This window comes from Lepidochelys olivacea (genome assembly GCF_965140295.1).
Source record: "Lepidochelys olivacea isolate rLepOli2 genome assembly, chromosome: 1".
Taxonomy (NCBI): Eukaryota; Metazoa; Chordata; order Testudines; family Cheloniidae; genus Lepidochelys; species Lepidochelys olivacea.
The window spans coordinates 262,011,061-262,118,593 of record NC_140411.1 but is presented as its reverse complement, the minus strand read 5'-3'; the positions used below and the strand labels follow the sequence as shown (position 1 = coordinate 262,118,593).

Here is a 107,533-nt window from a genome sequence, read left to right as displayed (position 1 = left end):
CTCTTTTTAGTAAATACCTGTACAATAACACAGGCCTGGAATCTTTGCATACACACTTGAGTAACTTTATGCAAATAAGGCATCACATTGAAGTCAGCAGTTAGAGTATGCCACCTAAAAAGACCATCACTATCTGTGTGCAATGCGACTATCACATGCATTAAGTTAAGCAACTGCAGGTGCCTAAATGGCTTGCAGGATGAGGGCCATGAAAATTAGAGATGGCAATTACCTAGTTCATCCCACACTGCTTTGGGATTGTTCTTTACACTAGTAGTTCTCAGCCAGGGGCCTGGGGGCCTTGAGCTGGTTTCAAGGGAGCCTCCAAACAGGGCCAGCATTAGACTCACTGGGGCCTAGGGTAGAAAGCTGAAGCCCCCTCACCTGGGGCTGAAGCCCAGGTCCCTGAGCCCCACCACTTGGGGCTAAAGCTGAAGCCTGAGCAATGTAGCTTTGTGAGTGCCCCTGTGGCATTGGGCCCCAGGCAATTGCCCTGCTTGCTACCCCTTAATGTCAGCCCTGGCTTTTATATGCATAAAATCAGTTATTGTGGCACAGGTGGACCACAGAGTTTTTACAGCATGTTGGAGGGGGCCTCAGAAAGAAAAAGATTTAGAACCTCTGCTTTACACTACACTCTTAAACTCTTTATCTCAGTACAAAAGACACAAGCAACATATCCAATTTCAGTTACTTTCAAACTTCTAATTGGCTTCTGCTGGGGACTGATTGTCTGTTGCTAGAAATATCAGCTGTAAAATAATTTTTACTGCTTTTTCAAATCCATACATATTTCCAGTTTAGGCCCTGATCCCACATAAAGCTCCATGCAGGCAGAACCCTGAATCCATGTGGAGCACCTCTATCTTCAATTAACTCCATTTGGATCCAATTCCAGGATGGGGGCTTAATGTGCTGTCATTGTCTCCCCCCTCCCCCCAACAATATTGTTTAGTGGCAGATGTTTCTCTTCGGACCAATTCTGAAAAGACAAGACATAACAGGTGGGTAAGACAACAAGAGAGACAGGGTGGGGGTTAAGGAGGCAGGGTTAAGGGCCTAAACACTAAAAGATTGTGCACAGTTCTTAGCCAGTTGGGAGTAGTACTCCCAACTCACCGCCTGCCTCTTGGGAGACTGACATTGAGACTGAGACTGAGACAGTGGCCACAACCTTCTAGCTGAACAATTACCTGGCTAATCAACCCCTTACAGTCTGTGTTGTGGATTGTCCACTCCCTTTCCAATCAGTTGTCACTTATTTAGGAGTCAAACTGGACCACACTGATACCTGTTCTATCTAGAACACTTAAAGATCTGCACTGTCTTGATCCAGAAGCTAGCAGGAACCTTCTGGGGAGCAAAAGCAAATGTTTTACGAACCTCAGTACCTCCTGGTGCTGGTATTTGCTCCAGCGGAATATTGTGCAGCAGTTTGGGGCAGAAGTTGGCTACACAGCTCGTTGATTCAGAGATGAACACAGCCACCTATATCATTATTGGCTGTCTTAGCCACACATTAACATCTAATTTATAAGTTGGCTCACATAGCTCCCCCAAAACTTTGCCAAGATGCCATCACCCTTAAAACTGCACAGAGGACTATGGTGGATGAAAACAACCTGCTGCACACAAGGCTGACAATGGTCCCAATAGGCACAAATAAACAACACAGAAGATCTGCCCACTTCCAGAAGAAAACACCTACACCTGAAGTTCCTGCTGACTTGGCACAACTAACTTTGTAACATCCTTTTGCGGTGGCCATCCATGCATTATGGCCAGTGCCAATCTTGGATGAACAACAGCATATCAAGGCCAACAGCTATGTCCTCACAGAGTGGCAGCAACTCTGGGATAGAGAGACAGGCATGCTGATGAATTTCAGAAGCCCCAACTTATAGCCACCTGTTTGCAACCTGTGGTGCAGATCTTGGACTAGGCTTCACAGACTGCTGACTGGAACAGCCAGAGCGGCTGCCACAATGCAGAAATTTGGCTTAGTCCAATCTTCACAGTGTGACCGTGGGGTAGCGATGCAAATGGCCACACATGTGGCGGAGGAGTGCACAATTAGAAGATTGGAGGGTGGACTGCAACACCTTGCTGCCCTTGATGTTGCAGCAGTAAGATGGTTGAACAATCTAGATATTGACCTGCGACGCATACGAAAGAAAAGGACCTCCAGCCTAATAATTAATCTAGTTTAAACTCATCCTCCAGCTGCCCATGCACTAGGTTGTCAATAAGGACTAAATTTTTCATACAAGAATGTTCAGTTTCAAGATGGAAATATCCCAACTGCAATCTGTGGGTGTCCTAACTTGTTCCCCTAACAACCCTTGCCTGTAACAGCAAGGTGTATTCAACAGTGACATGCCCTAATGTGTACTGCTCCAACTTGGCCAAATCATCTTTCCCCATTGGTTAACCCCAAGATTCTACCACCAGCAGTCAGCAGGGAAGGCTATTCAGGCATTATCTATACACACAAAGGTTGTACTGCTCTATCTATAACAGTACAGTTCAAGTGGTACAGCTCCCTACCCCCATCCCTAATGTTGACACAGTTCTATAAGAATGTTCACAAAATCTTGTTTCCCTCAACACAGTAAGATCAAACAATAGTAGGTAGTTTCCTTGCTCACAATTTCCAAGCCTGCTTTTCCAGCCAGCATTCTGTCCAAAATAAGCCCTCTCTCTCCTGGCTTCCTCTTAGGACCACATTACCAATGCTTCTCTTGCTATATGATCCTGACTTTCTGGTTGTTTTATACTTCTCATTCATATGGCTAAAATTCAATCGATGACCCATTGTGACAATTTGCTGGGGTTCCCAGAACTGTGAGTTCTTCATCGAGTGACTGCACATGTCCATTACACTGTAGTTATGTGCACACCTCATGCACAGTTCTTGCAGATTTTTTCCTGAGCGGTACCTGTTGGGGCAGCGTCAGTGTCCTCTGGTGCCTCATACAACTGCTAGAGGTATAAAGGGCTATGCTGCCCCAGATCCCCTCAATTCCTTGCTTTGTTGGAGCTCCAGTCTTTGTATCGGCAAGTCTTCCCTCTTTCAGTGTATCTAGTACCCGCAGAGTTACTTTTCAGTCTAGTGTAATGTGTTTGTACTATTTAAATATAAGAATAAGTTAAGGATAGTAATTTTCTAGAGCGGCACTATCAGTTAGCGGCTGGGTACCGGTCTTGGTACCAGACTAATGCATAGTTTTCCTGGCTTCAAGGCCTGTCGTTCATGTAACAAATCTATGCCAGTGAGCAACCAACACTTCAGCTGCCTTAACTGTTTGGGAGAGGCATATGTGAGTGACAAATGTGACATTTATAAGGGGTTCAAACCCTGATCGAAAAAGGACGGGGCTGGCAGACTCAAGTACCCACTTATGGTGTCTGTGCTTCACCTGCCATAGGAACCTGCTCGGAATGGGTACTGAGCAAGTCCAAATCATCTAGGAGTACTCCTCCTGTTCTGATTGAATCTAGAGGCAGATCCTCATTGCCAGTACCTAAGACAAGACAACATTAAGTCTCCCATAGACTCAGTACCAGGGCTTTGAAGTCTACAGTGAAGGCACCAAGCAGAGGCGATGTCTCAGAAGTGCACTCAAAGAAGAGGCACTCCTAGACACAGTCCATAAACCAGCGGGGATTGCTGACTTGGGAGTCCAGGAAGGGTCCAGTGATACCAGTTCCTGAATGACCAGTGTGCACCTTTTGGTATTGCAGAAAGGAGCCCTTTCTGGTGCTGTCTACACCTGAAGCTTTAGAGGCAGCCAGAGAGTTGCTTAACCTGTCAGTGCCAGCTTCCCCTGCTGTTCAGGAATCTCAACCAGTAATGGGATTGGAAGTGCATGTCCCCATGGTCCCAGCTCTAGCCCCAGAGCACCATTCGGTGGCTTCTACTGTTGTGGCTCCTCTCCAGGGGTACTGGAACAATTTGTATAGTGGGGGTGCTGAGAGCCATTGAACCAAACTGTAAACCCTCTATATGATAGAAACGACTTCAAGACAGGGGGTGTGACAGCTCCCCTAGTTCTAGCACCTATGCTCCTCTCCGTAGGGTTCCACCTAGAGGGAAGCCAGTGATGATCTCACCAGAACCGCCATCTCCAAACTCAGAGCCAATCTCCCCAGTACCAATAGGGTCAGCTCCACTATGGTCTGAGAAACAGACTCCACATCAGACCCCAAGGTCGGCTCCTATGTGTCCTGATCTGAATGCCCAGTAGCCCCAGGGGGCACCAGACCACTGTGGTACCGGCCACAGCCTCAGCACTGTAAGGACCAAAGGCCTGCAGATAACTGGGTCCCATCTCCATATCAATGGCCCTTTTGGGGCCTTGGGGCTTTCCTCCACATTCTAAAGCCTCTACGCTCCCTTCCTGCCCTTATACATTGACTAGGCACCAGGAGCATCTGCAGCAATGTCACTGTCTTCCCTCCCCCAGTACAAGGACCAGTACCGTGCAGGGGGAACAGCATGCTGAGGACTCACCTGTGGAGGAATTGGAGGAGGGAGCTCCTCAATAACCCTTTGCCTCTTCTTCTTCGTCGCCTGATGTGGCGGTACCTACTTCTCCCCCTCCTGATGATTTCAAAGCTCATGAAGACTTGTTGAGGAGGGTGGCTGCAGCTCTGGCTATCTAACCAGAAGAGGTGCAGGTAAGGTCACGCAGGCTTATTGACATTTTAGCCTCAGCAGGATCCTCTAGGGTAGCTCCCCTTGTTAATGAGGCTATCCAGGAATCTGTCAAGGGTTTATGGCAAATCTTCCCTTCCTCCCATTGCTAAAAGGGTGGAGAGAAGACATTATCATAGAATCATAGAATATCAGGGTTGGAAGGGACCTCAGGAGGTCATCTAGTCCAACCCCCTGCTCAAAGCAAGACCAATCCCCAATTAAATCATCCCAGCCAGGGCTTTGTCAAGCCTGACCTTAGAAACTTCAAAGGAAGGAGATTCTACCACCTCCCTAGGTAACGCATTCCAGTGTTTCACCACCCTCCTAGTGAAAAAGTTTTTCCTAATATCCAACCTAAACCTCCCCCACTGCAACTTGAGACCATTACTCCTTGTCCTGTCCTCTTCTACCACTGAGAATAGTCTAGAACCATCCTCTCTGGAACCACCTGTCAGGTAGTTGAAAGCAGCTATCAAATCCCCCCTCATTCTTCTCTTCTGCAGACTAAACAATCCCAGTTCCCTCAGCCTCTCCTCATAAGTCATGTGTTCCAGACCCCTAATCATTTTTGTTGCCCTTTGCTGGACTCTCTCCAATTTATCCACATCCTTCTTGTAGTGTGGGGCCCAAAACTGGACACAGTACTCCAGATGAGGCCTCACCAATGTCGAATAGAGGGGAACGATCACGTCCCTCGATCTGCTCGCTATGCCCCTACTTATACATCCCAAAATGCCATTGGCCTTCTTGGCAACAAGGGCACACTGCTGACTCATATCCAGCTTCTCGTCCACTGTCACCCCTAGGTCCTTTTCTGCAGAACTGCTGCCTAGCCATTCGGTCCCTAGTCTGTAGCTGTGCATTGGGTTCTTCCGTCCTAAGTGCAGGACCCTGCACTTATCCTTATTGAACCTCATCAGATTTCTTTTGGCCCAAGCCTCCAATTTGTCTAGGTCCCTCTGTATCCTATCCCTGCCCTCCAGCGTATCTACCACTCCTCCTAGTTTAGTATCATCCGCAAATTTGCTGAGAGTGCAATCCACACCATCCTCCAGATCATTTATGAAGATATTGAACAAAACCGGCGCCAGGACCGACCCCTGGGGCACTCCACTTGACACCGGCTGCCAACTAGACATGGAGCCATTGATCACTACCTGTTGAGCCCGACAATCTAGCCAACTTTCTACCCACCTTATAGTGCATTCATCCAGCCCGTACTTCTTTAACTTGCTGACAAGAATACTGTGGGAGACCGTGTCAAAAGCTTTGCTAAAGTCAAGAAACAATACATCCACTGCTTTCCCTTCATCCACAGAACCAGTAATCTCATCATAGAAGGCGATTAGATTAGTCAGGCATGACCTTCCCTTGGTGAATCCATGCTGACTGTTCCTGATCACTTTCCTCTCATGTAAGTGCTTCAGGATTGATTCTTTGAGGACCTGCTCCATGATTTTTCCGGGGACTGAGGTGAGGCTGACTGGCCTGTAGTTCCCAGGATCCTCCTTCTTCTCTTTTTTAAAGATTGGCACTACATTAGCCTTTTTCCAGTCATCAGGACTTCCCCCGTTCGCCACGAGTTTTCAAAGATAATGGCCAATGGCTCTGCAATCACAGCCGCCAATTCCTTTAGCACTCTCGGATGCAACTCGTCCGGCCCCATGGACTTGTGCACGTCCAGCTTTTCTAAATAGTCCCTAACCACCTCTTTCTCCACAAAGGGCTGGCCATCTATTCCCCATGTTGTGATGCCCAGCGCAGCAGTCTGGGAGCTGACCTTGTTCTTGAAGACAGAGGCAAAAAAAGCATTGAGTACATTAGCTTTTTCCACATCCTCTGTCACTAGGTTGCCTCCCTCATTCATTAAGGGGCCCACACTTTCCTTGGCTTTCTTCTTGTTGCCAACATACCTGAAGAAACCCTTCTTGTTACTCTTGACATCTCTTGCTAGCTGCAGCTCCAGGTGCGATTTGGCCCTCCTGATTTCATTCCTACATGCCCGAGCAATATTTTTATACTCTTCCCTGGTCATATGTCCAACCTTCCACTTCTTGTAAGCTTCTTTTTTATGTTTAAGATCCGCTAGGATTTCACCGTTAAGCCAAGCTGGTCGCCTGCCATATTTACTATTCTTTCGACACATCGGGATGGTTTGTCCCTGTAACCTCAACAGGGATTCCTTGAAATACAGCCAGCTCTCCTGGACTCCTTTCCCCTTCATGTTATGTCCCTTCACAAGGATTTGAGCACGTCTATAACCACCCTCCTCTAGGCTCCCTAGTAGTCACTGCTGCAAATGAAAAAGAGAGGCAGGGACACCAGGCCTCTACCCTGAAAGGAAAAGAATAAAAAAAGATACACCTATTCAGCAGGAAGCTTTATTCCACAGGAGGTTTATAGCTTAGGATCACAAACCAGCAGGCTCTGCTGAGTCGATAAGACTTCAGCCTGTGGAATAATATCCTGAAGTTCAAAGTCAAGCTTCCTGATGAGGCAAAGCAGGAGTTCACTGCTATGGTGGAGAATGGCAAATTAGTTGCAAAAACAGCATTGCAAGTGAGCCCAGATGCGGCAGACTCTATGGCTCGAGCTATGGCTTCTGCCATCACTATACGGTGTTCATCTTGGCTGCAGGTGTCAGGTCTTCCCCCGGAGGTGCAGCAAACCATTCAAGACCTCCCATTTGAAGGCCACTAACTCTTCTCTGATAAGACACAGAAGAGGCTTCAGAGCCTTAAGGATTCAAAAGTGACCCTTAAATCCCTGGGGATTTATACACCGGTGGCAAAAAGAAAGCTGTTCCATCCATGGCAGTCCCAAGGGTTTCAGCCCTTCTTGCCACAAAGCCAGGACCCATCCAAAGAGAGGAGCAGAAGTTACAAGAGGCAACCTTCTTCTCCTCCCACCTCTTCTGCAACTAGACAAACTGGATCCTCTAAACAATCACTGTGAGCAGCCTACCACTGACCAGAGTACCATCTTTCACACCACAATTTTTGTCAACCACTTCCTAAGTGCTTGGACCCACATCATCATGGATCAATGGGTCTTAAGCAAGTGGAATAGGGATACACTCTTTAATTTATTTCTATCCTCCCTTCCCAATCCCCTTCTCCATCCCTCTTCAGGGACCACTCTCACAAAACCATGCTACTTCAGGAGGTCCAGTCTCTCCTCCTCATGAGAGCCACACAGGAAGTTCCCGTGTCATTCAGAGGGAAGGGATTTTATTCCTATTTCTTCCTAATCCCAAAGGCAAAAGTATGTGGTGGGGAAGGCAGGGGGCGGGGGATTTTAAAGCCTATTTTAGATCTAAGACAGCTAAACAAGTTCCTAAAGAAAACAAAATTCTGGATGGTCGCTCTAGCATCTATTATCCCTTCCTTAGATCCCAGGGATTGGTATGCTGCTCTCAGCTTCAAGGACACTTATTTTCGCATGGTGATTCACCAGAGCCACAGAAAGTTTCTCAGAATCACGGTGAATGGATCTCACTACCAATTCACAGTACTGCTTTTCAGCCTGTTTACCTGGCTGCAGGGCAGAGGAGTTCTAACTGCTGACCAGAGCAGTCAGGATGGGCATTGTGGGACATCTCCTGGAGGCCATTTACAGCGACTAAACCAAACGCGGTGTCTACACTGATACTTTGTCCATATAACTTTGCCCCAAAAAGCTCTATGCCTCTCGTCGAGGTGGTTTTATTTTGTCACCAAAAGTTCCATTGGAGTGTGTACACCTCCACTGTTGTGTCGAGGAAAAGCTGCCTCTTTTCAACAAAACTCTGTAGTGTAGACAAGGCCTAAGTCTTAAATATCACGGAGCTTCTGGCCGACCATTTGGCTTGCATGGCACTCCTTCTATATATCGAGGGGCAGAATTTATAGGTACTCACAGACAGCACAGCAACCATGTTCTATGTAAAAGGGAGGCATTTGTTAAAGTTATGCCAGGCGTTGATCCTCCTTTGGAATTTCTGCATCACCAGTTCCGTCAATCTGAGAGCTGCTTATCTTCCAGGAGTTCAAAACTCTCTGGGAGACTGCCTGAGCAGGTTGTTCGCAGGTCATCATGAGTGATCTCTTTGCCCAGATGTGTCCAGGTCCTTTTTCCAGCAGTGGGGAACTCCCCAAGTGGGCCTGTTTGCAACAAGAAGAAATAAAAAATATGACCTTTTTTGTTCCTGAGCAGGTCACGGTCTGGTTTCACTGAGAGATGCTTTCCTCCTACCTCCGTCTAAAGGCCTGCTGTATGCCTTCCCTCCAGTTCCTTTCTTGCCCAAAGTTGTATCCAAAGTCAAGAAGATTCTGCTCACCTTATTCTAATAGCCCCAGCATGGCCCTGTCAACACTGCGTTTTGACTCTACTCCTACTATCGGTCGATGTCCACTGTTATTCCTGAGAGATGTGGATGTGATCTTCCAGGGCCACAGCCGCCTCCTTCATTTCAACCTCCAGGCCCTCCATGTGACAGCATGGATGCTTCATGGCCAACAGCCTTGAAACGAGTTTGCTCTAAGTGGGTGCAGGAAGTTCTGCTAAATAGTAGGAAACCTTCAACTAAATCTACTTAGCTTGCTAGATGGAAGAGATTCTCTGTTTGGGCCATACAAAGAGGTGTTCCCCCAGCTCAATTTCCGATTTCCCAAATCTTAGACTGTCTTTTGTTTTAAACGACAAGGGTTAGCTCTTAGTTCCATCAGAGTCCATTTGACGGCTATCCAGCTTTTCACCCTTCCAAGGATAACAAATCAGCTTTTTTCAAACCCTGTCTCCATCAGATTTCTCAAGGGTTTGCTCAGATTATAACCACAGGTTCCCAGCCTAGTTCCACAGTGAAGTTTAAAATTAGTTCTAGCAAAGCAGATGTGCCCCCCTGTTTGAGCCACTAGCAACTTGTTCTGTATTATGCCTCTCTACAAAGGTGGCTTTCTTGGTTGCTATAACCTCAGCCAGGAGAGTACAGGAGATGCAAGCTTTAGTATCAGAGCCTCCCTATACAATTTTCTTTAGGGACCAGGTTTTCTTTCAACCTCACCATGGGTGGCGGATGGAGCCCCCCTTAGGGGAGGCTAGCCCCTGGCTCTGCCTCTTTCGCTGACCCCACAGCCAGAGTCCCGAGACCCCTTGTCCCTCCCCTGTGGCTAGGGCCACAAGTCCCCCACTGTCTGGAGGAGTCCCGAGCGCCCCTCCACTTTGGCCGAAGGAGTCTCACGCTGATCGGAGGCCTCAGCGCCCCCCCTGCCCCTCAGCCTCCGCTCCCTGATGTGGAGGTGCCCTGAGTCAGCCACAGCCATGCTGTGCCTCCCCTCCCTAGACCCCAAGCCACTGCAGGGAAAAGCATGTCAGCAGGCTACTTTTGGGGGCTACGCAGCTCCTCTGACAACACCTGCCTGGGACCTTTCCCGCACCTTCCTCTCACAACCCTTTCTTTCTACCCTTCTACTTCCATAATTCACACACTCCTCAAAGTCATGCCATCACAAACTCACCCAAGGCCCCTTTGGCTTTCAAAGCACCTCTTGAGGGCCACAGCTTCTCAGGCCCATAGACCCTTCATTAGAACATAAGACCAGCCATACTGGGTCAAACCAAAGGTCCATCTAGGCCAGTATCCTATCTTCCAACAGTGGCCAGTGCCAGGTGCCCCAGAGGAATAAACAGAACAGGTAATCATCAAGAGATCCATCCCCTGTCGCCCATTCCCAGCTTCTGGCAAACAGAGGCTAGGGACGCCATCCCTGTCCATTCTGGGTAACAGCCATTGAAGAACCTATCCTCCATTAATTTATCTAGTTATTTTTTTAACCCTGTTACAGTCTTGGCCTTCACAACATCCTCTGGCAAAGAGTTCCACAGGTTGACTGTGCATTGTGTGAAAAAATACTTCCTTTCGTTTGTTTTAACTCTGCTGCCTATTAATTTCATTTGGTGACCCCTAGTTCTTGTATTATGAGAAGTAAATAACACTTCCTTATTTACTTTCTCCACATCAATCATGATTTTATCTATCATATCCCCCCTTAGTCATCTATTTTCCAAGCTGAAAAGTCGCAGTTTTATTCATCTCTCCTCATATGGCAGCCATTCCATACCCCTAATAATTTTTGTTGCCCTTTTCTGAACCTCTTCCAATTCCAATATATCTTTTTTGAGATGGGGTGACCACATCTGCACCTAGTATTCAAGATGTGGGAGTACCATGGATTTATATAGAGGCAATATGATATTTTCTGTCTTATTTTCTATCCCTTAATGATTTCCAACATTCTGTTCTCTTTTTTGACTGTCGTTGCACTTTGAGTGGATGTTTTCAGAGAACTATTCACAGTGACTCTAAGATCTCTTTTTTGAGTTGTAGCAGCTAACTTCGACCTCATCATTTTATATGTATAGTTGGGATTATTTTTCCAATGTGCATTACTTTGCATTTATCAACATTGAATTTCATCTGCCATTTTGTTGCCCAGTCACCCAGTTCTGAGAGATCCTTTTGTAGCTCTTCGCAGTCTGCCTGGGACTTAACTATCTTGGGTAGCTTTGTGTCATCTGCAAATTTTGCCACCTCACATTTATCCCTCTTTCCAGGTCATTTATGAATATGTTGAATAGGTCTGGTCCAGTACAGACCCCTAGGGGACACCACTATTTACCTCTCTCCATTCTGAAAACTGACCATTTATTCCTACCCTTTGTTTCTTATCTTTTAACCAGTTACCAATCCATGAGAGGACCTTCCCTCTCATCCATGACAGCGTACTTTGCTTAAGAGCCTTTGGTGTACATTATATCTAAATACAATATATCCACTGGATCTCCCTTGGCCACATGCTTGTTGACCCCCTCAAAGAATTCTGGTAGATTGGTGAGGCATGATTTCCTTTTTCAAAAACCATGTTGACTCTTCCCCAACAAATTATGTTCATCTATGTGTCTGACAATTTTGTTCTTTATTGTAGTTTCAACCTGTTTGCCTGGTTCTGAAGTCAGGCTTACCAACTTGTAATTGCCAGAATCACTTCTGGAGCCCTTTTTAAAAATAGAAGAAGGAGGTGAAGAATATGCTGGCTGGGCCAGGCATTTCTTTCTCCCCATTCAAAAGGCATTGCACTCCCTGTCAGGGAGTTGAACCCTGGTCTCCCTATATGATAGGCAGGGATACACCACAGCACAGACTTCGCTGAGCAACAACACCCCTTGCTCTCTTCTCCTTCCTAAAGGCTTTGGCTGCAGCAACAGCCCTGGGAAAACCCCTGTCCCTCCTCACATGCAGTTGCCTCTCACTCTTGCCTGAAGAAGCTTTTGATATGCCCCATGCAGGTTCTGGGGCTGCTGCTGATGTGGTATTTGCTACTCAGCTTCCTGGTTCCATCAGTAACGTCCCTGGAGTCCAGGGAGATTATTGATGAATCCAGGAAGCTGAATAGCAAATACTGCCTCCTCAGCCACCCTGGAACCTGCATGGGGCATAATAAAGCAAAAACTTCCGCCCCCCCAAACCCCGCAACCAGGGGTCCAGCAGCAGCAGCAGCACCAGGTCTGTCTCCCCTGTCCTATTATACCTGCCACCCATGAATCTCATCCAAAATACCTGTTGAAAGTGGTGACCTACCTTTCCATAATTGTTCTTCAAGATGTGTTGCACCTATCCATTCTACAACCCGCCCCACACATACCCACAATGGAATGGACATGTGCAACACAGTTTGAAGAACAGCACTTATGGAAAGGTGAGTAATTCTGTGTTCCCCCTTCAGCCTCAGCAAATGAGATTTTGCTACAGCTAAGCTGTGTCAACTCCCAGAAACACCAGCTTGTCTGCCTTGCCAGCAAACTCCAGGACTCTGCTAGTCCAAACCTTGCCTAACAGGTAACAAACAGTGAACCCCAACTCCCGAGTTCCCTAGAGATGTCTCCCTGCACTGCCTAGCTCCCTTCATGAACACTCACAGAAGTTATTAAGTTTGTTGGTCCTTTAAAAGCACAATACACTTCAGCCTGTTAGCTTAACAGGGCTTAATGCACCCTTCCTTTCAATCAGTGCATTGAATTAGTTTATAGTAAAACAAGTTTATTAAACAAAAGTCATACCTAGTGCTACCAAGTATAAGGAGTAAAGATAGAAATGGCTACAAGCAAACAAAAGTAAAAATACACTTCTAAGACTGAAACTTAACTTCAGCAAGTTACAATCCTTGCCTAAGCAGGTTTCTCACCTAAACTCAGTTCCCAGAGACGTCAACACTCTTGGTCGAAGGGTCCACTTTTCTCAGATGTACGAGAGCTCGAGCCTCTTGTATCTGCTCAGCCATGGATAACTATGGGATTCTCTCTCCTTTCTTTTGATAGTCCAGTAAACCTTTGAAATGTATTCTCTGAAAAGTAAGCCTGGCCAAAGCTTCTCTTTCCTGCGGGGGTGTAGACACCAGGCTGTCTTCCCAAAGTTCATTGATTCTGTTTCAAGAGGCAGGAAGGCTTCCTGGGGGTGCAGTCTCCATCCTCCATCAAGATAGTTAAATATTCATCTTTCCCCACTTGCTCTCCTGTTGGTTTGTTTATCTTGCATGTAAATGTGCTTTTCTTTGTCTTTGGTCAGACCTTGCCTCATTTATATTGGAGATCCATTCAAGCAGATGGAGCCACACATTTTTTTTTTTTCTGGAGCGGGTTTGGCTGAGGCGCTGCTTGCCAAATATATTTTAAGAACATATTTGCTGCACATGTCTATACAGTCCTTTGTGGGTTTATCATGCATACATCATGCAAGAATTTCAATGATCAGTAGTTATTAGATTTCCAATGAAATATTACATGCAAGCTTTTGGGTACATATCATGACAACAGAGTGCCAGCTGCATTGGGGAACAGTTAGGTTTTACACCTATTCCCTGCATTTTCCATCAGTTCCCAGGGAAACCCTTATTATTTTCCCTGAGTTAGTTCTTGTTCAAGCCTTCCAGGTGGCCAATGCTTTGGGCCGTGACTTTTAATTTTTCAGCTATACCTACTCCATAAAGGAGCTTAATTGTGTCTTCCATTGAGACAGAATGAAAAGCAGCTAGTATGCCCATCAGCTTAAATGAAATCGCTAGTTACACATTTGCTAGTAACTGCCAATACTCTCGAGCATAACAGTACCAATTTAACAATTTTGGCAGAAATATTTCACCCCTAATCAAAATAGTTCAACTGGTATAAAAATTGTGACTATACCAGGCCTTTGCTTACACTGCTCCGACATGAGTATGGCTCTCCGGAGCCTAGCAAGTTCATGCAGCAGTGCCAATTCTTGTGATTTGTATCATGGGTCTTATGATATTCATTGTTTTTCTTAAAGCCCCAGATCTTGAAGTTGTTTGGTTATGTAGGAATATCAGCAGAGCTGGCCCTGGACTAAATGGCACCCCAGGTGAGGAGTATCTTTGGCACCCCCCCACACACTTTATTTGATAAACTTTTGAATACCTTATTTTTATTGCATTTGTAGCCCATTTCACGACTTTGATGCATGATTTATCCATGTCATATAAGACAATAAATTTGCACACTAGAATCTGTGAATCTGTATTTATTCATGCCATATACAAACAAATAACAAATGTATTTCCGCTAAGCTTATAGAAACTTTTTAATTTTAAGAACAATTGAAATGTACTAACATCAAGAAATTGAACTGTGCACCAACACTGGGTGGATCAGTATGAAATAGTGTTACAATAGGTGATAGCCTTAGAACATTAACCCATGTCCTTTAGTTCAAAAGGTCACTTTTCTCGCTTTTGCCCTCGCGAACAGAAGCACAGAGTCAGAGAGATCCAAAGATTGGCCAATAGCATTTTCAAGCAATGAAATAGCAAGTGATGTCTGTCTCTCATCAGCCATCATCAAAGATATGTTTTAACGATCCTGACCTTTGAAAAGCTGCGCTCACCGCTCATGACTATGACCCGCAGTGTGAGCAGAATCCTCAAAGCTATCCACACATGAGGAAACGTGTCCTTCAGCTCTGCATCATGAATAAATTGCAGAACTTGGAGGGGAGAGTGCTTCCCATTTGGCAAAATGTCACGGATGTTGTCCAATTTGACATAGAGGTCTTTATCATTGACGTCCAAACAGTCCCATGTGTCAGCGTCTGGTGAAGATCTATATAAATGTTCAACAGTGTTTTCCTGTCTGCTGGCAGCCTATTAAGGTCATACAACCCTCCCTATCCCAGGTCTTTTTGTGGTGCTTCATTTGTCCAAACCTTTCTGTGATGGACACTCAAGCAGTGTCAATGAGGGAGCAAAAAAGCTCCCTCTTGAATTTTCTTCCGAGCTTCCCATCACCTCATCTCTGCCCTCGTAACAAATTGTCTCTTCTTCCAGTGAGTACAAATTTCCTTGAAGACAGGCTCAACTCCTAAGTTTTCTGCCATTTCTTTTGCAGCAGTGATGACATCTTCACATCAGTGTCTCTGTAGACCACAACAAAATCAAGGCAGCTTCTCATCGAAGTATTGGTGGTTGTGATTTCTATTGATTGAGTTTGTAATGTCTTGCCTACAATGTTTACTTGGAACAGGATATTGTGCCAAACCACAACTGAGACCAGAAATTTAAAGTCAGTGATCAAGTTTGCCAGGCTTTGCACCTCATGTCAGATTCCGGCTACGGCTTTACTTTACTGTGCCTGTTCCATTAGGGAGTCGTAAACCTCAATCACTTAGTACCTCACTGGTCTTACGCTGTCAATGCAGCTCTCCCAGCATGTGTAACTTAGCAGCTTCACGGTCAGATTTGTAACATTGTCCGTGAGGATCTTCCTCCTAATAGTTGATGCTGAAAACAGGACTTAGATCCTTTGCGGTACTCCAAAGAGAGATACTGAATCTAAAGAAGATGATACTGCATCTGACACAACCAGGCTGAGGGAATGGCAGCCACAAGAAACAAAGAAAGCTTTTGGATTCAGTGCAAGGATCCTTTCCTGGACACCACTGTTTCTTCCCTTCATGTCTCTACTGTTGTTGTAGCCTTGGCCATGGCAGTCCTGAAGCTTTATTTACTTCTCATTCAAAATGTTCATAAAGAGTTCTGTTAGGCCTTATCCAGTAGAGCTGTTTACGGTCTGTGAACAAATAAAGTGTTCCTTTACTTGGATACATCTTTGTTGTCAACCAATCTTACTGTGAATGACATCTTTTCACTGTGACTAATGTCGGGAATGCAGTCTATTATTACGGTTTAGTACTTTGCTTTGCCAAGCCGCATCAATATGTTATCAAGCACCTTCCTTGCCATGTCAATCAATTCATTTTGAATTGTTTTGCTGCAGTAATGGTCCATAGCTTCATTATGAACTAGGTGCTCATGAATGACACTGTCATATTTCAGTGCACATATTTATGTTCAGTGCACAACTTAACCGATGAGCCCCGGAAAGCCAAATTATTTGCAAGGAAGAGGGTAATTAAGGTCAGACACTCAAGCACATTCCTCCAGTGCTGTGTTTCTACATTAATAATGAGCTGGTTTTCTGTATCTATGCATTTATTCAGCTTGAGCCTGGACTCAACCTCCATCCATTTGGAGTAGGCCGTAAAATGACTGGGTGACTTTTTATGTTGCTTCAGAGCATCAGTTTGATAGGTATCTCTGGCGTCTCATTAAATATGTCCCTTATTAGTCGCTACTTACATTCTTTAAATCTTAAAACACAAGTTTCACAATTACATAATAAAACAACGTTCACAATATGGCAGCTGGCTCTCCCTTTTATATCTCACTGACTGAAGAGTGACAGTCCGCCTCTTATATACCCATAAGGGCATGGCTGACAACATTGTAGGATGTTCCAAGAAAATGTAGTTCTCAGAAAGTCTGGAAACTGCCACGAGATTCTACAAAGGTCCAGAACATTCTAGAACGTTTGTAAAAAATGAATCCACATACTGAATACGTGAAACATTTACTTCAAACATTCTATTTTCCCTTTTGCTGCTCACAACAAAAACGGCACCCCAAGTCGTCACCTGGGTCGCTTGCCCCTAAATCTGGCCTTGAATATCAGCTTTCATTAAAAAAAAACAACAACAGGTAAGTTTCTAACCCTCATTGATGCAGAGGAAAGCTTAAAAACCTGACGGCAATTAAAAATAAAATATTTTTTATTTTTTAAAAGTCTCATTATTTTAAAGCCAATCACATGACAATTTGGGATCTGACTGAAGATGTTTTAAAGCTTGGTGTTGGCAATACTGAACTAGGACAAAATTTATTCCAGAAATAGCTTTATATTTAGGCTTGGAAGGATTAGATTTTTATCAATAAATGCTGGTAAACGTTGATTTCATTTCAAAAAACGATGAAAAATATTTCAACTATTTCAAAAAACGATGAAAAATATTTCCATCAATTGTAATGAATGTTTACAGCTGGGCAAAGTAAGAAAAATGCTGTTTGAAAACTTATTAGAGTTTGATTTAAGACTATTTACTTTGTATGTTTTGACATGTGATGTTCATAATTTGTGTTTCAAGGGTTATAAAGCTTTATCTTTTTGAATCTGCCATTAAATAATTACCATCTGACCACCACACACACACACACAGAGTGTCTGACCCCCATAATCTCCCACAACTTTGAAAATTTAAATTGATAACAATTGGGAAAAATGCTTAAAACCCATACTTTTGCACAACTGTGAACATTTACATTGATAAAAATGGAAAAAATACTTTAAAATAAATATTGATATTATGTCAAAATTACAAACAAATAAAAATTGAATTCTGTCAAGACTACTTAAGTTACTTGTTACATTCCTGAAAATTACAAGTGTCCTTGTTGTGCCCCAGGGCCAACCAGTAGAACAAACTCAACCCTTTAAAGTCTTCATAACCAACGGCTGGATTCATTGTACAGTACAGATTGCTCCAGCTGTAATTTGAAATGCATCCAGGTCACTGTCAGTAGGCATCAGCTGTGTCCCTATTGGACCAAGACAAGAGGAGCTATGTTAAGCTTGTTCCACCAGGGAGCAGCTTGTTGCATAGCTTACATTGTCCTACAGTTCATGACTTTTGTTTTATTGGGCTCTATTGACAGGGGAAAATATCACACAAATATATACAGTCACAGTCCAAAAGCATGTATTTTTTAATCATGACATAGAATCTCTAACACTTCCTAGGATGCCCATCTTTCCCATTAGGCAAGTGTGACAGCAAAATATAAGACAAGGGAGATCTATAAAGATAATATTATTTAAATGACAATTTAGTGAAAATTCACAGAGTAGGGTATCACACACTGGAGTTTTTCACCTGGGACACAATAATTCATCCTGAGCTTGATATATTGATGTATGATGCAATATGATGACTTTTCATTGGACAATCATCACCTATCACAAGATTATCATTATGCATCTCAACGTGGTAACATTTTGCAAGGCATGAAAGTTATTGGGAGAAAGTTATTGGTTATTGCAAGCCCTACTGCTTGTGGGACATGGGATAATCTAACACTGTGGTTCTCAACCAGGGGTAATTGTATTCCTAGGCATGCATCAGATGAAGTGAGCTGTAGCTCACAAAAGCTTATGCTCAAATAAGTTTGTTAGTCTCTAAGGCCTGGTCTACACTGGGGGTGGGGACCGATCTAAGATACGCAACTTCAGGTACGAGAATAGCGTAGCTGAAGTCGACGTATCTTAGATCAACTTGGAATCACTTACTTCGCATCCTCGCAGCACAGGATCGACGGCCGCCGCTCCCCCGTCGACTCTGCTTCCGCCTCTTGCAGTGGTGGAGTTCCGGAGTCGACAGCAGAGTGATCGGGGATCGATTTATCGCATCTACACTAGACGAGATAAATTGATCCCCAATAGATCGATCACTACGCGCCGATCCGGCGGGTAGTGTAGACGTGGCCTAAGGTGCCACAAGTACTCCTTTTCTTTTTGCGGATACAGACTAACACGGCTGCTACTCTGAAATGTATCCCTAGGGGTACTCAGAGGTCTTTCAGGGAGGTACATCAACTCAGCTAGATAGTTGCCTAGTTTTACAACAGGCTACATAAAAAGCACTAGCGAAGTCTGTACAAACTAAAATTTCATACAGACAATAACTTGTTTATACTGCTTTATGTACTATACACTGAAATGTAAGTACAATACTTATATTCCAATGGATTTATTTTGTTATTATATGGTAAAAATGAGAAAGTAAGCAATTTTTCAGCAATAGTGTGCTATAATAATTTTGTATTTTTATGTCTGATTTTGTAAGCAAGTATTTTTTTCAGTGAGGTGAAACTTGGGGGGATAGAAAGACAAATCAGACCCCTGAAAGGGGCACAGAAGTCTGGAAAGGCTGAGAGCCACCGATCTAACAAAGCTGAGATGATCCTGGAAATATCAGGAGGGCTGGCAACTGTATATTCACTAGCAGTTGCATAAGTCATGTTTGCAATCTTGTTCATAATTCATATTATCTCAGCTTCCACAAAAGCAGCCTGAATCAGTTACCAATGCACATCTTTCCTCCAGATATCTGGAAAGCCTGTAAACCATTGCCCTGATTCTTTCTGTATTAGGTACAAAGCACACCTAATGGAAATTATGGAACCAACACAAGGGATTTCTGAGTACCTGTGCATGGCATAGGCTGGTAGCAAGCAAGGAACAAAATCATTTTGGAACCTGCACACTATACTAATACACAAGGTTCAAGAGGAGTTCATGGGTTTGGGGGCCTTTGATGATCCAAGCAATCTGTCCTTCTACCTCAAGGGGCATTTGGGACCTGGGGTGGAGTAGAAGGTCACAGCACATACAGCTTCAGTGACAGACAAGTTGACACTGAATAACATAGACTAAGATTTTCAGAAAAGTTAACTGTAAAAGGCATGTCACTGCCCCTTGGAATGGTCTCTTGAGGGGCCTCAACTTCTCCTGACTGACCCCATTACAAACATTATTTGTTTAAAGTTGGTAACAAGTCTTTTTAAGATAATTAGGGTGTGCTGAATCCAAATACGGCTGTTAGAAAGCTGTACGTTGTGTATAAAGGTGTCTAAAAAGAGAACAAAGTTGGATCTTAATGGGCTGTAGGACCATAGTAAAAGTAATCAGAAATATGCACAACTTTTTTATAAAGCTATTGAATTTCAATTTCTTATTTGCAAGAGGTATCAGAAATATTTTAATATGTTATACAACCGTGAAAGAGCATGTTTAGCTGGCTTTTATAACTTGAGCATAAGCAACTTGAAATAAAAGTATACAAATTGATTTTCTCTCAGAAATACAACACAATCTGAAAATACCTGTGAAGAAAATATTTTCACTTATTTTAAAAACTAAACACTGAGTTAATATTTTAATGCACACAAGTTAAGCACGTTAATGTTGTACTATTTCAAGAAACCCTGGAACACAGTGGCAGATTGAATTAAAAATATCTTATTTGGTCATTTACTGTGACACATTACCTATTTGATAATACTGTCCTTAAGCACTAAGGTACAGGTACATCGACACAACTTTGTTCCAGCGCTCTACATTTGCATGCTTCTATACAAATAAGTCATGCTGTTTTGTAGCTGCATTGCTGATTTCTGCACCCTGTGCAGCCACAGAATACTGCCTCCATGCAGTTTGCTGGTATTGGTGGCAATGACGTGAGCTATGGCAACAGACCTTTGTTCTCTTGTTTCCAAAACATTGTATTTGGAAGAGGAAGTATTGAATTTGGACAGTGGACCTGTCTCCAAACAAGTGCCTACTAATGAGCTCTCTCTATGTGGAAGAAAAGAGCACCACCTGTTGGTAGTACAGCTTCTGATGACCACAAGTATGTGTCATAAGCTGTTTCTCCATAAAATTGTCCAATTGCACTTTTCCCAGGATATTTACATTCAACAGTGTGTCTTGTATGGCTTCAGCAGCCAGATCTTTTGTTGCAATATTTTGCAATGAAGTGGGTGGTACATCCCCAGAGAAAACCTTAACCCTTTGAAAGGTTTGTAAAAGGGCATCCCCTTTTTATTGTCACGTTGCTTCCTGGCCTTTCTTGACTCACTGCGAATAAGCTGGTTATCCAAGCCAACATGAAACATGGTTCTGGTGTCTGCTGCAATATGGGCTCTCCAGTTGTAAGACAAGTCCGATCTGCTGAGTGCTGAGAGAGTCTTGGTGATGCCTTCAGTTCCACCTCCTTTCTTTCCTGTGCCATTAAGCCACTTTTGGGCTCTGATCAGGGTCCACTTGTTTTAACTTCTCACATGATCTCTTGAAAACAAAGTTCTCTTGCGGGAATTTCTTAAACACGCAGCATCTCCAGTCCATATATTTCACAGAACTGGACTGTCTTCTTTTGCAGACACTGGTGTCTTTACTGGGATCACTAGAGCTTGCCACACGTGATACATCAGTTGAGATGGTCTTGCTTTCTATAACCTTTGGATTTTGCCTTTGTCAGTGTATTGGGCATAGCAATTTCTTTGACACGTGTACTCCTGGGGGAATTCTGTGCCAAAAAATTAAAAATTCAGCACACAATATTTTAAAATTCTGCAATTTTATTTGTTAAAATAACACAATATAATCACACCAGTTTCAATTATTTTGGTAATTTATTTCAAAATACCTGTCAGCAAATATATTTCTAATAATAGACAACAAAATTCAGGATTTTTTTTTTACAAATAGATTCCTTACTAGGAATATTAATACAGAACTTTAAGTAATTCATTTAAAATACAATACAGAAACATATTTCTACATCACTCAGAAGCAATGCAAAGACTTAGGGGAGTCAGAGGTAACAGAGGAGCTGAGGGAGAGGAAAGGAGCCTGGGAGTGAACCTGGAGGGTTGTTGGGTGTGGATAGGAGAAGTATGGAACTGTTTTTTTGGTGTGTGTGTGGGGGGGGAGGATGTTAGTGTGGAAGAAAAACGCAGTCTTCACTCTTAGGTTGTTTGCAACAAGTCAGAGACAGGTTTATTCTCAAGCAATTGCAAGGGGGAGAGTGCACACAGACAGGGATTCCCCCTTCCTAGGCAGGTCTCCGCCCAATAAACAATTATGGCAAGCATTTATACCTTTTGTTACATACAATAATGATCAACTGCTGCGTCTTGTTTATACATATTCCTTCCTGATATCTTACTTTTCTCAGCAGTTCCTGCTACAGTCTGAGTTCCATTCTTATCTAACACAAGGTCAAAACAGCATCCCTTACAGTTTTCCCACTCGCTTCCCACTTGCCCAAGCCCTGCCTTAAAGTCTCGCATTATTAGAGTTAGATTTAGCCTGACTCTTGCTCTGTTCCTAAGAAAACTAAGATGTCTGTATCCAAATTCCCTTTATCCCTTTTTCCACTTCCACATTAGGGAGCTTCCCCATGCAGACCCTGATTGACCCCGATTGACCCCTAGCCTCTCCCATTCAATCAGGCACATCTGTCCCCGTGTGTCCCTACAGCGCCCGTCCCATTCAGCCCCTGGCTCAATGCTGTTACCCCACTAGCTCCTGTGCCCTCGCCCCAGTCTGTGACCTCCCCAGCAGTCCCATGTGCCCCGCTCCGTCTGTCCTCCCACATCCTGTGCTTCCTAACTGGCTCCATGGTCAGGGTGCTGTAATGAATGCAGCCAGCTGCTGGCTGTTACTGCTGGTCAGTCGCTGCTGGCTGTTCTGGTGCCACAGCAGCCTCTGGTGGGCAAAAGGCGGAACAGCAGCACATCTCAGACAATGTATATTCTGTGCAGAAAAAAAATTTTCTGCGCCGGACAAGAACTTTTGTGCGTGCGCAGTGGCACAAAAATCCCTCACAAGTACACTACTCAGTTCTGCCAGATGGACACAATTCTGTCAATGGCCTCTCTGTATTTGACATCTTGTAGTTTCTTTCTAATGGCTGTTGCCTCCCTTATTCTACACAATCCCTGTTCACCTGCTTCATGCACATCTTCTTAATACTTCACAAACAATGTAGAGACTGTAGGAAACCAGTATGGATCTCTTGAGCCTTACTGCTGGTTCCATGGTTTACCTACAACCGTAATCAATATGTCATAAAACATCACCTCATCTAACCACCGTTTCTCTCTCTGTTTATAAAAAATGTTGTCACTGTCATTTCTGTGTTAATTCTGCTCTAACTACAAAGCATTATATACTATAAAACAAATACAAAGTGTGCAAGAAAATGAGAAAATGATTTCATATATTACAGGAAAAATAAGTTATGATTAACTTACTTATAATATTATGATATACAAATAACCAAATACTATAAGAAGTTGAACATTAGGGTGCAGTGTTTAAACCATGAAGTTTGACTTCTTGTTTCTGTCTTAATAGACTGACAAGGAATTATGTCATGTTGTTGTAGTCAGTCCCAGGATATTAGAGAGATAAGGTGAGTGAGGTAATATCTTTTATTGGACCTACTTCAGTTGGTGAGAGAGACCAGCGTTCAAGCTTACACAAGCTTTTGAACTACACAGTGCTCTTCTTCAGGTCACCGTGTTAGCTTGAATGCTGGTCTCTCTCACCACCAGACATTGGTCCAATAAAAGATATTGCCTCACCACTCGTCTCTCTCATTAATTACATCGAAGCGTTTGATTGCGCTGACAAGTTCACGCACGCACTGTGTGCATACCAAACGTTTCTGGTGAACTTTGGCAGCCGTGGTTGCGAGCTGCAGGGTTTTAACATCAAAGCTCAGGGTTGGCAACCATCAGGTGTGAAAGCAGCAGGTTCACACGGGCTTAGAAAAAGTTGTTACCAGCTTTGAACAAAAACTGCCTCCTGGCCCTGGGCCCGCACAGAGGCTAACTCTGCCATTTCGGTCCACTCTCTAGTCTAGGGGCTGCGGTCCAGAGCCTGGCAGCGCTCGCGTGCCCCAGCTTGCCAGGCCTCTAACCTCCAGCTCTGCACCCATCCTCGCCTACCCCCCACACCTCTTTGAGAGGCAGGCGGTGCGCGAGGCACCCTGGGAACCACAGTCCACGCGCACAGCTCCCCCACCGCAAGGCCTCGCTCTTCTTTTGTGGAACTCCAATTCCCGGTACGCCTCGCGGCACAGCGAGCCCCCGCGCGGGGCACCACGGGACTGGTAGTCTTTCCGAGCGCGCGGCGAACCTCGCCAGGGTCTCCAGGGGAACCACAGTTCCCAGCGTGCCCCGCGGGGAAGGGCCGGCGCCCGCGCCGCTGCGGCGGCCGGGCGAGCGAATCAGAGCCGGGAAAACGAAACTGCCGGGTTTGAAATCCTCCGCCTCCCCCTGCGCCATCGTCCTCCGCGTGACGGGCCAGAGCCTGGCGCGTCTGACCCACGTACGGCGGCACCGCGCGGCAGGTGAGCGGGCCCGGGGCCGCGCGGCTTGTTTATTGTAGGGTCGGCCGGAAGTTGACGGGGGGTGGGCGGCTCCTGACGCGTCTCCAGCCCGATCTCCGCCGGCCCCTGCCCTGTCGCGTGCGCCTGCGGGGTTTCCCCGGGTAAACAGCTGCTGGGGGAGGGGGCGGGTGTGTCTCCCCCGCCCCGCCCCGCCCCGGCAACCTCTTGCTGCCCCGGGGCGGGGGGCGCCCCGTGCGGCGGGTCCCGTGTGCTGCGGGAGGCGCGCCCCTGGCTCCGCACCCCCGCTCGTTTCTCTCTCTCTCGCCGCCCTGCTCTTGTGCTTGCCGCCTCCCCGGGGCTCCGCGAGCCGGGCGGGCGGGCGGCTTGAGGGGGGCGAGCCCCGGTGCGCTGCGTAGGCAGGGCTGTCGCGTCACAGAGCGAGCCCGGCCTCTCCCCGTTACATCCTCCCCCGGTGGGCTGTGCTCTGGCCGGCTCCCCGGGGAGCCACGAGCCGCCGCGTGATGGGCAGCGCTGGGAGGAGGGCTGGGATCAGGGGGTTGAAGTGCCCGACACAGCGGACAGATGGACAAACAGCTACCTGTGTTGTTGTTGCCCTGTCGGTCCCAGGATATTGGGGGGGGGGGGGCGAGGTAATATCTACTCGCAGATCAACTTCTTGTTAGTGCTGCTATGTCTGCACTGCAAATTACTTCAGTGTTACTTGCGTCGCTCTGGGGTGTGAATAATCCACACCTGAGATTAATTATATCACCCTAAACGCCAATGTGGACTGCCTTATGTTGGTGGGAGAGCTTCTCTCACTGACATAGGTACCGCCTCTCAGGGAGGCAGGACCCATCGGCTTTTAGAGCATCTTCACCAGAAGTGCGAAAGCAGCACGGCTACAGTGCAGCTGCACCAGGGTAGCTGCTGTAGTGTAGCCCTAGCCTGAGAGAGAGACGCTTCTGAGATCATTTAGCTCAGCTTTGGTTAATGGGTGGCCTGAGAATCCACTAAAACATGGTGTGTAATTACCGAGTGCTTTACATTTCCAACCAGGATCAGAAGAATGAACCAACCAAAGGGAAATCTTGCACTGTCTGCAAAATTTACCAGATGTGTCAGGCTGTGGAACAGTCTCTCAGGGAAAGAGGTGGAAAATCCCTTTGCTTGTTACAGTTACAACTAGACTGGGTAAAATACTAGTAAATAAAAATGTACACTGTACTTGCTCTTGTGTCCTGCATCCATACTGTCTCTGTGGTAGCCATTCAGTAACCAAATCTGATTCTAGTACTGTGCTGACACGTGAGTACCAGCCAGGATTTAAATGAAAAGAAAAAACAGTTGTGTTTAACTCTGGCTCAGCTTGCAGAGGAGGGGAAACTCGCAGGACTGGATCATGGCTTGTGTTTAAAGGCCATGATTTTGGGGAGAAAAGAATACTATTTTGCAGTTCTAACGGTATTGCAAACAGAGTCCTTTCTTATGAGATGTTGTCAGGTAGTTCAGGTGCCCAGTTTAGTAGTGTTGATTAGCAGTAATGACTAGATTAAAATCTAAACCTTTCCCTGCAACAGGCTTTCAGAATCTGAAACTGACCAATCTAGTCTCACTGTCATGATTGTTACTGTTTGGGTGTTTTTTAATAGCTCAGTCAACTAGCTTTCTAAAAAATCAGTGTTGATAACCTGAGATGCTATTTGTAATACAGATTAAAACTGTGTTTCTTCAAGTCAAAGTTTTTTTGTTGTTTGTTTTTATCTTGACAGTGTACTCCCTTTAAATCAACAGTTCTTGGAGGTTGGTGAAGTAGAGAAAATGGCATCTGAGGACATTACTAAGCTAGCAGAGTCACTTGCCAAAGCCCAAGTGGGCGGAGGGCAGCTGAGCTTCAAAGGCAAGAGCCTGAAACTCAATACCGCCGAAGATGGTAAGAGAAAACTCTTATGTTGGGGCAGTGTTTCACCTGGGTACATGTCAGTGCCATCCCAGAGCTGTGTGTCATGAACCTCTTCCTAACTAAAGGTGTCTGGACACAGCTAACTCCAGTATGTGAGAGTCTATGTAATGTCGCAGGGGGACACAAGAGTCAGCCATCTGAGAAATGGGGACTTCTGATAGAGAAGCAACCTCTCCCCACCACACTAGCACAGCGTCACTGCTACAACTGGAGAAACTGGTTTTGACTCTCCCTGACTTAAAAGTGTTGATTTTGTTCTGGGAGTGACTCTTGTCCTTCTAATACATACACTGATGCTTTAAATTGCTGGAGGCAAGAGACTTTCCTCCTACTCTAAATGCTTCAGGAAGCCTAGTAAAACTCGGAATGATTGAAATGCCCAGGGAGACTAGCAAGACTTTACAAGCTCCATGCAGGTGGATTGGTTAGTCTCCCCTGCCTGCTTCCGCAATCCCCCTTGCCCTAGGATAGAGTGCCTCAGTTCCTGTCTCAGTCCTAGATGGGCTTGTTGTTGTTTGCCTGGGGTGCTCTTCCTCCCGCACATCTCTTTTTAGGATAAAGAACTGGCTGGGGCAGTGATGTCTTTGTCTTGCTGTGGCGGGTGGGGGAATAAATCCCTGAATCACACCTGGAAGTAGGTTGTTCTCAAACCCATGACTGACTTTTCCTACTAGTTTGCATGGCGATGCTTTCCTTACCCTTCCTTGGTAGTGCAAAACCACATTAGTTACGAGTAAAAGACCTAGAGGCTGGGGAATAATGAGTAGTGATGGAAAGAGAGACTCTGCAACCTGCCCTTGAATGGAACCTAAGGTGACTTAGGTTAGAAATGAGGAGAGTAAGGCTCTGCTTGCTTTGTGCAGCCAAAGAGGTGTCTAAGGAAATTGAGGAATTTGATGGCTTGGAAGCCCTGCGCCTGGAAGGCAACACCGTGGGTGTGGAGGCAGCAAAGGTCATTGCCAAAGCCTTGGAGAAGAAAGCTGAGCTCAAGGTGAGATCTTTTAGTAGAGTACTGAAGGGGAAGGGAGGATATATTGATGAGATGCTGAAGGCCTGTCTGTTTTTGAGCACTGACCCAGGACAGGTCCCTGCAGGAGCAATACAAACTTCAAATTCCTTGTCCCACCAGCATATAAGAATAGACTCAGGAAACTAGGCCTGTGTATGAATAAGTGGTGGCAAACCCTCAGGACCTCATAACTTGGCTTAACAGCCCTGTGAGTAGCATTTGCTGAAATGCTGCATTTCAGCCTTTGGCAGCTCTCCATGGCTGAGGCAAGAAAGCCATGAGAGAGGACTCGCACCAGGGTAAGCCTCTGTAAATCAGAAGGGAGCGCTCCAGTAATGTAGTGTGGCCACTTAGGGCTGTGATCTCATCAGATCTTGCAGAGTCAGATCTCCTGCTTGGGTAGGATACTTCAAAGCGAAGCCCAGAGTGCTGCAGGAAATGGTGATGGAGGTTCACCACAATATTTTCTACCCCTTGAATTATTTATCCAGTATTCTAGCGTAGCATTGAGGTGGGTGGGTACTGTGCCACTGAAAATGCTATCTTCTGAATGAAACCTAAATCTGAAACCTTGACCGCTTGAGGTCACTGAGGTTTCCATGGCCCTTCTCATAAGTTTAGGCTCCCTATCCTGATGAAATTCTCATTCTGCATCCTTCAGTTTTCTCTGGGTATGGTAATCTTCACTTATGTCCTCAGTTCTTGTGTGTTGTTGATGTGCACTATTAAACAGCCGATGAATTCTACCCCAGAAATGACTGTGTTTCCTTGGTGAGTGAAGTGAATTATATAGTTTGTGTAGCTCTTTGGCATAATTAGGTGACAGGCCCAAGAGAAGTGTAAATTGTAAATATATCATGTCCCCTGTCAAGTGCTGGGGGCTAGAGGACATTTGTGTGTGCTTCTGATATTTGACAGTCCTCTTTCCATCTGTCTCTTTTTAGAGGTGTCACTGGAGTGACATGTTCACAGGGAGATTGAGGTCTGAGATCCCTTTTGCTCTGGTAAGTGGGAGAACTGGGGATTAAAGTTTCAGATTTGTGATTACTCTAATCTCCTCTTGCTCCATATGTTTACACTTAAAACTATCCATCCTTTCCATGGATACATGTGTTGTCAGAGACCCAAAGACAGACATAACCTTTCTGATAAAGCATGAGCATGTATGGCTTTCCCTCTCCCTCAGCCTCTGGGATGATGGGAAGAAGCGATAGCATAAGCACCTTCTGTCTGATCAGTAAAGCAGCTCTTCCCTGGAGGAGGATCAGCAGTATGGCCATCTGATTGGCAGGGCAAGAAACGAGGACTCCAGAATAAAAGGATACCCTCAGCAAATTGGAATGATTCTGGGGTGAATCAGGAGTTGGCTTCTGTAATCTTAAAATAGCATATATTTGGATCTGTGAAACTTGGTGCTTGGGCAGGTCACTGAAATGTGTATGGCTCCTGTTACCATGAAGTTATCCAGGCCTTTTTAAAAGAAGGCATCTAATACTTAGAGCTGTGCACATTCAACTAACAGTTGAATCCCATGCTTCAGGGCCCAAACTAACTGTCTTGTCTATCAGAAAAGATTCCCTCTCCCTCGTGCAGCACTGCATAATGCGGGGGTGGGGGGCGGCGGCTCTTCTGAAGCATTGGGTAGTGATCTAAATGGGCCTGTGGAACTGTTACTAAAAACCAAATCCCTTGTCTCCTCACAGACTGCCCTGGGGGAGGCCCTTATCACCGCAGGTTCCCAGCTGTTGGAGCTGGACCTGAGTGACAATGCCTTTGGGCCGGATGGCGTGCGTGGCTTTGAGGCACTGCTGAAGAGTCCTGCCTGCTTCACTTTGCAGGAGCTCAAGCTGAACAACTGTGGCATGGGCATTGGAGGAGGCAAGGTAAGTGACACTTCTCAGTCCCAGCTCGCTTGCATTGGTTATCTCATAAAGACTGGGTGCAGGGGACCTTGGGTTCCAACCTCCCCCTTTGTTTGTTGTCTTGATTACTATCATACTTCAGACTGATCTCATGAAGTGTCCAAGATGAGCAGAGTTGGGCTATCCCAATATCTGGATGGGAGAGTTCCCCATCAAGAGAATTCTGATGTTCTTCTGTCTGAACAGGTGCCTGAGGCTGTTCTTTTGAAGTGTAAAACCAAGGCCTTGACAATTCATGGTCACTAAAGAGCCAGGGGTTGTTTACCCAAGTTTGAGTTTAGACTGTTGTATTTTTGTGCTGTAAAATTCCCTCTATAGTTTCAAGTGTGACTACACTGTTAATATTGCATAATTGTGGTGGTGTAGAATGGTTCCTGTGTCCCACACTAGAAGCAGCTTCACTTCAGTGGTGTCCTAAATGCTTCCTATATATCCAATTCATAAAACATTTCTGGGATCCTCCAGGAGGAGAGATGCTATAGTAATGTAAAGCTGTTAATGTTGTCTCTAGATCTTGGCAGCTGCCCTGAAAGAGTGTCACAGGAAATCAAGTGCCGTGGGCAAACCTCTGTCTTTGAAAGTATTCGTGGCTGGCAGGAACCGTCTGGAGAATGATGGTGCCACTGCACTGGCTGAGGCATTTGGGGTAAGCTCCAAAGTAGGACTTCCTCACAGAGGAGGTATAGGTGTGTCAGATGTATGTGGGCACTGGTTCTGGTAGCGATGGGGGAGCAGTGTATATCCAGACACATATGCTAAAGAAGTGTGCACTGAGAAGGGTGTGCATAAGGTACTGGCCCTCAGTTCATTTTTACCACAGCACTCTGTATGCTGCTGAAACAGTCAACCATTTGAGGATGTTAACACCAAGAAAAGGAGAAGCCTTGGTTAAAGGGGGCATAACTGAGAATAATGGGACAAGACCGAGCACAGAAACAGGATTCGTTTCCAGGATGAGTGACTACTCCACACTATAATCTGCTAACTGTTAGGTGAAGTGATGTATTGCTTGAGTAACTTAATACGGTACAGAACAAGTGATGCAGTTGGAGATAATCTGGCCCTGGGAGGGGGTGGGCCAGATGACCAGGTAGATCTCTATCTCTAATCGCTATGATAGCTGGCCCTGGCATAGCTTTTATCTATGTTCCGCAAATCTCCTGCAGGGGACACTACCAACTGGTGTCTCATTTTTTCCCTTAGCCCTTTGTCTGATCAAGCTGCTAGTGCTGCATTTGGGTTGGGCAATGGAAATCAGGCTGTCCCATGCCCACCTTTCTATCCAGCAAGAATGAATGAGACTCGAATTTGGTTTAGATTTGTGGTAGTTTTGGGGGACTAAGTGACCAGGAGTCTCCATGTTTCCTCACCAACAAACTTTACATTGCCTCCCTCTTTCCTCCTGTGACCTCCATTTCCTAAATTCTTTGTGCCAGGTCTCGGAACACCGTGTGCCTTTTCAGATAAAAAGACTTAAAATGATTATATACAGGTCTGGCAAAAAATAAGGATTTAAATTCAGTGCATGGAAATTTGATATACGTTCTTAAAGGGTGAAGTTATCCTGAGAGAGACTGGCTGCCATCCGAAACTCTTCTAGGCAGAGAATGTCTATCTTCGTCCTGTTTCCTTCAGCCATGAGCACTAAGTAGGGGTGGTATCCATGAAGGGACTAGGTGTTGCAACACTGTGTCACTGCACCTAGAAAGTCACAGGAACAACACAGCATTCCACAAAACCGAATGAGTTGCCTAGACTCCCTACAAGGGGAGAGCGAGGTGCCTGAGAATGTGATCCACAAAAGTAAATGCACCATGAAACCACTGATGAGATATTTTAATATTTTCATCCTCTGGACAGAGGGCTTAAACTCCCTCATAAATTTCCATCATAACTTCAACAACCACCCCCCGTCTATCTCTCTCTCTCACACACACACGTACGTACATACGTACGTACGTACGTCCAGGAAGTTGATGCTAATCAGCTTGAGCAATGCAACCCTACAGACAACCATATACAAAAAACCCGCACATCAGCAAACCTAACTTAATAGATCCAGCAACCACCCCAAACACACCTAGAAATCTGTTCTCAGCGTGCCTGGCTGTAGATACCACAAAATATGCTCTGAGGAAGAAGTCTGGGATATACAACTTATACACTCAAAACCGCCTTCACCAAACAACAACACTTCACCAGAGAAGGAGATTGAAGCTTGGATTGGGCCACCCAAATAGCCCAAGAGAATGTGCTTCAATACAGAAATAAAATCCCTTCTGACTGCACACTGCTAGTTGTCACCCATCGCCCCACACTGGAACTCCTATGGAGTATCAGATAGTTACAACCCATACTCAATGGGGATCCATCCTGAAAGAAATCTTTTTTTCTTGAATCCCTTCCTCTGGCTTCCAAATACCACCCTCAAGCTCATCAGAAGCAAGCTCCCCACAGACCAGCACTACGCCAACTCAGAGCAGCTCTAGACCCTGCCAGAACAACGGATGCAAAACCTGCAGACATATATCCGCTGCTACAGTGATCGTTTTCCCCCCCACAACACACCTTTCAAGGGGTCCTACATATGCCTATCCCAACATGTGGTGTAACTCATCCAGTGCACTAAATGCCCCAATAACTATGTGGGTGAAACCAGACAATCACTATGCTCTCGAATGAACTCTCACAGGAAAATAAGACAAAAACACCATATCAGTTGTAGGTGAACACTTTTCACAAAACAATCACTCTATATCTGATCTATCAGTCCTCATCCTCAAAGGTGTACAGCACTTTCAAAAGTTGAGTCTGGGAGCTTAAACTCATTACTCTGCTAGACACTAAAAATCAGGGACTGAACAGACATTGGATTTGTGGCTTATTACAACCATCTGCAACCCACTAATGCCCTCTTCTTGTCCTCTGGCTGCAGAGGTGTTAATGGGTCACTCTGCCTTGAATGGTCCCTTTAGAATATGTGCTAACTACTTACCCTAAACTATCTGTTCCCCCTTGCATTTTGCTGTGACGCTGGGAGTACCTTTCCAAGCCCTGAAGAAGAGCTCCATGTGGCAGGAAAGCTTGTCTCTCTCACCAGCAGAAGTTGGCCCAATAAAAGCTATTACCGCCTGTCAAGGTTCCTCCCCCACTCTGAACTCTAGGGTACAGATGTGGGGACCTGCATGAAAAACCTCCTAAGCTTATCTTTACCAGCTTAGGTCAAAACTTCCCCAAGGTACAAAATATTCCACCCGTTGTCCTTGGATTGGCCACTACCACCACCAAACTAATACTGGTTACTGGGGAAGAGCTGTTTGGACGTGTCTTTCCCCCCAAAATACTTCCCAAAACCTTGCACCCCACTTCCTGGACAAGGTTTGGTAAAAAGCCTCACCAATTTGCCTAGGTGACTACAGACCCAGACCCTTGGATCTTAAGAACAATGAACAGTCCTCCCAACTCTTGCACCCCCCCTTTCCTGGGAAATGTTGGATAAAAAGCCTCACCAATTTGCATAGGTGACCACAGACCCAAACCCTTGGATCTGAGAACAATGAAAAAGCATTCAGTTTTCTTACAAGAAGACTTTTAATAAAAATAGAAGTAAATAGAAATAAAGAAATTCCCCCTGTAAAATCAGGATGGTAGATATCTTACAGGGTAATTAGATTCAAAAACATAGAGAACCTCTCCAGGCAAATCCTTAAGTTACAAAAAAGATACACAGACAGAAATAGTTATTCTATTCAGCACAATTCTTTTCTCAGCCATTTAAAGAAATCATAATCTAACACATAACTAGCTAGATTACTTACTAAAAGTTCTAAAACTCCATTCCTGGTCTATCCCCGGCAGAAACCAGCATATAGACAGACACACAGACCCTTTGTTTCTCTCCCTCCTCCCAGCTTTTGAAAGTATCTTGTCTCCTCATTGGTCATTTTGGTCAGGTGCCAGTGAGGTTACCTTTAGCTTCTTAACCCTTTACAGGTGAGAGGAGCTTTCCCCTGGCCAGGAGGGATTTCAAAGGGGTTTACCCTTCCCTTTATATTTATGACACCTCCCCTACCTTGTTCCACCAAAGCCAGCATGCTGGGTGAGCAGCCACCTAAGCTAGCTAACAGGAGATGTCAAGAAGAGGGGTATATGCTAAGTCTTACCCATGTCTTAGAAATAGGCACCTAAGTCCAGGCTGCAGGGAGGTGCCTAGCTCTGCTTAGCATACAGTCAATGGGAACTCAATACCTGTAGACAAGCGTCTAAGGCGTTTTCTTGCAAGAATGAGTTAAATGCCTGTGCTGCACAAAACAGGGTGGTGATGCTGGGCCCATCTCATAATTGTTAGTTCGGGGGTTAGAGCACTGACCTGCCAGAGAGGGAGCAAAATGGGAGACCCCTGTTTAAATCATCTCCGAGTGTTCTAACCACTGAGCTGGGGGTATTCTGATGTGGGGCTCCCTCAGTCTCTCCTGTTAAAGCTGTTGCACTCTGGATAAATAATGGGAGAATGAAAGGAGCAGGGGGACTGAACTTGGGGCCTCCCATGTGGGTGTCCTGACCACTGGACTATAGAGTCATTCCCACTGTTGCCCGTTCTCTCTGTGGTTAAGTACTTAAACAGTCATTGGGTCAGAGAGAGCAAGTACATGAGTGAGAATGACTGACTGTAGTCCAGTGGTTTAGACATCCACTTGGGAGGTGGGAGACGCTGGGTCCAGTCCCCCTGCTGTAATCACTCTCCCATTATTTATCAAGAGTGCAACTGCTTCAATGGGAGAGACTGAGGAAGCCCCGTATCAGAATATTGCTTAGAAGAGAGCTGTAACCAGTGAGCTAAGAGGATTTGAACAGGGGTCTCCCACATCCCAGGCGAGTGCTCTAACCACTGAGCTAAAAGTTTTATACGGTGGGTACCACCTCCTCCAGACTTGGAATGGGAGCGGATCTGGTAGGCCCTTCACCTGACTTTAGGAGCCAAATGCCTGTCTTCCAGAGCGATTCACGAACCGGGGGGCTTAGGCAGGAGTTACGTGTCTGCCTAGAGGGAGACAGCAGCGCGTGTGCCCAGAGATAGGAACATAGGTGCAGAGGGACTCTGAAAAACACATTCACTGGGTGAGTTTAGGCACCTATATGGTTCAGCAGGAGTTTTGTGGACCACAGTGGTGCCAAAACCTGGACTTAAGTGCTGAAATACCTTCTTGGCTCCCACCCACCATAGCTGCTCACCAGATAACTCCCATCCAAGGCAACAGGAGTTGTAGGAACTTATTTCTCTGGCTCATGTCTTTCAAATGTACATTTTCCACACCTGTGACTTTAATTATCTTGTATGCTGTCAAATGTGCAAGCAATAGTGTTGCAGAATCTACTTATTGGTGACCCCATCAATCTATGTGTTGTTGCATATAAATGGGTAGATATGATCCTGGCTGTTTAACAACTACAAATAAACGAGGCTCTCTATCTTTGGATACTATATAAGTATCTTCCTAGGCCTGTCTTACATTTTTGTACACACACCTAATGGCGTTATATAAATGAGAATTCTGCACATATAACAGTGCTAAACCTGCCTGCAATCCCTAAAACAATGACAGGTTTGGTTTTTTTTCCCATATAGCAAAGCACTTAGACTTGTGTGGGCTATAGTCTTATTTTCATGTTATATATTGTATATGCCATACTGCACTGATTCCCATTTTGGAGGGTTTCCTTTGCGACCAGAAGGGCCAGAAGCAGAACTAAAACAAGCAAAAGATTTTGATTCTGCCAAGTGGTCATGTGCCTTGACCTGGAAAGCAGCTTCTTGAGCCGATTCTGGGTTATAGCCCCAAGGCTCAGAATCTCTGGCCAAAGAACAGAAGGAAAACAATATCCTAATCCAGCCTGCGGGATTGCCACCTTTGTGACAACACTCCCAGAAGCAGCCAGCACCACGTCCCTCCTGCCCCTGGGTGGGGGCAGAGGGCTCTGTGCACTGCCTTTGCCTGCAGGCACCGCCCCCCAGAGCTCCTATTGGCAGGGAATGGGGAATCGCGGCCAATGGGAGTTTTGGGGGAGGTACCTGCAGGCGAGGGGAGTGCACAGAGCCCTCTGGCCATGCCCCACCCCCACCACAGGGACATGGTGCTGGCCGCTTCCAGGAGCGGCGCGGGGCCAGGGCAAGCAGGGAGCCTGTCTTAGCCCCGCTGTGTGTCACTGCCACCCCAGAGTCCTGCTCCAGGTAAGCGGCATTGGGCCAGATCCTGCACCCCGCATCCCTCCTGCACCCCTTGCCCTGAGCCCCTTCCTGCACACCGCACTCCCTCCCGCACCCCAACCGCCTGCCCCAGCCCTACATTCATGGCCCTGCATACAATTTCCCAACCAGATGTGGCCCTCAGGCCAAAAAGTTTGACCACCCCTGTTCTAAGCCCTGACTCACCAAATAAAAACATTGGTCCTATCTTGATTTGTCACTGGAGGCATAGCTGCTGGGGTGGGAGGGGTGTATTTGTAACAGTTAAAAGGATTGCAGGGGTTCTGGTGGGAGATGCAGTGGACTCACTCTGGGTGGCAGAGAAGCAACTTGTAAGGTAATCCCGTGAGATGGTGGTTGTCTCTGCCTGTGTTGAAGTGTCTCTTTCTAATGGCTAATCATGTCTGAATCTAGCTCATCGGGACACTGGAAGAGGTCCATATGCCACAGAACGGAATCAACCATCCTGGCATTACAGCGCTGGCCCAGGCCTTTGCTGCCAACCCGTTGCTGCGGGTTATCAATCTGAATGACAACACCTTCACAGAGAAGGGGGCTGTGGCCATGGCAGGGGTGAGTTACTAGCAGTTGCATTGAGTGTCTATCTCTGCTCCCTCCCCCCCGCTTTTCTGTGCTTTGGGGCTGAATGTCCTAGTGAAGCAGGGAGGGAGAAGAGGCTCTTTCCTCTTTGAGTACAAGTGAGTTGGTCGTTCCCTCTATCCCTCACCTGAATTTCTGTCTTAATGGGCGCACACTCTCACTCTCTGCAGACTCTGAAGACTCTCCGACAGGTAGAAGTGATCAACTTTGGGGACTGCCTGGTGCGCTCAAAGGGTGCCATCACCATTGCTGAAGCAGTCAAAGAGGGGCTTCCTAAACTAAAGGTACCACATTCGGCTGCTCCATCTTCAAATCTTTTCCCAAAATACCCTGTATGTTTCCCCTCCCTTGTTCTATGTCCATTCCCCTGCCCCACCCTGTAAAACACAGTTCTTCCAAGTGCAGGCCTGTCAAGTTCTACAGCTCTGCCTACTGCTGCTCTCAGAGATGTGATCTGTGGAAACTATACCTCACAGCCGGCAGTGCTCCAGCGTGAGTTAAGTGGCGGTCTGTTCAGATCAAGGTTGAACATTGTATTTAAAGCCACTTGTCTCATCTACTCTGCAAGTTGCTAATAAGGTTCTCAGGTGGGTTTGGAAGCAACTGTTCTAAACTATGGGACAGCATAAATCAGGAGGGGTACAGGATGAGTGACCACTACAATATGTTCATAAAATGCAGTATCTGTATCTCCGTGTCACATCTTGGATGAGACCCCAGTTCACTAATATTTTTATGGGCCCTGTATTGACTGCAATTCCTGTCCAGTACCATACCCTACTATTTCAATGTCCCTACAGTACTAGCATTTCTGTCAGCCTTTTCCAGGGTGTATCTTACTCAGTCACCTGTGAGATGTTTGGTAAGAGGGTCCCTCTAACTCCAGCCATTGCATTATTATTTACTAGTATTACCAGAGCGCTTGTGGTCTATGCCTATGGCTCCTTTGGCCTCACCACTGTACAAACACAGAACAGAAAGATTGGTCCTTGTCTCAAGGAGCTTACAATCTACATAGAAAACAAGAGACAACAAATGGATACAGACCAATGGGCGAGTGCAAGAAAACAGTGAGACAATATTAGCTACGCAAGGTTATCTCGTGCAGAGAGTTGAGTTAACAGCTTGCCTTGTGAGTTTGAAAAAGGGGTCCACTCTGTAGTAGTACCCGTAGCTCAGGCCTGTGTTGTTCCCACTGGAAGTCCACATTTTAAAAACCATGGGGTTAGTTCATGAATACACCTGTTCAAGTAAAACACAGCAATTCTTTCTCCCAGGTCAAAGGATCCCAGGATAAATAACAGGTGAAGGGAGAAGGATGTCAAACCAAAATAATCCATTCCAGAACAAATGCCCTTCAGCTGTTTAATGTTAAATCCCTTCTCGGGGATCATCTCGTTCAATATGTCTCAAGGGATGTTTAGTCTTTGCTCACTGCCTGAGTCCCTTCCAAGTCTTTTTATAACTTAAAAATATATTCCCTCTGTGCTGAGACCAGCCCCAAAGGAGAGAATTCCTTAAACAATTCTGAGCATGCGAAGCTGGTGTTTACAATGGAGAATCTGCATACAGCGTTCCTGTAAAGCAGCTTCTCCTCTGCTTCTCAGGAACTGAACTTGTCCTTCTGTGAAATCAAACGAGATGCTGCCCTGACTATTGCAGAGGCCACTGAAGACAAGTCTGAGTTGGAGAAACTGGATCTCAATGGTACGTGAGCATGAAGTTCGATCAAAGCTTATCCAGTCCGTGACAAACTCTAGAACCCATTGGGAAGAAGCCTGTGGGATTGAAATATCTGTATTGCTGCCAGAAGTGTGTGTGTGTATAAAATATTGGTCCTGCTGAGAGCAGCTGAACCAACTAGACGAATAAGCTCTTCTCTCTTCCCCCAAGGCTTTAGTGGTTATACTTAAACCTCTTGAGCCACAGTTTCAAACCCTGCCTGCTGATCCCTGTCGCTTCCTGAAGTGAATACATCTGAGTTCCAGACGTCTGTGTGTGTCTCTAGGATGAGAATTTATAAACAAGGTCCTGTCTGCTCTGCCTTGGTATTAAAGGTCCCATGATGCTATTAGTTTTGCATCAAGGTCTGCTTCTATGTGCTTGGTCACAGTTTCCCGCTCCGTGTGTTGGTTCTTGCCTTCCCTTCCAGAGGTGGCTGCATTTCTATGGTATTATACATATATAATTTTGAGAAGTGCTTCAGAATCACCCAGGATGAAAGGAGCTGTATAAATGTACAAGGAGTTCAGTCTCCAAGACTCAAATCTCTTCTGGTTAATTACATTTTTCCTTCTTCAAACTTCCCTTGCAATTAGATTCTGCAATGTTCTTCTTGTCTCAAACCCTTGTGTGGTGTCTGAGTTGGTAAACAGCTGACATATTTTAATGACAAGTCTGCTGTCCGAGCAGTTTGTAAAGTGCTTTGTGTGAAAGGTGTTTATAGAAATGCAAATCAAGCAGCCATTCTTCCTGCCAGAGGTTGGATTTATGGACTTAGTTGAGCATTCTAGTTAAACTTTGTTTCTCTCGTGACAAATTCAGCACCTGATCTGTGAGTGTCTGTCTCTTCCCCACCCCAAAGCTGACTTTTCTCTCTCCTTGCATCATAGGTAATGCTCTGGGGGAAGAAGGCTGTGAACAGCTCCAGGAGATTCTTGAAGGTTTCAACATGGCAGATGTGCTGGGTTCCCTGAGGTAGGCCAAGAGAAAAGGCTATGGCAGGGATCTGCTCCCCATTCATGTCAAAGCTCTGGCTGTCTGCCTTTTACATCTGTTTCATGTGAGTTCCTGTTTTTATGGGGTCTAGCACTACTTAGAGGTGTTGGATTAACAGGACTGGAGACTGAAAATTTCTATCCCCAGTATGTATGCAAGTCCCACCCCCTCAGTGTCCTTCACACCTTCATCTGGAGGGAGCTCCATAAGGGTGAGATGAGAGCACAGTCTTCGTGGCTTGCTCTACTCTTGACTTTCTGCCCACACTTTTTGCCTGCTCTGGTGTTTTGTGGACACCTGTCCACTAGGACCTAGGCTGAGACTCTCACCTTCATTTCACGCACTGGTTCCCATCGGGCAGCCCTTTGGCAATCTGTCACTGCTGGTCTGAGGCCAGATTAGAACAGGTGACCTAAACATGCCAGGCTCCATAATCCATTGCAGTCCCTATAGGCTCACACTCACTGCCCTAGAAGTGATTTGCTGCCGGTCAGCTTAGTGTTTTAAGGCTTGGAAGGGTCTTACTGCATTTTATAACGACCTGGAGAAGGATTCCCAGGTGCCCATGCATGACCAGGAAGTCTGTATTGCAGGCCATGTGAACTCTCCTCTTAATCCTTCTTAGTGATGACGAAGGGGAGGATGAAGAGGATGAAGATGATGAAGGGGAGGATGAAGAGGATGAAGATGACGAAGGGGAGGACGAAGAGGAGGAACAACAACAGCTGCAGGAGAGGGGGCAGGGAGAACAGGAATCGTTGCCTTCTAAGAAGATTCTTGACTCACATGTAAATGTGCTTTGAGGGATAGCCAATAATCCTTATTGGGAGTAGGGGAAGGAGGTTTGAAATGCGGGGAGGCTATTATGAACTTGTAGTGAACAAGTGGGGGTTCACATACCTCTCCTTTGAACGGATGTGTCAGGGCAGGGGTGGAGTAAGAGAGGAGAGGGGGAGAACAATACCTCAGGAATGTTCTGTGGTGATCTGAAGAAAATTAGCAGGAAAATCTTATTTCTTCCATTATTTTCTGAAGCCACGACAGCCCTGCCTGGAGCCAGATAGTCAGTGTTTTCTGTACAAGCTTTCTCCTCACAGCTTAGCTAGTGCAGCACCCCCTGCCATTCAGGTTCTGGGCTCACTTTTTCCACCCCTTCACAAGCTCTGACAGTGCAGAGAAGTACCGACATGCGGCACCCTCGCTGTGCCAGGTCCATCGCCCTTCCCTACACATTCATGCACCCACAGCTCTGCCAGTGCTCAGCAGAATAAGCTGGGATCTGACTTGCTCTGTTTCAGGACTCTACTCCCGTGTCTCCTCCTCCTCCTCCTGTGGATGTTGCCACATTCCTCGCCTTTCCGTCTCCAGAGAAACTGCTACGACTAGGGCCCAAGTGCTCTGTTCTGATAGCTCAGCAGGTAGGTGGGTCAGTGGCTGCTGTGTGTGTGGCTTTCGGATGGCATGGTTGGTACCACGTGCGTTGGGATAAATTGTTTACCTGCCAGGGGTGATCTCTTCCTGGAGTCTCATGACCTGGATTAGGGTCTTGCCATTGTCCAAATGAACAGAATGGAGGCAGACACTCAACTTGAAGCTGCATGTCTATGAAGCAGATATGGTGCCTGCACAGCAGCTGTGTTTCATGGCGTGACTTATACCTCCACACACATCCTGATACAGCCACGACAGTTCCTGTCATGTCCAGCCAGGTGGAGGCAATTGTTGCACTGCTCATTGTTGCTTCTGTAGCAATCGCGTCTCTTCTGCCCTCACTCTGCCATGCATTTAATGGCTCCTGCTTTTTGTCTCTTACAGACAGACACATCTGATACAGAGAAGGTGGTTATGGCTCTCTTGAAGATCTCTTCTGTGTTCAAAGATGAAACCACAGTGAAAACAGCAGTGCATGAAACAACAGGTGATGCAGTCTGTGTCTCCATGCAAAGGTGTGGGCTGAAGAAGCCTAACTTGCAACGGTGGCTTCTAAAGAGATCCCAGGGATGGCCTCCCTGGACCATGCCATTTTTTGGTAGTTCGGTCTCCCGTGGCAGCCAGAGGAAGACAGTTCTGTCTCTGTAGTGTGCCAGATTGTGCAGTGCTGTTTTGGGGGGGAATGAGGGTGTGAAACCTCAACAGATCAGTTTATGCCCCCAAAGCATGATGATCAATATCCCTTAGTATTGCTGTGAGTGTTACTCTTCCTGGCATTTTTTGGTGGGGGGAGATTTTGTTTTTGGCCTCAATATCCTGTCAGCGAGTTCCACAGATTAATGAAACTGTAAATAGAAAGTGCCCTCTCTATTCTTATATCTGGGGATATTGTAAATAGGGGGAACCCATTTGGTGTTCTTTTTACTAGTAACTGTCTTAGATCTATTGTCTCTTTCCAAAAGGACTGGAACTGGAAAGCTGTGGGGCAGGGCACAGAGGCTGTGCAGGGGGACCATGTACCCTTTCTATGCTGTGGAGCACAGCACGGGTGCACAGTAGAGTAGAGAAGAGATTTGGGTGGGGTGTGGACTGTGTGAATCCACTGAGCAAAACTCTCCTGTAGAAGTGGTGGATGCTTCCGTAGCCCTGAGGCTGCTGTCGTGGCTGTAAAAGGTGTGTGAAGATGCTCAGTGTACTGCCCCGGGGTTGAGGATGGGGAATTCTCCAGCCTTCCTTCCTGAAATCCCCAGCAGCTGTATTCACCTACATGCAGTCTGCTCATTGGAGCTGTGTACAGGGTTCAGGATTTGGCTCCTCCATCTGGCATCCCTTTAAAGTCTGTTATACTGATTTTACACAATTCACTATTGCCATTAACAGACTCCTGGTGGGTAAGTAGGATAGAAACCACTAAAGGCCTGTTCTGTGCACACCAATAATGTCCCTCGTCACTGAGACAACAACCAGTGATCAGTTGTATCGAAGGCTGTTGCGAGGTTCAGCATGACCAAAATGGCCAGCTGAGCTTCTCTGAGGTCAGCAGGAGATCTCACATGCCTCTGCTAATCTCTGCCTCTGCTCCTGTGGGTGGCTGGCATCCATGATGTGACTAGTGTGCACGTGCATCTGGAACTGAATACTCTTCGCCTTCCCTAGCAAGTTCAGGTCATGTCTGGCAGTGTCAAGAGATGGTTTCTTCAGGGTGAGGCGTTTGTGTGCTGAAGGAGGGCTGACCCTCCCTGATGGAAAAATCAATAATGTCGAACAGGGTACCACAGCCACCCCGCTTTCCTGAAGTTACCAAGTGGGGCGAGGGTCTGAGCCACAATTGGCTGATCTTGTGGAACTCTGAAAACCACAGACCTCACTGGAAACCAAACCAAATGCACACCTAGTGGGTGACAGTCCCGTGGGAGCCTGTTGCTCTTGTCATTTTAAAGGTCAGTGAGACCAGCTCACAGCCAAACTGTCAAACCCATTACAGTGAGAGTGAGGCTTTGTGCTACCCAAACGCATCCAGGTTGACCATTCCTTGCATTGTCTATGGCTGAGGTCAATTAACACTTCTTGGCCTCGGCCATAGTTCTTCTCTAGGCCTTTTTGCGTCCCCCATACTAAAGACTGGACTCCATGTGACTTCTTGGCTCTCTCTCTCTGCCTCATCTCTTTCAACTCCCAGCACTCACTGGTGGCCTGCAGTAACCTCTGGCAGCAGAGACAAACAGGGTATATAAAGGAGTGTGGCCTCCCACAGTCCATCTAACAGCTGATCATAGTCAAGGCCTCGTGTACTCAATGGCAAACTTGACCTAAATTCTGCACTGATGCCCCTATCTGTGTGGCGTTCTGGTGCAGTAGACTGGAGATTGAGGCAGCGTCGGATAAGCTGAATGTAATTGAATCCAATAGTGAAATGAACAATAGTCACTACAATATCTCGTGGTGCACTTCAGCTTGACACACATTTATTTCTCTCTCTAGATGCCTTGATGAGAAAAGCCTTCATTTCCGCCACCTTTAATTCTGATGCATTCATCACTAGCCTACTGATCCACATGGGTCTGCTCAAGGTGAGAGGGCAGGAGGGAGTTAAAAGTGGGCTGTGATGGGTGAGGTGGGCTGAGTTCTGATTACATTTCTAGTTTAAAAGCTAAGGCTTGCTGGATTGTGGGTAATCTTGTTCCTGTCTCCATGGCAACAGTAAGACTCTGATGTATGCCCAATGCCTGGCGACAATAGAAAACTGCAGGGATAACAAATTCCAGAGTGGGATTATATTAGGGTGGAGGGCATGGATTAGCTGTTCCCAATTCCGTTCTACTTGGTCTAGCTTGTATTTTCAAGATCAGATATCTCTATAAGGTAGGAAGGGTCATACAGACAAACTGGGCTGCTGCTGGACAAAGCTTTTATAGTGTTATGAGCTACCTGTTGTCAGACTCCTGGTTGTAGTCTCATAAATATCTATTCATCACCCTGGTATCCAAAAGGGCCACTTAGTCACATCTTCTGTTTTAAAAGGACCACAGCAAGAGTAAATGAAAGACATCTGACTGAAACTTTGTTTCATTCTATCCAGTGTCCTTGCTAATGTCTGGAGCACCAGTATGTGGCTGCACAGAATAAAACCTGTTAGCAGGATTGTTGTGTTTGAGAATCAGCAGCAAGTTGGCTGACCGCATTAGAACCTGCACGTAGGCTAGAGCATGAGCTGAGCCAAAAGAGGATTGGAGTTGTCTCCATCGGCAAGCTCAGAGTAGTGCTTCAGTGGTCTGGCTGTTCTGCCGTTATAGATCAATCTGGAGCATCTCGGAGCCTCAAGGACTGGAAACATCTGAAAATAAAGAGTCTGGACAAATCAGCAGAAATACTTGGAATACCCTAAAGCCACAAAACTTGCATCATCTTTTCCATCATGTGGCTTTCTGGGGTTCTCACTGATGACTCTGAACCTGGGGAAATGCACAGCTGTGACATGGGTTAGGGACTAAGACACTTCCTTTGGATGTTCTACTCTTTGTTCTCTCTTCCTCAGTCCCCGACTCCCGTGAGGCCCAGTCTAGTTTTCTAGTCTTCTGCTCTGTGGACAGGTTTTTTTCTTTCCCGTCCTGCATCAGATTGCAGTCACTCTGAATATGCTTAGGTGAATTGGAGGGTAGAACTTCCTTGGGGCTGGGCTTCGAAGTAGAGAATTGAATTGGGGAGCAGTGTCAACAGTCAAGTTCTCTCTTGGCTGACCAGTTGTTGCTTGTGATCCATGTCTGTCTGTGACTCAGGTTTGGGGTGGAGAGGGAGGCTGTTTCCATACTTTTTTTACTCTAGACTTGAAGCAATAGCCAGGGCCATACAAACAAAACACACTTTCAGTGTACCAAATGCAAAGGGATCCACTCAGGAACAGGGAATGCAGGGCAGACTCTGTATCCTGGAAGGCAGTGATCCTGAACAGGATAGAGGAGTTGTGGTGGACAAGCAACTCAACATGAGCTCCCAGTGCAATGCTGTGGCAAAAAAGGGCTAGAGTGATCCTTGCTGTATCAATGGGGGAGCAGAGGTAGGGAGGTGACTTTATTTGTGTATACAGCATTGGTGAGACCGTCAGTGGAATACTGCGTATGCTTCTGGTGCCAGCATTTTAAAAAGGGTGTTTAAAAATTGGAGAGGGTGCAGAAAAGAACCACAAATTATTCAAGGGCTGGAGAAAGTGTCTTATATTGAGAAATTTGAAGAGCTCAATCCTAGTTTATCAAAAAGAGGACAGAGAAGAGACTTGAAACATGTCCAAGTACCTTGATAGGGAGAAAACACCGGGCACGGAGGGGCTCTTAAATTCAGTGACGAGAGGCATAACAGGAACCAGTGGCTGGAAATGAGACAGACAGTGCGCCTTGTTTCTAGCTTGAATTTAACAGTGAGGGTGATTATCCATTAGGTCAAACTCCCAAGGGAACTGGTGGATACTCCATCTCTTGGTGTCCTCCGATCAAGACCCTTGGCCTTTCTGGGAGACACGCTTTAGCCAGTTAAGTTATTGGGCTCCATTCAGGGGCTATTGGGTGAAATACTGTGGCCTGTGATAAATGAGTTGTTGGACTAGGAGAGCTAATGGTCCCTTCTGGCTTTAAACTTAGAATCAATTTTGGGAGTGACTGAAAACAACATGCCTGGTGAGAGAGGGGCATACAAGAGGGAATAACTGCCCCCTTGGATCTAGCAGGAACTGTAGGCTTCCTTCTCAGCTGAACGAAGGGTCCTGGCAGGGTGTCCGTGCAGAGGAAGGTCTGGAAGAAACATGCATGTGCTCTGTCTAAATTTCTTGCACCTCACAAGACTGTCAAGCCATAATTGAAACAAACTGGAGTCTTTGTGATGCTTTTGTTTGAGATATTCCCCTTCGGGTTGATTGGTCATCTCCTAAATAACCCACTGTGTATAACACAGGAGCCAGCTCTCCCCCCTGCTGCTGAGGGGAAGGCTAATTCCAGCAAAGAATTCGATAGCTGTGTGAATAACCATAGCACCTGTTGTGATGTAAACTAAGATGATCTCCAGAACTAGTCCTTTCCATGACTTACCACAGAAGCTGAGCCTCAGCTGGAGTCAGACTTCTCCCTTTTTGCGTGTGTTGCGCTGTGGAGGTTCGCTTGCATTTTATAGAGGTTGGTCAGTCAGACAGCATGCTGGATTAGATGGAGGGATGACTGCATTTGGTGTGGCAGTCGCAATGTACCTGATTGTTCTGTCCTTCCCCATCTGACAGAGTGAAGAAAAGATCAAGGCTGTCCCAAGCCTCTATGGCCCTCTGATGACCCTGAACCATATGGTCCAGCAGGATTATTTCCCCAAATCCCTGGCCCCAGTTCTCCTGGCCTTTGTGACAAAGTGAGTATTGCACCTTGCCAAGCAGTCCTGTTCTACAGGAAGTTAGATACATCTGCATATGGTTGAGTTAAAAAGAAAAATACATTCTCTTCCCTTCAAGCCTCTAGTGGGTAGGGGTTCTAGAATAAAAATGCAAACAGCTTAAAGGAAAGCTGTTCCTATCTTGCTTAGTCCAACATTCAAAGCTTACAAGGTAAGAAGCACTGATCACGAGGAATGAACTGGGAAACTGACTTTCTAAAGGTGGTCTTAAAACTGGCGTTTATGCAGAGGCAGCCCAAAGGAAGACTAGGCTCTAGTTTCCAGCCACAAGTTTAATGAGTTAAAAGGACACTGCTGAATCAGATTTAGCCCCAAATGTATATCTTGGCCGTTACAAAGGTAACGTCCAAGATTAATGTTAAAATTTTCATGACTTCAAGTTCCAAAGGAAACTTCTTGAATTCCCATGCACTGCAGCTGCGCGTGAACGCTGCAGTGTTGTGATAGGGCGGTAGAGCTGGGAAATGAAAACGAAATTGACAAGTCTGTTAATTATCTTTGGCGAGAACTCTAAAGATCATGAATAGTGAAAATGTTAAGCCTTGTTCCCTTTTTTTAAAATTCTCTTTTTTAATACTAAAAATATTTCTTATAATGCAGATAAAAGCAATGCTTCTTAGATTAAGTCAGTTTTAACTTTAGTTTCCTTCTAATAATTATGCAAATGTTGTTTTAAAATCATTAAAAGGGAAAGTCTTAAATTTAGCCCTGGGGCAAAGTTACAGATTGATAGGGCATTGGTCTCCAGAGCTATTCTCTCTCCCACTTCCCCCACCCCCAACAAGTCAACCATGGAAGCACAGTGGAAACTGAATGTTTGAATAGAACTTAGAAAAACCAAACCAATGAGTCCCCACACACTCTCTTGCTGTACATATCTATCCCTTCACTAGTGGAGAGGGAAACTGAGTCAGAAAGGCTTTGACTTGCCAAATCAACACACAGTTAGGATCCATGTCAGGGAGTTTGGTGAGTTTCTTAACCTGATTATATCATGTTCAGTCTGCACTGAACAGTGGACATCTTTTTAAACAAGTTCCATAATCAAGCTAAGACTTTGGGCAGGCGTAAAGCTAAAATTGGTCAGGCACAGTATTAATTGCGTGTATTCCCAAAACACTCAGAGGGTCTCATGAAGATGAGGATCCCACTGTGCTGGGCACCATGCAAATGCGTAGAAAGACATTGTCTTAAAAGTTTGTGTCCCTTTCGCAGCCTTTTGTAGGTTGTGCACGCTTATAAATAGCTGGCCTTGCTTAATAGCTGAACTGAAGGGCTGACAGTTAACTGGTTGACTTCTAGCCATCACAGCAGAGATATGAAGGTGGAGACAACTGGCTTTGCAGATCAGTTCAGGGGCTCATTCCACCTGCAAAAGACAGTAGGGCTATAGCTGCAGAGGTAGCTGTATACGAAGCTGCCAAAGGGTGGTCAAACCTGGCTCCTGTAGCGGTATTGCAGATTGGGGGGGAGGTGGGGTAGGCTAAAACTCGAGTTCCTGATTCCTGACCTAAAGGGGAGAGACTATGCGAGCTATTCACATCTCTCCTGCAAACATGTGCTGTGCGCTGTTGTTGCAGTCCGCAAAGGAAGGATGAGGAAATGGGGCTGGTAGTAGTCCTTGCTGAAGGGGGCAGGATGTAATAAACAAGCTGCCGTAGCAGTCCTGTCTGTTAGCTCTCTTTCCTTCCCCCAGAGCCTGACCGGTAGCCCTGTTCACCACCTTTCTGGCTCTGAAGCAGCCCCTCCCCAAGTAAAGAAGAGCGGAAACTGTGCTGTCCCCAAGCCCCCAGATCACTGGACCCATCTGCACTATTTAAACAAAACGTTCAAGGGAGAGGTGTTCCCATCCCAGACCTGCCAGCCTTGTGCTACTGCTGTGACAAAAACCTGTCTAAGTAAAACTGACGTGGACAATGGGCCACGCTGGGGACTCCTTGTAACATTCACTTCTAGTGATTTGTTGTGGAGTCAGGTGCACAAGTAACGAGCTGTTCCTCCAGCCTAATCTCCGACTCGACAGTGTCTGGTGGCTGCGTACGCTGAGGAGTTCATTCACAGCACGCTCTGCCCTGGATGTGGATACACCCCTCTCTTAGGCTGTGGGCCAGCAGTTAACCCTATGTGTTACTCTCTGAGCTGTGCCCATAACGCACCAAGCACAGTGGCAGCCATGATTTTGCTGCATTTAGATCAGTGATTCTCCACCAATTTACCTTTGTGGGCAACATGTGCAGCTTTCTCCGTATTATGTGGCCACATCCACACTATATACATACGTACGTACTGTATGGCCCTGAGGATCTCACATGGGCTGCAGCCGTATGCTGATAGGGCTGTAAGCGGGCTGTGGGTTGAAAACCACTGATCTAGATGTTTGGGTACCTCAGTGACAGGCTTGGTATAGATAGGTAGAGCTTCCAGAGTGAAAACGTGGTCCCATTGATGTCAGGAGTTTTGTCATTGGCTGCAGCACAACTTTGCTTAAGAATGGGGAAGAGAAGAAGTCTGGTTTTTCTGGGGAGAGAGGAGGAGGTGGGGAGGGGAGGGAAAGAAGCTAGAGGGAGGAATGTGTGTGTCTTAGTGATATAATGTCAAATCATAAAACAGCCTAGGGACTTTTGCAAAGGATATGTCTTAACATATGGTGAGAGCAAAAGGAAAAAACAAGCTAGTACCAAAGCTACAGAGTCAAGCAGTTAAGTCATGCCATTGTCCAAGTGAAAGCTTCCTTCCCAATGCTAATCTACGGTGGGCGGTAATACGGGGGGGATATGCACCATGGCAAGAGAGCACTTTTTTGCTGCTTCAGGGCTTACTTTCTGTGCCTTAACACCTCATGCCCCGGCTGTGGGGGTTAGAGGGAATCGGGAGCTATGCAGCTGAAAGCTTTGCAGGGTTCTCTAGTGATTTGCTATGTTCCTTCAGCTGCTCCTGCAGTCAAACCTTGTGTGTCCAAAGGGCTTCACCAAAGCTCTTGGTAATCCAAGGTCATCTGTGTCCCCTGTTTGCCTGGAGCTCAGATGCTGAGGAGCTTGTCCTGTTCCTGTCCAAAATTAACGGGTTGGTCCAGCTCGCTACAGAGCCAACTTTTGCTCATTGGAGTGCTCAGGTAACAGCCTTGGTCAGCTTCCTTTGGGAATCTAGTAAGCCCCTTCAGCTCATTGGCCTGAGCTTCCATGGTACATGAAAAGCAGCTCTCCTGGCCTTGTTAAACTATCAGCTCTTCTGTAATGGGCAGTGGAGCTACAAAGTTCCTGTGAGCTGCTTCGGTCAAATCAGATGTCGCGTACTGTGTCTCCAAGCTCCATTACCGCTCAGTAGGAGAAGTTATAAATGCCTGTAGCCAGCGCCCTCTGGACTCTGGGGGTGAGGAATTGGCCACAGAACTTGCTCAGGGTGACAGAATTTTTCCTTTTAGATTGTAAGGCTAGAAACAATCGTTGAGTAAAAGAACCTCAAAAAAAAAAAATGCGTAGTGAGTGTAAGCGATGCCCATCTGACTCTGCAAAGGGCCTGAATGCCGTGGCTCTGATCATCTTGGTTGGAAGTGCTGAGGGCTGGTTTCCCATCCTCCACAGCTGCTGCAGACTTCATTAGCTGGCTGCAGTCAGGCTCCGACCATTTTGTTGTGTGTCCCTGCTCTGCTGGGGTTTGTCTGCGGCTGCCTCTCTCAGCTCCTTTCCCCACAAGAGGAAACTGATTATGTACAGTGCATGCACCCTTCACTATTCTGTAGAGCCAGGCTGCAGAGAGCCTAAGGTAGGATCTAGCTGAGGAGAAGGGGGAGCCTTAGAAGTGCAGGCTTGAGCAGCAGAGGTTCAGGGAACTCGGATACAGTTCACTTCACTAATTCAAGATCCCTCCTGTCTCGTGCACAAGGCCTGGAAAGGAGATTCCAAGTTAAGCCCCACACATAACATCATAGCTGAGGCCCGCAGGGCTGGGCTGGCTGGAGAACACAGTGAAAAATCCATAATCCAAAGTCATATAATGAATTGTACATCAGCGAGCAGCGTCAGCAATGAACCAGTTGCGGGCAGGAAGGATGGGAATGAAGGGTAGGGCATGGAGATGCAATCCATTAACAGTGCTGCAGAATTTGGTCCATTGGATTGCAGAGAAAACAGCGTCCTGTCTCTCACCAAATACCTCGACTTGCACAGCTTAGCAACAAGGAAATGCTGCTCAGTCCCATATTTCAACATTTCCGGCTTCATTTGAAAGCCACGTCTCCCTCAGATGGAGCACGGCACATATTGCTGTTCTATCACGGGGGGAGGGGAGCTGGTCAGAATGTTTTTCATTGGTGGTATTGGATTCAAGTTCTTCAGGAACACCTCACCTTGGGCCAGTCAATCCTCATGCTTCAGGGCACCAGTAGATCACTTGCATAATACAGTGTGACACAATGCACTGCACTGGGTCTGTGTGGGGGGGGTATTTTCCTCTGAACCAGCTAGCCTTGGCCGCTGCCTGAGGTGGGATTCAGGACTAGACGGAGCAATAGGCTGATTCAGTGCAGCGATTCCTATATCTCGTCTGACCCTGTCTCTGATGAAATCCCGTTCAGCTAAATACTCCAGCCAGCTGACTCTTGAGTTCCTGGCACCGTACTGTGCCGGTGAGCCCCTGAACTCATGGAGAACTGGCATTCAGTGAGTCAAAGTGCAGTCAGGGGGCAGCTTTTAAATGAGCTTTTTGTCTCCTCTCCTCTCTCTCCAGACCCAGCCGTGCTTTGGATTCCTGCTCCTTTGCCCGCCATATGCTGCTGCAGACCCTCCACCAGCTGTAGTAGGACCCCAACTCTGCCCCTCCCCCCCATAGGACTTTTATCAGCGAGAGCTCTTAGCCAGCTGGCGGGAGAGGATGTCGGCACCCGTGGAAACATGCTGTCCGTCTCTCACAGGGATGTCCGTCCTTCCTTCTACTTTAACAAACGCGGAGGAATCCTGCTGATATTTTTTTACTTTGTTTTTCCATTTTTTAATTGAAGGCCCCTCTTCCAATGGACAGGCAGCTGTGCCAGAACTAGTCCTCCGGGGGCTCTTCATTGCTCTCCATGAATTGGAACGAGGGTCCTATTAAACGCCACACTGCTGGAAGGGGTTGTGCCCAAGCTACCGTCTTGCAGAGGGTGCTGGACAGGGGCCTTCTCTGCAGCAGCAGCTGCACCAAGCCGGGCTTTTGCATGGTGCTGTGGCTTCCATCTCCTGCTGCCCTGGGCCACGCACCTGAAAATTGCAGCAGGAGTTTTGCTTCTCCAGGGTTATCAAATTGCCCAGCCGCCTCCTGCTGCTCCAGGCTTGGGAGAGGGGTGTGCTCCCCCCTGCTCTTGTATTCCTAATCTAACTGGGAGGGGGTCCTGTGTGGCCCATCTGTATGTTAATGTGCTAATCCCCTGCTATGCTAGAGTGGAGCTTCCTGCGGTAGGGCTGGCCCTGGTGGTCTTTGCCTGTTCATTGTGATATTGCCATAGCCTGCCTTCCCCTACCCCCACTTCCCAATTAAAATAGGCTTGGTTTAGAAATGAGTAGAATCAGCTGAATCCTGGAGGGGGGTCCATGTTCAGCACTCACCCCAAGGGGAGCAGTAAAGAAAGAAGGGGATCAGCACCTGGGGCCTTGAATACTTTCCTGGCAGATCATCTCAGGGCTAGGAACTGCAAACTTAGCAGCTTCAGTGCCAAGAATTAGCTGAGGGTCTCTAAGGATGTTAAAATATGGGTGAGGGTTCTGCACCCATAAATGACACTGCAGGTCTGAATTTTTCCTGTTGACTAGCACCCCACCTCACCCTACATACGCACATTGACGTTTGGGGGAAGGGCATGGATGGGTTCTTGGTTCATGGGGGTAGTAAAGGAGAGAAGGAGATGTCCTAGTTTAAGGTTTACTCAGCTCATTCTCCAACCTTCTCCTCTGCTCCCCAGTCACCTTATTACTCACAGTAGTGCAGTTCTGGGAGTTTTGCCAGAAATCTTTGCCATGGAAAGGGGGGCAAGGAGCCTCTCCACTTCTAGCACTGCTGATAAGGGACCATCTTGGCCTTAAAAGCACTGCTGCCTCTGAGGGGAGTGGCTGTAATTTGATTGCTGATGAGCAACACAGTCTGCCAAGGGGGGCAAGGAGCCTCTCCACTCTCACCCCATCAAACCCACCCCTCCCCCTGCAGCAAGCCTCAGAAAATACAGGTGTCTGGCAGTGGGGCCTGTAGGTCAATATATTTGGGCTCTGGGTGTCAAATGCAGAATGGGGAGAGTGAGAAATTGAATTATCTTTATTTCCTACTAGACTAGAGCTATTACATCTCCCTGCAAGCGGTCTGTCCTCCCCTGGCTTGAGGCAGCCACAACTCACCCTGGTGCAGGACCGAGGGGAGGTGCCTGGTATTTTCTCAGAGAAGCGAGAGGAATTCTAGGTTAATTCTTGACTAAGAGTCAAGGAGTTCTCCACATGTTGCCTCCCCTGCCAGTGAGCCTCAGACAGAGTCCAGGTAACAGGGAGTTCAGCCTCCATGGCCTGCGGCTAAGGCTAACGGCACAGGTTTATTTGAACATGGCTACCTGGCCACTGGAGCAGCATCTTCCTATGCTGGAAGGCTGGGCTCCAACTAAACACGAATGGCACCATATTGTTGGCATGTAAAATTAATGTCATAGAGTTTTAAAATTAAGGGCTGGGGGAAGCTGACAGGTGTGGCGGAGCGGATGGCTTGGGCAGCCACATTCCTTGGGGAAGGAGTTGTTAAAGTGGCTACTCTATATCCTAGTAAAGAGGAGAGGGTAGAAGTTGATAATGTACTGGTGGGAACTGAGAAACAAAGGCAAAAGGCCTATTCAGTTACAGCACGTGAAGACAGACAACTAATATTGAATGCAGTGTTGTAGCCAGTCCCAGGACTTTAGCAAGACAATGTGGGGGAGGTCATAGCATTTATTGGACCAGCTTTGGTTGGTGAGAGAGACAAGCTTTCAAGATGCTTGAACACCTCTCATCAACCGAAGCTGGTATGGAACCGCTTCCATAAGAGGAGAGATGAAAAAGACTGAGTGCGGACATGACAGCGGTCTGTAAAGGCATGACTGGTATGCAGAAAGTGTTATTTACCCTTTCATATAACACAAGAACACGGGGTCACCCAATGAAATTAATAGGCAGCAGGTTTCAAACGAACAAAAAAGTATTTCACACAACACACAGTCAACCTATGGCAGTTGTTGACAAGGGATGTTGTGAAGGGCAAAAGTATAACTGGGTTCCAAAAAACTAGATAGGTTCATGGACTCTAGGTCCCGCAATGGCTATTAGCTAAGAGGGCAGGGGATGCAACTCCATGCTCCGGCTGGCCCTAAATCTCTAGACGCTGGGACTGGACGACAAGGGATGATAAATTGCCCTGGTCTGTTCGCTCCTTCCGAAGCAACTGGCACCAGCCGCTGTCAGAAGACAGGATACTGGGCTTGACAGAGCATTGATCTGACTCCTATGGCCGTTCTTACGGCCACCCACTCCCTTGAGGCTGCTGAGTCTCATCCAGTTGTGCCTTTTGGACACTACCAATGCATGCTGGCCCCTAACTGGTGCCCTGGAGTGGAGAGTGTCTGTGTCCCTTCACCAGTTCCAAACTCTGTCTAACTAGCTGTTCTTACGACCCGCTCATCTAACAACAGACGAGCCACACAGCTGTATGAAATGGTTTTACTGTGGGCTTTATTAGTCCAGCAAACCAAGCATACCACAGAGGGAAGGCGGTGTACCATTTAGGCCACAGTGTTCTCCAGGAGCCCAGGTGGGTGATATGTCACTTCTTTCTAAAGTGTGGAGGGAGTGGCTAGTAGCAAAAGACCAGGACTTTGCCTGTAGACAAAGGGGAGATGAATGATGAGGGTTTTGTCCTGTTCGTTTATAGATTAATGGAGAGTAAAGATGAAATAAGATGACACCTTGTCTGTCTGCCCCACACGGTTTCAGAGTGCTACACCCAATTGCTTTGTGGCACTGAGCAGCAAGCCACTCACCGGCCGCCTCATTTTCCCTGTTTATCAAGGGTTAGTGACACAGCGCAGGTGGGCAGGAGGAAGGAAGAATGTTGCTTAGGTGCTTTGGAAATGAAATGTGCTAGAAAGGCCTTCACCACTTTGCTTGGGAGATTATGCCACAGCCTCCTACACTTCATGGGCCGGGGGCAAGTCCAATGCAATCAGAAGTGGCACAGACTACACGCCAAAACAGCGAGAGAGAGAGAGAGCTGCTTTTTTGGGATGGGGGTGGGAGGGTGGCAGAAGCTGCAAACAATCCCCAGGGAGGAGGAACTGACTCCAAAAGCATGTTCTCCTGAGATTTCCAGTCCAGCTTTGCTATAAATAGCAAACCCCCAGCCATGTAGAGGTTGCCTGTCAAATGGAAACCAGTCACCAACCCTGCCTTTCTACATCACCCCTGGCTGTGAAAGGCTTTGTGAATCACATGGGTGCCACAATGGAGATCCTGCTTCTCAAAACTATTTGTGTGAGGCAAGAGGCTGTGCATGACCCTCCCTGAAGAGTCTCTGCGGGGGGCATGGACTGGGTTGGATAAAAGGGGCCCTAAGCCACAGGCTTTTCCCATCTCAGTTTTCTAGGCTCTGCTTTATTGTCCAGGTCAGTCACAAGGGGCGGATACAGAACTGTCTGGTTTACTCCTTCGGGGCTCTGTGGGTGAGCGGCAGACCCCATTGGGCAATTCCTGCTCAGCCATGGGATGCCAGGGAGCAGTTAGAATCACAGAGACACATATGTGGGTGTGGATGTGAGCCTGGGTGGGGCAGACATGGTGCAGTCTACTTTCTCCTCTGGGCACTGGCTGGCAGCTGTCACATAACTGTGCCAGTCCTCATCCTCCATGTTCTCGTCAACTGGGTCTGTGGTCATCTTGGCTTGGTTGCTGCTCCTGCGATGACGGGGTGACCCATCTTCATCATAGTAGCGCTGGAATTGGATCGGCCGCGTCCGCAGCCTATAGGTGACGGCCAGGGCCAGTGCTGCGAGTGCTAGGAGAGCGACAGCAACACCGAAGCCCACGGCCGAGTGGCTGTGGCCAAGCGGGGCGTGCACGGGCTGTGCATCACTAGGAAGGCCGGCAGTGCGCTCTGCTTTGCACTGCCGGGCGGCAGGGGCCTGGCACTCCAGCAGATTCTCATTCTGGGGGATGACGCAGACTCTGTACTCAGTCCCTGCGTGGAGATCGTGGAGCGTCACCTCGGCCAACCCTCCTGCCACCCGCAGCACCTGCTCATCCTGGCCAGCCGTGTACCGCACCTCAAATTGGTCGTGGTCACCGGAGAAAGCCCAGGCAACCACCAGGGAAGTGTCACCCTTCGTCCTGATGCTGACGCTGCTGATGTGGTCGGCCAAGCATGGGTCCCACCTATCCAGCACACGGTGAAGGGAGGTAGCTGAGTGCATGGTGGAGCTGGGGAGCCTCCTTGTGGTGGTCAGGGCAGTGGAGGTCGTGGTGATAGCTGTGGTAGCAGCCCGTGGGAGAGGTATGTCTCTGGACAGAGCAATGGCCGTCAGTGTATTCATGTTCTCAGAGGGGCTGAGGGTGGTGGAGTCCGTCCCAAAAGGTGGGCAAGTCAGCTTCTGTAACTGGGCAAGGGGGGAAAAAAACTCACATGAGAGAGAATCGGCTCTTCTGTTTCTTTAGGGCCTGGATGAAGCACCAGCAGAGAACTCCTCCCCACTGACAGGCAGAGGCTTCTGGGAGGGAACAGCCCAGCCCTCCTGCACCTCAGTCCCAGATAGGAGTGGGAGATCATTTTGAGGGGTTTAGGACAGGAAGTGGAGAATGCCTGATCCAGTTAAAACTGTAGTGGGGGGATTGGTGAGACTGGAAGGATATAAATTACCCAGGTTAGAATTGTCCCAGGATACCAAGCTAATACTGCAAAAACAATGAGGAGTCTGGTGGCACCTTAAAGACTAACAGATTTATTTGGGCATAAGATTTCGTGGGTAAAATACCCCACTTCTTCAGATGCATGGGGTGACTAACAAATAAATCTGTTAGTCTTTAAGGTGCCACCAGACTCCTCATTGTTTTTATGGATACAGACTAACAATGCTACCCCTCTGATATAAGCTAATACCTCTTACAGAATCAGTCCGGGGGTCTTTTATGGGCAAGAATGTCAGTGTGGCTCTGTTTTCGGGTGACCACGTGTCTCGGAACCAGGACTGGCTCAGTTTCCAGGGCCTGTCCCAACCTGACAGTGGCATTTTGTCCTGTTTCTGGAAACAACTCTGGTCCCCGGAGGAGACCACCAGCCAACTGAGCTGGGAAAGCTGACAGCAGGTTGAATGGCTGTGGCCCAGCTTCCCCCAGGCAGAGGCAGATACCAGGAGAGGTGTCTGTGTGCCGTCCACCTCCCCTGCACTTCAGATGAACAGCGGATGCAGCACACAGAAGGAGAGGTGTGCAGGGAGGGACAGGCTGAGAGTGAATGTGACAGGATGGATGAAGAAGGGTGTGGCAGAGAGAGGAAATGGGAGATAGGAAGGGAAGAGTTGTGCTGGTCTTTGCATTAAGCCAACATGAACTTGTATTTGAACAATTCTATTATTTTTATTCACGCCTCACATAAAGTGGGAACCAGAGCCTGCCATAAGCTGCATCCAGCTCCGAGCACTGACACCCAGCGCCTTCTGCACTGCAGGATGGCCTCTGCGGTGACACCCTAAGCCAGCAGCCCCGGCTGCTCCCCACAAGAGCTAGGGAGAGCGGGGGAAGCAGGAAAGAGAGGAGGGGGAGAGAGAGGGTCTGAGCAGAGGAGAAAGGGAGGAAATGAAGACAAAAAACCACAATAAATAGAGCGTGCATCTGCTTCTTTCTTCCCTTCACCAGCTGCCAAACCTGCCCTGTATGCACCTTCCTGATTCCCCTCCCACCCCAACCACTGAAACACACGAATGCCATGCCAGGCCTACCTATTAACACACATCCCAATTGCTTTCTGATTTTCTGTGACCTCCCCAGCCCCTCCACCCAAAAGCACTACCTCCCAGCAGACAATACTGTGAGGGCCGTGGCCTGGAGTGGCTATCTCACAGCCCCAAGGGTCACGGAGCTGCTATCAGCTGCAATCAGAGGAGATCTTCAACTCTGCGGAAGGGGCCCATGTTTTCAAGCTAAAGGACCGAGTTTCAGCTCCCCAGGGGAATTGGGCGTATTTAAGTAACTGTCTGTTGTCTGCAGCGCATGGAGCTGTCCGGGTCCCATCCGCATACTGACCAGGCCTCACCCTGCCGTGAGATCTGCAAGGGCATTGGTTACATCGGTCCTCTCCCTTTTAAAGTATTGGGCCGAAGGGAGAAGAGACTTAGACTGGAAATCCTGTGCGCCCCGGCCCCAGCCCACCACTTTCATGTATTCTGGAACCACAGGCCATTACCTCTATGTCCACCAGGAGCTGTCCCTGTAGCGTCCCCGGGGAGCTGCATTCCACGGGGCTACGTTCTTTCCGGAGCACCTTCTTCTGCCAGGTGCGGAGCCAGATCAGGTTGCAGTCGCAGCGCCAGTTGTTCCCAGTCAGATACAGAGTGGAGAGCGACCTCAGGGAGGACAGAGGCGGGAGCGACTCCAGGCTGTTGTTCCTCAGGCTCAGCAGCTCCAGCCAGCGGAGCCTGGTGAAAGCCAAGGAGGTGATCTTCTCCAGGGCCAGGCTGTCCAGGAACAGCTGCCTTAGGGAGCGAAGCCTCCTCCCAAAGGAGAGAGATGTCAGCTTCCGGATGGGGTTACCACTCAGCTGCAGAGTGGAGAGCGTGGAAGAGGTGCGGATGGCCGCGGGCACGCTCGCCAGCTGGTTCCCGTCTAGGCTGAGGGCCCGCAGGCTGCCTGGGAGGGCTTTGCTGGACACATTGGTAATATGGTTCGCGCTCAGGTAGAGCCGACGCAGCCGCGGGAGGCCATGAAGGGCTTGTTCGGAGAGCTCCAGCAGCAGGTTGTTACTCAGATCCAGGACACTGAGCTGCTTCAGGGAAGAGAACCCACCTGAGAGAGAGAGAGACCCATCCAGGTCAAGCCAATATCAAATGTTCTGTGCTTCAATAATCTCTGATCATGTGCCCCCCCCGCTCCCCCAGCCCTGAGTTACCCCTCCCATTTTCCCCTGGCTAAAAGGAGGTGCTGACTTGGTATCATGGACATGCAGGACCCGTCTGTGGCAGTTCTGGCCCCCATCCTCTCAGCAGTGTGGGGTCTTCAGGAAACCAACAGCTTGGGACAGGGATTAGTAGAAAAGAGGCGTGGGGCTGGTTATGCTGGTTGCTCAGGTAGCCAGCTCATAGTGGTGCTGGGGGCCTATCCATCCAGAAATACCTGGCGGGAGGTGAGCAATCTGGTTGTGCTCCAGGTGCAGGAAGATCAGATTTGTCAGATTCTCAAAGACACCCTCTGGGACCTGCTCCAGGAAGTTGTTGTCCAGGTGGAGATGGTACAGATTCTTGACCCCCTGAAAAGCCCCAGGCTCAATCCGGTGGATGCCACTGCTGCCAAGGTAAATGCTGCTGATCTCAGCCAGCTCTGGGAAGAAGCCTGCTGAGAGGGTGCTGAACTGGTTGTGCTGTAGGTCGAGCTCCACGGTGGCATTGGGAATACCAGGGGGAAGAGAGGATAAGCTGGCATTGGGGCACCGGACAAACCACTGGGAGAAGAAGCAGGAGCAGTTCACAGGGCACTGGGCATTGCCTGGGAGCTGTGTGATGGCCATGACTGGAATCCACAGCAGAACAAGGACCACAATCCAGAGCCTCGACATAGCGTCTCTGTTTGCAAGACAAGGCAGGCAGCGAGTGAGACAGATGCATACATATTGTAAAAGGCCTGGGAACAGGATAGATCACACCTTGTCCACACCTCCCTGAGACTGTCCTTCCCTATGCTATATTCTCCAGGGAATTTGTCCAGACCACTCTTAAATTACCCGCTGTCCACAGAGGACTATTCCACAGCCCAGCAGATCTCACTGTTAGGAGATGTAATATAATGCAGCCAACGTGCTCCTATCACTCCAAGTTTAATAAACCTTTGAATCAATCTGAACAGTTCTTAGCCCTTTTGTTTTTACCCCATTGATGGTCTACGTGCTTGTCATCTCACTCCACTTTGGCTGAGCTACAGGAATACTGTTATTTTAAATCTTCTCTTAGGTCATTTCCTGTAGCCCCTTTGTGGATTTTAGATCGTCTTCTCTGGATTCCCACCACTTTATTAATACGTTTCTGTTACCAAGAGCTAGCAGAGAATGAAGTTCTCAGAACCAGTGACATGGCTCATCTGCTACCAGCTGCATGTGACGATGTCCTGTGGGGGTCCTGCCTCAGCACAGGGGGCTGCACTAGATGACCTCTCATGCTCCCTTCTAGTCTAGTCTTATAGCTCCCTTCTATGTGGCAGACCCATAGGAACAAAGGAACTGCTGAAACCAGATCAGACCATTGGTCCATCCTGTCTGGTATCCTGCCTCCAACCGTGGCCAGGACCAGATGTTTCCAGTGCCACAGTCTAAGGACACACTGTGCTTTGTCAGCAGCTGCTATAGTGTCAAAGACTCATAGACTTTAAGGCCAGAAGAGACCATCATGATCATCTAGTCTGACCTCCTGCACATAGCAGGCCACAAGACCTCACCCCACTCACTCCTGTAATAGACTGATCCTTAACCTCTGGCTGAGTTACTGAAGTCCTCAGATCATGATTTAAAGACTTCAAATTACAGAGAATCCATCATTACTCTGCAGAGGAAGGTGAAAACCTCCACAGGGTCTCTGCCAATCTGACCTGGGGGAAAATTCCTTCCTGAACCCAGATATGGTGATTAGTTAGACTCGGAGCATATGGGCAAGACCCACCAGCCAGACACCTAGGAAATAATTCTCTGTAGTAACTCAGAGCCCTCCCCATCTAGCGTCCCATCACCGGTCATTGGGGATATTTACAATCTCATCATACCATTCCTCCACACACTTATCAAGCTCGGTGTTGAAGCCAGTTAGGTTTTTTGCCCCCACTGCTCCCCTCAGAAGGCTGTTCCAGAACGTCACTGCTCTGATTGTTAGAAACCTGCATCTAATTTCAAACCTAAACTTATTGATGGCCAGTTTATATCCATTTATATATAAATTGGCCCTTAACTTAAATAACTCCGCTCCCTCCGTGGTGTGTATCCCTCTGATGTATTTATAGAGAGCAGTCATATCTCCCCTCAGCTTTCATTTGGTTAGGCTAAACAAGCCAAGCTCTAAGTCTCCTCTCAAAAGGTAGCTTTTCTGTTCCTCGGATCATCCTGGTAGCTCTTCTCTGCACCTGTTCCAGTTTGAATTCATCCTTCTTAAACATGGGAGACCAGAACTGCACTCAGTATTCCAGGTGAGGTCTCACCAGTGCCTTGTATAATGGCAGTAACACTTCCCTGTCTCTACTAGAAATACCTCATTTGATGTATCCTAGGACTGCATTAGCCTTTTTCTCGGCCACATCACACTGGTGGCTCATAGTCACCCTGTGATCAACCAATACACCCAGGTCGTTCTCCTCCTCTGTCATTTTCTCCTGAAATGTTCTGAATAGAAGCTGGTCACCTCACCGCCTCTAGGGATCAACTCTGTGCCACGCAGCAGACCTGGCTTTGATTCCTACTCTCCTGTCCCAGAGCAGGCCCAATGCCCGAAATGGTTTCTACCCTGCCATGAGGAAGATCCAGGGTTGACTCGCAGTTGCCCTGAGCCCTCCCAGGGGACACTGCTGTGCCAGAGAGGAGACTCAAATTTCATTTCTGCTGCCCGGAGTCGGGCAGACCAGGGGTATTCCAGAAATCAGCGCGGTGGCCGACACTTACTGCTCTGGGCTCCCACTTTGGGAGAGCGGGGAATTAGGCTTCTCACCTCTGATGATATTTTGTTCTAAAAGTTTGGAGGGTTTCTAGGGCTTCAAGTGGTCTGGAATAATCACCAGGTATGGCTTTGGCTGGCAATGGATTTTCACCAGTTCATACCAACATCCTCCTTCCTGCCAGGGTGACAGGACAACATGGTGAAAGAGGAGCACAGTCAGTCAGATCGGCTCTACGGTTGGGTAGCTTCATCTTTCGCTGTTCTGCCTTCTTTTATTCTCTTCTCACCCCGTTCTGCCTCCATGTGCCTCTGCTCTCTGATTTCCATTCCGCTCTACTTCCTCCTCTCCCTCTGGATTCCCTCCCGCTCCCAGGGCGACAGACTCAGGCGGTGTCAATCCGCCTAACTACCGGGAAGGCAACGGCTTTACACCACCAAAGGATCTGTCCCCCACTGTCTCTCTGACTGCTCCTGTTGCTTTCCTCCCAGTTCTCTCTGCCCTGGTCTTGCTCCCTTTCCTTCTCCTCCATGGCAGGGGGACACTCTCTCTCCCGTCTCCTCCTGAATCAAGTTTGTGTAGCCCAAAGCCGAGGGAGCGAACAGGAACGGCCGAGAGCCTGGGCTTCCTCCTTTTGTTCACTCATGACAAAATGGACTTCTAGAAAAACACTGACTCGGCAATCTGACAGGCAGGAAACGCAGCCCTGCGGTCTCCCCTGCCCCGATTTCCTTGGTTAAGGTGTGGCTACAGTCAGGGGAGTCTACGCTGGAACATGGCCCCTTCTAGCTGGATAGCTCCATATCCCAGCTGCCGCCAGGCTCTGCCCTGCTGGGCCCTGCAGAGTCGGTGCCGCTGGAGCAGAGGGGGTGGATTCTGCACTGCCGGCGCAGTCCTGACTGGCAGAATCCCTCGCCCTGGTGGGCATGGCAGGGAGAGCAGAGCAATGCCCAGGGTGCTGAGGGAGGAGCTGGTAGAACCATTATCATGGTCGGAGCTGTAACCTGAACCCCCTGGAGCTGGAGCTTCCTGGGAGGGGAAACAAACAGGGGACCTCAGGATGATGTTCCTAATCAAATCACTTCTCTCCCTGCACCACTAACCACTCCCAGGCATCAGCAATATAATCCTCCAAGAACAGGGTGTCTGAGATCATCTCTCCTCCCCTCCCCAGCAACTCATCACTGGATTTAGCTGCTTGAACCGATGGGAAACTGATGCCCTAGGATGCTCATCTCACACCCTCCAATGGGTCTCTATGTGGGCACCAAGGACATCCAGATTCCTAAACACGGCTGCGGTGCCCCATGTGCCAGATTCTGGTGTTAGTTACACCAGTTTGCAGTTATGCCACCAACATCCGTGGAGTTACTCTGGACTCACACCAGCGTCACTGAAACCCGGGCCCCGTTTGATACATGCCCTGTGCTTTGCAGGAAGGCCCTCAAACCCACCAGACTTTATGATGGTGCAAACCACCATCACAGCTTGTTCTTTTCCTGTTATGTTCTGTTTTATTTAGTGTAGAATGAAAAGCTCATACCTAAAAGAAGCCACCATTCTTGACTGCAGACAGCCCTTAGCCAGAGTGATGATTGTGCCACTTGGGTGCAGGGGTTAAAGTATAGGGGGACACAGAGCTACCCCCTCCCCACTATATCAGAGGGAGAACTCCCCCCTCTTCATTAGCTGGTGCAGGGGCAACCCCCTCTTTCCGTTTCAATAGACTGTAACTGCTGCTTGGAGCGTTCTGCCCTGTCCCGTGGAATCTCACTGCCCTCTCCGTCTGACTTGGTAACAGAAGTGGGGTGGTGGAGTTAATGTGTAGCAGCCCTCTGCCCTGACAAACTCAAAGCAAGCGGAAAAAAAGGAGTGGCTAGTTACTCTCTCTCTCACTCACCAGCCCTTCTCCACCCGAGGCTCAGCCATCACTCCTGGCACTGGCTGCTGCTGAATGTGCCGCATGCGATGAGCGGAGGCTGTTTGCTCAGTCCTAGGGGCCAGGCTGGGGACAGGATGAAAAAAGAAAAAAACAATACCCCCCTTCCTATTCTGCGCTGGTGACCCTGCGTGCAGCTCCCTGGGACGAGGAGACCAGCGTGTCCGTCCGAGAAACACGGGCCCGGGGGGCACTGCGGCCACGCCCAGCCTGGCCCCACCCTGCACTATAGCCACGTGCACAGAGGTGCTCAACGTTTCATGGCCCCGAAGATGTCCCTGTTCTGCCCGTAGGGCACAGCCAGCTCCAAACTGGCTAATCTTCTGGCTCTCATCGCTCTGCAGCTTGCCCATCAGCGGGAGTCTGTGCACTCTCCCCTCTCCACACTCTGCATGTTGCTGCCCAGCACCTCTCCCCATCTACCTCTGCTGAGCATGACTCCCTCCTACCAATCCCCTCTTCCTCCTCCAGATGTTGTCTCTTTCACTCTTCCCCAGCATGCGGCTCTCTCCCCATCTGCTCTCTCTCTTTAACCTGGGAGCCTGATCCTGTAGCCACTCTACCTGGGAAACTCCCATTGGGCCACCGCATTAGACCCAGGATGTGTCTCTCCCCCACCCCCTCTTTGGGTGTGAGTCTGTTGCTTGTTCTGAGTTTATTGTCTCCTATGTTACTGCAAGCTCTATGGGGCAGTTCTGTTCTTCTGTGAAGCTCCAGTGAACGTAGCAAAATAACCCATTTGCAGCAGCTATTTCCAAATGCAAAACATTTCTCATCAGCTCTGCCCTGCCTCCACGGGGCTCCCCCTGCCCCTTCACTGACAAAGACACTCAACATCGCTGGAGCTTTCCATCTCCCTTACCTGTCCTCAGAGGCAGCTCTGCTGGGGGGTATTTGCTGCGCAGCTCCAGTGCTTTAGCCCTTCTCCAAACACCCCATACGCTGTGGACCGATTGTCCTGGTGACTCTTCCCCCTTTCAGCTCAAATGCATCCAACAAGTCACATAACCTGACGGAGGAAGCGGTGCTAGGACATGAGTTGTTTCCTCCTATTGTCTGCAGGGAGAAAGGACACAGATGAGCTGGAGAAAGTAGAGGCACCAAAAAAAAAAATAAAAATATGGCCACAAAGTTTGGAACCCAGCATGCATCAGTGTTTGAAACACCTGAACCTGCCCAGCCCTCCTTCAGGCCCTTTGTCCCTCTCTGCGTTAGGAAATGAGCCAGGTTTGGAAACCATTTTCTAACCTGGCTCCTTCACTTGCACCTGGAGCAAACGAGAATGTGGTTAGCTGGCCTGTGCGGATCACACCAAACCGGGTTCGTGGCTGATTCCGAAAACGTATTCCGGGCCGGCTTCCACCAGCCCAAGAGATAGCATCCTCTCTTCTCATCGCTGAGCCTCGCCATCCAGGCCTCTGCTACCTCCAGGCTGGACTGCTGCTGCTGTGCTCTCCCTGGGGCTAACTTCTCAAGGTCAGTGATGGTCTTCAGGCCATCTGGCACCTTCGGTGGTGCCAAATTTGACTGGCCTACTGGTGAGGCAGGGCAGACTGGCAGGAGCATATTACGCCTGATCCCTGCGCTGGCAGCCAGTGCTCTGCCAAGTGAAAACCAAGGTGCTGGTCCCTGTCCATAAAGCCTGAAATGGCCACACCCCAGTAGGCACAGAGCTCCTGTGATGTCCCACCAAGTCCAAAAGTTTTGGCTCTTTGTCCATATCGTGAAACTTGTGGGCACGGGGGAGATGAGAGGTGTCCCTAGCCAACTCCTTGCCTCTGGCATTTTCTCCTGCAGGGAGCACGTCTGAGTTTGTTGAGGCTTTGCGTGAAATGTGGTTTCCAAAATCTTCGGTCTGGCTCATAGCAGCTTCACAAACTGGTACCTTCCCTTGGAGGCAAACCAATTTATTTGAGCATGAGCTTTCGTGAGCTACAGTTCACTTCATCGGATGCATGCATCCGATGAAGTGAACTGTAGCTCACGAAAGCTCATGCTCAAATAAATTGGTTAGTCTCTAAGGTGCCACAAGTACTCCTTTTCTTTTTGCGAATACAGACTAACACGGCTGTTACTCTGAAACCTTCCCTTGGAGGTTACATCATGTGCTGTAGAACCTAAGCTTAAAAAGTGAAGTCAGACTGGATATGAACTGAGGCAGCAATGCCTTCCTGACATCAGGCCTGAGAGAAATATCAGCTGCCCCCATCATCTCAAGAGGGTGTGCGCTCTGAAGCCTCATAACAATCATTTGACTGTCAACAGTGTTGTTCACAATTTCGTATCAGAGGCAAGAGAATCACATGATGAAGGTTTCCGCAATCTCCTGCAAATGGCATCTCAGTTTGGTATCACAGGCAAACAGGTTGTAGATGGAGCTTATTTTTTCCAATCTGACATCTGTTTAGCTGACTGGCTTGGTTTGCTCCCTGCTTGATATTGCAGAACAGATGCTTCCCTTTCTGGAACTGTATTTGTGACGGGACATCTACCTGATAAAGTGCACACAGATGAGTCGACTGTGCTGGAGTCAGCATCTGCAATAATTCAGGCAGGAAATTACTTGGATTCCCATCTTGTGGAATCTGGTGTCTGTAGGCGGTTGTGGTGAGGGGGGCTGGAGAACAGGCAGCCTCTGGGTCCCTTAATACGGTCTGTATCATGGAATTGTCCTGAAGCAAATTTTCAAAAAGGTGACAGCCCGATTTGATCCCTGTCCTACTAGAAATTAACCTGAGCCCTCCACACACAAGGGCCCTTGAACTGCCACAGGAAAGCAGCAAGTCTGAGGCTCTACTGACCTGTGGCTGGCTCAGAACCGGAGACCTAAACGGTCATTCTGTCCCCCCGCAAAAGCTGGTTTTAAGCTTCTGAGCAATCGCAAGGCATCCCTGCCCCCCCACTCTCAAAGGAGGGCTTAATCCAGCTTTAAGCTGGCCACCTTTCCTTTTCAAAACAAAGGGTCTGATCCTGCAACAGCCTCATTCACACAAGGAGTCCTAGCGAAGCCAAAGGGCTTGCCAAGTGAGGGCTACTCCCGTAGGGCAGAGGTCACAGGGGCAGGTAGGCTGAGGCATGTGTCGCTTAGAAGGACACAGGCCTAATGTTTAGTACAAGCTGCTCCCATTTTGCTTGGATCAAAGAGCAGTAGCAACAGCATCGGCTGGCTCCTGCAGCCACCCAACCCACACAAAGAAGCCAGTGTCATTGGAAGAGCAAAGAGGGGTAGGCCCTCCAAGGCTGAGGTCTGCGAGGAGGACAGAAAAGGCCACAGTCTTGTGTGTCTCCTCCCTGCACAGAAATCCTCCTCCCTTCACCCCACTCCCCGCTGTGTGCACAGGAAGGAGAGACTCCACTGCACAGTGGAAAATTCCACCCTCCTCTCCCCAGCACACATAACATTTACATTCAAAACAAGTTTCCTGTGTTTCTCTTTCCTGTGTCCCGCTGCCCAGCGTTTGCTGCTGAACGTATCCAGGGCAGTCTCTGCCCCTGTCTCTCTGCAACGCTGCTTTTTGTTGTTCAATTCAAACAGGAGCAGAGTTTTAGCTCAGCCATTCCGCGCACTGGTTCAAGGACAATCCTTTCCCGAGGATCTCTTAGATGGAGTCTGGCCCAGCAAGACAATTAAAACTCCGTACCCAGCCGCAAACCAGTGTGATCCAAGATCTGAGCAACCCTACAATAACAATACAACGTGCATAGTCCAAATCTCCGGGACAATCAGGCCCTAAACATTGAGCCTGCTCCTGCAGCTCTTACACAAACAGCCACATCTGAGTCAGTGGGACCACCCAGGTGAGGAAGACGTGCAACAATGGGGCCCACTAGCTGGTCCAGCTCGTGACCAAGAGCCCAGCCCTGCCCTCACTGGGCCCAGATGGGAGCAGTTTCAGGCCCTGAGATAATGGTATGGCCGCCTTCTGATCTGCAGGCAGAGAGATCTGCGCTTCCGGAGCCGAGAGTTTTATTGCAGATGTTGTCTAGCCGATGATCACAACATCTGGCTCTGCACGCTGTGGTCACCTGAATGTTTTAATGATCCCCACAGAGCAGTACTTTGCGCTCCTGTTAGAAAGACAGCCCCCCTTTCAGGTGACCACAGCTACATGTTTGCCATCCTCACTCTCCTTACAAAACTCATGGGGCGCATTGAGCAAGGCGCCTACCCGGAGAGTTGAAGCATCTCCCCTCCAGCAAGTCCTCACTCACACAAGCCTAGGAACCAGAGTCCGGTCCAGAAGACCCAGTGCTGACGTTCATTCAGACAGACTAGGGTGTGGCACCAGAAGTAGACCCCTGATCCTGCAAATAGATGCACTAGCCCTGCTTCTCAATGTGGGATTCCATTGACTCTGTGGACTCCTGCACCCACACAGAATCCCACTGACGTCAATGTGACACCATAACGGCACAGGGGTACATGCTAATGCATCCATTAAGGAGGATCAAGGACTTAAACAGCCTAGACATTTGCTAGTGAGAAATCAGCATTTTACTTTATGAAAATTACATTTCAACATTTTTCTGAAAAAGGCTTAAATGCAAATTCTCCACCAACTGAATAATCCAGGGCATTGTACCTGACTGGCAGGAGTCTGAGCAGCACAATGGGTGACAGCTAAAACTCTGCAAAGTAATGGCCTGTTCCCGAGAAGTGCAGAGAACAAGCAACTTCCACTGGAATCAGAGAATATCAGTTTCGCATCAAGTCACTGGATCAGGGCCCTGGAAGATCTAAAAGAAAGAAACAAAAAAAAGATGGCAGAGTTATGTTCCTAAGCTCTCGCTAGGCAGAGGGTCCTCGCACAGATTCCATAGACGACACCATCACATGTCAGAGAAGCTGAAACTCCCGTCGTGAAAGAAAGTAGTGGTGCAAAACTACCCATCCATCCTCCCAACTCTCTCTGCAAAGCAAAAACACCACACACACACACAGACACAAACACTTCCTTTAATAAAATAAATTAACTCAGCATTAGGGTTAGATTTTAAATGCACAACAGTCAGGACATTCAGAAACCTGTTTCCTACAGCCACTGTCACTCAGCACATACTAGTAATTTGTATTACTATAGACTTAAAAGAAAGCATTATATACATAAGAAAGCATTAAGTCTATAGTAATACAAATATATACATGTGTACAAAATGGCTAAGTTAGTTAGTTATAATGGAAGCTGCTAATATTTAATCGATGTGCATTTCAGAAGTGAACCCTCATGCTGGATTAGTGAGCAGTGGGTTTTTATTTATTTTCATGTAATGTCTATATTTTAGATTAGGTATCATTTGTCCGCACACACGTATACACAGAGAGGGGTGAGGAGGGGAATGGGGGAAGGGAGTCAGTCTAGCTCTAAGACAGATTTTACTTTTAGTGGCATGGTGACATTCAAGACAAGAAGAAAAGGAATACTTGTGGCACCTAGAGACTAACCAATTTATTTGAGCATAAGCTTTCGTGAGCTACAGCTCACTTCGTCGGATGTTGAGCTTATGCTCAAATAAATTTGTTAGTCTCTAAGGTGCCACAAGTACTCCTTTTCTTTTTGCGAATACAGACTAACACGGCTGCTACTCTGAAACCATTCAAGACAAGGGGTTTAAATTCCACAGCCCTTCCTCTACCAAAGGCTTTCCCAGTAAGTACAGAGGGATGCATCTGCTTAGTTGCTGCTCTCCCGAAGGCTGCGCTTCACTTTAGTTTTGCTTCTTCCCCCCCACCGTTCCTACCCGCCGCAGCTCTGTGTGAGCATAAGCCGGGCTAGGAAAGCAACACAACACTCCATTCAGCTCTCATTTCTGTGAGTAAAGTAAACCACACCCACTCACTCCCACCAGGAGAATTCACAGGACTCTGGTAGCTGCTGGGTGAAAGGATTTCAGTCCCTTCTTCTTTGCCCTTCCCATCTTCACTTTCCTCGGTTTTGCGTCACCCTAGCCCTGCTTTCCTGGGGAAGGATCTGCCTTGTGCAAACAGGAGGAAGCAGCTGGGTAAGTTGTTGGGGGCTTGGGCAGGGGGAAGACGAGGCTGGGTTGCAGCCTCTCACTGCTGTGACAGCAGTGCACTTTCACATATTAAGCCCAAATGATTTCAAGGACCTTAATGCAGCTCCTGGTCCTGGGGGTTTGTCCACACTGCACAAGCAGCATGCTGAGCGCTCCCTGCTCAGGAGAGATGTGAGCATTCAGTGACCAGGAAGGCTGCAGGTCAGGACTGAGCTGTATTGGCAGGGCCCAGGACTGGGATACGCCAGGGGTGCAGCAAACGAGGATCGCACTCCCTGTGTGTGTGAGTGGAGGCTGGGATGGGTGCTGCTGCTCAGCGCTGAGGTGAGCCAGCAGGGCTGTGTGGGGCCCAGGGCTGGGATAGCTGGGGCTGTTGCAGGAGGGGCAGTGCCATGTGGGGCCCAGGGCAGGCGACGCTGCAGGCCAGGAGTGAGGCACGTCAGCAGAGTGAGTGGGATCCCCAGGTGTGGAATAGCCAGGCGTGCTGGAGGACAGGCTCAGCAGCGCTGTTTGTAGGGGCACAGGATTGACACAGAAGCGCAGAAGGGAAGTGCGTTAACATAACAGTGGATGGAAAGCTGGCACTGACCCTGGTTCAGGAGACTCACCAGCGTGGGCCTGGTCTATGCTCAGCTCAGCTCCACTGGGGTTTGCAATGGTGGGAGCCCTGCTGCAGACGGAGCTGTGAACGCTGATATTTGCTATTCTCGCCCGTGAGATTCCCCCCACCCCCTCCCCCAGCTCTGGACTCTCCCACATATATTTTTGCCACTCCACTGACCATTCAAAGAGCCTTTGCTAACGCTGCCCATTTTGCTTCTAGCCACATTCTTAGCTTACACTAATTCGCTAAAACAGCAGCTCGAAGGCCTCGGCCCAGGGCGTGCCACGTCTCCAGCACTCAGAGCGGATTCACTGCCTCATGAAGCCTTGGCTTCTTCCTGTCCTGCGTTACCCCCGGCAGGATGGACAGGGCTCTGGGCAGGCTCAGGGCCGGGAGTGAGGCCCCTGGGTCGTCAGGCTGCTCTGCCACTGACTCTGTGACCTCAGGAGAGTCATTTAAACCTTTCCAGGCCTTACTTCTCATCTCTCCAACGTCTCTAGTGGCTTCTTCCTGGCTTTATCTCAAGCCTATCCTCCAACCTCATCCTCCTTGACCTTTCTGCTGCCGTCGACCTGTGACTCTCACCTCGCTTGGTCCTCCTTCTGCATCTCTGGTGGCTCTTCCCCCCTCCTTTCCCACTTCTCTATGGATGTTCCCTAGCGCTTCATCTTGGGTCCTCTCCTCTTCGCCCCCTCTATCCCATCACTGGGTGACCTCATCTGTTTGCAGAGGTTTAGCTGTCACCTGTGTGCTGATGACTTTCAGATACAGTTTTCTGCTCTGGACCGCTCTCTCATTGACTCTCCAACAGCTCCTCTTGGGCAGTTCACGGTCAATTCAAGTTCAGCATGGCCCAAAACAAGCTTACAGTCTCCCCTGCCAAACATCTTCACTGACTTTGTTCCAGGTTACAGCTGACCCGACCACCATCTCTTGCATCATCCTAGCCCATAACCTGGATGACATCTGTGGCTCCTGTCTCTCCTTCTCCCCAAATATCCAGGCCATTTCTTATTCCTGTCACTCATTCCATCACAATATTTCAAATACACAGCATTTCCTTTCTGCCCTGAGGATCAAGTCACTTGTCCACAGCCCTCTTCGGTCAATCAACCGTGACCACTTCTGATCCATCTGAAAATGCTGCTGCCAAAACCACCTCTCTCTCGCTAATTGCTCCAACCACATCACCTCCCACTGAGTCACTTCACTGGCTTCCCACCACCCTGAACATCAAATACAAACTTCTTGTCTTTGCTCCTAAGCCCGGCCTCTCAGACATAGTCTCCTCCCGCATTTCCCACCTCCACATCCAACCTGCTTTGCCAGTGCGGCCAGCCTCTCACAAACACCTCCATCCCCATTACTTCTTCCCTGCTGACCCTTATGACTGGGGCACCCCCCACGACACAGTCGCCAAGCTCACCTCCTTTCACCTCATCCAAGCCTTTCCTAAGAACCCACCTCTGCCAGAAAATCTATGGGGAAACAAGGTGGAAGTAACAATCCAAACACAGAATCAGCTTGGATGAGCCATCCAGATGGGTCCAGACCTCACTTCCAAACCACCTGATCTTATTATGGAAAACCTTGTCCTCCTGACATGTTCACCTCCCGTTGTTGCCTTCTTCTGATCCCTCCCTTGGTGTGTCCTCTCCAATACAGATGTCAAACTCGCTGGAGCAGGGATCATGCCTTTTACTTGTTATGGGGAAGTACCTTGCACCTTTGGGGCACTTGCAAATAAAAAAAATAAAATAAATAATGATGATGATGTTACCCCTCTGTAAAATGAGGAGACATTACAAATCCGCCTACCAGGGGTGGTGTGAGGCTAAGCTAATTAGCATTTGTAAAGCACTCAGCTACCAACTGGAAGTTGCGGTACAGGAACAGTGCTATTGATAGCGTGATTCGCTCAGAATGGCGATGAGTTACCACAGCGTCCTACGGTACCCTCCTTCTCTTGGGATATCTGGCAACAGTAATGCGTGTTGTCACATTCCCATTAGCACATGCTCTTGTGTCTGCAGAATGCTGTCCACTCCTTTTCTGGCAGCACCGGTGTTGTCCTTTAGCCACTCTGCCTTGGAGTGAGATTATATCTGATCTCACAAACTGAAGCAGGTTGGACCTGGTCCGTCCTTGGAAAGGAAACCTCCAAGGAAAATCCAAGTGTTGCAGGAGGAGGTACTGGTGATTTAGCTGATGTTGCTCTGCCCTCTAAAGCCCTGATCCAGTGAAGCACATAAGCATGTGTTTAGCTTTAAGCATGTGAGTAGTAGCCCCAACCCCTTGAGTTCAAGAATGGAAACAGAATTAATCCAGCTCCCATTGAGTTCAATGGGACAACTCACGTGCTTAAAACTAGGTTCATACCTAAGTAATCTAAACTTCCCGCTGCACTTTCCCTTTGTCACACTGTCCCCTTCCCTGTCTCTCAAAGGGGCTGTAGCATTGCAACGCACCGTGAAACAGCTGCCACAATCCCCCTCAATCCCAAGGGACGCAGCCTGCGGAGCATTTAGGGTCCATGGGGACGAGAAGCACTGTGGGAATGCACGTCTCTGTCTGATTGGGGTGCCTCTTCCCTTTCTCTCTCTCACCTGTAGCTGCTTTCCAGGATGTGGGGTTCCCTGGGCCTCCTCCTGGTGTCAGCTCTCTTCCAAGCCAGGAGAGCGGCTGCCGAGCGCTGCCCACGGATCTGCATCTGCGATAACATAAAGCACCACATCATGTGCCTGAACAAGAACCTGACGGAGGTGCCCATCACCATCCCACAGGTCAGTCACTGGGCACAGCGAGGGCAGGGAGGAGACAGAGGCAAACACAGCACGAAGTGCCCTTACACTGCCCCCCCCCACCCCCACACTTGCCGCCGCTGCCACCACCGTCGCGGCCTGTCGCAACGCTCCTCACCCCCGGGGCATCGGGGCAGCCAGCCTGAGCCTCTCTCTCCCGGCACAGCACGGAGCCACACAGGCCGCTGCAGGACAGGGGAGAGGAGGCAGAACAAGACGCAGGCCGGTGTGGTTCACTTTGCGCAGATATCTGGGTTCCCAAAAGATCCATGCAGTAACCTCGCAGCCTTTCAATGCCATTGCTGTGAAAATCTGAAGGGGGTGGGGTGGGGGTCGAGCCACCTGCAGGGCAGTTTGCAAGATGAGCTGGTCTGCCCAGGGTCAGCTCTTCTACCGAATAACAGCATAAAAATAACTCATCTGATCAAGTCAAAAAAAAGTTACAATATTTTCTGGGCAATACACAGTCAGGCCCCTACGAGGTGGTGATTGTTACGGGCCTTAAAAGCTAAAGCAGAGTCAGATGGTGAAATAAGGAAAGAAGGGAAACCCAGATGGCTGCAGGAAGGTAGTGCTGGGGTAGGAGGCACTTTCCCCTCTGAGTCCGTACTGAATTAAGGCTCACGCAGGATGCTAGCGATTGCCGCGCTGCAGGAAGCCTGGTTCAGCACGACAGACGGTCACTATTGAGACCCCAACACAGCTTTCTGCAGCAGACTGGAGGTCCTCTGGGAAGTGTCTCTTCTAAGTACTGACCAGGCATAAGCCTGCTTGTGAGATCTGGCCAGATCACAGCGATAACGACTGCAGGGAGGACAGGGACAGCCAGTCACTCTGCTGCAGAAGGGTAGGAGAGGTTGTGGATTCCATCTTCAGTAACTGATGCTTGTGTAATCAACAGGTCACCCAAAAACTGGATCTCTGGGGCAACAACATAAAAGTCATCCCTGGAGGAGCTTTCCTCCCTATCCCATACCTCACCCACTTAAACCTGCAGCGATGCCATGTGGAGAGTATTGAGGAAGGAGCTTTCAGGGGACTAGGACGACTGATCTACCTCAACCTGGCTTCCAACAGTATAGCCTTCATCTACCAGGAGTCCCTGGATGGGCTATCTTCTCTTCAGCAGCTCATCCTGGAGAAGAACCGCATAGAAGAGATAAAGCCAGGGGCTTTCAGCCAACTGGGCTTCCTCAACTTCCTCAACCTTGGCGAGAACTTCCTGGTCTACCTGCCGGATATGGTCTTCCAGGGTCTGCAGCTGATCAAGTGGCTCCGCCTGTCCCATAATGCACTTCATGTCATAGCCACGGAGGCCTTTGCTGGGTTGCCTACCCTGAGGAGGTTGAGCCTGGACCACAACGAACTGCAGTCCCTGCCCACAGAGGCCCTCTCGAGGCTGTCAGATACCACACGGCTGGACCTGGGACACAACCCTGTCACCTACATCGGCGAGGAGGCCATTGAGATGGCTTCACTGAAGCAGCTGTTCTTGGACAACATGGCCCTGCAGGATGTCTCACACAAAGCCTTTGTGAAGAGCCCCCTGCTGCACACAGTCGACCTCCACAACAACCAGCTGCAGGTGCTGCAGCCGCTGACAGAAGCCGCCCACCTGAAGAAAATCAACTTAACAGGGAACCCCGTAGTTTGCACTTGCTACATGCGGCCCTTCAAAGAGTGGATGGAGAAAGCGAGGGTCCAGGCTGATGTGCCATGTGCAGGTCCTGGTGCCTTCAGGGGTGAGCAGCTGGACTCGCTGAGGTCCATTGATATGAAATGTGGGGGCCATGCCCCGGACAAGGAGCAGCTCCCCAGCCCAGCCACCCGCAGGAGGGAGCCAGAGGGAGATGCTAAGACGAGGTGTCCAAAAGTCTGCGCCTGCTCCCCTGATTTCCAACACAGCAACTGCGAGAACAGAGGCCTCCGGAAAATCCCCAAGGGGTTCCCTGGCAACACCCAGCTCCTGGACCTGCGCCAAAATGAGTTCCGCTCCATACCCAAGGGATCCTTCCCTGGCTTGAAGGAGCTGGTCTCACTCCACCTGCAAAACTGCAAAATCACAGAGCTGCAGCTGGGTGCCTTCCAGGGCTTAAAGAAGCTGGTCTACCTCTACCTATCTAACAACAACATCGCTGCCATAGATGCTGCTGCCTTTGATGGGGCCCCCCAGCTCAGCTACTTGTACCTGGACCGCAACAGATTCACTCAGATGCCCACCGGGGCCTTCAGCCACCTGCCCAACCTCTTCTCCCTCCATTTGCAGCATAATTCCATCAGCCAGCTGTCAGACGATGACCTGGCTGGGGCAGAGCAGCTACGCTGGGTCTACCTGAGTGGGAACCGCATCACTCGTGTGTCCCCCAGGGCCCTGAGCCCCGCCAAGATGCTAGAGAAGTTGCACCTGGATGAGAACCTTTTGCTGGAAGTGCCCACCGGGTCCCTCCGGGGTTTGCCTGTCCTTACTGAGCTGAAGCTGTCCAAGAATCCCATCCAGTATATTGGGGATGGAGCCTTCCTCCCAGTAGCCAGGTCCCTCCTGCACTTGTATCTGGATAATATGGGGCTAGAACAGGTGAGAGGGAGGGAAGGAGGGAGATGGGCGAGTGCCCCAGCCTGCTAAAGCTGAATCCTACTATACAAGTTACTGTTCAGTCACCTCTCCTCCCTGCTCCCACTGCAGGGCGCTTCCCTGCAGCATGTTCCAGTGTTTCGTCTGGACCAAATGAAGGGGTTTCCAACCCCAGGCAATGGCCTCAACACTGGGGCTTGCACCACTTCCCTTGGGAGACTATTGCTCAGCCTCAGACCTCTCTTGGAAGAAAAGCTTCCCGATATTTAGCCTGAATTGCACCTTTGTTCAGTTTCATCCTGTTACTCCTAGTGATTATGCCCCCTCAGCCTGCCCTAAACAGTCCCTCTCTCCCCCTCCTTGGCAATTGCACCTTTCACAGGTGCCAGATCTCCCCCACATCATTGCCCAGCCAGGTTACAGGCTCTTTGTTTCTTTAATCTGTCCTCATTAAGGGCTTGATCCAAAGCCAATAGAAATTGATAGTCAATAGAAAGATTCCTGTTTCTTTCAATGGGCTGTAGATCCTGCCCTAAGCTCCTCCCCCCTAATAATTGATATTTCTCTTTCCTCCAATTTGTCAATATTTCTTCTTGTCCTGTGAAGAGCGATTCTGAGGGATTCCCGTCTGCTACTCACCTGTTTCTCTCTCCTCTCAAGCACCCCAAATTGCCACCATCCTCCTGCCAGCCAAGGCTCCTTTCAGGCTCAACAAGGCTGCATCCGGGGCCTCCCACATTGCTTTCACAGCAACTCCCAGCCCTGGGGAAGGAGAGCACCAAACTTGGGTCCAGGGAGATTGCCTGGCCATTCAACCATCCTGATTGGTTTTACGCACAAAACCCAGAACGAGGCCAGCGCAGAGCCCAGAGTTTCTCTTGCTTGTAGAGAAGAAAGTGGAACACGTCCCTGCCAAATTCTTCTTTCACTTTCAATGGAAATTTGGGTATATTCTGGGGTCCCCAAAAAGAAACCGAAACTGGTTATGTAAAGTAAAGGGGTCTCATTAGTTTTCCATAGCATGACACCCTTGTTCAGCTACTTGTACCGAATCCCACTTCATGCATGACCCCAGAATCCTCAGTGCTGGTTTTCACAGCCTCTCAAAGGAAGGGCTGCAGAAATGGTGGTCACTGAGGTGCTCCTGGAATCTAGAGACCATCCTGAGCACGAGAGACTGAACCAAACCTGAAAACCAGAGGTGGGAAAGTGGAGTGGGCTTTTCCCTTTGTGATTATCACAGAGGCTGACAATCTCTGCCACAGGGATTAAATTAAAATGGGGAATTGGATCCACAAAGTCTTGCAAGTAGAAAGCACGTATTCTACGGCTCTGACCCAACTAAGCACTTAAACATGAGTAGCAGCCTTGAAAATGGCACTGCTCATATGCTTAAAGTTAAGCACATGCTTACATGCTTTGTTGGGCTGGGGCCTGTTTAAACTGAGATAAAAAATAAGATGACAATCAGCTAACCAGGGACTGAAAAAGCCCCTACAATCTGCTCAGTTCAGTGTCTTGCCATTAGTTAAAGGAACACCTGAGTCAAGGTGAAAAGCTATACTAAGCGTAACACATCCAGTTGCCAAAAAGAACAAAATATCAAATTGAAAAGGATGTTAAATATAGCTATTAAAAATTGCACATATTTATATAACACCGTACATTTACCCTGCACTTTCAAACACAGAACAGGTGAAATTCCCTGCTCCAAAGAGTTTACAGTCCAGAAAATAATGTAAAATTAGATAGGACACTGCCAACTTGAGTCTGATGCAGGTTACTTAAGAGACACAAAGTGCCACATTTCAATATGTGAAGGAGGTAAAGGCTTTCAGAGCTATTTAAGGGAATTAATATTTAGCACTAAATATTCAGTACCACAATTACATTAACCAATAAAGACAGAGAACTCACTTTACACAGTAACTTTGAAAGTATCTGCTTCTCTCACAATGAGCTCCTGCTCTTCCTTTGTCACAAATTATGTCATCAAACTGAACTGCCCGCTGGGAAGTATTGATACAAAGTGACAGTAACACAAGCCCCATTCACAGTAGAGACACGAACCAATGAGAGCTATTTAACACACACAAACACACACAATCAGAAAGTGCATGCAGATATTTAACTGCCTATTAAAATCATCCACGGCTGTTTTCCTTTGACTCATCAGCCCCATCTCATCATTTGCAGCTTTCCTCAAGGGCCTTTGCTGGACTGGGTCCCAGGATGAAGAGTCTGTACCTGGACAACAACAACATGCGTAACGTGCCTGACTTGTACAGCTTCACAGGGCTGGAGGTCATCAACCTGAGAGACATCCCGTTCCACTGCGACTGCCAGCTCCTCCCACTGCGCAGGTGAGTCACTGCTTAGGTCCAGCAGCCTGGCTGGGTCTGACTGATAGGAGGGTGTGGATCTCTACTCAGTTCCTGCCAGGGAGATGTTCACGCCACTGAAAATATCATTGCAACAGGCACCAATTTGCAACCTTGCTGCCAGTCTTAGCAGGGATGCTAATCCATGGGAACATTGAAATCTATGGGACTTAGGTGCCTAAATACCATTGAGGATCTGGGCCCTCCTGCCTAGAGGGGAGCACTCCACAGTATTACTGAGGCATATGGGCAAATGAGGGCAAAGAGGAAAAGCAAAGGAACTGGCAGATCAGAAAAGACCATAGGTCCTCTGGTTGCCTGTCTCACCCAATTCTCAACGCTTGATGCTTCCAAGGGAGGTGTAAACGGCACATAATGCGCCTCATTGGGCTGTAGCCTGGCATGTATTTCTTCATGACCTCAGTTGCTGCTCACCTTATACCCTGAAGTGTGAGGATTCAGAACCCCTGAAATATGCCCTGGCTGGGGTGACTGCAGCTGCGATTCTTACTCTACACAACTGCCTTTTTGGGGTGTTAAAACTTTCCAAACTGTTTGCACATGTTGGGAGACTGAAGTGCCCTGCCTGAGCTGTCCCCGTTCCAGGGGAACTCAGAGGGCGTCACTCTCCAGGGCGGTCAAGCCCACCCCAAACTCCCTTTGAACTTGTTAACAGAGAGCAAATGCCCTGGTTTGTCAGTGCAGCCATTTGTGCCCGTAATTTGCTAAGTCCACCTGGAGTTTTTCTCATCTCCTTCCTCTGTCTCTTGCCCCGTTTTCAGATGGATTGATAAACTGAACCTGCGTGTGGGAGCCACCTGTGGGTCCCCTGCAGAAGTCCGCGGGCAGAAGATCAAGCTTTCTGCTGTCTTCAAAAGCTGCCCAGGCTGGGGTATGGCGAAAGCCAGAAGGGCCCATCCAGACAAAGTCAAGGCCAAAATCAAAGCAGAAAGAAGTCCCAGCAAGGAAAAGAGGTCAGGAAAAGCCCAAGCCAGAGGCGCCAAGAAGAGCAAAGCATGAGAAGGAGTGGCCACACTGCAGTGGCTAAAGTGTCTATCAGCAGCGTGTGGCTGTGGAGGCACTTCACCAGCTAGTAGGATGCAGCTTCGTGAGAGAGAAGCTTTAACGGGATTTTATCCACGTTGCAGTGAGATTTCCATTGCACAGCAGAAAGGAGCAAATCTGACCGCAGCTATGGGAGACTGAGCTCCGGGGTTCTGGCGGGATGGGGGCTGGAAGGGATGTATGTGTGTAGTGTGTGTTGCAGGGGGAGGGAATTCAAAGAGGAAATCGCATTGAGAGGAAAAAGCAGATGTGGGAGTTCCTTCTGACAATCCTATGGTGCTTTTCATGAGGGAGCATCCCCTCCCGCCCCCCCGCTTCTGTGCCAAATTGTAGCTTGAACAGTTCCGTTTTGCCTCCCTAAGTTCCTCTTGCAGTTTCAGTAGAACGTGTTATTGTTTTCTTCCTGCCCTAAAGCGCCGCATAGCGCTGCTGTGCATTATGTTTCACCCCAGAGGTGGCTGATTTTTGGTGGGGGGGGAACGATCGGCTGTCCAAAGACAGGGTTCCATGTCATCTCTGATTCAGTGGCCAGCCCTTGCTGCAGAATTGGAGCTTTCAGTCAAAACCAATACACTTCTAGCCCGCCTCGTTGAGCAGGTAACACTGGAAACACAAACCAAGCGTAACACATGCCGTATTGACTTTGTGAGTCTGCAGCAACCCTGGAACAATAGCTTTGGGGGGTAAAACACACCCCACTGATCTCAGTGGAGAGTCAGGTCTCAAACCTTGAGATGACTGTTGGAATGCCAACATTGCTAGCTGTTCCACTGCTGAAGGTTTCAGAAGAAAAGTCCAGCAAATCCCCGACCGCCCCCTGCACCTTCCCAGGTGTCAACAGCTCCAACTGTCTCCCTGGCCAAGTCCCCAGATCTCCCCCCCACACTGCTACCCTGCAGGTCTGCGTCCTTAATACAAACATCGGCAGCAAATAGAACATTTATGAATCTAAACCTCAAAATAAACAGCACAGGGGGCTACTGTACTGAGCGTATTCTTTATTTTTGTTCAGAAAAGCCCCTCTTTTATTTTACATGAAGGGGCTGCAGAACCTCCCCTTTCTCCAGAAAAGAGGAAGCCACACTGCAGCGCATAGGTCCCCCTCACAGCACACAAGCTGGTGCCTGGTCTACATTGAGCGAGGTGGCAATGCTCTCTGCTGCCCCTTCAGGAAGAAAGGCTCTGTAGCCAATTTTCAGAGTGGCAGCCCTGTTAGTCTGTATTCGCAAAAAGAAAAGGAGGACTTGTGGCACCTCAGAGACTAACCAATTGATTTGAGCATAAGCTTTCATGAGCTTCATCGGATGAAGTGAGTTGTAGCTCACGAAAGCTTACGCTCAAATCAATTGGTTAGTCTCTAAGGTGCCACAAGTCCTCTTCTTCTTTCTGTAGCCAATGCGACTAGCTACACATTGTTGGAGAAGGTACATTTATCCATAATATAGGTATCACTGAAACTTTCCAATGCAGGCAGCAGTTGGATATATTCAGCGCCTCCCCTTCTGCCCCCTCCCATTTCAAAACACACTTAAAGGCAGTGAAAGACTTTTAAGGATTGGTGCCATCTAGTTTCCTCTGTGTGTGTGGGGGGTGTCAGTTACCCACAATCCTTTGCAATAGCAAACTCATCCCCAAGTTTCATGTATCGTTTCAACACCTAGGGCCAGACCTTTGGCTGGTTTATATTGGTGTAGCTGGCCTTGAGTTATGCTGATTTACACCGGCTGAGAATTTGACCTCTAGACTTTGTTCGTGCAGACTGAAATGGTCTAGGGAACTGGAGAAAGTGTTGATCGGTTACAAGGAATTCTGCAGGGACCTAAACTTCGTCCTGGTCTACACTGGGGGGGGGGGACGGGGACGGGAGGAATCGATTTAAGTTACACAACTTCAGCTACATGAATAATGTAGCTGAAGTCGACGTACTTAGATCTACTTACCGTGGTGTCTTCACTGCGGTAAATCGACCGTTGACGCTCCCCCATGGACTCCGCTTGCACTCCTCGTTCTGGTAGAGAACCGGAGTCGACCGGAGAGCGCGCGGCAGTTGATTTATTGCGTCTAGACTAGACGCGATAAATCGACCCCCGCTGGATCCATCACTGCCCGTTGATCCAGTGGGTAATGTAGACATTCCCTTCCTTAGCTATCTCAATTTGCCTTTTGCCATGCAAGAATCACAGGGCTACTCCCCCAGACAGGGAAGAGGCAGAGGGCTGCTCAGGACAGCAAAAGCGTTTCACATCTGTCTGTGTAAGTGACTTGAGGCTGTGTGTGTGTGTGCTCATTCTCTAGTTCGCTTACAGCAACAGAATGCTAAGAGCCTACACCAGAGGCGGGCAAACTACGGCCCGCGGGCCACATCCGGCCCCTGAGCTCCTGGCCCGGGAGGCTGTTCCCCCTCCCCCGCAGCCTCAGCGCGTCGTGTATTAAACGGCCCCGCGTAGGACTGTGCTGCTGGTCGCAGTTACGGAGAGCAATTTACTACACTACACCGGGGCAACGCTCTGGGCGGCATGGCTGAAGCGCCACCAGCCACCGGTGCTCTGTGCTGTGCGGTAAGCGGGCAGGGAGCGGGGGGGGTTGGATAGAGGGCAGGGGAGTTTGGGGTTGGTGGTCAGGGGGACGGAATGTGGATGGGGTCAGGGCAGTCAGAGGGTGGGGAACGAGGGGGGGTGTTGAATGGGGGCAGTCAGGAAGGAGAGGGGGGGTTGGATGGGGTCGGTGGGGGGCAGGGGTTCTGGGGGCGGTCAGGGGACAGGGAGTGGGGCTGTGTGTGTGGATGGGGTAGGGGTCCTGGGGGGGCCATCAGGGAATGGGGGGGTTGGATGGGGCAGGAGTCCCAGGTGGGAGCCTTCAGGGGGTGAGAAGCAAGGGGGGGGGCGGATAGGGGGCAGGGGCACAGTCCAGCACAGCCTCCCCTAACCAGCCCTCCATACAATTTCCGAAACACGATGTGGCCCTCAGGCCAAAAAGTTTGCCCACCCCTGGCCTACACCATATGGATGTATTATACTGCAAAAGAGTGGCAGGAAAGGACTGGCCTTGTCATTCCCCAGCACTTCAAAGAGTCATGTCCCTTCAGTATCACATGCTGCATGGGCTCTCTGAATTGCTGTGAGGAGAAATGGCAGGTGTGTTATCCCAGAGGGCCTGCTCCAGCCCCTTTGCTCACAGCTAATATTCCAGTTCAGAGGAAAAACAAACCTCAAAAATACACTTCCCCTGGGGCTGGAGTTTAACACCTCTGCAGCTCCAACAAGCAGTGCTCAATCCAGCATATTTGTCCATTACAGTATGAGAGGCTGGTGCCTGAATGCAGCATGACCAATAAAATACATCTGCCATGCCTGGCACCCTTTCCAATGGTGGGAGGGGGGATTCAAAACCCTTTTCTTGCACTAAAGGCCCTGTCTCAACTTGGGAAATAGATCATGTTTTGAAAATGTCTTTCAGTCACAACCTTTCTTTCTAGTGTAGGCAGGGCCTAAGTCAGGATGCGGGGTCCTGCCATTCCAACCATTGCTTCCTGTAGCAGACAGCCAGCTTGTGAGGGCACAAGGAACAGCAAAACACTCCAAAATGCCCTGCCCCCAGAGCAGAAAAGGGAACCTTAGAGATGATTCAACAGCATCCAAGGACCCTAAGTGGAAGTGAAAATCATGTTGAAACAGTATTCTCCACTATCTTATTCTCCTGTATCATATACTTAAATGACATGAGAGCAAACACAGTTCTTACCTGTATCACTGACACCTTCAGAGGATTAAAAATAAAAGAATGTTTAAAAGGTAGCATGTTAATCACCGCCGACAGAGTTTCTGCCTTTTGCATTTCACTCATCAAACTCGATGGTCAAACAAAAGTGAAATTGGCCTTCACTGGCCCATTCTTACGCACTAGCCCAGTGCTGCTGTGTTTGGGTTTCCACGGGGAAATGCAGAATTTTTTTTACATGAAAAGTATTTTATTCAAATTAGGAACAATTTCCAGGAAAGCAGTTATATAAATATGGGGGTTGAAAGTTAGTTGACAGCTTAAGGAAAGAGCCAGAGCCCCTTGAAAAAAATTCACTGGACAAAGGAGCTAGAACATCTATTACTGCACACCTGACCATCAACTGGTATGAAAGTCAGAGCTCAGCGTGGGAAGGGGAGAGACTAACGCCACAGGAACAAACAGTTCTGTGCCAACTGGTGCCAGGCAAAGTTCACCTCCCCTGCACACACTCCATCCTAGCTGGCGGCTCCATTTGCTGGGTTTACATACGCATCCTTCATGTTGCCATGATTGAGGACTTGACTTAGGGGACCCTTTCAGAGACCTAGAAAGCAATTCTACCACAGCGGCTGAAAAGGAGCCTCCCCGACTGTGCCATGTTGCTAGCAGCTGGCACATGCTCTTTGCAGATCTTACAAACAAGCAGAGGTGGGTACATGAGGGCTAGAATACAACCACCACAACCACAACCACACCCTCCTTACTGCTTTCGTGTTCAGACTTCCCCTCTCACCTCTTGATCAGAGCAGGCATTTTGTCGTTTCTGAATCCAACAGACGAGTCTTTGACCTTCTATTACATTTTATTTACAGAGCATTATGGTACATTTCATTGGTGGAATTTACTCTGGGATTATAAAAAAATAATAATAATCCAGCAGCATTGTGCGTCCTGGAGGGGGGAAAGAGCCAACATAAATACCCTACTGTCTTTGTCTGGGCTGGATAAGATTTAGCTCATCTCACAGCAGGTGAAAAAATTAATTTATGAGTAAAACCAAGAGAGAAATTCCCTCCTGTAACTTGTTTTCTACCTCCTCCGTTTCCCAGCTGCTCTCTAGAGCCCTCTTTGGTTCCAGGTCCGTGTCACAGAGAGGATGAGAGAGAGGGATGAGCACATCCTGGTTGTTCCCCTAGCGACAGCAGCCATGTTCCTGACTTACTTGCTCTCCCTGAGACCACATACAGTGGTTGTGGTTCTGCAATTTCAATGCTTCTCAGATCACAGATCGCAGGCTCCAGACACCAGCCTGAAATGCTGTCATTCTCCACACTGCAGCAGCAGCTTCCTACAGAGCTCAGAAAGAGTCATGTCTGTGGGCTAATAGGATTTCCCAGACTCAGGAATCCACCCTCAGACTGCAGCCCATCAGCTAAGTATGAGCCATATTGCTTTCAAAGTTTGGTGCCTTTTCTGGAAGCTGTGACCTGGGGTTTAAAAAAAAACCCAAAATGGAGCTTGCAGACACTGGGGACTGTTCTTTTGCGAGGATAAACGGGAGTTTTGTGACATTTTGCGAGTGCTCAACCCAAAGGAACGACACCCCTTCTTGTCTCCTGCACAGCTTTACTTGGGGCTTCCCCAGAGTGCAGTGCACATCCTTGCTCAAGGCCAGGAGATCCCACCTGAGGGATCAGGGATTAGTCCTCTACCTCCTGTTTTATGCTGCTTATCAGAATGGGAAGCTCTGGGGCTGCGAATTCCACTGCTGACGGGTCGATAGTTTCCTCTTTTACTTGCACAGTGATAACTATTGAGAGACAGAAAGAGGATAAATCAGTCCACCCAGAAAGCTTCATTAACAGCTGGTGTCAACAGCTCCATGGGGCCCACTCTGTTCATATGGACACCCAGTGACAAATGCTTTGGGGGTCCTATCAGTCCCATTTCCCAACGAGCAGGTGCCCACATCACATACAAATACCAGCCCAATTGGCCCCTCTTCCTGGCAGCCTCAGCAGAGACCAAGAAGGGAGCAGAACACAGAGTGACCTCCCATCTCATCCCCCCAGGTCAGGGGAAGCCTATGCTGTGGGTGCTATACCTGTTCTGGGACTAAACAGGGCAAGTCAGCCTCCAGAAGCAGCTGTGTCATTCTGGGACCTTTCTCTGTGGAGAAATTCTCACTCACTCACACAGTCAGAAACGCATCCCCACTGGGACCTGCTGATGCGGGACTCAGCAGCGAGGCGTGTCTCACATACAACTGCTCACTGCATTAGGCAGCAGTCAATTCCTTTGTTTAGAGGCAGCTCTGTGTATGCTGGGGCTGCGCGAACCCTCGGCTTTCACTGCCATGGCGTTATGCAAACCCCCAGAACCTTTTCCGAGGAAGAGACAGTTAAGTCTTGGCTGTGCTGTCTCCCCAGCCCAGGCTATAGGGACCCCATGCCACGCCTGCTAGGAAGGGGAGCAGGCCACAGGATTGCTAATGGCACCCAGCATGTAGGAGAGGGCTGCAGGCTGGAGTGACTCCCTCTCCTTACTCTCATCAGGTGCTGGCTCCTGTAAGGCCTTGCTTGCAGCTTTTGCTTCTCGCTTTGCTTTTGGGCCAGCTGGTTTCTTGGCTGCCTGCTTGAGGGACCGGGTTTTGGCAGACATCTTTTTCCCTTAACAAAGAAGAATAGAGAGTGTTGGGGAAATCTGTCCTTTTACTAAACACTGCGTTCAACCTCCCAGGGCAGAATCTTCACGGGGCAGGGCTAAGCACACTTGAACAGCAAAACGCATTCTGATCAGCTGCAAGGTCACGGTATTTCTCCCAATCGGACACGCTCCCAAGTTGCTGGTGGCATCTCGCTCTGAAGTGGTGGGGAGCCTCTGCAGGGGTTAACTCCCCACACTCCAAAGAGAGGCAGTGGAAGATGGCTATAACCACCTCTCTTCCCATCATCCTAAATATCAAGCTGCCAGTTCTTACACATTAAGGCTGTGGTTCAGCAAAGTACTACTAAGTACCTGAGTAGGCCCACTGAGCTCAGTTAAGTGCTTTGCTTAATCCTCAGGGCCTAGATCCTGAAAAACTGGCAGGGTGACCCTTTATTTGGTGTCTGTATAATTTTGTTAGTTAGGGCATTATGGCCTTTTAGACCATAAGCTCTGTGGGACAGGAAATGTCATTTACTATGTTTGTACAGCACCTAGCACAGTGGGGTTGTGGATTTTAGGTTCTCTGTCTCTCTCACACACACACACAGCAACAACATGGTCTGAGCCCATTAGCTTCTTGACCATCACCATAACCATTCTCATCATCCCCTAACACTAACTGTTAGAAGCTCACATCATGGACTGATTCCAGCTACCCAGGCCGGGCTCTCCATCATATCCACGGACAACGGGGAAGCTGCACGTTGCCAATGAACGTGTCAGTCACCTGGAAGCGTTCTCAGAGGCAGGCAGTCCTAGTCTAGATTGCAGCCAACCGACACAGCCTAGCAGCCTCCCCCCAAACAGTGCCCATGTCTCTCCTCGGCAAGAGCAGCATGACGAGATGCAAAGAGGAATAATGAAGCTATAAACACACACTGGACCAAGTGTACCCAGAGTCAGAAAAGGCCCCTCTCCTGCCTGCGGTTAGTCACACCTGAGAGGGTTTTTTTAACAGTTTCTAGCCAATGGGGGAAAAGAAGGGTGATGTGGAGGCAGGGCTAATCAAACTATCACTCACTTTTCTTTCCATAGGGTTTCTTCTTCTTCTTCGGCACCTCTTTGATCTTCACTGGCGTCGTGGGCTCTGTCACCAAGGCAAGAGGAAAATGAAAGCTGAGCTCCATCACCAGCAGATAACTGGGATGCCATGTTACAAGGCAGATACAAGACCCACATCCACCAGCCCACTCCCTCTCCCTGAGCCAGCCTGCCACAAAAGCAGAGGGAAGAGCTGGGTATAGTGGTGCTGCTAGGTGTATGGATATGAGGGTGAGCATGACAGGCTGGGCATAGCTGGGGGCGCAGTGGTACACCAGGGAAGATGGGGTAGGGCAGGGATGAGGCTAGCAATTCTGGGATGGAAGGAAGGGATCTGAAGTGTAGCAGTGGCAGCCCCTACTAGCTGAAGAGAGGAGTGACACTCGTGTGAGGTTCACCCTTATCCTAGAGACTGAGGGCATCAGAACATCACAGGGCCTGGGAAAGGGAAGGGGGGCAGAGCTGCACCTGCTTCAAGATTGGGTGGGGTAAGGCTGTACTTGAAGGAAAGAAGGAGAGTACAGCTAGAGGGGGGCATGGAAGTGCTCGTGTGATGCCCTATTTCAGCAGGAGCAATCCCCCATTGATTGATGGGACAGAAGACAGGAGAGACTAAAATCCACCTCAAACTGCCAGTCTTCTCTCCTCACCACGCAGATCTGGTTCCTCTGGTCAGCGAGTGAGCCAGGCTGAGAGAGGGCGTGAGGGGTGCATGGAGTCCATGTGGGACTAGGGAGATGGTTTCTCTTCCCCACAAGTCACAGAGGAGCAGGACATGCAAAGCAGTGGGTCAGAAACCTGCCACCAAATTCAGCATCACCACAATCAGGGCAGAGGAACCAATCAGCGTTCACCAACCTGGGGCCACTGGTGGCTGCAGCTGGTAACCCGTCAGCTCACACCAGCCTACAGCATAGATATCTGGTGACTCACAGTCCACCCACTGGTCATACTCGCTGTCCCAGCCATCAAAGTGGATGCTGAGGAGGCGGTGGACCACACGCTTTACGGTGGCCACGCAGATGAGTCGGGGCTCCATCAAATCCACTGCTTCCAGCTTCATGCCTGCCTTGAAGCCATGGTTTGGACAGTCCTGGGAAGAGGAAAAACCCAACCCAGTTACATCCAGGCCAATCCCAAGTCCTAATGCAAATACACCGGTGTGGTTATGCCTGTAGCTCAAGAAAAGGAGACAGAGCACAATGATGCCTCTTTGGTTTCTCTCACCAAAGTCCATATCATGATACCTACGGGGGACTTCAGCTACCCCCATATAAACAGGCCCAAAGCCCACAAGCCCCGCCGTTCCGCAGCAAAGCTCAGCCTGACCACAGAGAGGCCAGATGTAAACCAGGGTTTAGTTTTGCAGGGTTCAAAGGACGTCTGACTGAGCCCAGTGAGCCAGCATAGGCATGGGGACCGAGGAAGTGAGACAGGTGTGGCATTATCCCATGACACCATCATGCCATTTTGCTGGTGTGGAATGACTCCTGCCTCCCCCTCCCAGAGAGGGCTGCATTTCAGTGCGGAGATTGATCCCTGTATGGACAATCTGCGACGAGCTTGGAGATCCAAGTGTGGACTTGGAGTGTGGGCTTTAAAGAAATGCAAGTTGCCCTAATCAAAAGCCCATTCCATTATGAAATTCAGAGAAAGACAGCACCAGTTCATCACCAGCCACCAAGTGCTTTACTCATGAAGCCTACGGGAAAGAACTCAGGACACATCCACTGACAGCAGTGAAACCTCCCAGGCATTCCCAAATAGTTTCAGCCGCTAGCACAGAACAGCCCAGCTCAGAAACTCCCATGGTGTGTTTGCTCCTCCCTGCATGCTGGGTCCAAGCTGGTGTGTCTGCCTTGCCCCCCTCCCAGCCGGTACTCACCATGTTGAAGAGCCGCACTGGCACAGCTTTGGATTTGGTCTTTTCCAGGTAACTTGCCCAACTGAAATTCTTTGCATCATACCCTGCAAAAGTAGAAAGGTCACAGAGCATAAGAGCCGGGAGAAAGAGAGAGAGTGCAAGGAAGAAGCAGCAGCTCACAAGGCTGCACAACTAGCCTCCTGGCACTTCCAGGATGCAGCTCAAAGGAAGATAAGAGGAACTGCATCGCTCTGCCACTGCACAGCAGTCCGGGACTCCTTTGCTGAGCACAGATTGGGAACGGCATCAAGTGGTGCAATAGGTTTGAGACGTGGACAAACGTATCCAACAGGGACTCAGCTGAAATTGAACAGCCCCTGTCAATAACCACATGCAGGAGGAAATGGACTTTAAACACATTACTAGGCATGATCTCTCTCCTGCCACCAGGAACGTCAAGGGCAGTGTTGAAAGCAGGAGGAGACCCCCATTTTCTGGATCAGACAGTCCAGGGGGTCTAGAATCCGCTAGCAGTGACAGAGAAGGCAAATTCAGACCACACTTCCATTTTATTTCAGATTAGGAGCCATCAAATACCAAACATTCTTTGGAGCAAGGCGTGGGAGTAAGGCCAGTTCGAATGGATCAGCTGTTGCAACCTCACCAACCTTGACTCTTCAAAAAGAAGCAAGCAGGCCTGGGCCCCACAATTTTGGTCAGTCTGAGCCACAGTTGTGTCATCATGTGCCCCTAGGAGACGTGTAGCCCAGTGACCTTACAGTTCAGGGTGTGAGGTTTCAGAGTCTCACCTTTTGGAGGGGTCAGGTCGATGATGTTCTTCTGGCAGAAGTTGACAGGGAAGATGGCATGTGAGGAAGCATGGTAACAGAACCAATCAGAGCCATCTGCAGATGCTGCCCCATCAATGCCAATCATGAGATAACCGTCCAGCAGGACCTGACAACACAGAGGAAGAGCATGAAAGGAGCAGCTTAGCTTGCTCTAAAGCCTTTCATTCTGAAAGATCCCCAAGACCTCTATGGTTTGTCTATCAGAGGATCATGCCCCCACTTGTGAAATGCAGCCACCTCTGGGGTGGAGCATGGTAGGTGCTAAACAATGCACAGCAATACACTCCAATGTTGTATCACAGATGGGGGAGTGGTAGCTTCTCCAGCTGAAACTGCAGCAGGAGTTTTAGTCAACAGGACCCAGTGACCTGGAATGGAATCTGACAGGCACACAGGGCTGATGTCAATACTCTTGGGAAAAGTGCCATAACCTTAAATAGTCAGGAGCTCAATTTTCCATCTCAAAGGACAGTGCCTCCAGCAGCACAGAGCCCCCTCGAGGCAGTGCTGGGTCACTGGTTCACTACTGACTCAAGAGGGAACAGCACAACCCACTGACTCACCACCACCACTCCCCGCTGTGCCTTGGGAGTCCCCATCCAATCACCAACCAGGCCTGACCCTGCTTAGCCTATCAAATATAGCAGGCGCACATGATGCCAGGGCTAACAAAGTCGCCTATTCGTTCCCACCAGTTCCAATCCCTCAAAATGGATCGCGCCAGACACGGCTTCAGGGGAACATTTTCTGGACAAATAAAGAGCCCTCCTGTAATCTCGTCAACCTTTTGCTTCAAGTCCCCCCCTTCGGGTTGTACGGGGAGCCGATGATTTTCTGGGAGAGAACTGGAAGCCCACGGTGATGCTGCCTCTCAAGTTATGCAAAGTGGACTAGAGTCTAGAGAAGGAAAAGGCTCCCTGGGATCCTATCGCCCAGCACCCTGCCAAGTGATGCAAGGCGCTTCACAGGGAGCGAGCAGTGAGGGGAGAGAAAGCAAGACTGGGAAGCCAGGCCATGCAGAATGTATGAACACACACAGCGCTTCCCCTAACACTCCCTGCATCCCTTTATTCCTCAAAGCCACGCTCTGTATGCCGCGCTGACACCCTCCAGGAGCTGCTGAGGTCTTCTGGGAAAGCAGATCCTCCCTTCCGATTATCCAGGGGCAGAGGATGTGGGAGAAGAGCATAGCACATGTGCTGCATTGACAAGGAACTCAACCTGCTGCAGGCAAGCACACCTGTCCTCAGGCAGCATATACACATCTGTAAACTGACCGCAGCCTTGAGTGCCCCAGCTGCTGAAGCTGCGGGCAGCCTGCTGGCCCCTGAACAAGCACCCCAACCTCCTTCCCTGCTGCCTCACTCCCTCAGAGCCCTCCCAAAACAAGAGCCCTGCCTCCTCTCTCACAAGCCCCCGACAGGCCCCCTACCTCGTCCTGCTCTCTAAGGATGCTGAGCAGAGGCTCGGATGTCATAGGCTTCGACTCTGTCCCCTATCAGCCCAGGTTACCTTGCACACAGTAGCCACGCAGATGTTGCCCAGATTCAGGGGGTCAATAGCTTCCAATTTCATGCCTTCCTCGAACCAGCCACCCTCAGCGTAAACAGCCCGCACCTGAAACAGACCGCAGGGAAAAGACAAACTGGGCGTCACCATCAGGACCATGGCCCGTCTCTGAGTGCAGAGGGGATTCAAAGACATGGCGGGGCACAGCAGGGTGGAAGAAGGGGAAGGGAAGGGAAGGGGAAGGGAAGGGAAAGGTTGCCCTGAAGCAGAAAACCAAATGACTGAAACACGATTGGAGGGGGAGGGGGGCGCTAATGTGATTCAAAACCAGAGGCAAACTAACCCCAATGGAACAAAGAGAAACTCCCATAAATCAATCAATAAATCAATCAGAAGAGCCAGCCATGCCAATGCCATCCCCCACCCAGAGCCAACAAGCCTCCCAGCCTCCCATGGAGCAAGCCCTTCCTTCCAGCCCAGTGTCTGTAGCACACAGGCCTCTTACCTGACCTCCCTCAGTCCAGCCCAATCTCGTGTCAGCTTCCCCTTCCACCCTTGGCTGAAGACTACTGTGCATTCACCACCCGATCTAAGTGCAGGAACACCTCCCCCGCGACCCCTGCGCAAGCCCTCTCCCCAGTCGAGCCTCTCAGCTACTCCTCACCCGAGCCCCTAGTCCTGTCTGCATCCTTGAGTCCCTCCACCCTGACCTTGAATGAGCAAACATCCTCTCCTGCTCCTGACCACATCCCCCACCCCATCCTCAAACATCCCCCATTCCAGCTCCAAGCCCCCACAGCACGCAAAGCCTCAGGGCAAGTGAACCCCCTCATTCCAGCCTCGAACAAGCCCACTATGCGGAGTTCTGTGGGCCAGATACTTCTCCGCTGTTGCAAGGGAGAAGAGAGCTCAGCATCTACATGGGTTAGAGTCCAAAGAGCTGTGCTGAAGTGCGGGATGGGTCCTACCGTCTCCTGGCAAAGCTTCCCCCCTCATCCCTTCTTTGCCATGGCAGTCTCAAGGCGCGAGGGCTGAGCTCTCCTACCTTCTTGAAGAGGTAGGGGACAGCGTCACAGTAGATCTTCCGGAAGGTGGGATGGTTTGCCATGTCACTGCGCTTTTCTTCTGCCAGGGGAGGGAAACAAGGAAGAGAAGCAGAAATGAGACATCTACTGTGACAGAGGGGGAGTCCTGCTAAGTCACCATCTGATTGGAGGTCAGCAGCGATAAGAAACAGGAAGGCACCAGCTAGTCAGAGGGGGCTGGAAGGGGATGTTCAAAATTACAAAGGGAAAAAGGATCAGTCCCTTTGTATTACCATGTCCTGTATTATGGGAATAAAGGGTCCCTTGAACTCAAAGGATGGTAGATTTATCACGGATATAAACTTCTATACACAATATATGGAAACCGGGCAGAGATGTGCTCTGGGGGCTCAGCAGAAGAAAGGGAAGGACACCTATGCTGAACCTGGATTTCTTTTTTAAAGCACAACAAAGCATGCTAGCCCCTTTAGGAGTGGGTGCTGCTAGGCTGCCTCTTAATAATAATGAGAAGAATTCTAGGAACTGATGGGAAGAGTAGTCCAAGGACATACGATGCCTCTTGGTCCCTGGACTCCCCTGGGGAACTATATTGCCCACAAATTCCTCTCCTTCAAGGGCCAAGCCCCAGAAAGAGATGACCTAATGTCACATGCTCTTAAAGGGGCCAGCAAGTTTCGTCACATAAGGCTCAATAAATGTATAGCCATTAATAACATCTGTAACTATGCAGGCTAACATAAAGGTACAGTGTACTCACACTTCAGGGGGGAGAAACTGACTGCGTCTTGGGGAGTCGAATAAGAAATCACACTTGTACCACTGACATGCAGCAGAGTTTAATTGGCCAGGTGCATTATACTGCGTTGTTCGGCCTTTGCAACATCTCATAATGGATACCAGAGGGTAGGTTACATGGCCAGACAGAAGCACTGGTCTGCTACGCTAGAAGCAGGTGATGTGATTACGACAGCTGGCCCAGCTTGCAAGATACGGGATGGCCTTGTCAGAATCAGAACCATTCCATGAAAACCCAGGACTAGGGTCAACTCTAATCTTGTGTCAGTGTCTCTCTGGGACCAACCAATCGAAGGCAGGCTGGGAGAGTTCCGGGAAAGGCCACATGGATTTGTACCTGTCTTCTTGATGTTGTGACCCACCCTACGTGACCAGCCCACTGGGTGGATCAGAGTGCTCCACATATGGCACCAGAAGTCATCATCGCTATCCCCATCCTCATAGAGGAGCCTCAGCCGGCCACCAATCACTGTGTCCACTACTGCCATGCGCGTCCGAGACACATGGGTCTTGTCCACTACCTCCACCCGCATGCCCTGACGGAATGGGTACTTCATGTTTTCCGCCATCTGCGAGGACAACAAACAAACAGGATCTCTCAGATCCCTTCGTCCCCAAACGCTTTACACAACACGACTCTCTCCACACGCACACTGATCACTTGACTGCACGTCAGTGCTGGGAGGAACAGACACCTCGAGGGAGGGACACAACAGCCATTCTAAGACCGTGTACAGGGAGACTTTGGCAAAGCAGTAAAGTGCCTAAAACCACTATGGCTTTCTGCTAAAAGCAGCCAAGTCAGCAGGCTGTAAATTGGCCATTCAGCAGTCTCCGTTCAACCAAGGCAGGAGGGGAGGGGGTTTTTTGGGTGCCACAGAAAGGGCAGCTTGACCCCGCATCCTTCCTGATAAGAATTGTGTTGAAGTTGCTGATACATGCATCTTAGAAGAGCAGGATGTGCCCCAGGAATGTCTATTGGGGCCTCAAGGCTGCAAACTCTGGAAAAACCCACACCTGGTTCATCGATAATCAGAAGGAACCTCTCGCTTGACCATTGAAACTGCTTACTTAAAAGTTTGCTTTAAGGGACATGTCATTCTATTACTAATGTATAAATAAGGGGAAAAAGTTTGAGGTAGGGGGACTCTTCAGGACTGGACTCTCCCTCTGGATGCATTTTGTGTTCCCCACTAGCAGACGGGCTGCCGTTGTGCCACTCGAGAGCCACTCTCAGCTTTGGTAATTATCAAGGGTTGGGGGTGTTTTACTAACCTGTTGCAGACATGTGTATGAGACTAAGTAAAGTTTAGCTTTAAGTGAAAGCACTCTGGTGTTGTCCTGTTTGTGCCAACCATCAATCGGTTGGACGGCCGTGTCTCCCCTGATATATTTCCTGACACCACCTTGCACAGACTAAAAGTTACCAAGAGCTTTGGGTTGAAAGAACCCCGGGTAACAACCGTGCCACTGCACAACTGGGGATAAGAAGGGCTGAATAACCAGTCCTAGTGAAATCCCTGTTACAATTAGAGTTTGGCAGAATGTAATGCCTCCAGCCCAAACTGGGCCAGTGCATGGGGCTCACACCTCACTTCTGGTGAAAGTGGCCATAAGGTCTTCCATAGCTACCTCTGGTCACAAACTTATTGGAGTCTCTCAGTTGACTCAAAAGGGGAGTGGGATCAGGCCCTTTGTTTCACACTTCTTAGAAAGACTGAACCTCCAGCAACACCCTCCAACCCCACCACTATCCTGGAGCACTTGTACAGACTGACTAAGAGACTCGGTGCTAAGTCACCCGCATCACCCTCACTTTTCCTTGGGGGGGACTCCCAAATTTTGATCAGGCCCAACCCAACCTATCCTTGAGAACGTTCAAAGGCATCTGTAAAGTACCTGTCACCTTGGTCTATCAGAGCCCAGGGTCTCAGAGTGCAGTGAGATCTAATGCCATGTGGCAAAACGCACATTAGCAACATCTCTGTGGGGACACAACCCCACATGTGCCTTGTAGAAGGTTTTCTCCAGACTTGGCCATGAGGAGTAAGTGTATTTGTGTCTGGGAAAGCCTTGGATATGGTAACATTCCAGTCTCTCTTTAGCACTTCACTGCCAGCTCTCCCAAGAGCTTGTCTCCACCACAGCTCAGTGGGTCTGACAGATTATCCCATGAACAAACAGCGTCATTGTAATTGCCTCAAACCATGGGAGACTCTAGTTCGGTGTCTCCAGTTCAATGTCCCTGACTACCCTGGATCCTGCAGATAAGTGAATCCCGTCAAGGTCTTTTTCTGCCAGCCATTTCATGGTATTATTTTCCCCATCAGAAATGTAGAAAGAAACTTTTCAAAACGTGCCAGCAGGGGGAGCCTGCCTTCTCGCTCGACTCTGACTGGAGTCACATCTACTAACACTCCTTCCGATTATTAAAAAAACCTGCCTGTCAAGATCTTAATGAGTTTTCACACCCAGTGCTACTGACTGTGTGCATTTCAGGAGAGCCAGGGACGCTAGTCTCGTCAGTTTTGTTTTTCTCTCATTCCCCAGCGTGTTGCTGGGCTTCCAAAAGTGAAGAAGAATGTTTCTATTCAAAACAAACAGCTCATTCACTGAAATAAAACAATTCACATTAAACAGCAGGATTTACTTGTGTGCGTGCGCACAAAGGAAAACAAAACCCTCACCAATATTTTGGGCCTCAACTGTTTAAGAACATCCTTTTAAGCCCTGAAAGAGAAGCAGTCAGGCTGACTGGGTCAAAGGAACCCACATTGCCAAAGGAGCATTCTGTCCTACTTTCCAGGTGTGCCAGGCAGCCCTTAAAGGAAAATGCCCTCCCCCACCCTGCACTATGCTGGTTCTCCCTCCCAGTACCAATGAGCAACAGGAGAGGTAAACAGAGCTTGAACCAAGAGAGGGAGACTCCCCCCACAGTGCTGTGTCTCCATCTGTGAACTGGATGGATGGTAGAACCTTTCCCTTGTCCTTCCCCTTTACCTTGATGTGGAAATCCACAGGGATGGTCCTTGCTCCCACCAGCCTTTTCATGAGGTACCCCCTCCAGTCTGTGTACTTGGCGTGGATGGCTGTACAGAAACAGAGAACAACAGCTCATGTTCCTTGCCCATTGCACCTTCATGAGGGCACAAAGTTAACAATGCATTTGACCCCTTCCTCCTTTCCAGGAATTGCCGGTCTAAATTCAAGATGTTCTTCCCATTCAGATACACCAATGATCACTAGTCTTTCACTCTCACACACTCACAGCCACACTGCAGCTATATACGAGCAGAATGTCAGGTTTCTGATAAGCTCACGGAGCTTTGCCACCATTTGGCACAGAAAGTAGAAGAAAATTCATTAATATTCTTTCCGTTATCTTTGCACCAAGGAGCCCCAGTTACAGATCAGGATCCCATTGTGTTAGGTGTACAAATATAGAACAAAATGGCAGCAGAGTGCTATTTAAAATAGTGGCTGGTACAGAGGAGGTAAGTCAGCCCCTAACACAAGAATGAAGGGGCACTTCATGAAAATTAAAAGGCACCAAATTTAGAATGGATAAAAGGAAATCCCTTCAAACCAAGGGTCTGTTGGAGGTGGGATACTGAGCTAGAAGATATGATCTGTGCCTTGGAAAACTTACAAGCTAAGATCCCAATCCTGCAATTGGATTGACACACATGGACCTGTGCACCCATGCAGGGCCCCACTAATTTCAAAGGGGCTCCATTTGGGAGCAAGAGGCTGCCCATGCTGATATGACTGCCAGAGCAGGGCCTAAATTGGGACACGAGGTGGTATAGATTCCAAAGCCAAGAAGAGACCATTATGATCCTTTAGTCCAGTGGTTCTCAACCTTTCCAGACTACCCCTTTTCAGGAGTCTGATTTTTCTCATGTACCCCAAGTTTCACCTCACTTAAAGTCTTGCTTACAAAATTGTCACAGCCACACTAGTACTGACAAATTGCTGACTTTTTACCATATAATTATAAAATAAATGAATTGGAATATAAATATTGTACTTACATTTCAGTGTACAGTCTATAGAGCATTATAAAAAAGTGATTGTCTGTATGAAATTTTAGTTTGTACTGACTTTGCTAGTGCTTTTTATGTAGCCTGTTGTAAAACAGGCAAATATCTAGATGAGTTGATGTACCCCTCTGGAAGACCTCTGTGTACCCCTAGGGGTATGCGTACCCCTGGCTGAGAACCTCTGCTCTAATCTGACCTCATGTATAAGACAGGCCATAGAACTTCCCCAAAATAATTCCTAAAGGAGATAGTTTAGAAAAACATCCAGTCTTGATTTAAAGATGATCAGGGATGGAGAAGCCACCCTGAGCCTTGGTAAATTGTTCCAAGGTAATATGGGCCTAGGGAGAAGGCTGGGATAGGCTGTGGAAATGGAAAGCAACTGAGTAAGATGTGTAAGTCAAGACATGTCAATTTCAACCTATGTAAACAGCATTTAAAGAACACCCCCACATGCCAGAATTCTGCTCTTTTACCAGCACCCTTCGTGATCCTTCCAGTTGAGGATGGATAGACACAATTCCTCCCATCACCCTCCAGCACCACTCCTAGTCAACCAGAGGGAGTAGCAGAGAGAGAGCAATGCAAGAAGTTGCTTTCTGAGGACCAAGAGAAATGGACACTTTATAACAGAAGACAGCAGCGGATCTGCATTCCAAAGCATTACGAACATGACACTGTGAGACAGAGCTAGGAGAGAAACCAAGACTGCTACATGTGGAATTAAACACTGGCATCTCCTCTCACAGCATGACACCCGACAGGCACTCACTCTGTGGGGGTACCAGGATTTTGCTGTTGATGGCACACCAGCCAATGGGGTGAATGTCCACTGTGCCCAGGTTGCACCAGAAGTCATGGCTGGAGTCATTCTCAAAGCCTTCGTACCGCAACAGTGCTCTGTATCCTGCCGGAGACAACAAGAGAGGGAAGAGATGCATTAAATCTTTTCTCTGCTCTGGTTACTTTGTTCCCTACAATACATTCTCCAGTGCTCCATGAAAATTAGCTTCAAGTGAAAGGACCTTCCACCCCTTCCCTTGGAAGATGAATGGAGCTCAGCAACACAAAGTCCTCCCACGAGACCTGCCCGTTTACCTTGTTTAGGTTCCATCTATTGCTCCTAAACAACTCTTCTCCCTCCTGGCATTTCCCCCTTTCAAAGACCCCTGGATGCAGTGATGAGCTGTCAAAATCTTAACAACCGGTTCCCCATAAAAAGTTCTGATTTAAGGGATGTGCCCCAGTATGTATTTTTTGTACCAACAGGGTTACCATACGTCCGTATTTTCCCAGGAGGAATTTTTAAAATTTAAAAATTCCTCCTGGACGGCCATTTAAGAACCAAAAAGCCTGACCTGTCCGGGAAAATACGGATGTATGTTAATCCTGCCTAAAGTTCTTTTTTAAAAAGATGGGCCTGAACTAGAAATGAGCTCCATTTCACATGTGTGGGTCCCGGCCACTCCCTGGGGGTGTGCTAGAGTGACCAGATGTCCCGATTTTATAGGGACAGTCCCGATTTTGGGGTCTTTTTCTTATATAGGCTCCTATTACCCCCCACCTCCTGTCCTGATTTTTCACACTTGCTGTCTGGTCACCCTAGGGTGTGCACATGTGTGGGTCCCAGCTGCTCCCTCATTGAAGCAGGTGTGCAGGGTTACTGCCCTGGGAACTGCAGGGCAGCACTGGACGTGGGGCCAGCTGCAGACAGGGGCGTGGGGCAGGGCTAGCTAGAGGCAGGGGGTGCAGGGCTGGCTGCGGGCAGGGCAGGGGGTGCGGAGCTGGCTGGAGACAGGAGGGTGCGGGGTTGGCAGGAGGCGTGGGGCTGGCTGGAGGTAGGGGCTGGCTGCAGGCAGGGCACGGGGGTGCAGGGCTGGCTGGAGACGGGGCTGGCTGTGCGGCACTCACTGCCTGGATGGCTCCCGTAGCCCCATTAAAGTGTCATATGGCCAGGCCAGATAGATTCAGATCTGATAAACATCCCTCAATTATCGCCAGTCCCTGTCGGTTACTGATAAGCCTCTCAAGAGACCTACCTGCAATCTGGATGACAGAGGCGATCCAGTACACCCGGCTGGGGAGCACAGCATCGCTATTCAACACCTCCACCTTCATCCCTTTCATCACGTCCTCCCACTGCTCGAACAGCGGCACCTGCAAGATTGGGGCAGAGATGACGGGAGAGGAGAGAAAAGAATGGTAATTATGATCCAGCCTGCATATATTTTGCAGACACAATCTGCCTCTTGCTCACAGAGCTGTGCTTCACAATGTATGCTTTCATTTAAACCAGTTCTTTCTGGCCCTTGGGGCTGTAAAGAGAAACTATGACAACATGAACTGAGCATAATGAGGCACAATTGCCTTCGTAAGTCTTCACACAGCCTGACACAGTAAGCTCTGAACTGTTCAGGCTTTGAAATCTAAAGATGGCTTTAGCGCCCAGATCATAACAAGACTGATGACACCAAGTTGTTCTCTGGCTCTGGGCCAAGCAGCAGGGACTGCGTAATTTCAGAATGAGAAAGAAGAGTTTTCCATACCGCTGGTGAGCTGTGACCCTGCAGTGCCAGTCCATTAGGATCAGAGTGCTAATCACCATGAGAAAAAAGAGACAATTGCTCCATGGAAGCTGGCTACCCCAGACAATTACCAGGCAGCTGGACACCAGTTTGAGGTCACAAAGACCACAGTAGGGGCTACTATCACAGTTGCTATTTCAAGGGCTGCATACATGGCAGTACAGTGTTATAGGGGTGCGTGAGCAAGGTGGCCAATGTGCCAGAAATCACTGAAGGACTTGATTACAATTTCCAAATTGTTTCGGAGCTATCAACAGAACTCATGTGGCCCTCCTCCCACAAGTACGTCGGAGGAGCACTGGCCCATGGTGACACCAGTCCCAGGGGAGCAGCATAGCAGGTACCTGAACACGTACACAGGAAGACCACCCAAAGCACATGATGCCACAATATGGAAAAATTCTAGAGCCTAAGAATGGACCAGAGGGAGGGAGAATTATTCCCATAATAAAATATTGACATGAATGGTGTCTCCACCCCCACTGTGATTCTAAGTGCCTAGCCATTTTTACCATGGCTAACAAAACCACCTCCTAACCACACCCACCCAGAGGATACCATTTCAGCTATATATTTAGCAGGAAGGTGGTAGAATGAGTTTTTTGGGGGGGGGGCTGAGAGCAAGGCAGAGATACCCAACGACAGCACAGGGACAAGCATAGCAATTATAACATCTGTTTACTGCATAACATATGTGAAACTAAGGGAGATGACTTCTGTGAACAATGTAGCAAAGATGCAGAATCTACAGGCAGCTGACCAGGCACGCTGCTGCATTTGAAGCTGTTATTCATATTAGTACTACATGCAAGGGGTGAAGTATGAGACAGAAGCTCTCTATTCACCCACCTTCAAAGTGTAAATGGATGGTAGGAATTCAGTTTCTGCATTAGGACTCTGCTGCACTAGGGTTCAGTTTCTCCCTCAGGGGCAGAGGTGATCTATAGTCATTATCACCTGAGCTTAGGGCTCAGCTGTGCCACCTCAGTTAGAACCTTTATAGGTAGTAGCCCCATTGGTTTCAGTGCAGGTACTTGTCAATGTAAGGGTGACAGACGGAGGCCCTTCACGTGTACAGTGTGGAAGTTTATGGCAGAAGGCACCGGGGGGGTGCAATTAAAAGAGGTTATGCAACACTGGAGTGGAGGTAGCACATCCTTGTTTGTATGCATGTATATAGCTCCCACTTGGGTGAGCGATGTGGTGTGGGGAGGGAACTGTACAGAGGAATAATTCAGTACAGTATTACAGTTAAAGAAGAGGAGGGGAGCTAAGTCAGCCAGAGGAGCTCTTATCCAGGAAGATTTTTATTAAACACCAAAGGCTATAGGCCAGCTGCAAGATCAAGACATAACAGCACAGTGCAACAGATCACAGTGGGTGATTTGTTGGAGCCACATTTACACTGTAGCCTTGGCCTGGAGGCCTAATGTTGCATCAAGATGGCAGCCATTTTCTCCCGAGCACTGTTTATTTGGTGTTTTCTTTAGGAACTCTCTCTTCCATTTGCACGTCTCATTCCACAAAGAGTTCTGCTTCGTTTTCTTGTCCTCCTGGCAGAACCTTCCCTTGTCTCTCATTTTAACCACCTTCTCAACCTCATACATTAATTCAGAACCCTGGCACATGTTCAGGAACAGGTCTTGTCTGCTCTTCTCCTGGTCCCCAAGGTCTGTGAACCTTTTCACCACAGTGGATCTGATCAGCTTCCCCCCAGGTTGCTCTGGGAGGTCTATACTGGTGCAATGGGTTACTGAAATAAAGAGAGAGAGAGTTAACAGCCAAAGCAACAGCACATCCAATAATTATCAAATTAATAATTTCACTTCAGTTTCAAACTCTAGTCCAAGAAGAAAGTATCATGCAGGAAGGAACTAGAGATGGCAAGGACATAGCATTGGTATTCACACACCACTTCTAGGACTAAGGGTGGGTGAAGATGCTACTTAATAGGATAGAGGGAGAAAAGCCAGGAATGATCCTAACTGAATTAGGAAAGGTGACTTAGATCTCTGGCCTACATACAAAATTGCACCAGTTTAACTGAATTGGCTTAAATTGCACCTTCAGTTATTTCAGTGCAATTCTGTGTTGACACTCCTAAAATCCATATAACCCTGGCTTACAGATAGCCGGTTTTAAAGTAATGGGTGTCCACGCATGGGGCTTGAACTAGTTTAACTCAACCAGGGCATGTCTGTCAGCACATGTTGTGGGCCATCCTTACTGTGGGACAAAAAGGATCCTGGGCATGTTTGTGAGCATCCTTATTGTGGGCCATAAAGGATCCTGCAAACCATCTCTCTACGGGGCTCCCGTCAAGGGAAAGAAGCCATTTTAAAGAGTAAGGGAGAAAGCTGGTAAGTTTGGAGTAGTGGTTCACACAGATGAGAGGGGACCAAGCTTTGTGAGAGCTTTTGTGGGGGAGAAGGGAAACTATCATTGCCCTAATACTTGATGGCAAAACTAGAGGACGTGCTCAGAGATTTTCCAAATAAAATGTTCCAGGTGTGGGAAAAGCCAAGGGCCAAGACTAGCTGGTGTCTGATAAATGTAGAGGATTTTACTGTCAGACAATTGGGAATAGGCCATGCTATTACTGTATCCCAAACCCATGGGCTATATTTTGCTTGCTTACCTCTTTGCCAGTAAAATATGCCCAAGTGTTTTCCAGGTTTTTAACAGCAAGGCAGACTGATGGGAGGCTGCAGGTAGATAGAGGCACCAATCTGGTTCGGCAGCCTGCACTGCAAATGGGGCAGACGGATATAATGTCACATGAATGTTGTGGCCATTGTGCCCAGCCAGTAGTTTCCTGCAATTAGAGTCTCTTGTTTTTAGACTTTTTACATTGCAATCTCCCCAAGGATCTGCCAAGTTGAGTCCAGCCACACAGAGTCGCTCAGCCAGGCACTGTGCAGGCGTCTCCACCTTGACTGGGAACGGAGGCCTATGAGGCAAAAGGAAGGAGGGGCACAAACAGGTAGAGTGTCTGAGAGGTGACAGAGCAACCAAAACAGCTGAGCTGATGAGGGATTTGGCAAGAGCTGCAGAGGCATGCGAGTGGAGACTGGCCCCTGCTAGAATAAGGGAAGGGGGAAAAAAATGGGTATTTCCACCCTCATGCAAGGTTATAACCGCCCTTTTTACATATACTAACAGCATCCAGAAGACCCTTTCCCCACCCCTGTGAAATAAGCCTCCCCGCTTCCCCAATCAGTACATAAAACAGTAAGAAGGTGCATACCTGCTGCTGTACAGGGCCCCATATCTCCTGATTCCTTGTCCTGCCAACTCAGCTTGGCGGTCTTCTCCAGATCCAGGGTTCTTGAAAGCGGGCAATGCGGAAAGCTGGCAATGCAACCAGCAGCTTCAGTCCAGCTCCTTGTCCTGCTAGGCCATGGATCTACTGTCTTTCTTAGAGTCCCTTCAACAAAGCACTGTACGTGCCTCCATGCTAGTTAGTAGCAAATCGGGCAGAGCGGAAGGGTGTTCTGAACCTTATCATACTAGATCTTCCCTGCCTCCATCTCCTCACAGCACCATCTGACACTCCAAGTGATGTCCATCTCGGCCAGTCTGAACTCAGTTGCCAAGTTATACACTAAACCAGGCTGAGCTGGCCAGAGACCTCTTCCTCTCCCCAGACAGGCATCAGAGACCACACATCAGCCTCAGGCCTGTGGCAGCAACCTTGTAAGATGGTCTCCTCCAAGACATGCTGGCGATAGAACCAGTTGGGTTGCAGAAGCAGATGATGTTGCTCGCTGTGAGAATACAGAGCTCTGTGGTAATGGGCTGTGTGATGCTACTTGTATGGGCAGGTGGATTCCAGCCAACTAGAGTTTTACGCCGCAGAATGTGGATCACACAGGCAATGACAAGCGTGATGGGGATAGCTATTGAGAGGACAATTGGCATCAGCGGGGCTAGGAGAACAGGCAAGCTCCACCCACAATGGCCCTGTCTTGACGTAGACTGGCATAGCAGGGAACCAGTGGCTGTTAGCTTCGCTCAAAGCAAGCTAATCCAGATGGCCGTGGCCTTGGTGCACTGCCAGTAGTGTGGTGTCTGGATGTGGTGTGTGCTAGGGGACAGCATGGCAGCTAGCACAGCCATTTCCTCTAGTCCATGACATCACCATGGAGTGAGAAGAACAAAGTAATACCAGAAAAACTAAAGACATTCTGCGAAGAACCACCCACAGCTCAAGTGGGGGTGGTGGGGAGAAGACATACAGACAGGGTTTCTATTTCTAAAGAGTTTGGGGTTCCTTCCAGCACAACTCGGGACGACAGAGTCCCACCTCCCTCCCTGATGCCATTCAATGACATTTCTATCTCGGGTAACATCAAGATCCCTGCCTATTTTCCTCCTGGGGACGGAGCATGCTCCCTCCACAGGATTCCGGCATGACCAGCAAGGCTCAGACTCCCTCCCTGTCAGGAGGCAGAGACAGAGTCTGATATCCAACTCTTCTACACCATGTGGCTTCCACACCTCTTCCTCACTCATCTCATGCACACAGGAAGAAGCCAATAAGCCCAGGTAACATGACACACTGCACACAAGCAGAAAGGCACAGAAAATAAGGAGAACTCACGTGTTTGAAGCAGCTGACGGGGGCAGCCTTGTAACCATGGTCCTGCAGGTACTTTCCCCAGTCAAAGCCCAGGACAAGGGCTGCAGGAGGACACAAAAGAAGAGTGTCAAGGTCAGCTGGTTCTGAAGAGGATGCAGAACACAGCCTGTCTAATGCCCAGCTCCTTCTTCTCCACACCCACCTGCACTTACCATCTTGGCCTGTCAGCGTTCCATCTGCCAGTTGACCTGTCCCCTGGGAATGGAGGAATGCCCCAATTTTGGCAGACCATGCTGCCTTGTGCAGAACTTTAGCCTTCTTTGTAGGTGGTTTGCCCTGGGGAAGCATAAAAAGAAGATGAGGTTGGGATCCAGAGGCAAAGGGATAATGTATCCCTGAAGGCAAGGTGCAGACTCACCTCCCTATCTCTGGCTGAAGGATTTCAGAGGTCATGACATTCTTCTACACTCACGGGGCCATGAAGAGCCAGAACCACCATGGATACCGTGCAGTTCTGCCCTCCCCATCTTTTCCCACCCGTGTAGAGAGCAGGACCCTTAGCATGCCCTTGTGTCCCTCAAGGAAGGGAGGGAGGTACCAATAAGCCTCCAGCAAGCATGGTCTTGTTGACACTTCCCCCTACAGGCGAGTCCCACTTTGATTCCAGAGGCCACCGGGTGGGTGTCACTCACCTGCAGCCTTGCCAGGATGCTGGCTTTCTTGGAGTTTGAGGAGTAGCTCCTGGAGCAGGAGACGCTGCAGAAGCGTTTGGTCTTCGAAAAGAAAGCTTCCCTTGTGCCCACGATCCCACACATTTCACACACAGCTGGGGGAGAGGAAGATACTCAGAATGAGAGCTGGGGGTATGGCATTAACCCTGCAAGGGCTAAGCTCAGGCCAGCAATGTTACAGCGCCAGGAAGCGTAACTAACTTGACTAACCCCAGCAGAACCTCGAGAGCCTCTTGACAGAACTCAGAGCATAGAACACAATCACTAGGCAGTTCCACTCCCAAGGCATGTGTATTAAGCTAAACCACCACACATATCCTGAAGCACTGTACTGCTTTCAAATGGGTCCATATCTGTTTCTAATTAGCTACTGTGCCTCCTTATGGCACGCAGAGCATATAGTACCTGGCTCGGAGCCGCTGTCTTCCATCAATCGGCCTGTAGTGGGTGGATGTAGCGGCAGAGGGGAGGTGGGCAGCTCCCCAGCTTCACGATCTGCCACATCATTATCACTAGACTCATCCAGGCAGGAGCTGCTGTCACTGCCCATGCTGCTGTTGTAACCCCGGAAGCTATCATAACCCCCAAACAAGTCCAAGTCATCGTCGTCGTCATCTTCATCCTCCTCCTCCATCCGCTTCAAGGATGGCATCTTGCGGCAGAAGGGAGACAGCTAGCGGAGAGAATAATGCTTCAGACCCAAGATTTTCAACATACCCTTATGCAGTAAGCCTGGCCTCAGCACAGCAGGATTGTCCCACAAGGCTTAAGGAGGGAAAACCTGGTGTGGCTGCTAAGGATTCTACCTAGTAGACTCAAGAGCAGGTGTGTCCCACTCACTTGGGATGTGGGGGGAGGAGGGGAAGAGGACTCCCACCCGCTCAGTGAGTTCTCTTTTAGGTTTTACCCATCAGACTCAGCGTTCCCACAGAAAAAAGAATTCATAGTCACAGAAGTGCAGAAAGTGGGGGGTGGCAGAAGGATGGAGAGGAGGGCCACAGTTGAGGTATAAGGAGAGATCAGTTTACAGAGGCACACAGCAAGGTAGGATCAGCAATAGTCGCACTGGAGGCTGACTGGTGACTTCAAGATCACCAGTCCTTTACTGCTCCCAGGCGCTAAAGCAGTAGCATAAGCTTTTAGGGCAAGAGGCACCCTTCAATCCCCGCACTCCATATTGCTTTCCCACTTCCTCCCGCCTCAAAACAAGAGCGGCCAGACACATGCTGGGGCACAGTGAAACAGACTCGGTCCTGGTGCACGTAAGCAGATCCAACTCCCATTAAAAAACAGGGGGCTTCCAGCTGCTCCCATCGAACCTGAACAGTTTCCCGCAGAGGCGGTGGCAGGAAAACAGGAGATTGTTCACACGGCCCTGGGCACGGGGCAGAGCCAGAAGCCGGCAGCGAAGAAGTCCAGGGGCTCAGCGGCTACACCCCACGCCGAAGCCGGGCACCACTGATTGCGTTACCTCAGCGGAAGGAGCCTGATCTACCCGCAGGCAGGTGGGGGCCCGTTACCGCACCACAAACCAGGCCCTTTTACGAACAGAATTCAGGGGACCCCCTGCGAAGGATCCCCCTGGCTGCCCACACCCCTGCCAAGCCCCTGCGGCGGGCGGGCTGGCCGGGGTCCCGCGGGCCGGGGGCCGCAAAGGGGGCGGGGCGGGCTCCCCAGCCACTCCCCGGGGCGGAGCAGGCTCTGAATGGCGGCTTCTCACCCAAAGCACCTCGCCGCTGTAACGCCGGGTGAGCCCCACCCTGCCGCAGCGCAGGGCCCCCGGAGCCCCGCAGGGCAGCGCCTGCCTAGCCAGCCCCGCGGCGAGACGGGGGAGGCCGGAGCTAGCGTGTCCGGGGGCCGGGTCCCGGGGCAAGCAAAGGGATCGGAGGCTGCAGCATCTCTCTGCCCCTCCTAGGGCCGGTGTCCGGCCCCCGCGGCGCGGCGCGGCGCGGCGCGGCTCGGCTCGGCTCACCTCGCCCCTCTCCTGCTCCATGGCTCCCGCCCGGCCCAGCTAACAGCTGGACGCCGCCATCAGGCACATGGTGCCTTCGCTGACCAGGCCCCGCCCCCGACAGGGCGTCACACGCCAGCCATGAGGGCGTTAGCTTCACCGTCCCCCATGTACCAGAAACGCCTATTGGCCCTTTCCTCCCGGCCAATCCCCGGAGAGATTGCTGAACAGCCGGGAACGCGTCCCTCCCGCCGCGAGGCATTCTGGGAGTTGTAGTTCGCAACGCCCAATAGCTTGGCAGAAGGCGGCCACGGGGTGGGGAGGGGGGTTACAGCCCCGCCCCTGAGGCAGGTTTCAGAGTAGCAGCCCTGTTAGTCGGTATCCGCAAAAAGAAAAGGAGGACTTGTGGCACCTTAGAGACTAATAAATGTATTTAAGCATGAGCTTTCCTGAGGCAGGTGGCTCCCCAGGCGTGGTCCGTCCTCCCCGCTGCGTCATTCTCCCTACAGCCCTAGGTGGGGTGAGGTGCCTCAGGCCGAGCCTCCTGTCTACTCGCATGGGCGGGGCGGGGCGGGGCGGGGCAGGGCAGGCGCGAACCTCCAGCCGCGATCGCTCCTGCCTGGAGCCCGCGGGAAACCCTGCCCGGTGCTCTCCGGTGCCAGGGGCCAGGCTAGTCCTGGTGCCCGCTCTCAGGCTAATTCTGGTTTTCATGAAGCCCCAGCGCCTGCAGCCAGGCGGCTGTGTGATGGTCTCCGCCTTAAAGTCAGAGGGAGTGTGGAGAAAGCGTCACACTGTGACCACCCCCCTGCAGCCTGGAGACTCAAAAAGCAGAAGGCGAATAAAAAACACCCAGTTCTTTTACATAATCTCAAGATTTTTAAAGCCAAGCTCTTGATTTTGGATGAACATGAGTCATGATTTTTTAACATTGGAGGGGCCCTAGGGCAACTTCTTTTTTGGTCCTGGCTTTTGTTTGTTTCTCTCAGCACTTGGGGACTATGCACACCCTTAATGCACACTGGTTTTCTTGAGAAACAGCCAGTCATAAAATATAGGAAGATGGCAAGTTATTGGGATAACTTTCTGTCAGAGAAGAGTGGTAGCCATCCTCAGTGCTGTAGTTCCTGTCCTGACTCTTAAAAGCTGAGCCTTTGCAGGAAGACAAGTTTCAGAGCAGCAGCCGTGTTAGTCTGTATCCGCAAAAGGAAAAGGAGGACTTGTGGCACCTTAGAGACTAATAAATGTATTTAAGCATAAGCTTTCGTGAGGCACATACAGCTCACTTCATCGGATGCATTCAGTGGAAAATACAGTGGGGAGATTTATATACACAGAGAACATGAAACAATGGGTGTTACCCTACACACTGTAAAGAGAGTGATCAGGTAAGGTGAGCTATTATCAGCGGGATGGGGGGGGGGCCTTTTGTAGTGATAATCAAGGTGGGCCATTTCTAGCAGTTGACAAGAACATCTGAGGAACAGCTGGGGGGGAGGAGGGAGAAATAAACATGGGGAAATAGTTTTACTTTGTGTAATGACCCATCCACTTCGAGTCTTTATTCAAGCCTAAATTAATTGTATCCAGTTTGCAAATTAATTCCAATTCAGCAGTCTTTCCTTGGAGTCTGTTTTTGAAGTTTTTTTGTTGAAGAATTGCCACCTTTAGGTCTGTAAGCGAGCGACCAGAGAGATTGACGTGTTCTCCGACTGGTTTTTGAATGTTATAATTCTTGATGTCTGATTTGTGTCCATTTATTCTTTTACGTAGAGACTGTCCAGTTTGGCAGAGGGGCATTGCTGGCACGATGGCATATATCACATTGGTAGATGTGCAGGTGAACGAGCCTCTGATAGTGTGGCTGATGTGATTAGGCCCTATGATGGTGTCCCCTGAATAGATATGTGGACACAGTTGGCAACGGGCTTTGTTGCAAGGATAGGTTCCTGGGTTATTGGTTCTGTTGTGTGGTGTGTGGTTGCTGGTGAGTATTTGCTTCAGGTTGGGGGGCTGTCTATATGCAAGGACTGGCCTGTCTCCCAAGATCTGTGAGAGTGATGGTTCATCCTTCAGGATAGGTTGTAGATCCTTGATGATGTGTTGGAGAGGTTTTAGTTAGGGGCTGAAGATGATGGCTAGTGGCATTCTGTTATTTTCTTTGTTGGGCCTGTCCTGCAGTAGGCAACTTCTGGGTATTCTTCTGGCTCTGTCAATCTGTTTTTTCAATTCTTCAGCAGGTGGGTATTGTAGTTGTAAGAATGCTTGATAGAGCTCTTGTAGGTGTTTGTCTCTGTGTGAGGGGTTGGAGCAAATGCAGTTGTATCGTAGAGCTTGGCTGTAGACAATAGATCATGTGGTGTGGTCTGGATGAAAGCTGCAGGCATGTAGGTAGGAATAGCGATCAGTAGGTTTCCGGTATAGGGTGGTGTTTATGTGACCATCGCTTATTAGCACTGTAGTGTCCAGGAAGTGGATCTCTTGTGTGGACTGGTCCAGGCTGAGGTTGATGGTGGGAT

The 107,533-nt window shown here is 48.8% G+C and overlaps 4 protein-coding genes across 12 annotated transcripts; 2 read left to right on the top strand and 2 right to left on the bottom strand.

Annotated features, from left to right (window-relative positions):
* Positions 1-23,896: 23,896 nt before the first annotated feature.
* RANGAP1 (Ran GTPase activating protein 1) lies at positions 23,897-50,879 on the top strand. Of its 3 annotated transcripts, none has more exons than XM_084617237.1 (16): positions 23,897-24,056; positions 25,808-25,968; positions 26,862-26,989; positions 27,952-28,011; positions 28,711-28,890; positions 29,441-29,575; positions 35,588-35,746; positions 35,944-36,057; positions 37,381-37,480; positions 38,386-38,470; positions 39,117-39,279; positions 39,790-39,909; positions 40,307-40,409; positions 42,404-42,492; positions 45,183-45,304; positions 50,072-50,879. In XM_084617237.1, the coding sequence occupies exons 2-16, from the start codon at positions 25,857-25,859 to the stop codon at positions 50,139-50,141; spliced, it is 1,740 nt and encodes a 579-aa protein (XP_084473363.1). In that variant the 5' UTR covers positions 23,897-24,056; positions 25,808-25,856; the 3' UTR covers positions 50,142-50,879. The 3 variants fall into 3 exon arrangements, with proteins under 3 accessions (XP_084473363.1, XP_084473365.1, XP_084473364.1); XM_084617239.1 differs by having other exon boundaries at positions 23,907-24,056; positions 25,830-25,968; XM_084617238.1 differs by lacking the exon at positions 23,897-24,056 and adding an exon at positions 25,115-25,229.
* A 2,162-nt stretch (positions 50,880-53,041) lies between these two features.
* LOC311514647 (uncharacterized protein) lies at positions 53,042-80,161 on the bottom strand. Of its 4 annotated transcripts, XM_084617230.1 has the most exons (7): positions 71,378-71,482; positions 66,736-66,889; positions 63,015-63,208; positions 62,114-62,218; positions 57,703-58,148; positions 56,777-57,375; positions 53,042-54,974 (listed from the first exon to the last, which is right to left on the bottom strand). In XM_084617230.1, exons 5-7 carry the CDS (start codon positions 58,139-58,141, stop codon positions 54,108-54,110), a joined length of 1,905 nt encoding a protein of 634 aa, XP_084473356.1. In that variant the 5' UTR covers positions 58,142-58,148; positions 62,114-62,218; positions 63,015-63,208; positions 66,736-66,889; positions 71,378-71,482; the 3' UTR covers positions 53,042-54,107. The 4 variants fall into 4 exon arrangements, with proteins under 4 accessions (XP_084473356.1, XP_084473355.1, XP_084473354.1 ...); XM_084617229.1 differs by lacking the exons at positions 62,114-62,218; positions 71,378-71,482 and adding an exon at positions 79,531-80,161; XM_084617228.1 differs by lacking the exon at positions 62,114-62,218.
* CHADL (chondroadherin like) lies at positions 71,396-78,575 on the top strand (the record flags this gene model as incomplete). The annotated part of the gene is made up of 4 exons (XM_084617236.1): positions 71,396-71,554; positions 72,474-74,147; positions 76,341-76,507; positions 77,308-78,575. 4 exons carry the CDS (start codon positions 71,396-71,398, stop codon positions 77,543-77,545), a joined length of 2,238 nt encoding a protein of 745 aa, XP_084473362.1. The 3' UTR covers positions 77,546-78,575.
* A 1,992-nt stretch (positions 80,162-82,153) lies between the features above and the next one.
* L3MBTL2 (L3MBTL histone methyl-lysine binding protein 2) lies at positions 82,154-105,178 on the bottom strand. Of its 4 annotated transcripts, XM_084638509.1 has the most exons (17): positions 105,039-105,178; positions 103,472-103,739; positions 103,028-103,161; positions 102,548-102,671; positions 102,357-102,436; positions 97,208-97,325; positions 95,941-96,075; positions 94,126-94,214; positions 91,463-91,694; positions 90,330-90,409; positions 89,288-89,392; positions 87,734-87,881; positions 86,946-87,028; positions 85,919-86,153; positions 85,041-85,106; positions 83,857-83,979; positions 82,154-83,120 (listed from the first exon to the last, which is right to left on the bottom strand). In XM_084638509.1, the coding sequence occupies exons 1-17, from the start codon at positions 105,057-105,059 to the stop codon at positions 83,011-83,013; spliced, it is 2,151 nt and encodes a 716-aa protein (XP_084494635.1). In that variant the 5' UTR covers positions 105,060-105,178; the 3' UTR covers positions 82,154-83,010. The 4 variants fall into 4 exon arrangements, with proteins under 4 accessions (XP_084494635.1, XP_084494632.1, XP_084494634.1 ...); XM_084638506.1 differs by having other exon boundaries at positions 102,357-102,671; XM_084638508.1 differs by lacking the exon at positions 105,039-105,178 and adding an exon at positions 104,538-104,717 and having other exon boundaries at positions 102,357-102,671.
* Between the last annotated feature and the right edge of the window lie 2,355 nt (positions 105,179-107,533).

What these genes read in the sequence shown, in the direction of transcription:
- RANGAP1 (XM_084617237.1), top strand. Translation starts at nt 25,857, where the DNA reads ATGGCATCTGAGGACATTACTAAGCTAGCAGAGTCACTTGCCAAAGCC. An exon ending in GGAGAAACTGGATCTCAATG is followed by an intron (nt 37,481 to 38,385) that starts GTACGTGAGCAT and finishes CTTGCATCATAG; the next exon opens with GTAATGCTCTGGGGGAAGAA. An exon ending in TCCACATGGGTCTGCTCAAG is followed by an intron (nt 42,493 to 45,182) that starts GTGAGAGGGCAG and finishes CCCATCTGACAG; the next exon opens with AGTGAAGAAAAGATCAAGGC.
- LOC311514647 (XM_084617229.1), bottom strand. Translation starts at nt 58,141, where the DNA reads ATGTCGAGGCTCTGGATTGTGGTCCTTGTTCTGCTGTGGATTCCAGTC. An exon ending in GATTGCTCACCTCCCGCCAG is followed by an intron (nt 57,376 to 57,702) that starts GTATTTCTGGAT and finishes TCTCTCTCTCAG; the next exon opens with GTGGGTTCTCTTCCCTGAAG. An exon ending in AGCTCCTGGTGGACATAGAG is followed by an intron (nt 54,975 to 56,776) that starts GTAATGGCCTGT and finishes CCCCTTGCCCAG; the next exon opens with TTACAGAAGCTGACTTGCCC.
- L3MBTL2 (XM_084638506.1), bottom strand. Translation starts at nt 105,059, where the DNA reads ATGGAGCAGGAGAGGGGCGAG. An exon ending in GCATCCTGGCAAGGCTGCAG is followed by an intron (nt 102,672 to 103,027) that starts GTGAGTGACACC and finishes ATGCTTCCCCAG; the next exon opens with GGCAAACCACCTACAAAGAA. An exon ending in GCGTGGCTACTGTGTGCAAG is followed by an intron (nt 87,882 to 89,287) that starts GTAACCTGGGCT and finishes CTGTGTTGTCAG; the next exon opens with GTCCTGCTGGACGGTTATCT.